Below are 136,319 nucleotides of genomic sequence, written 5' to 3' on the forward strand. Positions count from 1 at the left end.
ACGTTACAATAGATTAGATTGGCTCTATATAGACTGCATCATTAGCGTTACCTCATAAAAAATCCAGTATTAAATTGCATGATCGGTATCGGATAATTGATAACTGGATCTCCTTAAATTATGCAATCGGGAAATTTGCGTTGTTTCAATGACTTTATGACAGTCATGTTGAAACCATTTGTCAGTAATGTCACATCTATCAAAAACCAAACTACATATTTATAAAGTAACCATAAAGAAATATTTGTAATTTTAAAATGAGTTAAACCACTCATAAGAGCAACTCGACGCAAATCTTTTTAAGAGTGAGTTACTTAACACTTCAACTGTTAAGTAGATTTTAATTTGGCTTCTTCGCTTTATTCACTTCTTCATGTTTTAGTTGTTATAATAACCTATTTTACGGTATTTTTCGGGGCAGTGCCTCCGATGTTAATTCTATATTTATTTCAAAAGAGCTGACGAGCTATTTATAAGTTTAAAAGATGGAAATTCTCTGATGTATCAAATAAATTGGTATTGTTACGGTTGCTTCACAATACATATATAATAAAATATTATTTACATGCAATAATTAAAAATCTTATATAAAAATAGTGACAGACATATGTTAAATACAAAAAATAAATATAAATATTTTTGTTATGTACATTCGATTTATTAATATAAATAAATTATAATTAAACATATTATATTGGTAATATAATCCGTTTTCTTTAATTTTTCACTAAAAAAGCTCAATATATTCACATTTTGAAAATAACAAATAAAATTTTATTTGTTGAAATCCATACATTTTAAAATTAATTATATGAAATTTACATTAAGCTTAAATTAATTACTTATTAAACTGAAATGAAAACTGAAGTGAAATTAACATGTCACGGAGGGATTTAATGATGTCAGTCATTATTGAACGGACACCACCTTGCAACAAATTATCGACAGTTTAATCTACTGAGGCACGATTGATGGGCAATTTATTTATTCCACCCTGTCTAATTTTTTTTCTCTCCATCAATACAGGATTTGCCCGAAAATAATTAACATCACATTAAAATTAGTTCAAACTGAACCTTATTTAAAAGTAATTAGATTATTTGTAAAATAAAATTGTAGCTTTTGGAAGGTGCACTAGTACAGTGCCTACCCCAATATCAGTTGCAGGTTCGAATTTTGAAGTTGTTAACTCTTACGTGTATCTGGGGCCAATAGTCTAACTAGGCAAGTCCGACATTGAGAAAGAGGCATCTTTCGGGTGACTAAGAAACATCTTCTCTACCAATATCCTTCGATGTTTTAAGACGAAAGCCTATGAACAATGTATGTTACTAGTGGCGACTTTCGGCGCAAAAAGATGGCCACTCACACTGAGCCTCGTTGGCAAGCTCACAGTTGCTCAACGAGGTATGCCCGAGTTTTCTCTACGAGATACAATCAGAAACGAGGTAATCCCTAGAGGAACGAAAGTTACCCACATAGTCCAGCGGATTGGCAAGTTGAAGTGTAAGTGAGCAGATCGCATCGCAGATAACCGCTGGAGCCTTAATTTTCTAGAGTAGAGATCACGGATCAGCAAAATTACCAAAGGACCACCGCCCATTAGGTAGGCAGACGACTTTATTAAAATCTTCGGAAGACGCTGTATCTGTGCCCCTTCCAAACAGTCCTGTTATGGATATAACGGGAAGGCCTATTTCTTGCAGTACCTTTGATTGAATTGATGAAAATAATTATATTTCCTATAACTAAATAACGCATTTATATTGTATTAATCAAAATTACGATCAATTCTTGCAAGTAACTGTTATATTATAACTCCATACGATTACCGCTGGGTTATTATTACAAAATAATATATAATGCCAAGCTCGAATTACCTTAAAATTAAACGACAAGATTTGATCCCCTTTGTTAGAGCCGGCGTGTTAACGATTGACGTTAACGCCCTCACAAAATGTCGATTGACGGTAACGACTACCCAAAATGTGAGATAATGTTGGTGACTGTATTAAAAATAAAATTAACATTACGTAATGTTTAATAAAATTACCTTGCTTACTTTCCACTCAACAATATTAATAATTTTATGGGAGGCATATTTTTTTAAAATAGTAACCGTGGTATTTACTAATACATAACTACTTTACTAATAATTATCTAAGTACATTATTTGTTTTTAGATAGTTTTTATCGTGCGAAAAGATTTCAGACAGAACACCATCGAAACTGCATCTTTAACATGTAGTAATGAATCTTTCATGTGGAATTGGCAACCGGACTCGAAAGTCTGTAAAGATGATTTGAAAACGGAAGTCGAAAGGAGTCCATCTGAATCATATAAGAGTTAGCAGCAGTTTTCGGTGTAAGAGACAAAACAATTTTCATTTGGCAGGAGGGTGCCAAACGTTGCACGCGTTAACAGCTGATTATTATAGAGCTACCGAAATCGCTATACCGCGCCTAAGTGTGCGAGTAGACGGAACAGAGTATCGTACACTTCGTTTCGTCTGTTCGCCGTCAACACACGCGACGGCGTCGCTCGTCCTCTTTCTCTTTCACAATGGTTTCGATGGTACTATACTACCAAAAGTAATATTATGTGATTATATATAACCATTTGTAAAATTTTAATTACGTTATTTAATTTTATTTCCTTGCGTAATTGATCATGAGAATAAACTAATTTCATAAATTAGTTTAATTTTATTCTTTCACCGCGCTTAATTTCATGCGTACGTGTACTCTGTGATTGACATTCGCAGGGCTTTGATCTTGTCATCCATTAGTGAATTGGTTACCGTATTCCCACAAATTCCATCCGTTATAGTCTACAAAGGAATGTGAAATCGACGGTAAAACTGACGATTAATTTAATTGACGCTCTCTATATATATATATATACATGTAGGTGTTTCTATAATCCGAGCCGGGCCAATGAATTGGTGGATATCACATATTGTCCCCGTTTTTGATCTCAGAATACGTCGGTTTACATTACGTTTTCCTTTGCAGTTTATATATAATAATTATATTATGTAACACAAAATTTGCAAAATTTAGACTTGAGTCATACTAGAAAATTATATATTTTTTTCATTTTATTTTATATAAGTATATATTTTGTATAAGTATCAAAAACATCTGGAATTTTAAGTAAGCGTCGATGGATTTTCGGCCCTTAGAACGAAATAAAATAAAAGCGTATTATTTTAAAAAATTAAGCTTTTTATTCATTTTTAGAACATGATTAACGATTACATTAAATGATTAGACAACCTTGTTAAGATTGTCGGAAGATGCTGGATGAAGGCCTCTTCCAACAGCTCCTATTGGAAATCTATGGGGTAGGCCCATGTCCCGCCATGGATGTACTAAGGCTGAAATAAATCATCAATTGATGATTTTTACATTAGAAAGTATAAGTAACGAAGACATTCATTTCCTGGTTTGCACATAGCTTTATAAATTGGGATACTAAACACACATAGTTCGTGCTGTTAGCCTTTTGACTCTGTGCAATTTTAGCGATATTAAGCCCCCAGAAATAGGAGGTCCGCGAGCTAAAAAGATATGCTATGGAAAGTTATATAATGTATTGTTTGAACAAAGTCGTCATGTTAAAAGACACTTCACAGGCTGTTTCTAATCTAACCAAGTAAATGCACTGGCGTGTGGATTATTTTAAGCACAACACTTTCATATTTTATTTTTTGGAGACAGAAATAGGCGACGCAGTGGCCGCATATTAACGACTTCGTAATATAAAACATCTCATTTTTTTCTATTTGCTTGCGACAGGCTAACTTTTTCAATTTTTTCAAAGTAATCACTTTATTTATTGATTTAGTGTCTTAATAATGAACAATGATTACTCGCAAAAACAATTATTTTTATTGTTTTCATTACAAGACATCAATTATATGTAATAATATTATCATATTGTAATGGCACACGACACTTTTTGTTCTTATATTTGTAGTTATGTCTAGTGACGACAAATGTTAAACAGCTAGGGAGATATGATGGGACATTTACTCCGTTGTTTGTATGAGAAAAGAAATGTTCTTTTTAAATAATTTCTTCGTAATTTTCGAACTTTTTCCTCTGTAAGAATCTTCCGCGTGTCCTAACCGAAAATACAAAAAGAATAACCGAATTGGTGAAGCAATTCGAGAGCCTTGTGCTAGTAAATCGTCTTTGAACCAGAACTAGGTTCCGTCTTTTTTATTTAATACAAGCTTAACTGTTTTGTTAAAAATAGTATGGAGAATATTTAATGATTATATAAATTGGAATCGAGCTTTTTACAATATAGATTATTTTTGTTACGCCTCTTTTACATTGAAACTATTTGAAATGTAGATCTGTTACAGAATACTTTCTATATTACAATCACTTATTATATATAAACAAGTTCTGTTTCTCATACCTACATATTTTGATATTTTATTTTTCCAGTAAATTATATAAATGGTATGATAGTCAAAGAAAAGGCTTTAAATCCATGTCCTAGATCGTACTGTGCTATCCGTCGCTTTCGATCCAATACATTTGCAGAATTATTGTGTGCCGTAAAACCCTCTTTAGTAAATGGATGCGACGGAAAGGGGAATGTAGTAACGTGCTGTGCATTCTAGTAATGAGAGCAGTTAACTTAACCAGATGCCTATTAATATATCATGAATAATGTTAATTACAGTATATGTAGACCCTTAGCTGATGACGCAATAAAATCAATAGAATAAGAAATGTGTAGACATTCATTAAATAATATAATAATGAAGTTAAGTTATCGTACGTTTGATTAATTATTAGGATAAAAGGTTTACGCACGATTAACACAGTCTAATGATTAATAGACATTAAGTCATTCGGATGGTTATCGATTTCATACAAAGATAAAGCGACTATTACTCGTCTCGACCATATTCATCTTTCAAAAATTTAACTTCAGTTTGGCAACATTAGTTACAAACATTTAACATTCTTTTGAAATAACAATGAAAAATGCATTATGAAATTATTTAAAAAATATTTTTTACTATTTATTGGACACATATCACCAGAAACAAGAGCACAGACTTATAATAACATAATTATAGTACAACAGGCGGTCTAACCGCTCGATACAATTTCTTTAAAACAACCGGAAAACATATGAAGGGCAAATAGCGGATAGTCGACGAATGTAAATGTTGTTAATAGTCTTAACTATAAGTATCTAGTATAATGTACACATCCTTTTCCTAGTATAATGCTTGATCGGTGGCAACGCTTTAAAGATATGAATGCATAGCTCATTAATCAGCAAAAAGCTTTAAATCTTTTGCTCCTATTTCTTATCACTCTATACTATAAGTTGATCTTTCTAAAATATATTTTTTTCCTCTGGATATTTACTTTTTATTAGATATTTTTTCTTGCTATATTAACATTACGTTATTTCTGGAAAATTGATTTTTCAATTGAACATTTATTGACAGAATAAATAAAATGAATAAAATATTGTCACCCATTTGCGCGCTTATTATTATATTATTATAACATTTATATTTATAAATAATAAATGCATTAAAATACTTAAATGATAATTAAATTACTTTTATTCTAAAACTGTTTAATGGATCTGATGTTTAATTTGGTGAATTTAATAAGCTACTTAATAATTTAAAAAAGTAATTAGTATGATGTTTAAAATTAGATGACATATTTCAGAGTCACTTAACATCAATTAATCAGAAGTAATATTTGAATTGGCCACTTGCTTCTCCGATAATTTAATTAGGTTCTGCCAATCCACTGCCAACCCGACGTTAAGTCAATGCGGCTTTCTGTCGGTTTTACAACTTATATTTGATTTGGAATGAGGTTTCTAATGCAGGCTGTGTTATATTTGTAATTGGTATTAATTATTCCTTCAGTTTCGTGTTTCCATTTCGATTGAACATTTTGATAAGGAATGTTTGAAATTAAATAAATCAATAGTAAATTTCGGTAAGAGAAAAGTTAGACTTCGTTTCACCCAGTTTAACTGTTCCCCAACCACCAATCAAATCATAGTTTATAGGAAAGCCGTATTTACACTGACCGGAGTTCCATGCTATGCAATAAACCGATCATAGTGTCATCTTGTCCAAGACTTCGATATTGGAATATGCCCTCGTCTATTTATCATGTGTAATGAAATGAAACATGTACGTGAATATATTTTACGTTACTTTCAAATAAGTGTTGTATTCTTATATAAAAAATTAAGAAATACATGCGTTCGTATCAAAATTTGACTATAACTACATTTTTTAAATATCTTGTAAAATACACTAATTATATATTTCATCTCAAACAAGAGCACATTTTTCTTGCGTTGTTAATTTAAACTTTCCGCATTTAGAACAACCAAAGCATGATAACGTAAACGCAGGTTTTATAGTCCATAAACCGTACACTAGTGACAATAAAGGGCCGATATAAATTAGAGCAGCGTCTATAAAGTTTGGGACAGTGCCTTTATAGCTTAATGTATGCTTCTGTGTATTCGTTTTAACACCGTAAAGGCCAATTTAAAAAAAATCTAATTAACTTTCGCGCTTTGACCTACATTTTATTTAGTTCTGAACTTTAACGTTCAAAATTATTGCAAATCATAAACTAAAATATAATTAAACAAGATTTTATTACTCAACCATTCCAGTTTTTTTTTCTGTTTGCAGTATTTCTACCATAGTAAATTGTGCGACCTGAACCAAGTATATAATACATATTGATTATAATATTAATAATAAGAAACGTTGAATAAGAGCTTCAATAATATACAATTGAAAATAATTTAAAGTGCTATCGTGAAGACCACGGGTCGAGCGCATCGTAGGCGTCCACTCACAAGGTAGACAGACGATGACGTAAGACGTCTTTATGGGCCTGTAGGGAGGCCTATGTCCAGCAGTATACGTCCAACGCCTGAAATATTGATAATTAAAACCTTCCCTCAACTTGAAAGATGCATTGTTAGCTGTTTATTTGCCGTGATACTTTTGCTTATTTCAAATGTACTTACAAAAAAAACGTGAAAGTGACAGTGAAAACTTTGAGAATATATCATATTTTAAACAATTTACTTCTAATTGATTTATTGTTCTTCTAAATAGTTCCGATAAAGTATTAGATGAAGAAATATATGGCACAAAGAGAGATTCATGTAAAAAAATTATGGTGGTTATTAAGCGTGTAAAAAAGTTATTTTTCGCCATGAATTAATAAATAATATCATTTTTTTACAATAGGTATCGTGTGGCAGGATTCCTACTGCCTATATGTTCATTCCGTACTTTCAAGTTTGTTCTATAACCTAGAACTATTCAAAGTGGCAATCACTACTCACAAGTTTCCAGAGAATGGGTAGCAGAGTCCTCTGCGTGCCATAATACCACACTGCGATTGTGACACACTGTGATATATACCCTCATAGATCTTTGGGGGAGGCCTCGTCAGAAGTGGAAAAGAATCTTTTCAGTTTTTTAAATAGTTTGAATGTATATATCTACTTTTGTATTTCCCAAGTAGATGTTATGATAAATCGAATGTTCATTGTCTATGTATATCACGTCACATATTGCAATAAATTCGTAGATTTTAAGAAATTTTAATTATGTTCGATGATTTTTACAAAATTAACGTGATTAGATAGAGTTTTAAAAATCAATTTTGTATTTAAAAATGACGTTATAACGTTATTTGTACCAAAAAACCATTGTGAAATTAAATTATTTTTGAAATAGCAATCGACAGGTATTGAGAATTATAAAGGCGAGTAAAATAGCTCTAATATTACTACGTTAATTAAATTATAAGAATAAAGCAAACAAATAAAATAAAAGTAAAGCAAAACAGAAAAAATGTACTGCAGTATTCTAGATGCAAGGCGACTAAAGTTAGGTGGTGAATGATAGAATTTGTGAATAATAATAGATGTATGAATAGATTAAAACGGACAAAAGATCAGAACACATATAATAAGAGGAAAAAAAATATTTTGTTAAAATAGTCCATGTGTACCCCAGACAAGTAATAGAGACACAAGATATTTAAAAGAGGATAGATACAATATAGATAAATACCATTTCTTTAGTATTAGGCAGAACGTCTAAACTTTAGTAAGCAGAAGAAAAATTCCAACAGTCTTCTACATTCATTGCAGAAAGCTTCAGTAGTAAATCTATAAAAGAATCAAGAGCAAATTATTTTATATGATATGTATATTATTTTATAACTCCGGTGACACCACATAGTATGATCGCGTAATTGTTGAAGATTAATTACTTATTATTTTTAAATTAAACACATTTTGAAATTATTAAAAATAAATTGTGAATGGTATATAAACGGTATTTGTAAGGCTTCTTGGTGGGCGTAAACGACAACGTATTCACGCAGACACAGAGTTGCCGCTTGAATCGCCGGAGCGTTTTGATTTCTGACCACTTAGTATCGCAGTAGTCCAATATAAAAGGATTCTCCAAATGTATGTTGTATTAGAAGTTTAGTCATAATCACCGAAATAATGTTAGTAGCACCAGAATTGCCGACATCACACTATTTAAACACTTCTGTGGCTACGTCATCAACATACTATATTATATTACAGTTAAGGCGTGCTAAATGCTACTTGCGCGTGTAAATACCCAGTAAAATTTATCTGAGTTTTCGTAATCACGGTATCAAATTCCTGTAATTTACATACTCAAGTGTCATTATTTTAATTATTCTATACAAAAATGATAATTTTAATCTAAAATCTTAACGTTTTAAGTGAACGACTTTATAATTTGAAAGTCCCAATATTATTCGTATATGTAACATAATCTGCATTAAACTAAATATTCAATTACAAACAAATACTCAATTGTTGAACACATCCAAAACATCTATAACTATCTACGCATAAAAGAAATAGTAAAAGAACATACGAAGGAGATAAATGGTCATAGGTTTGTTATACTATTTTTTGATATTACAGACACGCAAGACCTTAGTTATTTAAGATTAGAGCTATTTATTTTATTCGCCTTTTTAATTCTCAATACCTGTGGATAGCTATTTCACAAATTATTTAATTTTGCAATGCTTTTTTCTCCAAATAACGTTATAACTTCATTTTATTTACAATTTTTTTAAGCTCTTTACATTTGCGTGAATTTTGTACGAATTGATTATAATATGTGACGTGATATAAATAGACGATGAATAAATGATTCAAAATATTATTAAATAATTTTTTCCTTTTTTTAATATAACGGAACCTAATTCGCATAAGTTCTACTTGGGCAATAAAAATTTTCAAATATATATGTAAATAAAAATATTCAAAATGTGTTCAAAAATTGAAAAAAAAAATCATTTACAATTTTTATTAGGCCTTCCCCAAAGACTTACCATAATCGCCTCTCTTGGCAAACGGGTTAGCGATCGCTGTGTGGTATTATGGTACGCAGAGAAAGCTTGCTGCCCATCGTGAAAAATGAAAACACAAAATGAGAATTATAAGTAAGTATGCATTAAGCAATTAGTATGCATTCCAGGTATCGAACCTCCGACCTACGATGGCAAGAATCAGTAATCTACCACTGGTCTACCACTGCCCACTACTGCTTCAATTGACACTCCTTTATTTACTTTGCATAGTTCTAGATTATAGAACAAGCTCGAACGTAGGGAACGAGCATCTAGGCAGTAGGAATGCGGCTACACTATCTTATTTATACTAATTCACGACGAGAGATAATACTATATACTGATACAAACGCTTCAAAACAACCTATAAACAAAGGAATTTTTCCAATGATACATCAAAAGAAACAAATAGTCAGAATAGAGCCTTGAGATTATTCGTACATTTGAATCTGTACCATCAAGTGCAATCCAATTCTAGCCTCCCGGTTATCATCGTTCGAAAAAGGATTACTCGTTTTATTTTTGATCGGCTTACATCGCTTCAGCAACTCGGTCTTTGTACGACAATTTATTTCACCTTCGAATTTATGAGAAAATTAAATAGAGATTAGTTGCTACAACGCCTGTCGCCATCACAACCTTACATACTATGTTAACGTTGCTATTTTTCATACGTTTGTTGCGGCATTCATTTTTGATCAATTTTTTTTTTTTTGTTTTATTCAACGATTAACCAGATTTTATCAAACATAAAATATTTTTAAAGTAAAAATACCTCAAATTAAGAAGCGAGTAATAATTACTTTCATCCATATTTTTTTATTTTTAAATAATCACAATGTTTACTTCTAGACAGTTCTACACTTAGTTAAGTTTTTTATGTATAATTTATTTATAGTTTGCGTAACCGATAAGTTTATTTGTAGTTTGTGTAGTCAACTAGTTTAAAGAACCAAATTAAAGAAAAAAAAACCATGTTCGCTATTTTTCTTGTAAATAAAATTGTTATTACCATCATCACTGCGATATTTTCATTCGCTCGATTGGTATCCATATCACGAAGTACTTCAAAGATCATAGTTCCGCCGCAAACTCCCAAACCCGTACATCAAACTTATCTGCGATTAAAGATTGCATGCACAGATATCGGGCGACCGTAATATTTTAACAACTTATCCTCGTAGCGTTTTCTAAGCATTTATTTTGTAATATATCAAAACATTTCGCATAAATAAATTTTAGAGTTTATATTATAATTCATTTGCTATCGTAATGTGAAAACCGACACCTCCGAAACTAAAAAAGAAGGTTAATTATACAACAGAGATTTAATTCATTAAAATCTATCATTACTAATAAATTCATCGAGTTATTATCGTATATTGTTTTATAAATGCTTAGATACTTTATATATATTCTATATATTCTATTTTTAATGTGCCCTACTTTTATTTTTAGGCAACCTGTTTTAAAAAGCAACAACGAAAATATATAGTATACATTTACACCTATTCATGAATACGTACAAATAAATCCAGTGGTTTATGTTTTGTGGTATATTTTCCAATTCATTTAATCAAAAGACCAAAGCTCGTGTCGAGGAATAAATTTTCACTTATTTGTATTGTCTTGGAGACGAATCAGAATGATATTATTTAAAATAATGTGTATATCTGTGTATGTATAACAAAAGGTTATATTAACATAAAAATACAATAAATCACACAATTTATCGAAATCAAAAAGAATAGAATTAGTTATTATTTATTATATTTACTCTAAATGTACAGTCTGCACAAATCGATATCCGGCAAAAGGAAATTTTGTTTTTTTTTAATATTAGAATCCAATTAAGATCTATTTTAATTTTCTTAAAAAATTGGTGCAAAAATGAGTTAAAACATGTTTAATTGCTAATAATCAACATCAATATATCGCCTTAATGTACTGTTAAGACAATGTAGTGGTGTTAAGGTATATGCTTTAAATAATATTAAAACGATTGTATAATAATTTTCAAAACAACGAAGTTTTGTACTCTTAAGATTATGAATGAAGTTTATTATGCCAATTAATGGTATAGGTTGATATTTATTACAGATGATATAACGTAAATGCATGTCACTTTTAGGTTATAACATAAAATGTAATGAAAACACATGAAACAAATGAAACGTAAGTAACAAGTGAAACATGTGTACAATATTACGTAATAGTTAGAAAGCGGAAGTTATATCCTCTTGGTCTTCGTAGATGATTTATCTAACGGCATTATCAGGCATATTTTTCTATAACAGAAATATAATATTCCATTATGAAAGTGTAACGGTTTTTACTCGTTAATATATAAAATAGCTTTAAAGTATACAATTTCCAGTTATGCTTGAGAAGTTATGGAACTTTAATATGTACCTAAAATAGACAAGAGTACATTATTCCTCGAGAAAGTCAATGAATTTTGTATTTTTGGATTTAAGTTTGCCTCGAGGTTATTCGACAACAAGTTTTTCAGATATTTACAAATATGTGTCATATTTTTTAGAAAGTTTGTTTGGATTTCTAGGTAACATCCTACTAATTCCTTAAATTAATTAGAATATGTTTTTAATCGATACATTTTACAGTTGAGTTTAGGTTTTAATTATATAATACTATAAAGCGTGTAAAAGTTAAAAGCACTAGTCCACTAAATAAATTGAATTCAATCAATTATTACATCACATCATTCCCAAATTTTACAAATTTTTATTGTAGTTGCAATAGTAGTTGCAATAGAATTATTTATCTGTTTTTGCTTTACTCCAAAGAAAATGTTTGTATATGTGAATATAATAAACCGCTAATACATGTCAACGCAAAAAGGCATGTATTTTTCAATTAACCTCTGAACTGCTACAGTAATACAAAGTGTTTTGTAATTAATAATAAGCTTATGTTTATACACTTTATAAAGCAACAAGACAAAAACTCGCCATAGCCTATTCCTATTTTTACTCACCTCCTATTACGGTCACATTCGGATAAACACTCAAAGTTATAAAAATAATAATAAATAAAAACTGATATAAAATAAAAATAAATAATGACTCAAATCTTACCTTATATTTTATTATGAAAGATAGTGGTAAAATCAGATAAATTTATTTATAAAACATTAAAACTACAGCAATGAAACAAACGTCGCTCTTCACGAAAAGATAAGCGGAAATGAAACTCTTAAAATCCCTTAAAGCAGAGGTCAGGCCGTCGGAACGAAACCACTATACTACAAGCGGAAAAGCCTTAAGACGTGAAAACGATTCTCTAGAAAACATTTATTTCAAAAAAGGATACCGTTTCTCTACAAGAATGCAGTATCCTTAAACGTAACGATTTAGGTCAAGAGTCAAAACCTCACAACCAAGACAACGCAGTTTTACGTTACAAAGCATGGTTTCGATCTTGTTTAGAATATTAATCCGATACTAAAACGGGTATTGTCAAACATCGAACAAACTCTGTACTCCTCGGAAAGAAAGGTCATGAAGCTTACTAATAAGCAGTTTACGTAAAAGTCCACTACTTTTAATACGAAATAGAGCAGTATCTCTGGAACTTCTAAAAGCGATTATTCATGAAATTTCAAAATGGATCTGTAGTTCCATTCTTTTAAAGTAAAAATTGTTCAGGAACTGAAAGAAAATTACTTCGTTCCATCCAAAGAATTTTAATAAACAATGTTGAAGCATTTTCGCACTGTAAATCCTATGTTTGGAGCGACGAGCCTCATTTTTACTTAAACAGAGTCATCAACAAACAAAACTAGCGTATTAGTCTCCAAGAACCTGAAACCCTTAACTGAACTTGACTTCTGGTTTCTTTTTGCCGAACTTGGGAGCTCATATATCGTTCTCATAACACACATAGTTCTGACAGGACGGTTCGACTCCACACATAGTCAGAGTTCCGATGAATTTTCTTCGGGTAGGTTTCCCCCAAAAACAGATCAGTCGCGTCGGGGATATTTTGTGACCACCGAGGTTACCCAATTTAACCCTAATGAATTTTTACGGGGCGTCCTCAAAAAAGAGTTTCCAATGACAAACCCTGAACTCTTGTAAATTTAAAACAAAATATTCGTTTAGAAATCAGCTCAATTTAACCTTAAGCTTAGTAATGTAACTTTATTCTCGATTTCTCGAAAAACATTTTCTTTTCTGTAGCGTGTGAAGCTGAACACAAGGTTTTAAACAGTGAGTGCTACCCGATGACATTTGGATGACATACTCTTTCAAAAATGGAATCCACATTTTTACTTTATAGTTTAACGCTTTCATTGAAACTCACAAATACTAATTTTCTTAATTAAATTTAAAAACAAATCTGCTACCCCACCTTTACTAGCTGCAATACCTCACTAGCCTCAAAAAAAACCATTAACACGTATGAAAGACTTTCTACTTTTTCGATTGGTTTATCTGTCAAATATACTATTTCTTATTCAACTTGCATTCAAATTTTAAAATATATAAGATATAGGAAATACGTAATAAATTGGATATAGAAGATATATAATATATAGAATTGCCACTGCACAAAGCAAGTTTCCAGGGGATGGGCAGCACACTTACAGAAATATTTACTTTGTTCATATCACACTTCAATGCGTTTACATACACATATTAACAAAAAACAAATGTAATTTCAATTGCTTTAAATTTTTCTTTTAAAGAACGACGAAATATAAATAGGTTATCGATGACAAACCCGCCGAGATTCGCCGTTTTAGTTTCGGGAAATAATCTATTCTAAATATTATATCTTTTACATTATTTAATTTCTTTTTAACTATTTTCATTACCTTTATCTAGGTTAATATTAATTAGTACATCAGACACAGTACAATTCATAACCTGCTTTAATTTTTTACCTTTAATACATAAGTATACCGCTAGTTGTTTGTGTACATGTTATATGTATGTCTCCTACCTTTATCGTACAATACAAATAAATATCTTATCCTCAATCAAAAGTAATGCGTCTATAAAAAAAATTCTATTCCGCGTCATGTTATTCCACTTAAAGAGATTCTCGTTATATCGTTTTATAGCAATAGGAAATATATGTAATCTTCAATACGATATTTAACCTTATATTTTAGTTTTATCATAGTTAATTACTTTACTTTATTGAGAAATTAATTTCATAAATATAGTAACGAGTTTTTTAAAGGGTAGAAATCGTGTTTACTTCAGAATCGAGTATAAATATTAAAAATGTAAAATATTAAATATTAAATATTAAAACACTTTGAAATTTAAAAAAAAAGATAACGCATCGAATTATTTTACAACTTGCAATAATCAAATGAATATAAAAAAGACTATTTTAAAATCAATGAAGAACACTCTACACTAATTTTATTTATGAAAATTAACACAAAACTGATAATTATTTTACTTCACATATTCACTGTTGCCTTTTTAAATATATACACATGGAAAATACTTGATACATTTATACTTTACTATCTTGAATTATGGCCTAACAGGGGTAGCCAAGTGGTAGAGGACTGAGACTTGCGACCGTAGATCACGAGTTCGATTCCCAGGATACAATCTTATATTTTTCATAATTCATTAATTCACACTTTGAGCATTAATTATACAAGATTGCCGTTACTTACATACAAGTTTAAACTGCCGAAAGATCCTGTAATACAAATTCAAAATTTCTCTATTCAATTAGGCATTTACACGTTTTTTTAAATCGTCGATTATTTTAACAATTTATGTGTTTAATTACCACTGGCTTGGAATGCTGATCTGCTGAGAAAAGCCGACCCAAAAGTCAATAGTTACTTTTTCAACTCTTTTTAAATGATATTTACCAATGTTTGTTGAGAAAATGATAAGAAGATCCACACATTTTAATCAATTAAAATCCTTGAAGTTTATATTTATTTAATATATACTTACTTAATGAAATAAATCTGTAATAATTAATTTTAGATTTAAAACTAAAAAAGATAAGATCTAAGGTGTAAACATCTTATGAAACATTATTATACATGCGTATCAAAATGACCCGTGTAATATTGAGACACTTGAAGGATTTGTGATTTTTTTCAAGACGAAATTTAGAGTCAGTTTATATTTAAGTTTTGTATTATGTATCTATTACTATTTTTTAGACAAGTATTTCAATTTTGTCGTAATAATATGTTATTAAATATGTAGTGAGAAGCACATGTTAGAATACCTTAACTAACTTCTATAAAACATATTTCAGGGAATCTCTAGCTTTTAAGTTATAAATAGCCCGGGCAGCTCTTTTTTGTAAAATTAGTAAAGAACTAATTTCAGCGGCACTGCCCTGCAATAAAATACCGTAAGACAAAGTGCTATGAAAAAAACTTTCCTCTTTCTCATAAATAAGATTTCGTACGTAAGAAATGTTATTAAACATCAACAACATAACGATTTTTATTCATATATACATAAAATACTGTTATTTTAAAAAACTATCATCGTAATATCTAATATATGAAAAAGAAGTGGGCAAAACTTTATGTTTTGATTTATTTTACACCATGCAAGCTAATACCCTGTTCACCATTCTAGAATTATAAAATATTGCAATGAAAAGTGAGAGATGTTGTGAAATAAATATATGCTCGTGACAGGAAGTATTAACTACGCGGATGCCTCGGCGGAAATGAAAGACTCAAGATTCCGCGTACTGAGCACAGATTATCGACAAAATAATCTTATGTTTAACATCGGAAGTGCTAATCATGATTATCATTTCCTCTTATAATATTTATTTCAAAACGAATCACGAGTAAGGATGCCGTGGACGAAATAATTAAAAGCAGGCAGTGAGCAGGTCATACAGCAAGTAAATGAGCCCCGGGGCTTTGAGGTTTTATATATTATTTGAGTGTATATCACGAACCGATATACGCAGCGTATGACATCCACTCATAAGGTAGACGGATCTTATTAGGTTCGTCGGAAGACGCTAGTTGTAGGCCCTTTGCAACCGTTCTTTATAGGAAATTATGGGAGAGGCTTATGTCCAACAGAGGACGTTCTTTGGCTAAAATTATCATGCTACCTTGGTTATTTACATAAGTGGCATTAATGCTTTTCTAAATACAAAAAAAAAACAATTGCTGAGCTATCTGCACAAACAGTTTCTGTATAGTACATATAATACAATATTTTGTAAACAGAATGTAGTTCGTATGTAAAGAAAAGGATTTATGAGAAGAGAGCCTTCGCTAGAGCTTACGAATTCCATCTTATTTTACCCAACGAGCGGAGGAATTTGTATTCACCAATGACCGTAACCGAAGTCTCTCATCTACTTGCAAATGTATCAAACTTTTTGGGAGATCCATCGACTGAACCAAGGAGCGATGTTAACCCCTTGATTTACTTTGTCTGCACTGAAATATGTATTCTAGAAAACCAACTCATCTGCTTTTTAATTAGGATAAAATTTAACTAAAGGGCATGTCTAGAATCGAATAATTTACTTAGCCCCTTTGACTTATGTGGTGAATACTATCAGTGTCATTTTCCTGACTTAAAAATTGCGCGATTGAAAATGTTATTTCTTAAACAAACAAAATTTTTTCTAATAATTTATAACCTTCGTTACCTACCAAATACTTTTTTACAAATAAAAAGACAATTTATTTACTTTAACAACAAATTATCTTTCTCACAAATTCCGCCTAAGATAAAAAATTATCGTTTATTTTAAGCCCTCCGAAACACGTAAAGAAAACGCAGCGAGCCCGCTTCCTTTTAAGTTGCCCAAGGGGCTGATATCTTTGTCAGAGAATTTAATTTAATATTGCTTGAGAAAATGAAAAACGAAATTAATAGGTCCCATAATGTTTTGTATCCATCGTTATTATCTTCGGTCGGGAAAAAGTATTTTAGTACAAGAAACAATGATTACTTTAGACGTTAAATATCTGTATACTTTGTTGTGGCAATTTATTATTTTGATTGACAGAAATTATTTTATTTTCATTTTTCGAGCAACAGTTAAATGGTCTTTCATATTGCCGCCATTGCAACTGTTACGCTGCAGATCTGCTTCCCGTATGTTTGCGCGGGAATCTTGTAAAAGCTAGCTTGTTAGAGGAGGGATTTTTATATATGTTAATTCTTTTACAGTGTAGTTAAAAAATGGAGGCATAAGATATTAAAATAGGTTTAAATAACGTTATCAGAATAAAAGTACTGCAGAAATTTGTATAACAATCAACGTTTACATTGTCATGTTACGTTACGTTTAATTAATTAAAATTATGATATTTAAAAAATAATCACTAAAATTAAAACACCGTTTTTTTCCAAGATTTATACCAGGTTTCAGAATACGATTAAGATGAAGAACATTACTACGGGGATATATTTTTAATTCTTCAGGTTTTAAGTTCGCAAGTATCACAAATTTACGTATCATAAATCAGTATAAAATGTATTTTTAAATGTAGTTACGATCCTCTTTTTTAATTATAAATAGGACATAGAAAATTCTTATTCCAAAAAATGTAACGGTTTAGTAAACAGCATGATTCTTAAAATTTTAACACAAAGGAATTATCAAAAGAACTAATAAAATTGTTACTAAATCATTTAATTCTAAAATAGTTACATTAAAATGTTTCTAACATTAGACAGAATGTTAGGGGCTCAAAAGTTTAATATGTTTTATGTGGATCTTATTTTAATGCTTTAATTATGCATGCGTGCCATCTATAATAGATGGCATTTACCATGATAGTATAGCTTGTTAGTTTTTTTGTTTCACTTGTTTATATCTAATTAACTTACTTCTAATTGATATAACCCATATTTTCTGATCTATTTATGTTATACAATTTAATTTTTCTATTTATATTATTCAAATTTAATCAACGGCGCCTGACCCGTCAGCGACCGGCGCCGTAATTCCGCCTGGAAACTTTGTGCTACCGTTCCAGACCAGTACATCCTTCATTATCCGCTCTGTGAAAGCGAGAAGAAGTGGTCTGAATCTTTCATTGGAGATGATTTCCGGCAACCCATCAAGGTTGAACCTTCTCCCCATTACTGACTCTAAGTCGCCCCTGCGCCGCCCATACTTCGAACAATTTAGCAACAAGTATAACGGCTCTACCTCCGCCTCGGGGTTGCACATGCAGGTTGGGCAGCCCTTCACCCGGAGTCGGTGCAGATACGAAGAAAAGCTTCCGTGCCCGGTGAACGGACCAACGGGTGCCACAAACAGGTCGCCCTGCTCCCATCTTGAAGATCTCTTCACGCCACCACCGTCTCCCGTTGTAGGGCCTTTACCTCCGCAACAAACGATCCGGGTCCCACAGGGACCATGGTGAGATGAGTCAAGTCCTCAATCGGCCCGACGCCATCATATTGAGGATTTCAAGCTCCTTGTATATGGAGGCTAAATGTCCTCCCTAGTTTGTGTCATTCACCCCCTTTGTAATCTCAACGAGCCGTACCGTGTGCTAGGCCTCACACTGGAAGAATTCCTCGACGAACTTTCTCGTATTCTTCTCAAAATGTGTAATTAGGCTCTGGCGAACATTACTGTCAACAAAGCCTCAAACATGAGCCTCTAGCGTCTGCCTCTATAACGGCAGACCTCTCCATATGTTGTTTGGCGGTCGGGTACGTCTTGATGGCCCTTGTGAGCAGGATAGCCAACGGGCTCCTCGGTACTTGTCTGCCTCCTAAGACCATCCATCCCCCTTGAGGGGGGCCTCGAAATGGATGTTAGACCTAAGGTCGACCTTCGTCTGCCTAAGGAGCGCCTGGTGTAAGTTCTCATCCGCACGCCGTGCCAGTGGCCACCGAACGGGACTCCACCGCTGTGCACTTTTTCTGGAGAGGCTAAGTACTTTGCCTCCGTCCCCTCCACGTTCCCCTTAGTTGCGAATTTCAATTCACCTACTCGCGAGGACGTTCTCGCACACACTTTATATGAAGTAGTTCTTCTTGTGGGATCTACGTAATATCTACCGAAGTAAAAATGAGTATTAAGTAATAAAATAGAAACTTTTAAAAACTTCACCAAGCTTGAGGCTATAAATATTTAATAATTTACAATAATTGAATTATATTTAATTAATATCTTAAAGAACGAAGTAGCGCTCGTTAAATATGCTCTTAAAAAGTTTTATTTTTATTTTGAGTACTCATTTGAATTTTATTATGGCATTTTGTAAATTGATTAGAACGTAAAAAGAGCAGGCCATAAAACAAAAAGATTCATGCTGTAAAAGACAAGCTGTTGTGAGTTATTCGCGCGGCTTTTAGGACCCTCGTGAATTGAGAGCCTTTTAGAATCGAAGATTAAGTTTACTACCGGCTCACTAATGTTTATAATTTACAGAAATTCTGACTTATATTTTAAATTGATTAACCAAAAAGACAAAAGTTTGAGGAATTATTTCAATAATGCAAAAGCTATTTTTACAAATTTTGTTGTTGAACATGTAACGCAAAAAATTAGCTTTAATAATTTGGATTAACATTATTTTTAATAATATGTAAAGATTCATAATCAGTTAATTCATAATGAGTTTACAATCAACTATGACAAGAAATATACTGGAAAGGTATTAATTCCCTCGACAATGATGAATAACAAGCGCCTGCCAAACATATCTACGGCTAGTTTATAAATACATCACTGTTCCTAGTTCATCAAACCTCAATAATAATAAACGGCTTTAGTTCAATAACACAGTAATTTACGTAGGTTATCGCAACGTAGAAAACAAATTTAGTGGTGGTAATACATTGTTTATTATATTTTGATGTGGAAAATTTTTGGAACAAGTGCTGTTTACGCCTTTTGTAATAAAAAATTGTTTATAATATGTAGATATGACTCGCTCCAGTGCCGACATACGAGCATGTAGACAATCCGCTCAGTATAATTTTTTAAAATCAAATGTTTAACAAGGTATAAAAGATGAACTGAGAGGTAAAATAAAAAATAAATATCGTAGCTCTTAAATACTACATTTATAAGAAATATTCATTGCGCGGATTTCATCTCGCCCCGAGACACGAACTATCGAATTTGTATTCAAATAAAGCCAACGGCATTCACTCAATAACGGACCAAACAACTTTATCGACGGCCGAAAATGGTTCAAATAAATAGTATTTTATCCATAGACCGGCTTATACCAATATAATCTTGATTTCTGTACTTTATAAAATAGATGAATCATTGTCTTACATGTCGTATACATTTTTAGTAATACAACAATAATTTACGAAGATGATGTATGGTATGAAAGTTACGTTGATAAGCGATACTGGCATTGTTTGTTAGATAAGAATCTATAATACGTATATGAAATCGTGAAAATCCATCCTATAATCATATAAAATGTTGATGATGATGATCCCTCATGGATTTCCAACAGGACCGGTTCGAAGCGACTCTAATTTAGCGTCTTCCAACGACCTTAACAAGATCACCCGTCCACTTAATACTTGTGGGTTCTACCCTGTCTTAGCTGGTTCGTAGTCCCCACTCCAAAACTTTGCGGCCCCAGCGGCCATCTGTTTTCGCGGTATGCAGCCTGTCACTTCAACTTCCTAATCCGCTGGGCTACATTTGTTACTTTTGTTCATCTACGCATCTCCATATTCTATCTCGTAGAGAAATCGTTTGCATAATTCTCTACATGGCACGCTTATTAATGAAATTCATATATTCTAAAATAATATACAGGTTCTTCTGATCGATTGCTCGTAACATTATGGACAGCCGAAGGACAAAAGTAACATATTGATTGATTTATATCTTCCGGAATATTTAGCCCTAAAATATAAGGGTTTAAACTTTATGTTTTCTTTGACGGTTTATTAGTAATAGTAGTATTCTTACGTGTATGTATATATAAATATTATAATATGTGCATGAATTGCGTTTACTTTTTATTGATTCACAATTGCACAAAACAAACCTATTATTAATATTGTACAAAACAACATCGATGAGTTTAAATTCAACCAAAGTGCAAAAAAATATATTACGTAAGAAATTACGTGCGTTATTACAAATATATTTCTTACTAAATAAACACAAAAATTACTACCGACATCAAAAAGCAGACCTAAATCACATAGGAACAAGCACCGGAACTAGCCATCAAAATCTCCGTTTCCTCGAGGAAACGTTAGCTCGAGGGTGAACCGGCTTTTCTGCCACTTCTAAAAAGTATATAAAGTATATAGTAAATTGTATGGAAAAAATACGAGTACAAATAATATCCTAAATTTATAACGTACAAAACCCAGAGCATTTTACAGTTAAAAGTACATCATCAGCAGATATTCAAGGTTAGTATATTAAAACTATGCGAATTATATTTTTCACATCACTTCAAGTCGTGTCTTATTTGTAAACAAACATGTTTGAAAATGGAATTGCGCATTCATTTCGTGATTAATTGTGTTATATTTATCCCGTGTAAGTATAATCAACTTACTTCTCATTTTACGTAAATCTTTTTTATTTTTAAATGTGATAGGTTAATGGAGTGTTAGCTGTCAAACCTAATCCCTGTTCTCTTTTCGCCCTCTTCGATGTTATGAAAGGAATTTCTCAAGGCTCTAAATATATGTCAGTCACAATTTTACAGCTCATCGCATTCTTTATTCATTTTTATACAAAAGAAAATACGGTGAATCGTTACGAAAACGGTATGACAATTTCAGATAAAGTTTAAAAAAGTTATAAAAATATTTATAGAAATATAAATACTGAGTCTTTTATGAATACTTGTGACGTGATACAACAAGCTGTAAACAAAGTGTGCATAAGTTTAATTAATTTTAAAGTATATATAAACGTCAACAGTGTGAGTTAAGAAAAAAAACCATCTGTTCTTATTTTCTCAAAATTCTGATGTCAGAGAACCCACGGGGGTTTTGTTATCAAGATGCGATATATTCTAGCGAGGGTTATCACTTTAAACCAGAATCTAAAACCAGTTCCGACACATACACTTGACCCCTAGGTTGTAGTTTTGGGCTATTACATATTAAGATAAAAGGCCGAGTAGCAACTTTATACTTGCTTCGTTGCATCTTTTCAGGTGGGGAAGGATCAATAGAAATAAAGTAAAGTTTATATCCACGAAATAATTAATTTTAAGTTTTACTTATTCAATATCATAACAAATATTCTGTTACATTATAAAATTTAATATTAAATAATTAGTACAATTATCTATCACTGTAAAGTAAAAAAAAAACTTTTATGTTGCATAATTCCTCTTTCTACCGTCGTTTTTAATTTTTTTTAAACCATGGTTAAATATCCTCTATTATACATATAATACAAAGAGTAGATATTTTGGTAGCAACAAAAATATTAATGTGTTCTTCTTCTTTCCTTCAGATTTGTTGGCAAAACCATTTTCTTTAAATAAGGCCATTGCCGAAGAGTTGCGCAGTAAGCAATCTTTGCACACGACGCCTCGAACCAAGTCAGCAGGTATTGTGACTCAATAAGGTCAAGTACATTCTTTGAAAATAACTATGAAAACTTATTACGTATTTTTTTAAGTAACGTGTAATAACAAAATTTACCGTTATTTATAAATAAAATTTAGCAGGTTTCTATAAATTGCTGCATTAAAAATTGTTGCATTTTTAATCATTCTTTATTTGAATTGTGGTTTAGAAACACAAACCCATCGAAGATTTTTTTTGTTTCCGCGTCTCTCTCTTATTGATTGGTGTGATAATATTCCGAACGCTCTATTTTACCTAAATTCCTTACCCATACGCACGATAAATTTAATATCAGCATAGAAATACAGAAACAAAATAGAAACGACATGCAGATACCTATAATCCTAAGTTCATTGAATACATTTCAATTTCAATTCAAACTGTTTTTGTTCGCAGACAAATTTCATGAAAAGATAATAGACAAACCCTTACAAGAAATATCAACGATAGCAGTACCACCAATTAAATATAAAGTAAAAGGTAATTATTTTATATCATACTTGCTTCGTCTTTTTTACTTTTTATTTCTTATACAAACTATTTTAATTCACAGAACATTCGGCAGCTACTAAGGACAAACCTGTTATTTACAGAAAGGCTTTTAAAATTATTAAACCTCTTAAACCAAAACGGTTGAAACGGCAACAGAGATTACGAAATAAACTCAGAATCAAAACAGCACAAAATGCGAGGCACAACGATGAAGTTTTCAATCATAAATACATACCACTACTTAAAAGTCTTAGTATGTTGTTTGATAATATTCTCAGTCCAGATACAAGCGATTCCTTTAAGATTAAAAGGAAAAATCGCAAAAAGAAGCATTATCATACCAATGAACTTGTCAACCCAGAATGTAGTTGCGGAAGTAAATCAAATCCAGTCACCAAAAAACTTAAGCCGCGTAAAACGTCAATTACTCTTGCCACGACTTTTCCCACTGAGGTCCCGAATAACATCGAGACTTTCGCCTTTACCGAGACTACCACCACCTCGACCGATCATACTGCCGCTAGTAACATCCGCGGTTTCAAACGGAATAAGAACATACCCGTATTACTTACAGGAAATACCTCTAGCCGTAGGCGAAACCATAATGGAATCAATGCGGGAGGCAGCTCCGCAAATTACGGAAGCATTGAAAGATATATCTCCGGGGATAATGGAGATAATGAACGTGATACCGGAGGCGGAGAAAATGCGTCCTCTACAGAATATTATGAGGAACATCCCATCGGTACTTCACGAGACTATGCAAGTAGCAATAGATTCTTCCAGAGAATATCCCGAAAAAGAATTGATACCCGAAATTCAGATGTTAGATCATCAGCGATTGATACCGTATATAAAAAGGAAAACGGCTCCGAGGAATTTAGACCAATCGTCGATATACCTAAGGGAGAAGATAAATTCGAAACTGGAAGATACGAAACAAAAAGCACAATACCTCTACCAAACATTCACTCAGGATTACGACATGCAGTCAAAGATGAGACCGAAACCACAAAGCCAACAACTACCCACAAAAATTATGAAGAAAGCCACCACCATGTCCCACTCCCTGACACCAGTCATAAACAACTCCTTGACAGAAATGGCGCAAATACCCCAGAAAATAAAAAACTTCGTAGAGCAGATGAAGCAATAACGCCAAGCTTGCCTTTTGACACAATCACACCATTAAAAAACAAAACGGCCATGGTGACAATTTTTGACGGTTATAGCATGGCCAGAGATGTCAATGGAGAAAATAAACTAACAGAAAAAGCTATTCTTATACACACTTAATTCAAACTATCTTTACTATAATAAAATTATGCAGTCTATAAAAAAAAGCAATGAAATCACAGCTGCATATATGAAAACAAAAATAAAATTAAAAAACAATCTATATTAAAATTAAAAAAAAAAAAACAAAATTGCTAGGTTTCCTGAATAAGGCAGTATGTCTTGAGTAACCATTTACATTAATAAAACATTATATGGCGCAAATTGCTGAGAAAGTTTGGGAAATTAATGGTATGAAAAAAAAAACATAATTTCACTAAGAACAGTTGGAAAACTTTACATGCATATAGTTCTCAATTGTCTTCCTTAATAATTGTTATGTTATTTATACTTAATGCTCATAGAATAAGTAATAACATTTTTATTATTTATATTGGTTTGTTAATGCTTTAGAATGTGCTGTTGGTGCACTGATTATAATAAATAAATAGCATATATAAACAAATGAAATTATTTTTTTCGTTGCAACATTAAAAATATTTAAGTACTGTGATAGAAAAGAAAAGCTACTGTAATGAAAAACGGTAATTTTATTCTGTATTACATCTGTATATAAATTTTATTACATGTTAGCTTTTTTAATATCACTGCTGAGACATGCATTTGATTGGGTCTGCCTTAGGGCCAAAGATGAAATAGAAAATATTGCACACTATTCTAATTTGTGGTCCAATGATACACTTTTCTTAATTTAGATATTTCTTCTGTATCTATTGGTGAACATTAAAAACTTTGATAATTCACATACTTGACTGGGATCAAAATCAAGGAATGACACATACATATCTTTGAATAATTTATTTGTACCTGTAATCTTCATAAACTTTAATAATAAACTACTTTTGAATAAAACAAAGTATATTATAAAACATTTTTATTTTTAAGAAACATAATTATCGTCGGCCTTTTTTACCTTTGCTCTTAACATTTGTTTGAGTTGTTTGTGGCTGCTGATCTACTGGTCTGAAAAATTAACATTAGAAAAAAACAATAAAAAATGACCTATTTATGAAGAAATTGTAATAGGCATGAAACTACAAGGTTATACAATAATTGAACATACCTATTTTGACGAGTCTTTAGCTTAGGAATTGATTCTCCGATATACTTCATGACTGATTCCCTTGTTTCAAATTCAGGTTTAACTGGAGTGCCATCATCATTTTTTATTTGAATTCGAATTCTCCCTCTGTACAATATTTCCTAGAATAATAAGAAACCAATTTTAACATGTAGAAAGATTTTTATATCTTAATATTTGCAACTACACACTGTTTTACAGAGGCTAACAAATCACTTGGTACAAAGAGTATTGCATTGTCAAAAATAAAAGCAGAAAAATGTTGCTTATTCCTAACTGAATGTACAGTAATGAAATACTAAGTATTTTTTTGCATTTTTCAGAATTGATTACAATACACAGCAAATTAAAACTCTTTACTATAGGCCTTTTGTATGTTACATTTATAAAAAGTGCACAGTAAGTATAAAATTTTCATAAAAATAATTAAATCACAACATGACCACAAGTAAAATAATTTTAATTAAAAATTGTTAACAAGCAGTTCCACAAATAACATTTTTTTTATTTTTTCAATCTTTCTCATTACAATACACATTCTATTTTTAGTGCTATTCTTAAAGGAAAATTTAAAAAATGTCTAAAATGCTATACTATTCCTGTGATAAAAAACGAGGATAAAAATAACATCACTTGTAAAGATTTTAAATACTACTGTCTAGGGTTTGGATCCCTAAACACAGTTTTCTTTAAATTTTATATTTTAAATATTAGGTTACACCTATGTAACATTGCTGTAAAATAATCAAAAATTCATATAAGTACCTTACTTCTCTCCCTTGGATATAACTTATTCTCAACACCCACACGGAGGCCAGTAGCCAATAACACATCTCTGATCTCTTGATGGGTTGGATTTTCAACACAAGAAGATTTTGGTAACCTACGGCCCTCAGCGAGAGTCTTTTTACTATTTATGTATGCAGGGTAAATACAAATCCACCTGTAATCATTTAAACATTTTGGATACATGATTATGATATTAATACTTTTTATATGAATACTACAGAAATTTTTTTCAAAATTTCTTTAAAAATTAAAGCCAACTGTTAATATAAACGGTAAAAATTTCATAGAGTAATAAACTTAAATATTAACTTTGTGAAGTATTATTTGAACTTTTTAACTATTTTATTTTAGAAACTTTAAATAATGTCACATCAAGTTTGATGGAATATCAACATCATCAACGTCAGCACAAACTAAAACGATGGTTGAACTTATATAATTAAGTATACCTTTCAACATCGCTATGCTTTTTCTCTGGATTCCAAGATCTTATCATATTCGCCATGAGGAAATATAAAATATTAAAAGAAATGTATTGAATTTATAGGTATACTCTTGGACAAAATGTTGTGGAGTATCAATTTGACGTTGACAGTACACAATCATTACCAACAAACATTTTCTATTTTTCCCAGTCAGTGTACATAAAGTATCTTGTTTTTCAATTTTTCCACGTAGACCAGAATGAACTACTGCAAAATCACGCCAATAAACAGCTATCCTTTATGAATGACAGGTGCAGTGGAATTTACGTCGTAACTATTTCATTAAATACAACGATTTTCCGAAGTAGTAGTTGTGGAAATTTTCTCAATAATCGGTAGATCATGCAGGTGAAAACAACTCGAAGTCCGACGTAGAATTGTTCTAGCTTAGTACATATTTATACCGATTTAAAACCAATCACAAGTCGAACGCTCTCTTTCGCCCGATGTATATCAAGAATTATATCTCTGTTGAATTCTCCTTTTCGATAAGCCGATGACGATAACGTAATGTAGCTCCTACAAATCCAATAATAATAACCAGCCGAGAAGTTGTTTCGTCCCGGGCACTCACGAATCGGAATGCTAAACTTATTTCAATTAACAACTCTTGCCGAACTTCCACACCATCAAACGTACGCTATAGCGATCTGGACGGGTGCTGGACGGCCTTCTACCCGTTGAAATAAATAGTGCATCTTGAACCGAAGCTCCTGAGAAAGTCCCCGAGTTACTTGCTCTAAGAGGTGTAGGTCAAGCATCCTCAGTCCTCTTCCACCTAAATCAAATCCCATATGGCAAAGCTGTAAATATTAATGGGTAAAACTCATTTGCCGTTGAGAAATAATAATTCAAGCTTTGAAAAGAAAGTTATTAAATTAACAAAGAAATACGATTTCACTTGTTACGTACTTTCAAATCATTATAGACTTGTTGATAATATTAGTATATTATTTTTTTTAGCCGATAGACTCCCACTGCAAGGCATAGGTCTTCCTCAAAGATCGCCACGATGACTGGTCTTCAACCGCCCGCACCCAGGTACTCCCCGCGACCTTAACTATGTCGTCCATCCGTCCAGTGGGGGACTACCCACGTCTCAAACACTGGTTCACGATCGTGACTCGACAACATATTGTCCGCAGCCACTATCGTTTGCACAGCGTTGTGTCGCGCCTACTGCCACTTCAGACCAGCAATTCATTGAGTTACGTCGATGGCCTTAGTTTTTCTGCAGATCTCATTTCTAATTCGATCTCGCAGCGAAACTCCGAATATAGCTCTGACTTTTGTTCTTTGGGTAACCTTGAGTTTTATTATAAGGTTATAGCTAACCGTATGGTTGCTTACGTCTCAAATCCATAAGTCATCACCGGCAACACGTTGGTAAAAGATCTACATTTTCACTCACTGTAGTATCTTAGACGAAAAGATGTTTCGGAACACTTCATCTAAGTTGGATTCGGCAAGCGATCACTTTCTCGAAGTTGGACTTAACAAGCTTATTGTTACTTAAATAAAAATTAAATTGTTGTTTAATTAGAACAGATGTTTTCGAAGCATCTGTTCTGAGGTATGGAAAAATAAATTATTAGGAGTGATTTATGAGCAGAATAAAATACTTATACAATCCTCACTAATGGACGGTTAGTCCCTCTTTTTATTTGATCCTTAATGATCATAAAAATATATGTTTTTTTTAATTTACTGTAAATCTACCATATTTTGCCTTGTGAAATTAACCGAAATTTACATATAATACAGTTATATGGATACTATATTTACTATTAACTGCTTTTTTCATTAAAGAAACCCATGGAAGTGGCAAGTTAATTGGTAATGTCATTCACATGTGACAGACGCCTGTTTGGAGGTTAAAAAACCGTAATAAAATGTTATATTATACGGCATTGTGTTAATATGTAAGAAAATACCAATAATATCAAACTTTATTTGTTTAAGTAACAATGTCTTCTATCGCAGTGAGTGATAATTTAATTGCAGTGGCAAACGGCTTACATATAAACTGTTATGATTATTCAAAGCACACAGGTATCGATGTGATTTCGGAAGATGCAAACGATAGAATTTTTGACATTATTATTGCATCTGACTGTAAGCATATAGCGATACTAACTTTAATATCGAAACAGCTTATTGTGTACGACTGGCCTACACTCGAAAATACTAAAAAGTACATTCTGCCGAGAAGTGCGAGCAAAATAAGATTTTCGGTTAAATGTGACCAAATATTCGTGGCCGACAAAACTGGAGACGTATTATCATACGATATCACAAAGGAAAGTAATGGTATCAAGTTGTTAGGACATTTGAGTTTATTACTGAATATCTTACAAACAGATGACTGTAAATTCATAATATCCTGTGATAGAGATGAAAAAATAAAGGTGTCTTGTTACCCGAACACTTATAATATACAAACCTATTGTCTTGGTCACACAGAATTTGTTAATAATTTAGAATTATTACCTCATAATGTTAAGTATTTAACAAGCACATCAGGTGATGGGACTATTAAATGTTGGAATTATGAAGTAGGAAAACTGTGTTATAGTATTGACACATTTCTTGATATAAATGATGAGAGTTTAAAAAATAACTTTGCCAAAGTTATGGTTGAAGAAGGTGTTGAAGTTAATGCTTTACCCATAGTTCATTATGCCATTAGTAAAGTCAATGAATCATGTAGTGTCATAGCTGTAACTGTTTTCAGTTTTAAAAAAATACTTTTTTATAGCTTAAGCACAGACAATGAACTTTTTGAACATAAATTACTACAAAGTTTGGATATTGATCAATTTCCGACTTCCTTAACACTCAATGGCACATCTTTATTTGTGTATTATGATATAAAAGGAACAGTTGAGATTTATAAGCTTCAATATGAAAAAGCAAACATATGTTTCGGTCTTGCCGAATCTATTGCATTACAGGATAGTAGAAAAGAAAGTTCAAGAGAAGAAAGTAAAGATATAAAACTTTTGTACAAAAGAAAATTTGACAATGTACAAGAATATCAAGAAAGAAAAAAGCTAAGACTGAACAAAGCCTAACCAATAAAATACAATTCACAACATTAAACAATCCATTATGTATTTGAAATAAAACTGGGAATCAAATTACAAATTATATTGTTACTGTTACATAAACAAGAGGCCACCTAATATAGCATAAAGAAAAAAGAAAAGAATACCTTAAAATCTAATATCTTGTTACATGACAATAAAAGATTTTTAACCAAGTAGTTGTTTATTTTTAATTACATCTCAAACAAAAAAAAATATGAAGTGTGCAAGTCTTATGAGTTGTACAAAAATAAATGAAATCAAAGTAATTTCTTATCATTAGGCTATAGTATGAACAATTGAACTGTGTCACTCCAATGTTTACAATGGTAATAGAGCATTAAAATAATAATTTCCTAAATGATATTTCAGAAATAAATTCTTTTGTAATTGTTAGATTATTTAAAAATAAACTTAGTCATTTTATGTCTTATTAAAAATCTTGAACAAATGTTTTAAATTATTATATTAAGCTTAAAAATTATTTTAGAATAAATTTTGTTGCTTTCATTTTACCAGAAATATCTTAATCCATCTGCTCCTAAAAAGCCTCTCAATGGGTTTAAACAAGAAACATTAATTTTTGAATCCATGTTATAAATTTTCAACAAATTTATTATATTAAAATTTAATTACAATATGTACAATTAAATATATTGTCATATAATAGTTCACCTCCCTTTGTAATAATATTTTAAATTACAAGCTCCAAACATTTATTATATTTTCATTTAAACAGTGATTTGATAGTAAGTAATGTTGCAGAGATTTTAGAAAGCCACAGATAAATCATTCATACTACAACAGGAGTCTAAGCCACATCTGCATATAAACTAACAGAAAACTAAATGTTTCTATATCACAAGTTTAACTAAAATACAACAAAGTAGCTTCACGACTATATATCCTGATATTATTGCTTTTCTTCTTATTATTATTACAAGACCAATATAAGACCCAGCACAGATGTCATAAAATCCATCCAATGTTATTGTATTTTTTTATAGTTAAAAATACATCATGTGTCCAATTTTTACAATTATAACTACAACTAAATGCAATAAATACAATCTGGGTCTTTAGAACTTTTTATCTAGACTTAAGGACATTGGCAAAGTTTCGAAGTAGTGAGCCAAGGTTATCTATATTACTCAAAACACTATCCACTTCATTCTTGAGATCCATCAAATCCGGCAAATTATTGCAATCTTGGACATTAAGTAAAGTTGTGAAAATTTTATCCCATAAACTGACCTTCATATACCTGAAATTTAAAAAAAATATTAGGTACAAAATAGGCAAACAAGTAATCTTGTATTTTTATATAGGTTCATTAAACTTTAAACTATAAACAGTACACACTTTATTTATAGTTTTTATAAACGTTATATAAACTATAACTAAAGTGTGTACTTTACACACAAGAAAAAAAACTTGGTAAATAAGTTTCTAAAAGTGAACACTACATGCAAGAAAATGTAAAATAGAAACTAAATTACATTGAGATTATTTCAAAATGAAAGAATTTAGATGGAGGTTAATATTCCTGACTTTTTTCTTTAAGTATTTTGGGAACATATGTATACATATTCTACTTTCATGAGTTGTGACCCTAATTGGTTCTCCTTAAGGCTGACTCCATAATGTTGACCTTCACTCACTGTTATTCAGATGGCTATTCAAATGTGGCTTAGCAAAGTTAAATTTCATTAGCAAATGAGCACAATGGTAATATTGACAATATAACCATTAACTAACTTTTGTAGAAAATTTGCAACTGCTACCTAGCATTCTCTACTTTTGAGAGAATTTATTTCTAAATAGACAAGTCTAGACTTGTAACCATGCATACAACAGTTCGTTGTTTGCATAGGACAAATAATGCAGAAACTGTATCTGGAGTTCCTTTATCTTAGGATATGTGCAATATATTTTGACATCACAAGATCCTTAAAGAATTTGGTTGGTTGTAATGCAAAATCAGTTAGACTTGCTGCTTTCTTTGTTATCTTATTATGATGTTCGAGAAAATCTAACTTTGTGTTGACTATAACATCTAAATCATTCATGCTTGAGACTACATTTATGGGCAAATTATTTTTAATATGAGGGCAATAACACTACCTTTTTCTTTCAATTTTAAGCGAAAACATTTATCGGAGATAAATATTGCACATCGACCTTGGAAAGAGACAATTGGCTAATTTCGGCTTCATAGAGCATTATCTCTGTCCCACATAGTTTGTATTTCGTGCGACAAAGATAATGCTCTACAAAGCCCAAATTAGCCGATTGTCTCTTTCCAAAGGGTGATGTGCAATATTTATCGCCGGGTATTGTACAGATATTTATAAAAATTTCATTTCTGAAACACCAGCTATTTATACTGGCAATATCTCTTTGAAAGCAAATTATATATTTAGTTTGTTGATAATTCTTTATAATTTTAAAACATCAATGTATTGGTTTTTGGAGTTTATAATTTTAAAGATATGACTCGCACCATCTTAATAGGGAATCACAAATTCCAGCATACTCTAGCTTCTGTAGAAACAGAACATGATCAACCACATTGAACGTCTTGAAAAAATCCAATCACTTTATTAAGGAAGAACATCTCATATGTAGCAATATGTTCCTAAAGAACAAATTTATGTATGAAAATGATATTTTGATATTTATATCATGCTATAAAAATGTATTAAATAAATGGTACATAAAAATATTACCTTGGTAATTTTTTGTCAATATTCCATTGTCCAAGACGACTCACAACCTTCATGTAACTGCCCATTAAAATAACATGTATTGTACCAGCTAAGCAGTATAAATCAGTCTGATAGGTCCATGGTTTACCTTCTCTCATCTCAGTACATGTAAATCCTTCTGTAGCAATTAACTAAAAGCGAAAATTAAATTTTAGTGAAATGAATAATTTATTTAAGAAAAAACTCAAAATAAAAAAACTGACCTCTCTAAATGATGTCCCTTCTGGATAAAGTGACATGTCAATGGCACACCCAAAGTCTATTAACTGCAGGGATGGTGTCCTCCATTCTTGAGTGGGACTGTAAATCATTTTAAAGAATTCAAAACACATAAACATAAAAAGATAAAGGATACCTGGAAAAAAATTGTAGGAAAGATTGACACATGTGAAAGCAAACCTCAGTCATGAGAAAGCCACTAAGACTTACATTTTTTCATAGAACCTCTATGTTCTATATGTGTATTAACATATTTTGTTTACACTAAATCATTTTAATGAAATACAGTAGAGAGTACATAATTACACACAAAGTAATCACTACAGAGTTTTAGGAACTTAACTAGATATAAACAAGATTTAAATCTCAAGCTTGGTATTTTCAGTGGCAGTAAATATTTTATTGTGAAATCAAATTATAATACACAAGATATAACTGCATTATTCTTGAGAGGCCAGGTATTTGGGTCACATTTGTTCTACTTAATTAAATATGTTTAAGATTTCCTTCTCCGAGGAAGAAGTAACTGACCCAGCTTTAGATCACAACACAATGTGTTAACAACATTATGACAATTGAATAGTCAATAAACTTTAAACAAGGTGGGATGGCTTGTACAGAATGCCTTATAGCGAATTGTATTGAAGTTACACTTCATAAATAAGAAAATTAATAAATTACATGCAAATAAAATATACCCGCAATAGACAACAATTCATAATTCGCCATGGTATTTTGTTACACGTCGAATAAAACAGTTGTCAACCAGGATTCTATGTTAAATCATACCATCTTATTTTGTCATTGCCAACAATTTGACAACATAGTCCATTGCTTTTTTTAAAAAGTTTATGGTACTTGCACGTAAGATTGTTGGTAATATATTAGGTTTAATATTTGAATCTTGTTTACTTTCAGTTAATTACCTAAACCTATAAAGTGGAATCAGTGTTATATGCAACTGCTATATACACAAATAAGATGAGCCTTTAAAACCAATGTACCTCTTAAAACTATATTTCACAAAAAGCATAGTTTTATTTGTGGCATGTGATTTGTACTATGTAAATGCCACTGGATATATGTTGCATGCATAAAAAAAACATTAACTATTACCTTTGAATAAAATTTTCACAAAATACTTGAAATAATGCACTTACATTTTCATAAGCAAGAAATTATCCGGCTTAATGTCCGCGTGAATAATCTGGGCCTTATGTAGATAATGGACTATAGATAAAATTTCGGATGTCAATAGGATAACAATAAATTCATTAATACATTTTGAGGTAGCAATTCTAACTTTGTTAGCAACATCCAAGAGAGATCCATATTTAGAATACTCTGATACAAATAGGCTTGCATTGTCACCTAAGAATGCAGTAGTTATATCCATGTATCCAGGAAGCTGAAACATACAATTAGTTTAATAGTTTAACAAGGGTAAGTAAAGCTGTATGTAATTATTAACTCACATTTATACTCACCATAAATGGATCTTTTATCCTAGCTTTAATCTCTTGACAAATATAAAACTCCCATGGACGACTAGGTTTTTGATATTTCACAGCCACTGATTTGTTACTATGCAAATCCATACATAAAAACACTGCTCCATAATTTCCTTTCCCCAATTGTTTTTCAATAGAAAATTTATTATTGCCAACACTTATCATAGTAGCTAATTGCAATTTTGGGACCGATCGAACCTCGATATATCCTTCTGCATGAGTCTTATTAGGAAACTTAACATACTCTAACAAAGAAGAAATAAGCTTTTTATTAAATGGATCGATAGGCGACGGAAAATCTATATCGGCAGGTCTTGGGATATCACTAGTTTCCACTAAGGATATTGAGTGCGTAGATTTAAATGCAGCACATTCCATGGAATTCTCGCTGTCCACATCCATTCCATACCCATCAGACTGGAAGTCTGATTGCCTAGAGTATACTGATGAAATTCGACTGTCTTTGCTGACAGAGTCCCTGCTATCCTCGGATTGGATCTCTACCCTATGTTCAAAGTCAAGTTGTCGTTTTGAAATATCTTTATGTTTTTCAGTACTATGGGATATTTTAGCTGATTGGATAGGTGTGGCAGACTGTGCAGTTGTCATGCCATCTTTGCTATCTGAGTCAGACATACCAGAAGGAGGTATTTGTGCCTGTTCAGGGCTTGAAACATATAAATTTTTATGCATTTTTTGTGAAATACTGGGACTATTTGTAAACTTAGGAGTGTTGGCGTTATCCTTCGGTTCATTTCGATTAGAAATAAAATTAAGAAATTGATTTGAAAATCCAATGTCATTTGGGCTTTGACAATTTTTAACATTAGGTTGATCATGTCTGACGGTTCTTAAAGTCGACGAAGGACTCTTTCGTGAACTTTTGGATTGTGGACTATTATTGGTTACAATTTGTGATTCTGTTTCCAAATGTTCTTGTATTTTAGGTGTTACATTGGTTGGAGTTTCTTGTCGCATTTCAGTTAAATGCGTCATACTTGTATGTATTTTGGAATTTCTGTAATTACTTTGGGCACTCTGTGGACTTTGATATATTTGAAATGATTGATTGTTTGTCAATTGATTGTTAGCTATGGCATATCCTGGGGAGTTATTTTCTATTTGTTTGGGTCTGTATGAGGTTTGTACTGCACTATAGTTCGGATTATTAGAGTTGTTAGGATTGGGATAAACACTTGTACTACTATACTGGCTATGCATTCCGTGATAGTTCTGTTGATTAAATTGGTTTGTAGGTTGTGTAGATCTCTGATAGTATTGTTGGTTTTGATACTGGGGTTGATGAGGAGGGCTTTGAAAAACACCTGATTGTTGAATTTGATTAGCATATATATGTTGTCTTTCTTGTTGGTTGGGGTAATGAAATTCTTGTCTGCCCGCATATCCATGCTGAGGACTCATCATGGACTGCCCAGGGCTGTGATAACCCATTTGGTTGGTGTATGTAGGACTGTGGAATCCAGGTGGAACAGGTGCATTGATTTCATGAGGGCTCTGCATACCAGTGGGCTGGGGGCTATGATATGAATTTTGATTGGGACTTTGAAAGTTTTGTGGTTGTTGTGCCAACACTTGGTTGCTATATGTGGACTGATTGTAGTTAAAACCTTGCGGATATTGATGCATTGATCTTTGAGGTGTGAATCCATTGTAATTAGGAGGAACTGGTTTCTGATACTGATGATCATGAGAATGATAAGGCACTGAAGTGGACGACGGTACGGGTTTATTGTCTTGGGAATCTCGTTTTTGTGTATATATTCGAGAGAATTGTCCATTAACAAGTCTTGGTTGGTTGGATACCGAATTTCGTTTGGAGGCAGTACTTTGCTGAGCTGGATCATTATGATTATTATAAATAGAATCGAAATTTGTTGTATATCCTGTAAAATTAGTTCTTATTGACTGGCCTGATGAGCTTGAACCTGATTTGCTGAAATTTTCAATATCCATATTAGTAAATAGTAATAAATTATTTCGTTACTGTTTTTAAAAAAAATGTGTAGTTTTTGTAACAAAAAAGTTTTTTTTAATCATAGCTCAAAACAAGTTTGAACAAATTGATATTAAGACATCAAAGATTCTGGATAGAAAATATAAGTTTAACTGTAACTTTATATCAAGGACATAAGAAATCTTATGTATCCAAAAAATGTTTAAACATTCACTCACTAACAAAGTTAATGCCCTAAATATTATGAGATATATGGTAAAGTAAGCCACAGTTATCACTGAGAAAATTAATGATCTTTGATTTTCTTCTTTTTGATAAAATTCTTTTTAAAGCTATTATTTACAACATGGTTTATGTTTAAAGAGAAACAGAAATGTTAAATATTTATACCTATTATATTCTCTTGTGGCTTCCATTATAACAGAGAGTCCCGTGGTTGTTCCTTGGTTATCAACTGTTGCATGTGGATCCACGGGTAGATGCCTTGTAAAATCTTCCCTTTTTCCCATACCTTGATCTGATTGTTCAATAACACTTTCGTCCATACTAAATTTTGGCACCGACGGATACTTAGTTGACTGGTCTATAGAGCTTATGGGTTTCTTAAACTGGGACATATTGGGAGTGCTTGCATCTTTTATGTTGAAATTGAACATTTGTGTGCAGGAAGGCTCTTCATAATATGTAGTTTTATTCACCTGAAATTGTGACTGTTATTTACATAATTTTTAAATTGTGTTAAAAGATCACATATAAATCTATTTGTACAATTCTACAAGCATTCCATAGCTATGAAAGACTCTCCCGCAGTTAATAACAGTTTGCAGGTATGATACTTCCTACAAGTATTAATTCATCCATTGTAATCACCCAAAGGTATTAAGCATCCATATCAATTTTGTAACCAAATTTCCAATGGTAGTTAATGTTCTGGTCATTGAAAAATGTATAACGCAACTATCTAAAATGATCTAATCTATATGAATACGATGTCTAGCATTTTTTAAGTTTAAAAAACCGTACGCCTTTCTATGCTTGTAGAAGGTCAAAGGAATATAACCACATAGTGAAATCATATTTGATAAAGAAGGATTCACATTATCAATGTCATAATAAAAGATTAAAGAAAAATACATGGTTAATCAAATAACATAGCTAATTTGTAACAATACTTATGCATGTTTTGGATATTTATAATTGAGATGATAAAATATTTTTAATTATTTTTCATATTATGTGTTTCTGTTATGCTAACAAATTTAGTATCAAGTCCATATTATAAAATTTAAGTCCTTTTGATTTTGTTTAATTTGGCCTTAACAATTATCATTTTATATTGGAGGGAATAAAAAGCAAGGACTTAGGTATGAAATATTTGTGAGAAATTTGATAAAAATACGTTTTTTTTTCAAAACTCATCTAGTTTAATTAAACCAACCTGTTGTGGAACATGAATAGCAGTTGGCGGGGTAAAGTTATTAGCATTTTCTTTGTCCTCTGGCACACCTCTCATATCAGGAATCTCTAAGTTTTTTTTTGTATTTAATGCCATAGTCATGGATCTGTCTTCATGGATGTCGAACTTTGGCACCTCAAACTGTTGTACGGGCTGTACCATTGTAGGCTCTAAAAAAATATGATTTTGTAAAAAAAATAACTTTCTCTGATCTTAATTGTGCAAGACAGCTATAAATTGAGTGCAAGTTATATATTGAACAGTAAAAATAGTATTCATCTTAAACTGGAAGGATATACCCCAAGGATTGATGTGTTCTACCAGGTTTTCATTTTATATTTATGTCTGTTCAGTGGCGTACCTAGGGGGGGGCGGTAGGTGCGGTCCGCACCGGGCGGCACTTACCTAGGGGCGGCATTTTTTATATTTATTTATAGTTGTAAAAAGCAACTTTTTCATTTAAAATTTATTTTCTTTCTTGAATAATAAATGATTATTATAAGTTTAATATTTGATTTATATAAATTATGATTAAATTTATGATTTCGAATATTATTGCTAGGTGTATATAAATGCATTTTAGTGTAAATTTTGGGATTCTAATTCAAGAACAAGATAATAATTTTATTTTATTGTATTCATTAAAATTCGTTGAATTCGTAAAAGGATCTTTACGACTTTGTTCGGCAATTTTTCCTAACTAAAATTTTTTGATGTCAGTTTATAAATGTCATTTCTTTTGAAAAGTTTATATGATTACTTTGAAGTGATATATCAATATTTTTTTAAATCAAAAACCACTATTTGATTGACATATAATAGAAAGGGCGGCAAAATGGAGATCGCCCCGGGCGGCAAAAGTTCTAGGTACGCCACTGTGTCTGTTACAGTTTAAATTTATAGGTGTAAAATGAAAATACCGTTATCAGTAAATAAGTTTCTCAGCTCCCATCTTGCTTCCTTAGTATTGACAGTAACATCATCAATCAGGTTGCCCAACAAGCTTTTATTGAATTCCTCCATCAAGTTAGCCTTGCCAAAGTTACCACCATTGTCAGCAGTTGCAGGTAAGTTATCGGGACAATTATTAGATTTCTCTACTTGATTTTCTTTGTCTGATGATGAAGTTGATGTTTTTTGACTTTCATCAATTCTTTTGGCGGCATGCTCACTCAATTCTTTTGAATCCAAGTTGACTAAGACTTTGGGTTCACCCGGTGAATGCATATTTGTTACTTTGGTGACATTTTGGAGTGATGGAATTGATAATGGTATTAGTTGCCCTAAATGTTCTTGTTCAGTGTCCAAAGCACAATTTGCTAATGTTTCTAAAGCACTACATTGTGCAATAGCCTCATTCACATTGTAATTTTGTTGTATCTCTATATTTTCTACATTTGCAGTCTTTGTTCTTCTTTCCAGATTGTACTTCCTTGATCTTATTTCTTCTAAGCTGTATTCTATTTCTAAGCCACTAACATATACCTGCAAAATTATGTTTAAATTGTAAATTATCTTATTATAAAAAAAAACTTTTCATAAGTCAACAAAAAACTGCCAAGATCCACATAATTTTCTGGTAATAGCACGCGAGGAATATCGTACGTTCCGTGTTTAATAATATAAAATTCAATTACCTGTGACTTATTATAACAAGGGAATTTCGTTGGGTCTGCAGGGTCAGGTACACAAAGAGGCACATTAAAGGTTATGTCATCCACACAATAAGGCAAGTGATTCGCTGGTAGTTTCAGGGCATCATCCTCATCTTCATAAGCTATGCAAAGTCAATTTTTTTTATAAATTGATTATAAACAGTATATAAATACACATAGACAAATTTTTATTAGTATTTTGTAAGAATCCAAATGTTTTATAAGTTTTGATGTTATACCATACAACTATTAAAATTAATACAAGAGTGACACAAATGATTTATATTTTATTTAATGAAATGTTGAAGATATTTAATGTTGCTCATTGTTTAAAAATTCTCCTTATATAAGCATGAACAAACCTAAACATAAAATTTGCATTATATTTAAACTAAATTCATAGTAATTATCTATTTGAACGATTAATCCAGTATGATTATTGATAGTCGTTTTATTAATGATTTGTTGATAAAAGAAAATTTCTTACTTTTTAATTATGGTGAAATAATGTGTGAATGGGTCAAATGAAGAAATAATATAAAATGTGTAGTTTATCCTGCCTGTACTAGATCATGATGAAAATATAAAAAAATAAGAGTTAAAATATAATTGTACCAGATTATTATTTGTCTCTAAACTTTTTTAGTTACTCTAATAATTATGAATTTTAAGGCGGACTTGATTAATAGATTTATGTATTTTAATTAGCTTTTACAAACAAGGCGGTTGTAAACCAACTGTGTACCATTGGTGTCACAAGTTGATTGCTGTTACAGTAGAAAAGTGCTAAAGTAATATACTTCATTTAACAAAATCTGCAAATTCTGTTTAAGTATCCTATGCAATATTATCTCTATGTTAACTAATGTTTTGATAAATAAAACGAAATCCTTACGTGTAAATGGAAGTGGTTGATGGGGTACAACATTGGTATGTACCATTTTGGTCTTAGAATTTGTCCATATTCCAACTTCTTTCTCATTTTCGACATTACTGCAAGCCTGGACTAAAGAAGCTGGACCAGGATCTTCAGCTACAGGAATTGTAGCATGTGATGTAGAGGGAGTATCCTTAGAGAGAAAAAATACACTATTATATATTTTCTTTCTTTATCTTTCATTTCAAAACAATTATGCAATGAATTGTGTTTATAAAGAGAAGAGTGGCTGGAAAGCACAATTGGATGTAAACTAGTATTGAATTGAACACCTCTATAGTGATATCTCTGAACTAAAAATAAAGGCATGGAGTTTTAAACACACCATGATCTGAGAAGAAAGTAAAGGTACTGTCAGATTTATGTAATCTTCACAAACTTTTATTTTATACAGTGGCTAGAGACAATCATTCATCATGTCATATCATCAATCATAGTTGTTTTGATGAACTTTTTTTAAAATTATGTATATTGTTAGCCAAGCCTCAATGAAGTTCCTATCAGCACTCACAGTATTGATTCATGTGATACATCTTTATAATGGAGCTAAATATTAATAACGGAAGTAATGGCACAAATTTTTTGGGTACCTTTATGAAAAGAGTAACATTATCTAAACATGATTAATTAAAATTGCATTACAATAACACATTTCGCAAAATAATCAAAACTTTATAAATCATGATTGGGCTCTTCTATGTGAGAAGGCCAAAATTGTATTTAAATGCCTGTGGACCTTTAATTAAACATAGATCTGGTACCTGACCCAGAGTAATTGAAAGCTCTGCTTAAAACTACAGTTTCTTCAATTATCAAAACCTTACAATTGCGCTCCCATGTTAAGGCTAACTACAATATTGATTTATCTCAGGTATTATGGGATTGTTTATTGTAAAGGTTTACAAAGGAGTTACTAATGTTATGACATACTAGACAGAAAGGTTTAATAAGCTTAAACAAATTTGGAGTGCTAACCATGTGTACATGCATATACAGCAACCATGTTTTCTTATATATATTGACTATGTATTGCCATAATTTTCACATTAATAAAAGTCATTTCATCATGTTTTGTAGTAGGATAAATAAACAAAAAGAGATATGAAAAGTATGAAGTTTTCTTGTAGCTACCAAAATAAAATTATCCCATGTGAAGGATAAGAAATTCCATTGTATTTAAAACATGTTCTGTTTATAAAATTTACAATAAAATCCTAAGCTTTTATAAAATATGCACCAAAAGATGTGGTTTTGTTAGTTAAGTAGTTTGTTAGTATTATAATTACCAAAACATTGGTACCACAAGAAATAATAAGAAAAAATTGTATCTGTTTCAATCACTTAACATGGATTAGCATATTTGATTTAGCATGAAAAACTGGTTAATCCAAAGTTGCTTAATGTATATTTATTAATTATTATTATATTATAGTTAATAATTATTTTATTGTTAGTGGTAAATTAGAAACATTTAAGTCAATTTTTCTGTTGGCTTCTATTGGGATTGAGATGGCAGAGTGCTGAAGGCACTAAGTCTATACCTGTTATAAGCTTGAAAGCTCTCCCAGAACTCTCTTTCTGACTTGAGCTGTTACATAACATATTTGCAAGATTAAAAAGTCACCAAGATAGGTTAATGATCTCTAATTCCATCTATTTTTTTAAAAAGAAAATGGTATTCGTTTTTAAGCAATCTAAAAGTTTTTTTTTTTATTAATTTAATTGAGTTAACTAATGCCTGTGCCATCACATAATTGTTGCTTGATGTTAATTTATTTATAGTAATAAGTTAAATTCATGAATACCTCATACACATTCACCAAGAAGTTTGAATTGGGCAATCTCCTGTCAGGATTTCCTGACTGTTGTCTCACCATTCCTGGCAACACACTTCTAACATTTTCGCCAATTCTTTGTACTGGTACATTGGCAATATTCCTTCTCTTAAAAGTCTTCAGTGAAGTTAAAGCCATCCTGGTTTCAGCTAGAGCTGAAGCTGCTTTTCTTTTAGTTGGAGAATCATCATGTAACATTCTTTGGGCAAAGAATAACTGGAAGTTCCTAAAATACAATCATTACTTATTACATTTTTTTTTGTCAATAATGGGTTTAAGAAATATTTAAATCCTCAAGAAATATAACATTAACAAATGTAGGTAAATGGTTAAAAGAATTTTTACTCTTTTAAGCAATTTGAGGTTAGAAAAAATAGATGTCAACATTTAAGCTTAGCAAGCATTTGATAAATTATGAGGTCAAATGGTGTTGTGAAATCTGTTGTAAAGTCCAATATTAATTATACTAGAAACAATTTTCAATGAAGTGTTTTGTTTATGATGCCACATTCTGTAACAATTTTCACTCCTGAATAATATCCAAATATAAATGAATCTTGTTGCATAAATTTCATACTGCAGGTACATGATACATGATGTATATGATACTTGTTTAAGCATAAATATTGTAAAAGCATTTATATTATTCTTTAAATTTTGTGAAGAACCAACAATCTATAGATGCAATAAAGATAAAAAACTAAAGACTAAAACACTGATGTATATTTTAATTTTTACTTGAAAAAATAGAAAGTTATTGAAATATACAAAGGTTAAATGCATGTGTATAACTTCAGAATTTTTTATAGACATTCAAAAATAATTAAATGTAAAGAACATGAATACATACATATGTGCTTGCTCAAGCTCATCCAGAGGTTGAGCCTTAGCTTGAAGTCCTAACATGTACACTTGATTGGCTTTCTTATAATCACCCGACTCTTCACAATAGCAAGCCCAGGCACGGTAAAACTCAGAGCATTCTACTCCAATACCTGTGTTGTACAGCCTTTGGTATATCTCCAAAGGATTTGACAGACAATCCACCTATAGAATACAGAATCTACATTTTAAAATAGAAAATCTAAAATTTAGTTAGCAGTTGCAGTAACACCACAAATTTTCATGATAAAATACTGCTTTGTGACTATAAGCATTATATGATAAATTCTGATCATTAAAACAAAATTCCTGGTGTATAATACAATCATTTACTTAAATTATACAAACTAATAATGTACATTGAAATATAAACTGACATGCAATATAAAAAATAACAAAACATTAAAGTTTCTTCTGATGTCTGAGAGTGTTTCATAATGATACTGAATTTCAGGCTGTGTTAATCTGAATCAAAAATCTGTTTTGTAGAGGACATAGGCTATGTCTTTGAAACTATTACATTAAAATTTGAGATAATTTATGCAAAATTAAAAAGAGGTTACAGATAAAAATGCTAAACAACTAGAAAAAAATATTGTACATGTACATAAAAAGATTTGGATGCTTATATTTACCTAATTTTATGTAACCCTAATGAAATTTAGATGCATCTACAATAACTTACTAAGACATATTAACAAATAAAGTCCTGCAGTTTGAAGCTTTCAAAATAAAGTGTATTTGTCTTATATTTAAGAACTTATTTATTCACAGCAGTTGTCCGTTTACAAAATACTTATCACAGTCTTTCAACTTTAAGTAAATAGATAAATCAGATCAGCTGGTCTATACTTACATATTTTATCCACAGCTTCACAAGCCTTCTGTCTTGATAATATCTTTCATCTTTCTCAAACAATTGTAAGCAATCTTTAATTAGTTTGTCTATGTGGCCCTCATGACCATGTTTTGGGTATGATTGTTCAACCCATTGGATATAGTTGAACCATGGTTCCAAGGGATCCATCCCTTGATATTGTCTAATAGCTGTTTCATGTTCCCTGTTTAAAATAGTAACGATTGCGATTTCAAAATTAGAACATGGACCTTTCGATATTTCATACAATCTAAATGTTTTATAAAGTTACATAAAACTAAGGACATGACAAAAACATGGAAAATACACTGCATACATGTCGAATTTTTGTGTAAATCTCATGGAATTCAATTTTTAACTATTATAATAGTGCTTAATATAAGTAGATATATAAAAGTACTAACTCTTTTTGCAATTGAAGCTGCCTTTGAGCATCAACATCAGACTGAGCCTGTAATGCAGTTCCCAACTGCAAAAGATTTCTACCACCTCTCAGGGGCTGTATATTTTCTTTACTGACATCAATATCCATAGTAGATGTCCAACAAAAGTATGATATCAGAACATTAGAAAAAACACTGAAAAGCTAAACACAAATATGTGATTTTTCATGCACAAATTCCGAAGATTAACTGAGTGTTAGCAACTTTTTACAACACAGTCACTGCGCTAATTATAGATATAATACTGTTGTGAAGTAACTAAATAACCTAAATTATTTTGTAATCATTGGGATTCAGCTGTTAAATACAAGAAATCTTAGTAACTGTTACCAACTGAAGTACCAAACCAGAATTCAACCTCCATCAAAATGACAAAGTTACTAGAACGAAGTGCTCTATGGCATGATTTGAATTTATAAAAGAGCATGGCCGTTAAATGTTCTTAACAAACGTCCATAATGAAAATATTTTTTTGAAACTCATAAATAACGAAAATCTTAAAAAACTGATAATTATTGAAATATTGGAATCTCTTTATGCAATATATTATTTACTCAATATATTCATTAAGTATCTTTAAAAAAGAAATTTTAATTCAGATTTTTAATTTAAGCGCTGATTATTATACAATTGTAGTATAGCAAAGTATTCATGAAAGAAAACATTTCTCTGTAGCGATAAGTCTTACCATACTTACCCTAATGCGGACAATGTTTGCTTATGTAGTAGTGGCTTCTACTTAAACTCTCATGATTTTTCTTTTCAGCTGCTATTTATTTTCGGGAATAGTTTCGTAAAAACCTAAGCCTTATTAAGCTTTCAATCGATATGAAAAAACATGGTTTTGAAGTGAAAGGGGGTCGAGAATAAATTTGTTTTACATTTTAAATTATATAATTTTTGCTCAAGCTTCTTTAGCATTTGCTTTAAATAAAAATTTGTTAAATCTTGCGACTTGGAGATAATTACTTCTAGTCACCAGGCGATTTCCTTATTTATATCTACCATTATTTTTTTAGTTTTGCATTATATTATAAATAAATATAATGTATTGATTTAAATTGATAGTTCAATAAAAAACATATTATTGTTATTTTTACGTATCCAACACCGATATTAACCGTCAGTGCAATGTTCAGTCAATGTCATTTAATGAAGTAAAGTATACAGATTGAGATATACATTTTTAGATATTTATATTATAAATATAAAATAAATATATTTAAAATGTCGTTACGCTTGCAACTAGAAAAGAAAAAGGCTTTAGAAGAAATGCGAAAATTAATGGCAGATCGTAAAAACAAAGATAAAAAACCCACAAAAATAAACAATCCACTTGCAAAGTATAATAATGCTGGACAGCTTATGTGTATTTTATGTACATCAATAGTACGGTCTGAAAATGTATGGCAAGTTCATTTAAATAGTAAACAACATAAAGAAAATGTACAAGAAGCAAAAAAATTAAAAGAAATGACCAACAATTTCACCGATGGTAAAATAAAGAAGAGACCTAACACATCATTTGAAGGTGCACCACAAGAAAAGAAATTAAAAAGTATTCTTAAAAATGCTGATAATGATATAATTGTTAAAGCATCTACTACAAAAAATAATGCCCCAACAATTGTGTCATTTCACAATGAGGAAATTAAGAGGATTTCTTTAAAATCATCATCAACTGATAAAGAAGGTATACTTTTAAGCATTAACTTACAGTACAGTTTTTTTTAGTGTTTACTAGTTTGCTAAACTTTCTTATAATTGTGCACTTAGGGCAACAATTTTGATATTAATGTTAAATATGCACATGCCCATGATACAAATTCATGTAAATTTAGCGAAAATAGTTTTTTGGTTCCTAAATTATGGAGACAACTACAACAACTTACTGATAAATGAATAAAAGGTACTATTTTTGGAGTCCACCTGTACCCAAGCAAGTGTAGTTGTCGAAAGCATTTGCCCATGTGCTAAGTGCTTTCAGTAATAAGCCAGTATTTTAAGTAATTGTGCATTTGAATATCCCACCTCTGATTATTACACAAATATTAAACATGATCAAAATTGTTTATCTAAGATGTTAATCTTTTGTTAAGGTCTTAGCAAAGAAACCACATCTACAAATAATTTGAAGGAGGGAGATTCAAAGGAACATTCAATCAATGATCAGCCTATACCAGAAGGATTCTTTGATGACCCAATTTTAGATGCAAAGGTGAGCAAATTTAAAATATCTGGAAATATTCTGAAAGATAAGCTATTTTTATGTCTATTTTGTATGTTTGACTCGGTGTTTAGCACTAATCTGTGTAACAACTCCTGAAGATGCCCCATGGAGGGGTGAAACACGTGTTGAGTGAATTTACGGTGGCGGTTGTGTAGTTGGCATTGTCTGTCGCATGCGCATTTACGAGCGGGCTGGCGGGCGGTGCACTTTCATGCACGACAACCACTGTATGTGCGGAGGTGGCTAGATATTGGTCCTTTCTTATTTAGGATGGACTTCCGCAATGTAACGCCTGAATCCATTAAATATTTTGTATTGTTATGGTATTTTAAAAATATGGTTTACATTACGGTATTTTGTGGTAAGTTCTGGTTTAATTTTCATTTCTAATCACTTATTTTTTATTTTCCACATTTACACAATTGGAAATAACTGTTGATTATGAAGTTGTCAATTAATTTTTTAGGTTTTTATTCTGAATAGAAGTATACATCTATGTATTATAAGACATTCCATGAAATAGACTTTTTCAATATTTTTATAAGTATTTATGTCTCCTTGGAACAACCTCCAAAAAAACTTACATGTTCAGAGGATTTGGAGAGTAAGGACATAAAATATAAAAATATAAATTTAGTATTTTTCCTTACATTGTAACCCTTTATGCTGGCGATCATGACCATTTCTGGAATTAGATTGCATCCTGCATAACCATTTTGTCACACACTATATGTGCCAGTTTTCAATATATTTATTTGAATATAAAAAAAAAATAAAAAAATGTTTATGAAGTCTATGTGAAAATTAGCAGTGATGAATAAATGAAAGAAATTATTATATATAGAATTTATTATCACCCTTTAAACCTTACCTAAATGTTAGTATACATTTTGATTATATGATAAAAGCACATTTCTATTATTTTATAAGGAAGAATTTTTTATTATTAAAAATTTGATTATTATATGATTTTCTGCATTATTGCTAAAAATTTTATTCACCATAGAGTTCTTGAAATGCTTCATGTATGTATTCTATCATATCTCCAGCTAGCATGCTCCTTCCATACATTCTAAAAGCTTTTTCATTACACATCCGTACTAAAATAGAAGCCGCAAAACATGACAAAGATGATGTTATTATTGTTTGATCAGCTCTTGATGAAATATTTAGTTTATCAACATTGCTAAGCATCCAATGTAAAAAGGTTGCTATAGATCCTGAGAGTATATCTCCCTGTCCTCCACACCTACGTCCAGATCCGCCGGAATTAGATTTCCATTGAGCATAACTAAGGGCACAAAACACTTCATCGGTACTACCTTTTTTAAACACAACAATGTTTTCACCTAACCCGTTTAGCCCTGACTGGCCATTTACTTTCTCACTTAACCTTTCAAATTCAATTTTATTTGGTGTCAAAATCACTGATGACTTAAAATTTTTGATTAAACTCAAATTTTGTGTTATCAAATACAAACCATCAGCATCAATCACAAGTGGAATATTTTTCCTGTTTATAGTTTTTATCAATTCCATAACAACTTCAAATATTTTTGGATCTCTGCCTAATCCTGGTCCAATGACTACAACATGCAGCCGGTCCAACCAAGGTGATATATCATTCACCGCATTTGGCTGATCTAACAAAGGGTGAACAATTAACTCAGGACTGTATGATTTAATAACAGTGGCTGCTGGGGATGTACAGAATATATGCACAAGGTCAGCGCCCACCTGGAAGAAAGAGATAAATGCAGCATATATTACATGAAATTGTTATAATCTGAAATATGTATATCATATAAGACATTTTATTTGGAATTCAGAATATTACAGGTAGTTTGAAATTATTTCAAATTGAACTTTATTCGCTGTATAAATTCAGTAAAAATGCAAGTTGATATAAAACTTTATTATTAACTGCATCCTAAAAAACAGACAATAAAACTGGTATTAGCATCTAATATTAGAATTATGATCAGTGTTAATATTTTTATATACAAAACATTTAAGTTTGATTTTATTATAATATGTGCAAAATGTTCCACCTATATAATAACAATAGTTAAACTATATATTTAAATAGAGCTTATATGGTCTAATAAAATATCTAAAATAAAGTCTGTTTGTATAGACATTTTACAGATTTGGCTTACCTTTAAAGCACTGATACCAGCAAAATATGGAGCACCTGTATATTCCAAAGAACCTCCAATTACACCTATCCTCCCTGCTTGACCTTTATGACTTTTTCCATCCAAAGGTGGAATACAAGATTTCACTAATTTTATCATACTGGGTTTATCCATTGTAATTAATCGTTTGCAGTTCAATCTAAAGGAATCTAGAAAACTTTGTTTACTACTCAATAAATATATTAAAAACATCTGCCCCTTTAGTTAAAAGTAGTAAGTATTCTTAGTTAAGTTCATGTTGAAATTGCTTTTCAGTGAAATTATGCCCTTTTTGAAAGAGACATTTCACTATATACTCGCTGACAGATAACTTGATGTTATTGATTATAGCGTTGTTACTGAATTTTATATTATCTATGATACAATTATCTATTGTAACTGTCAGTGTTGAAGACATTGTATAATTTACAACATGAAAAAAAATATAAAAGATATTTTAAAATAAATCAACAAAATTCTTTTGTTTTTTACTAGGTAAGAAATATTGAATATAAAGATCCCGTAGAAGAAGAATGGGAAAGATTTCAAAAAGAAATTAAGGAAGAGACTAGTACATCTGCAGAAATAATTGCTGGTGAACAAGAGGAAGCTACGGCAGAGAGACAAATCGATGAAATTGATGAACAAATTCGAAACTGGTCAAGGTATAAATGGTTCATTTTCGTTTTTTTCATTTTTGTTACTAGTTTAAAAGTATAAACACTTATTTTAATGTTTTATTTGTAAGTTTATCTTATATCCTTAATTTACAGAGTTTTGGACTTGGAATTGAAAAAAGAAGAAACTAAGAAGAAGAAACAGGATGTTGAATTAATGAGTGATAACGAAGATAATGATTCAGATAATGACGTTGATCTTGATGAATTTTTGGATTGGCGAGCAAAAAAATCATACAGTTAATATTTTGCGAAATTAAATAGTGTTTAACTATTGATGATTTATTAATTTACACAATAAACGTTCACCTAACTCCTTTTTACATAACATTATAGAAGTCTTTAAGGGTAAGGAGTAACAGTATGGAAACTTTATGAATATGATTTTTTTAAAACGGAAATTAGCATTTTATCAAGCACATTCGAACTGTTGGTTCACGTGTAATGCTTAATTTTATAAAGATTTATATTAATATTTTCAGGCATGGCGTGTAAATATCTATTGATTCTTAAAATGTATCGTAATAAAGATTTATAATATAGAGCATAAGCATTAGCGAATTTAACTTACCAAAATAGCTGTACATTAAAATAAAGGCAATATAATCATGTTACTTTTGTCTCTTATTCTGCTTGGTCATAATTTCACCTTTGGATTTGATCGATTAAGTTGCATTTCTATTAAACACAACATTCCTGGTTTTTAAAGAGTGTGTAATACTAAAGCTATAATTTCATTTAAAACTTATATTACTCAGAAAAGCATCAAACTAACTTAAATGTAAACAATGTAAAGATTTTGTTTAATGAAATAATCGCAAATGTAAAATATTTTTTCGTTCTTATTCAACTTGTTTACGTTAAAATGTTTAATTTTTAAATTACTCTTCGCATATGATACATTTATTAATTAGATTATTATGGTTAATAATGAATTAAATTACCATAAGAATAAGTAAAAAAAGAACGAAATCGAATGTCATACCGATTATGTTATCTGTGATTATTGTTTTTATGTTTTTGAATGAATAACTTTTGTTTTCTAGCATGTAATAGCTGTTTTCATAAAAATGTCGAATCAGAATCTCGAGGAATTTCGCGATTTTGTCAAAAAGCTTCAAACCGAAGATAACATTAAACCGGTTTTAAATGATATAAAAAATTTATTTAATTTTAAACCAGCTTCCGATGCAAAAACTACACTAACTTGTGTGGGAATAACAAATATTGTACGGTGTCTCGATGCTCAAGATAAGTATGTGTTTTTTAAAAATTATAAGTTAAAATAATTTGAATAAAAAAGACCTATAGTGATCATTTAGATAATTATATATGATCGGGTATGAAAACACCATAACAAATAGATTGTTAGGTAAAGTCTTTACATGAATTCACTCTGTAGCAAAATATTTTTAACTAATTAATTTATTATAGCACAACCACATCATATAGAAATAACTCATTTATATATAGATATATTATATCTTAATTCTTAGTTGTATAGTGTCCATTGTGTCACAAATTGGTTGGTTTCCAATTAAAAACTCTTGATTTATTTTTTTAAATTTGATTTTCTCATTATACAGGTCAAATGTTGATCTGACTTGTGAAGTTCTAAAGATATGTTTTGAGAAGTTTGGTGCAGGAGATGTGATAAAGCATTTTACTAGTCATATTATGTACCTACTTCGTCATGAAAATGATTGTGTTCGGAGCCTTGCAATTAATGAGGTAACAAAATATAATGGATAATATTTGTAAGTTTATGTACTGCCACTACTCCCTCTGCTACCACATTCCAAAGTTGTACTAATGTTAATCAGGTAATTGGAAGCTATCAAGTTGAGGTTAAGCCCTTTTTAGCACCTATAAGAAAGAATGCTAAATGTATATTCTGTGACAGTTCAAGCTGAGAGCTGCACTTGGTCACTGCATGGATTACTTGCCTAGGCAATCCATGAGCTTGATGACCTTCTAATCTGGGAATATTACTTGAAGTAATAGCCCTAATTGATGTTCCTTAAAGAGTTCTCAAGCTAAATCACATTTGTTTAGGCTGTGTACACTCTGCATTCTGCCACCTTATGGACATAGAATCTATAAATGACAACAAGGCAACCTTGTAAAAAAGTTAAATATATAAAAAAGATTTATTTTAAATGTGATTAAACAGTAGAATGGCTACAGTGAGACTTTTTTAGAAGACAAAGTATTCTAATCTAATTAAAAGGAATACAAAAAGTTCTAAGAACTGAACAAATGTCTTTAGATACATATGAATAATTTGAATTTAGACTTGCTTGAACTGGATGCATTATACTGTGAGTTTTGGATGCATTCCTTCCCAATGTGAGATTCATAAAAAAATTACATACCATAGATGCTTTGTTTCTACAATATTTTATAACAGCACTTTTATTTTCTAGGTATTCAAGGCAGTAAAAACTGATCAATCACTGCTACCAGTCCCTCAGTATATAGATGTTTTTGTGGCTGTTGCACAAATGGTTTGTGATAAAGATGTGGGTGTTGCTAATAAGGCAGTTATTATAACATCCAATTTGCCTTTAGAAGCATACAACAAAATTTTGGAAGAAATGAAGATTGCTTTAGAACATAATAGTAGCAGTAAATGTAATGCTTATGAGGTATCATATCTCTTTATATGTTTTGAATAAAACTTTAAAATACTTGCAATGACTAGACTGAAATCAGATCCAAATACACATGAGTTGACATTAAAATAAATAGCAACAGTGATGGTAATCTTGAACTGTTAAAGATTCAATTGCAACCCACTGTACCAAGTCTGTAATAGAAATCTGTCAGGCATGTAAAAAAGCATGATGTATTCTTTTATACTCTCTAAAACAGATAAAAAGCAGTTTGTTACCATGTTATGACCAGAAGCGATGCATATGATGACCATATGCAACCTCTAAAATGCTGCAGCAAAATATTTTCATGTATATTTTGTTACCACTCCAAGCATGGTAAATGATGGCGTTGGTGCTTAACAGACTGGTCTAATGGGTCCACATTTTCATATCAAAAACTTCTACTGAATTGCAATATGTGGACTCCTTACTATTTAGTGGTTAACACTGACACAGCATGGGTAGTACCTCACCAGGTAGACCATGTTACCATCTTTAGGGAGGCCTTGCAGTGGGTGTGTATGATCTGAAAAGAAGAATAAAACTGTTATTACTACAAATATACTTTAGATAGTTGTATTGTGTTATAATGTAATATTTCCATTGATATCAGAAAAAAAAATTTATTTTGTGTTCACTACACAGATTGATTCGAGATATACAACTATATATAACATTGGCTAGTGATTATTTAGTAAGGGCGTGTTTACATGCGGCAAAATTACAGTCTATGTGCCATATATGTTGTTCATGTAGATTATATTTTGTTTATTGTTCCTGTTCACCTTATGATTTAGCTTCATTTTGAACCAATTTCTATTTAACTCTCACCTGTTAAACCTGTCTTTGTCTATTTTTTGGACAACAAAAAAGAGATATTGAGATATCATTCATCATAACTGAAAATATAATGTGGCTTTTTACAAATCTTTATTATACAAATTTTAATAGCTTATTTGTATTTTTAATTTGTTTACAATTGTTTGTGCCTAAAAATAATATGTATTTTAACGTTTTTCTCTCATTTTCTTATGAAAGGGCCTTTAGAAGAGTGCTATTTTATGCTCTTCCTCCAGTGAACATATTTTGTTGTTTATTGAAAAAGTTAATAGGAATATACAAATTATTATTGTTTATATTTAGAAGTATATTTTGTTCCAGGTTGTAATTAATATTTCATCAAAGTCACAAGAGTTATTTAAACTCTGTGTAGATTATGGCTACATAGATCACATGATATCAGAACTTAATTCAAGTGATATTTTGTATCAGTTAAATATTTTAGAATTGCTGTCTAGATTGGCAGTCAAATCACATGGTATTAATTATTTAGTAAAGGAAGGAGGTTTAGAAAAAATTGCAGCATTAATTGGAGATGTACAGAAGAACCCTTTAGGAAGTCTTTTAATACCAGGTACTTTTATGATGATATGAAAATAAATGCTCTATATATTTAATAAGAAAGTTATAAAATGTTTCAGGTTATATAAAATTTTTTGGAAGCATTGCACATCACTACCCAAAGGAAATATTTGAAAAGTTTCCAGTTTTGTTAAATTCTTTGTTTGATGCAATTGAGTCAAATGACCAAACTATATTACCAGTTGCTTTGGACACTTTAGGTTTTATTGGTATTACAATTGAAGGAAAATTATGTCTTGCTGCAGTTGGTAAGTCAATTTACGGAACACATTTTTTATATTTTAAACTCTGTAATGTTTTCAACTGTTAAGTGCGCCACTGTAGCCCAATATGGGTATCACATACTTCTTTCTAGAATATGCCAGTTTGTTTTTAATTTCTCTTTAATAATCTTATATGATTAATATAATGTAACTCTTTGAGACCAAAACCATGAATCTACAATCATGTCATTAACTATTAAACAATCACTGGCTTGAGTTAGAATTATTATTTCTGGTTGCTATTGTATAGATTTCTGAATCAGAACTACAGATTTCAAGGACTGTAATGCCATTCCATTGACTTAGTGTAGTAGAAAGTTTCAATTTAATAGATCACAAATAATATATCACTTTTTTCAACTTTTGCATATGTAAATTTATTGAAATTTAAGATGAACTGAGACAAATTGAAACCTGAAACATGGTCATATTTATTATTGGTTTTTGAACTTAAGAATTAGGAATTTCCCTTATTTAAAATTCCTCTAAATAAAAATTAGTATTTGTGACATTTGTAGTTAAAATTAATTAAGAAATCAGAAAGTACAAGTTCCCCCACAGCCTATAAAAATTGGTGCACTGCTTAGCTAAAGATACCAAAATGTAGTAATAGCATAGTTCCATTGATATACTCTTTGGCTTTTTACTTAAGGCATTGTTGTATAATTTAGAATTTGTAATGTACTGTAGTGAATATCCTATGGCTGAAATTAAAAAAAAATATAATAATGAATTTTGCATAGATCATTATTATATTTATTAATTATGTAAAGAAATTTTTACATAGGTCATTTAGGCCCTCTTGGCTATGGAATTGCTACATACAGTGTGCATAGGTTCCTAATACTTACCCATTGACTGATATTTTGCGATAAGTTTTACAACCATGCTGTTTATCTCCAAACCACCTTTTTCGTCTGGGTTTGAAACTAGTTAGGCCAGAGATTATGCAAATGTTTAGGATATTTTGTTACATTTATTGTTACAGCAGAGTTGTAATTTCGCTATTTACACGTGTTAGGTAGACAAAATTGATATTATTTTTGAAAATTTATTAATTGGTCTTTTCTTTTTACATCATCATTGTTACAGGAGGACAATTCATTCAAGCTGTAGAAAAAGTTGGACAATTAATAAACAATAGCCCGACAGAAATAAAAATTAGAGCATTACATTGCTTTGCTAATTTAATAAGTGTGGAAAAGGATAAAGAAAGAAGTGGTCCTGTTGATCACAGAGTTACATTAATGACAAGAGAATGGTTCAGGAGTTTAAATAAGCAGTCTGGTTCAATGGAAACTTTACTTGAAATTTGTAAAAATCCTTTTCCTGATATTAAGCTAGCAGCTTTTGATACTCTAGATGCAGTGTGTCAACATTTATGGGGTGAGCAAGATGTTGCAAGAGTGGCAGGTACAGTTAGAAATTTTATTTTTATCATAATCATAACTGATATAAACTCAAAAGCAAAGGCCTGAAATTTTTTTGTAATTATTTTTAATCCTCTTCTTTGTCAAGGTGAAGCTACTACGTTCTTTAGAGTAGCTTCAAACATCATATCATCAAACTGCTTTGATTTATTTTGTTCATAGTTGAAAAATTACCTACCAGTCTACCAGGAGTATTTTGTATTCAGTTTTTACTATATAATCTTTTGTAAATCATATATATTTTTATGTTTTATATTGAGAGAAATAAATTACAATAGTTATCACAAATTTATTTATTGTAAATGTCTAGACACATTAGCAAAATTAATAATACTTTTATAATAAATTTTAGGTTTTGTTGAATATCTTCTAGATCGTTCTGTAAATAACACGAAAGAAGTTAAAGAAGCAAAATATGACATTATAAAAAGGTTGTCTCAATCAGCCGCATTTGAAGCCAATGTTTTCATGAGGTTGCAGACATATGTGGAAGAAGGTCCATTTTATTCTGATACTACATTGCAAGTGGCAATGGAGGAGGGAGACTAAGTTGCTGTGTAACATTTATTACTTTGCATTGTGCAATCCATGCAAAACAGCATTTCAAATTTTTTACTGTTGTTTAAAAATATATCTCGATCTAACAATTGTTCTGCTACTGAAAGTGTTTTATAAATAAAGTGTTTCAATTTCTCCTCTTCCTTTTTATTTTTGCATTGTTTGTTTCTGATCCCTTGCGTTTAGCCATTTTTGGTTTGCTGCCCCCATATTTAGCTGCCAAACCATCAATAAGAGAGCTCATTTGATTCGCTCTTGATTCCTGTCTTTGTTTAATCATAAGTTCTAAACTATTTCCTAAAAATAAAAATAAAACAATTTGTTATATTTAATTTAGATGGAAATAACACCTTGAACCCCATGTCAGTCATCAGTGATTTACACTAGTTTTCATTTGGTTGTATCAACCTGCCCTTAGTACTATGATGATTTTTGTCCCCATGTGGCCATGAAATGCAATGAAATTGTTTCTTGTAGAAGTAAATGAATCAATTTTGATAAAATCTTATCTAGGCCAAATGGTGAAAATAGCAACTCAGCAATGAATGCCTATAAGGATTAGATTTTTAACATTTACTATCTTTTACTGAGGTTAGAAATATAGCCATCCATAAATGAGTCAATAATGAGTGTGGTGCTCAATGTGTTAACGATCAAACTAATTCAATATTATACCTGAACCTAATCCTAGCTCTGATTTTAATTCTTCTGCTTCTTGTGCTTCTCGATTTTCTTTAGCAATTCGCTTCTGACGCTTTTTCGCAGGCTCATGGGTGAATATTTTGTATGTAGGGATTTCACCTTTATCAATCATTTCCTGAAAGGTTTATAATTTATTTATTTCAAATAGGCTTGCCAACAGTAATAACCTATAAGTTTACATGTAATTTAATTAAGTACAAAATTAAATATGTTTGCTTATTGTAGGTGTACACAGCCCCAGCCATAATTATGCTAGCTTATATCTAAATGTTATTAACCAAATAAAACAGAACACAACATTAAATGGATCTTTAACTTATAAAGCAAGACATGAATAATTTGTTCTTTTCTTGCTTTATTATATTTGTGTAATGTGCTCTCTGATTAGTTTCAATGTACTCTTAAAGGTAGTCCTTTTTATTTATAGAAATAATATTACATCCCCAAAATACATATGGTGCCATAGTAAAGTGATTTTATTCAAAATATTGCATATAGGCTGTAACTCTTAACAGATATACAAAAATATAGCTGTGAGGTTAAGGAATGTCTTCTAGTTTTACATGGTTGCAAAGAACTCAGGGCTTTGTTATAATACTGTACACATTACATGATGCAAACTGATTATTTTATCTACCCTATCTAAATTTATAAGTCAAAGAAAGGTCAAACATCTTTCTGAAGATTTATGATGCCTCAAATAAAACACAAATACTATGTATCATTAAACTTGAGGATTAGTTAGTAACTGTATAACCTTAAAAGTGGTGAATGTACAACTCATTGGTCATCAAAAGGCTTTAATGTTCTTTTAGTTATTTCCAACCACCATGTATAAAGATCACTAGAATAAGTTACATTATTGTATTTTTTCTATTAGAATGTGGCAGGCTAATAACTTCTAGCAGTGCAAAGACTACAGGGTTAGGTAGTAAACAATAATTTTAATACATATTGATCGATATTTTATTGCATTCACATGTTTAATGCTTAGCTTTACGCCTATAACAAGTCACCCTGCATATAAAAGCAGATAAAATTTACGTAATATTATGATTTTGAAATAAATGAGTTTTAAAATCAATGCTAAATTAAAAAAGTGGACTTAGGGTAGTTTTTTTTAAATGTACCTACCATCAAAATGCCTCTCAGTCTGGGTTCATGTTCTGTTCGTGCAAATTGTATTTGATCCACAATATAATCCATATCACCCTTTCCAGTGAGATATGCATGTTTTAGATCTTTTCTTTCTTCTTCTGATCCTAAAAAATATTTAGTGTTAATAGGTTAAATTTGTACCAAGTAGAGATCCTCGATTATTAAATGCCACCTTCTGTGGTAGCTGCCCACATTAAGCAAGATCATTATGGACTATAGATGCTTTTGAATTTAAAGGTTATTATCAATGTCTAGAGTATTTGTTGGTGCGGGTAATCAAGTTCTTGTGGGCCTTCTATTAGCAAATGTGTTGCGGTACTGCAACTCCAGCAGTTACACACTGTTTTCAGGTCACCAGCCCTTCATAAGGCAGAACATGCCAAAAAAGGAAGTCAGTATAATATATACCATAGTTAGCATTTATTTTGGCAGGTAGTAACTATTGATCTTTTAAAAACACAATTAGTTTTAACTACTCTACATAAATAAAAATTATAGAGTAATTAAAACCTATGGTATTTATAAAATTTTTACATTTCAAACAAAAGATACTTGTCTTGCTAAATCAAACGTATGGTACTCTAAGGTATGTTAAATTCTTTGCTGGGCCTCATCGAAGAGTGGTGATTGCAATTATGACTGTAAGCCTAATTTACATAATTGACATTGTTATTGTTTTATCACACAGAAATTGACAGATTTGGAATACACATAGTAAGAAAATCTTATATTACATATAAAATACACAGTCAAATTATCATATACCTTATAAAAGAATGCACTTTGCAGTAAAAGTAAAAATAAGATGTAAAAAGTCTAGAAGATGTCATGTGACTGCAAATTATTACAAAAAATAAATAATTCATTCAATAATATTATTTAAAAGTATAAAACAATTAATAGGCTTAGATGGCACAACTGTATAAAACTTTGTGTTATTTACATATGTGTATATATATTGGCAGAACATTTATTGTATACATGTTATCACTTGCTTAGAATTCATATGGAGATATCATTAAATTATTATTAAAAATTAGACTTATAAGTAGGAACATTGACATAATTCCTGTGGGTCTAGTAAGATTTGCTTGCACAGTAAAATGTTAAAGACAATTTATCTTTACTTTTAAGTTATAACAGGACGAAGGAAGGTTTTGTATTTACCAACATATTCTTTCTCATAGGCAATAATGTCTTCATCAGTAATTTTCTTAAAAAGTAGTCTCCAATAAGTTGACCAATCACGATCAGTAAGAGAAACTTCTTCATCAACACATTTTGTTTCATCATAAACAGCTCTTTTGTCTTTATCACTGAGAATAGCGTGAACTGCCCCCAATACTTGAAATTTTTTTGTAGCTTCTATTTTCTTATCATCATTGACTCGGTCAGGATGTACCTTCAGCGATAATTTATGGTAAGCTTTTTTCACTGAAAACAAAGATGATCAGGTAAATTCTTATAAAAATGAAAGACTATAATTGAAGATATAAATTAAGTTAAGGCACCATCTTTTTCTGTGGCTTTATCAGTGATTTGTAGAACATCATAAAGGTTAGTGGTATTAAAATATTGTTCGCACAATTCTATTAAGCCCATAGTGTAATTAAAAGCTAAATCTTTCGTTAATCTGATTTGCAAATATTTGAACCAACCATTTAACCAACTTTATGCCAAAATGACATTTGAATAAATGTCAATGTCATATTCCCGCCAAATAGATATAAAGATAATTTAAGCAGTACCAACCGTGAAATTAAACCAGTAAGTATCTTTAGCCTGTGATAATATTAAGCATAGCGTATTAATTGATAAAATTAATATTTAATGAAACTATTGATTCTCTCGAAGCATAAATACTTAAAGAAATATTGTACTAATGCAATATTTTGTTAATAAATTTTGGTAATAATAAAATAGTTTATAACATATAATTAAAATTGAAATTATGGGTAAGTTTACAATTGTTTTTGGGTTTTTCAATCATCTTTGTTAACTGACGTGGGTTTATAATTATGACATATATATAAAATTTTAATGTCATAATATATAATATTAAAATTATAATTTAGAGGTAAAAAAAATACACTTTAAAAAATGTCTACGCAACACGTAGTTTATAAAACATTGACTAGTTCGCGATTATTAGCTTGAAGATGTATTTTTTTTTAAATTCGGAGCAATTTAATCGTTAACCAGTTTTTTTTTAAATTACACTCAAGCAGGACAAAACCTTTTATTCAGCGTAGTTAAGAATGTAATGTTATATATCGCTGCAATTAATAGTATATTATTTTATTAATTATTGTCCCTTTCTAAAAAAAATATGAAAAATCATTGAGTTCGAGACGTTTACTTTTGTATTTATGCTTTGACATGCTGATAACATTTTTCTAAAATTAGAACGTGGTGCACAAAAATCATTTCAATTGTTTATGGAAGTCATCGTATTGGCACAAATCATTTTAAATGATTAATTTTTAAATAGACGTACTACTTAAAACATTTTTTATTTAATGGATAGCGCTAAACTTGCATGCGGTGATAATAATGATCTACTTTCGACATCACCTAGGTTGCAGGAGGTAGAAGAAGAAAAATCTTTTTTACTTGAGAGTAGCATGAATATAAATAGAAAAACCGCAGAAGACACAGATGATCAGAAATTTCAAATTAATGATATTACCCCACAGGGGATTGATGACAATGAAGAAAAATTAAAAGAGAGAATAGCCCAATGCCGAAATTTAATTGAATCTTTAAAACATGAGCTGTGCGAAGAAAAATCCAAACTAGAACAGAAAGGCAAAGCGCCGAAACAGGAAACATCAAAAATAATGTCTAGTACCGTAGAAGGTAATGAAAAATTAAATTCGGATAAATATATGAGCGAATTGTTACTAGATAACAATACGTATTCAGCATGTATGGAAGGTAGGTTTAATTGTGATGAAAATTTAATTGAATATGAAAAGCAACTTCAACGTTACCAAAACACTTTAAATATGGCACAGATGGAGAAAAAGTACGCAATACGAAAGCAAATGCTCGCTAAGGCTTTTAATTTAAAACTTCTTGAAGTTGAAAATCACTGTAACATTGAATTACTTCGAGTAAAACAAAGCCTTCAATGTTTAGAACCGTTGCGCATGATTGCCAGCAAATGGAAGACAAGTACTGATGATTCTTACGATTTAAATAGTTTCGAGCTGATTCCAAGGTATCCTGAATTAAATTCTGACGCGTTTGCGGATTTTAGCAAAACAGTTGCGGATTTTGATAAAATGAATGTTGAAAAGTTGGAAAATAGCTTTGAACCTAATCAAAGCTCATTGGATTCCTAATTGACAATTTTTTTATTATTCCTGATGTTATTTTTGGTACAACGACAATAATTTTCTAAATTATAAAAAATATTGTATAGATTTGTAGTTTATAATTATATAACAAGTTAGAAATCTACGGGGAGGTCTAAGTCAAGCAGTGGACGCTCTTCGGCTGAAATGACGATGTTGAATTATATATCAGGCAAAATGATGCTTAAACTTGTATAAGTGGTAATATGGCTAAGTTGTAGTTGTAACACAACTTACAAATTGCCGTAAGTGAATATGATTTTGTAATTTTTTACTGGCATGTGACAGTAAATATGTAGACGCCCTGCTACCACTGATAGATAAGGTACTAAGTCGAATAACATTTGATAAAGGTCTATTTTATATATCCTTATAACATTGGTAAAATTTATTTTTAAAACCAGCACGGCTCTGGACTCTGAAAAGTTTGAGATACTATTACTGATTTCACTCTCTGGTAAGCTATATGAAACACGTGTAACAATCCAGTGCATAAGTACTAATTGCATTCTTGATGTTAACCACTATATTCTCTTGGTAAGCAAGCAAATTAAGCAACATCTCTCTTTACAAATTCAAAATATATGTTAGCAGGCAACTTCACGTACTTTAGAATACTCATTATTTCAACATTATTAGTAGTAAGCTACGATTCGCTCGGAATACTGATCTGCTGAGAAGAACCGGCCACAAGCACAACAATTGCTCTTTTTAAATAAAATTTGACAATTTCATGTATATATATTATATCGACCATGTAAATGAGTCAACAAACTAAGTTTCAGACATTTTAATCACTATAAATCATTAATGCTATAATTTACGTAATGTTATACTTTTTTAGATTTAAAACTAAGAAAGTGAAAGTTTTAGACATCTTGAGAAACTTTATTATGTAAAGTGTAAACAAATAGAGAGTAATATTGAGTAGATGAGAGACAGATTATATAAAAGTTTATTGTTAGCGTATAGATAATAAATTAATATTTAAAAAAACAACATATACAGAATAAAAAATAAAAAGGCGCCAAAAATTAAAAAAGATTCTTTACCCGAAGCACTGTTAAATATTCGTATGAAATTAATTTATATAGTTCAAGCAATCAAATTAAGAAAAAGGGTGCGAAAATCAGATTTCAATAAATCAAAAGTCGAAGAGGACCTCCGTAGTGGACCACACACATTGAGGCACGCGCTTCGAATGCTGCCGACTTTTTATTCTTGCCGCTGAGATCCTGTCGTGTGGGCTCGGTTGTTTTCGGCCCCCGTTCGGAAGGCGATTCTGTCGACATCAAATTCGTCTGCCGTTGCCTGTGTCGTGTCGTTCAGTTAGGAACTTGAATTTTATTTTAATAAGATTCCAATTTGTCAATTAGAGGGCAACGTATGAGGCGAACTGGTTTGACTTCTTTACACCTTGTATCTTTATAAGTTAATGTTCATTTATAAGGAATTTAAAGGACAAAGCTCTAAAGCGATAGACCTTTTAAAGCTTATCATTTTTTTTTAAAGTACGTAAATAAACTTTTTAAAGGTGTAGCTGAGCTGAATATGTAAAAAAAAGCTTTATTATTTCTTATTACGATCTCATTTACATAATTCTAATAAAAAAATTCTAATTGGTTAAAACATATAATAAGAAACAGGATTATCCTATGACTAAAAGAAGAAAAATGTTGTGGTAAAACATGTTTAGGTATATGTATTATAGTAGGAATGACAGTTTTCAGGATTCTGAGATTTTATTTGACTTGCTTGATAAATGACGATTTGTCAAAATAGTTTAACGATGTCACCCAGACATCGTTAAACTATTTTTTTTATTTAATCTGCCGGTTCTAAAAAAAAATTACGTATTTTATCAGATTGCAGTAAGCAAAGAATAATGCCGTAACGAATTTCGGAATAGCCGCGATAAATTTAATGTTTTTATATGTTGCTGTGAAAATTATTACTTTCAAGTAGTTTCAAATATTATCGATATGTTGAAATGAAAAATGCATTTCGAGATAAATAAAATTTAAATGAATAAGTCAATCAAGCGATTAAAAATTGTCGTTATACAGAAGTAAAATAAAAAATGACAATGTTATAATAATAAGAGTGAAATATCTCGAATGAGTTATTTTCGAAACCTGCGCAATTTGGATATAGGAAGCTTAGCATAACATATTTAATGCCCAGAATTAGTTAATTGAAAGCCATACAGTAATTTTATTACAGACGTGTAATGAAATTATATAAAAAATATAAATATAAATATTATTTACAGTAATATTTAATTATATATTATCTATTATCTCTTTAATCATTTATTATTTCTATACAATATGTAATAAAATACACATAATAATAAAAAAAAAATCATTAACAATACTTTAACTTATTACTTTTGTTAAGATTTATTTATTCCATAATTATTCTTTTCAGTTACAGATGAAAATACAACTCGATCATAAGTTTATATCATTGCTTAATTTGTACTTAATGTGTATGATTCAATATTTAGAATTTTAGATTTAATTAAGCTATGCAGCGTAATAGAACAGGGAGTTGTTAAGAAGCTGAACAATTCGTACGCTTCTCTAAAAAGTCGCTCACCATTATTTATCTCTGAGCAAGATGCCTACGGACGAATTTGTATGTGCCGTCTCGAGAGCTTTATGGTAGAGTAAACAGTTTAAAACACTACAGTCCGGTCGTATTGGTTCAGCACTTGCGTCCATTAGCCTTCACCGACACCTCGGCCGGTCTCTTGTCAAAAATATTGTTTGTTCTTAAGCAGTGTCGGAGGTGGCGGCGCGACACTCGCTTACCACTTGGTATAGTTTGCTTTGGCTGCTTTTAAGCGACTTGACAGCTCATAAGTGTTCTTTTACATGATCAAAGTCCTGTGAGCCTTAAGAATCGGTCGCCTACATATTTTTTTTATTGAGGCAGAATTAGAATTTATATTTTTTTTTAAATATTGTTAGTATATTTTTATGAATATGAAATATTTAATTTAATAACATTTAATTTTAAAAAGTAAACACAAAGGATAAAATTCATTTATTCGACATCTATATATTTCTTTAATCTATTTCATTTTCGACTTTTCTCTGTTTCGTATGGTGTTGTTATAGTTGTGGAGAAGGAGGAAGACCCTCCACAACAACACATCTTTTATATGTCATTTCATCGAATAATACGTTTTTTCTGACAATTGATTTAAGTATGCTCTTTGAATTTGTTAAAAGTAGTCGAATAATGTTTTGCGGCAATTTCATAATAATCTGATTCCGTTTGTTTCAAATGAATTAGAGACTTTTTGCAGTCAGATTTTTAGTACAGTCAATTTTTCATGGTGCCTTGTAAATACATAATAGATTTCTCTTACTTATTTTTAATTTGTTGTAATTATTGTCAATGTATAAGATATTATCATAAATATATTGTAAGGCTGTAAGAATATTGACCTCTTTAACCCGATTTCTCAAGTAGCGGATCTAAGTCGTAAATAGCTTGGATGACTCTCTTTTGTAATATATTTTCGATATCCACACCTCTATCCCAAAGCATCAATCCCTAGGACATATCGTATAAAATCAGTATCAATATCAGAGTAGCGCCTTATCTTCCTAACGGCATAAGCTGCAGCACTAAGCCTGATCGCAAGAGATTCAATGTGAAGCTTCCATTGGAGTTTAGAATCGTTTGTGACACCTAGGAAATCCGTAGAGTTTACATAATTTAAAACATCATCATTTATTTTTATTTAATTAGAGGTGTTTCATTTAATATTCGGTAAAGAAAATTTTATGCCTTTAGTTTTTATAATATTTAAAATTAAGTTGTTAACCGTTAACCATCAATATTCACAAAAGACCTTTGTTCACGTCGTCAAAATTACCTCTTTTCCTATCTATATTAAATAAAAGAAATTTGCGAACGCATCTGCGAACAGTGCAATCTCGCATAAATTTTAGGCTAAAATGGTAAATAGTTTATACGCATTAAAGTTATTTTTTTTTAAATATGGAGGAAGTATTAGGGTTTATAAAATGTAAAAGATTTCTACAAAGAATGCTTTCATTTCTGTGTGAAAAATCAAGATTATGTATACTTTAAGAGACGTATGTTTTAAATTAATTAACATGGTGCGTAATCATTAGTCGAAAAATGATATCTTCAGGAGTTTTATCTATCTAGTCTTTCTAAAGATTTTTACTTTTAAAATTTTCAATTTTCCTCAATTGAGTTTTTCCTAAATATTTATCGAGTCAATGTCATATTTACGTTGCAGTCTTATTTAAGTTTAAATAGAGGTATTTAACTCTGATTTTACCTCATGTGTACGTTGCTGGAAAATGATGTTACTCGACTACAAAATCACGGGGTTACCGTTGTGATTTTTGTAAATGGTAATTTATTTATTTATCTGTTTAATTATTATTGTTTGGCATTAACATAGTGCGGAGAATAAATGGCCTAGGGGGACTTTCGTTCTTTAGTAGAGACAACGAACCGGCAGGCGTAACGTAGGAAGTTCATCAACAAGGTTTACAGACGACTTTGTTAAGTTCGTCGGAAGAGCTTGGATGGTATACCTTTTCCAATAAGAACGGCTGGAAAAGAATGGAATTTTTTGGGAGAGGCCTATGTTTAGCGGAGGAGTATAAAGATATGAACATCTAAAATTCCACGTATTGTATTGTTTTGGCAGTTTCACGGGTTTGCACAGGGCTAAGAGTGTTTAGCCTAGATATCATATTTTTAAGAGTTAAACTTAAATAAGACGCAACTTATGAATGCAGTTAACCCTCGTGATATCATTTTAAGTTAGGCAAATGAAATAAAAAAGAGATAACACGACTTGCATTAGTGAATCAAATGAATATACGGATTTCTGGCTTATAGGTGTAAAATCTTTAAATGGGTGAATGTATAACTCATTTACTGTCAATTAATGCATGGTACACCCTATCCAATAATCAATAGTTTCAGAAATAATAATTAAAGTAATGTTAATACAGTAAGAAAATACGTTTAAAAATTTCGATTACTGTGTAATAATATTAATTAATGTTTACTATCTATCTTGCAGACGATATTGCCAGAAGTTATTGGTCTGTTGCATTCCAATAGTAAAAAATGATACAAATTTTGGAGTGATCATTTTGTACAGGATGATTAGTAATAGGTGTAAAAGCCTTAAAGATTATTGCTGAAAAATAAGCAATAGTCACCCCGTTAAAGCCTTTATACGTATAAAAAATCAATATAAAATATTTATCAAACGCTGTATTTGATTAATTGGAACCATAATTTCTAGAATGTATTTAATAACGAGAATTTCTGGGGCATCGTATCAGAATGTGTGAATTTACTTTTAAAGATGCATATTGCTGTCAAAAGATCTCTCTTAATAAGATTAGAAGATACATTTTCTTAGACATGTCAATTATATGAATGAATAGATTGCACGGTATTATCCAACCCATAATATTCTTCGTTTATTGGTTTAGTTTATTGCGTGTGAATGATGGGTATTGTTCTCTTGGACACTTGCTTAGTGGTTTGCCGCTGTCACTACAGGCGCCGGCATTTGTGTTAAAATAATACCTAGTTATAAAATTTGTCCTTTATCTCCTATACTTATATTACTTCCTTTCTCCGATAACAATTACTCATCACTAAGAAAATAAAGTGTAAAAATATACATAAAATATATTTTTTGCTTGCGGTAACGACGTTGAGCTAAAGGCAATTTTTTTTTCTTAGGGGCTTAAAACCATTTTGAAAAGATTTTTAATCTTATCAATAGCTTGTATTACGCATTTCAGGTTCCCAAGCTCATTCACGGTTTTTTATCTTTAAGTATTCCTATATGGTCCGTCCACTTCCGGGTATTATCGATAAGGAGTGTTAAGCACTTTTGTTTTGGTTTTCAACGTAATGATTGTTCTTTTACCTGTTACTCTGTTATTATATTTTTTATATATTCACAATGGAATATATTTTATGTATCTCCATTTCCAACAGTAATAAAATTTACAACTATTCTATAATAAAACTCAAATTAAAAAGAACAACTGCTGTGTTTTCGGAGTGAGTCAGTCGGCTCTTTTCCGCAGATCAGCATGCCGATCCGTTGGTAGCAGCTTATTACCTATAATCTTGAATTAATAGACGATTTAAAAATGTCGACTTTAATAAAAATATTTTGTATTAGAATTTACACATTTAGATCAATAAAACTATAATAGTTCTTATTTAACCAAATCACGGCCATTGACAAATAAGTATCAGTCGCTTATAGAGTCATGAATACGGCTATACTCGAGTATTTCCCTACGAGATCGAATCTGGAACGAGGAGATTCCTAGACGGATGAAAGTGACCCATATAGGAGTTGAAGTTGCTGTGGGTAGGCTACATAGCGCGCAGAACAGATGGTTGCTGGAGCTTTAAAGTTCTGGGGTGGAGTCCACGAACTGGCTAGCATTGCGTACAGTCAACCTACAAGATCAACAAACGATCTGTTAGGGTTGCAAGATGATGCACGCAGGCCGTCTCCAAATCGGTCATATTGGAAATCTATGCGGGGAGGTCGATGACGAAGATGATCATGACCCGTATAACAAAATATTCTTCAATAACTTATAACACAATTATGTAACTATGTTATTTGAATTACGTGCTCTGTTATAGACGGTACACACGATTGGATGCTTTGGAAAAGTAAAGACCGATTGTTGTGGTTACTTTAATCAGTTTACGTAAGAGATTTTGCAAAGATGTTGTAGCAATCTCTGTAAATTTTCGATAAGCTACGTGACATTTAATATTTATATTAAAGGTATTATTTTTCTTTGTGGATGTCTTTGACGTAAAATTTATAATAATTAATGATAATATTTACCTATGTGAAGCTTTATAACATTGCTTACAAATTAATTAGATAAAAATAGGTTATCTTCAGTAGAAAATAAATTTTATAGTTTTTTTGTTTTATTTTCGTTATTAAGTGACCTAATGTAACATGTTTATGAGAGCAAAGAATTAATAAAGATAAACTTTTCGAGTCCTACGCGAAAGTAGCATTCAAGGGGCCTGCTCTATTTATTAGATTTATTAGTGCTTTTCGTTACTCCAGAGTATGTGTAAAAGCTCGTAGACGTGAAACAAAACATGAATCCGGATGACTTATGAGCTGATTATGCGTCCCATGCATTTTATTGTACGAGCAAAGTCGTCGCAATGCGTACAAATTATCCTAAACGGGCAGTCTCTGTTATGTAAATGTGCATATAAATTTCCCTCTAAAGCATCTATTTTCTAGGTCAGAGTTGAAAGGGAAGTCGTGGCGTTGTTTCGTCGAGAGTAAATTAAGCAATGGGTATCTTGACCCTTCTTAGTTATTTTACAAACAATTTGTAGCCTTGTGTTTTTCATTACAAAAATTCTTGTAGCCGTCTGGATATCGGGGTAGATAGCCGTAATGGACAGTGAGGAATAATTAGTCATTTCCAACGAGTTTAAGACTACATACTTCATTTTTGGGCCGCGGTTGTGCATTTTTATTAACAAAAAAATTATTTTTTACATTATCATATTTTTTAATTTTTGTTTTAGATTTTTTAATAAGCGTGAAGTAGAAATGTAAACGGTTGAATAAAATAAAGATATGACAGAAATTAATATTTATCTTGACATAGATTGTGTAATAAATATTACTATTTCTATGATTTATTTATTTTATCATCGCAATGAAATGCATGAAATTGTTTAGATATAAGATTTGGCAACAAAGCAAACACATTGTTTGGACGATTTGCACAGACTGAATAATATACTACAAAAGATATATTTTATAAGGTGTTATCTTAAACGATATTTTATTATTTAATACAGAAAACAGAAGTTGAATAGACTTAAATCTATCTATAGATCGAGATCTCAATTTTTCTTCTTCTTTTCAGCCGATAGACGCCCACTGCAAGACATAAGCTTCCATTAAAGATCACCGTGATGGCAGGCCTTGCGGTACCCGCATCTGGCGACTTCCCATGACCTTAACTTGGTCGTCGGTTCACCTAGTGGAGACCTGCCCATGCCGCGTCACGGTCAATACTCGAGAACCTTTCGGCCCCAACGGTATAGGTTGCACGAGCGATTTGCCCTATCCGTTGCCACTTCAGACGACAATATCTACGAGCTACGACTGTGACCTTGACTTTTTCTGTTGATCTCCTCATTTTTGATTTGATTTTGCAATGAAATTTCGAACAAAGTATTCATTGCTTAGGATCTAAGATCTTCGTTGCATTCGCAAGAACGAAATACAACATTTAATAGTCAAAATACAGTTTAGATTTGCACAATTTTTTTCAGAATCAAGACGAAGGTATTAACTTGTTCTCGAATGTATAAGGAGATATCGAGACGGATGTGAACAATGGATCGTTGGCACTTCAATAATTCATTTTCGTGCGACCTCGTGATATACCGTCAAGTCCTAATTGTGTTTCAACACACTGCGACCATCGCTGTACAAATCTTATAAACATACATTAGAAACGTAAAAACCATTTGAACGTAAAAACCATTGAAACGTATTTCCAGTTATGTGTACATATTCGACGAAAATCACGTGTTGTGTTAATATAGTAAATCAACTATTATTGTCATTCTTGTAACCAACGATTTTTATATTTAATTAATCAAGTCAATTTAGCAATGTAATATTAGGTTAACTATATATTATTTACATGTATCATATTAGTTTTGATATATATTCTAATCAGTCGTGATCTGTCATGCGAGCGAAATTAATGTTGCATTATTCTGGAGATCTTGAGCGGAATATTTCGTTAGTGTAAAGTTTTCAGCCAAAATGATAAGAAACTACTATAGAATATTAACTAATTTTATCGATAAAGTGATTAAGGTTGCCAGTAAAGTAGGTGCAGTAAAGCAGTTTGTTTTTAATATATGAATTTACAGTCTTCTAACTTTATTCATTAAAATTTTATATAAAAAATACGGAGTGGTATCCATTAAAAGATTATCATTCTATTTATACAGACTAAAATCGAAAACATGTGTAGTGTAAGGATACAAAATAAAAAGGAAGCATGGTAATGGTGTGCAAACGTACTTTATTCCAGTCCGGCGGTAGCTACTGAAATTATAGGGTTTTATGTGATGTGCCAAGAGTGGCTAGTGCAAATACAGAGTTGCGTAGGATTTTGTATTTCAAATTTCTTTTATACGACATATTTTTAGTATATCATATAAATTATTTTTTACTGAAATAATTTTATTGGCATTTATTAATATAGATATCGACAAATGATCGCCATATTGATCTAAATTTTTGACACAAATATTATTAAACCAAAATTTGTTGTTGTTAAAATTTATGTTTTATAAGGATTATCGTTTATTTATATATAATTATTAAAACTCTTATCTATTGAGAGGTAAATATTTGGTTTTAGAAATTCGATTTTGCGCATTTCGATTTTGTATTAGAAAATTCAAACTTATGGTGTTTTTCGAGTAAGGCTATAAAGAGATTGTAGTGTTTCTATGGATTTTATTTGTTGATTTTTTATTTGAATATATTACATTCTATATATAGTACACAAATGATAATGTTTTAATGAAATAAAGTGTGATTATTAAACTTTAGTGTAAAAAAAATCATTTAACTTATTTAATTTCGATTAATTATGTAAATTATCAAACATTATGATGAATTATCAAGATTTTGAAAAGCGAAATTACAGAGCACCAATTATGGAATACAAAGCTGACAGATAACAAATAGTCGTTTTTTTTTTAAAAACCATAGAGTAATGCCAGTCGTAATGTAGTATAGGTTTTATTTGGCAATCATTGTTTTTTAAATTAAACTTATCAAAAATATCGCTGTATTAATTATAGTATTACCAATAAAAATATAAAATATATGAAAAAAAAATGTAAAATTTAAAGAAAACCTTATGAAAATATCTTATAATTACAAAGTTTTATAGTATGTTTCGGTTAATGCATCAACATAGATTGACTAATCAAAACATCAAGTCAAATTGTAAAATAGCATGTGCAAAAATAAAGCAAAAAATCAATTACTTTTTGCAAATTTTGTAATTCATAGAAAAAAATCTATAACATAATAATATTTCAATCAATTTTCAAATTAATATATTAGTGAAAACATTTCTAAATCGATGAGTAATTTTATGAAATTCTTTTTTACAAGCAAGTTAACAAATATGTTACACTATACATGTTTTAATTTTCATAACAAAGTTTTTTAGTCCATGCGTAAGTCATAGTTTCAAAAATACCCTTGTTTGTAAATTATTGTACTTAATTACCTTCAATTTTATTTATTTATTGTTGGAAGCACTGTTTCGCAAAATGTTGTTGTACTAACGTCAACTATGTAATTAAGCAAATTATGTTCAAAATAGTTTATGTATCAATTATTCATATGTATTTTAAAGCAAAGTACGGAAGTTTTTAACAGATTTGTGTTCACTAATAAGGAAATCGTGGCCTTGCGACATAGGAAAGAGTCCATGAGTGTAAGTAACGGGACGTTGAATGGAAATTTTTGAAATGTACGTTGAAGCGAGAAGCGTCGGAGGCGCGGGTGCTATGGTGGCGGGCGATCAAGGGATGCAGGCAGGCAAGGCCCGGTGGTGGTCGGGCGGTCGCAGCGAGCTCAGTGTCGCTCTAATCGCGGCGCGCGTTGGTCGTGCGTCGAGCGCGCGTGGAGTGATGTCTACGAGATGAGGCTGCCGCTGGTGCTACTGTGGCTGGGCGCGGCGGCGGCTTGCGGCCCCGGTCGCGGCTTCACCCGCCGCCACGGACCGCGCCGCATCACGCCTCTCGTCTTCAACCAGCACGACCCTAACATCAGCGAGAACTCCAAGTCCGCCAGTGGACCTCCCGAGGGCCGCATCACGAGGGAGGACGACAAGTTTAAAGACTTAGTGCCCAACTATAATCCGGACATAGATTTTAAGGACGACGAAGGTACTGGCGCCGATCGCCTGATGACCCAAGTAAGTGCATCTTGCGTTATAGTTTCAGTCGGAAAAGTTTCTCGGCAAAGTTTCCTTGTGCGGTCACGGTTGACAGTTGTAAGTTATGTATAACAATAGGTCTCATGGCGCGTCCTCTGTTTTGAAAACAGCTCCTCAGTGCGCGGGTAGGGACAATCGACGGTGTAAACATTACCGTCCGCGGAACAATGCCAACAAATTGCGGGCGTTACGGTAGCGTCGTAGCGAGTGTTACGATTGTAGCGCTGCAATTACGCAGGCATCGACAACAAACGTTTTGTCTCTGTGACTAATGGATGAATGATGAATTCTTTTAAATTTTGATGCTAGTTTTGTTAAATATATGACAGTCGTAAAGTTGAGTTTGAAGATTTCGGAGACATGCGTTGTCATTCAGCATGTTTTGTGTGAGGAAAAGACAACTTACGGGAAACTTATTGTTCGCTGTCGCTTTATTGTATTGCACATTTTTATTATGCATCTTACGATTTTAATAGGCGTGAAAATAATACAGCTTCAAAATTATTTCTGTGATTAAATTAACTTTAAAAAATCAAGACATAATGTGAGATTGTTGTTCTTTATTATTATTGGTTCATGTTCTGTATCAAAAGTTCACCATAAAATTAGCACTTGTAATAAAAAAGACATGTGTGTACGAGGTGGTAACGTGTGCCGAAAAAAGGACGTTAAATGTTCAAACGTCTGTGGTAAATCAGTTTGTTGGATTTCTACACGTCGGTCAATATTGAACGTTGACGTACATTACCGTATAGCGTAATAGGTGGTAGGCAAATAAGTATTAGTCGTGCGTGCAAAGTATGATTTATTATCATTTATTATCGCAGAACATTTTAAAAACTGTGCATGCATTATTAAAATTAAGTTATTGATAGCATTAATTTGAATACGACACTAACCTGACCTAACCATTAGAATATTTGTTATAGCTGAAATATTAATCATTTATGGAATGTTTTATTAAGCCGCAACATTTAATTTATCAGTCAATAATTTGTCATCAATAACTATTTTTCGCTTGAAATGAATTACGTGTCAATACATAATTATTTTGATAAAAAATTTAAGTTAAAAAAAACTATAAGCGACTTACAGACTGCGTAAATATTCATGTAGACAATTAAAAATAAAAGAGAAAACCTGGGAACATAATTTATTAGTTGCCGCAGAATGAACTCTATGTTTGCTGTATTTTATTATTGTTTTTTAAATTAAAAAAGTGGCAATAATAACTGTGTAAACGATTTCGTAAGTATAATATGAAAATTTTAGAAACATTACATTTGTAATTTAAGTCTAAGCAGATTTGTTGCATATAGTTCGCGAGTTTTTATTCGCCAGACAAAGAGTAGTGTTAAGGTAGTCTTTCCAATATCTATAAAGGTACAGTAAATGCTGTAAAAAATTACAGGATATTACGTTATATATTATATAAAATAAGTCAGGGAAATAATGGAAAATAAATTTTTAATTGAAATTTAGTTTCAAATTAGATAAAGAACAAGTTCGCGGATAAATCGGTTAATAAGTCTGGTTATTTCAGTTTTTGTGGCCTTTCAGCCTGACCGTCCATCGGCCTCGCTCTAATGGCTCAACAAACATGGGCGCATGTTGACAAACAAGCAAACATTCGCCAACGCGTTTGTACTATTTCCTGAAGGAAGTAGGTCATTTCGAAACGCGACACAGTCCTACATTCAGATTTCATTAATGAACGTCTAATGGACTTTCAAATCATGGTCTGTGAAGTATTATTTTAAAAACTACAAATTTTGTCCCAACAGAATCTTAAAAACTTCAGCTCCGAATTTCATTAATAATCGAGAAAAAGTCGTTAGTAAATAATTTAAAAATAGTAACCACTTTCACTTTTGTATTTATTTATGTATTAGGTTTCATAAACATAAATTGTTAATTCATATTTATTTTATCTAAATATAGGTACTAAAAAAATTAGTAGAAAGAATATGGTTAAACAAGTATTAATGATTTTAGCAATGCTTGGATTGTTATTGCATTTGCATGTATTGTTTTACACACAGACTATAAAAATTGAAAACTTGTTACAAAGCGGTTAGATTACAAACACGTGACCGCCCATAAACTTGGTACCTCACCATTCAGTCCATTTAAAATGTTCTATATCAAAGTGGGTATATTATTTACATTAGTAAGTTAGTACCTACATAGTACGTACATTAGTAAGTTAGTATATTTGTTATACTAATTTTGACATTATTAGTATATTTATTATACTAATTCTGAATATATTTTTCATATAAACTTAAAAGTATAAAAATGTGACAATTAATGTGAGTCAATCATTGCAAATCTAATATTTGTTTTAAAGTTAAGAAGTTTAAACCACTGTTAGTACCTATTCACATAACAATAAAGTAGGAATAATTTCATTTGTAATTATTTGCATTCCATCGACGTATATCTAAACAAGTATTACTAATAATTGTATTAATAATTTACCTTAATAAAATAACATAACTATTTCATTTAAACTCTTAATAAGTAATTTCATATAATCTCTAACATTACATATTACTATTGCGGGAATATTTTCATGTAGTTAAATTCACATTTGTCCATTTTTTCGCTTTATACAACAAAATTTTTAGTCTCGTATATCAATTGAAAAGAAAAATTAATTTAGAAAAGGCAACTTAGTGATTTAACAGGCAAAAAAGCTAAACAAATTCAATGGAAATTTGAAAGTTTTTAGATGTCGTTAAATAATGTCTAAAAATGTTACGCCCCATGTTATATCACTAAAAAATATCATACATTTTTATTTTTACAACAACACAAAGATTGTCTAAAAGAAAAGCCTCGACTTGTTAGAAATGAACTTCACAAATTTTTTATTGCAGTTCGATACAAAAATGTATTTTAAATATTTGTATTGCGGTGGTCAGTTTTATTTATTGACTTGACTAAAAATTTAAATAAGATATGTTAATTAGTCATTACAAGCCATTTTTACTGATTTAACAATTATGTTAGGATAGAATTTCGAATGATGGCAGGAGTGGCTTGATTTGATATGTATATTGATTTTCAATATTAAACTTTAACGAAAATGTTTGATATTGAAGAAAAAAACTTATTTTTACTTATTTATGTATTATTGAAATTATCTCCAAGCGTGTCATCATAAACGATTCCTGTACAAACCCAATTGCAAAGGAGAAACATTTTTATTTTATCACTTAGAGTGAAATACTATTACAAGACAATATTCGAATTTTTACTTTACTTTAATTATAAATTAACCATGAAATCTTAAGAGGACGGTATCTAGTGGAAATTGTAATTAAATAAGATACTTTTACTATAAATATTTAAAAGAATTCAAAAGAAAGAAAAAAGTGTAAAGTTAACCTGAGATTTATGGTTTGATCGTAAGTTACCTTCAACAGCAAAAAGTTGATCCAGGTTTAATCATAGTCGCTAATCGAGAGTGACGTGTTTATCGAAGCTGTTATTTCAGATGCATGTTTGCCGCAATGTCAATCCATCGGAGCTGGTAGTTAAAATTAGTTGACTTGATTTAGCGGCCATCGCACAACTTGTTTGCTTTGATCGCTGAATGCAAACTGCTCGCTGTTAACGTCACCACGAAGGTTCCTGAAATAGTTGTCGCAGGCTCAAGGATGCGTCGGTCAGCGAACAATTATTTAAACGCAGTATGTGCTGCAAATATTATAATAGGCTAATGTGCCTACTCGGAATCCAGTTATATGTCGATGATAATGGTCACGGGTGCACAGACAATCGGCGCGCGTGTGTGCGTGCGGGGAAGCGGCGGCGCGAATCCGCCGTGGGTTACGTTATGTGCTCGCCGGCACATAGCCGCCTCGGCTTGGAGCCTTGCATTCGTAAAAATCTCCAAACCGGTTCGTTCCTCCATTACTTTCTTTCTGCCTCCAGTGTGCCTCCCATTTAACTCGGGCCCACTTTTTATCAGGAATCGGTATCTCCTTCTAATAGTATTATTTATTTCTCATGAATAAGAGTGAATATACGTAAAGTTAATGCGTACGGGAAGCGGTGCGTTACATGCCACGCTCCTGAGATAAACGTCGGGTTTGTTCTATTGGAGGCTGCGTTGAGTAACCAGCGCGGCGACAGCAGGATTTATGCGGCTCCCACGACTTTGTAATCTTTGTTAATGAATTATAGTTTTGATTTATGTTAGACATTTTTGACTGACTAAATTCAAACGTGTAATGTTGTTGTTCTCAGAATTTAAACGATTATTTAAACAAATATTTTCATAATATTTGTTTAAATAATCATTATTTCTATTTGAAATGAAGCTGAATATGACGGTAGACTCGCATGATATGTTTTATTTTTTTAAGTGTTAATTAGCACTTTATAGTTACAACATAGGTAATTAAAAAAAAGTCGGAAAAAAGAAAGAAGAAAGATAAAATTCTTCCATATCGACTTATATATGTAAGAGATTTCCACCTATGTATTTAGTTATCCCGATATCTCTAGATCCATAAATTTTAGGGACTTGAAATTTGGTAGGAATGTTTCTTTCACCAATTGGTGGTTCATTAAGAACGGTTTCACGAAGTTTTAATGCATATTTTCAAATTGATATAGTTAATATAGATTATAGTTTCTTATACCTATAAAACAAAACTACTGCTACTGACTGAAACTTGCCCGCAATATTTTTTGTGGTATTTTAAACTTAACAATAATGGATTTTATTAAATTTCTCTTATAAAAGCTAATGTTGGCCACGCGAAGCGGGAGGGGGACAGGTAGTGCTAAAAAATTATTCAATAATATGTCTTTATTCAACTGAGTACTCTAAAAGAGGTCGTTAAAGTATATGATACATTTACACAATTCATGAAACCCAAGGAGATTTATGAGCGTAGAGTATCGCTTTTCTATTACAAAATCAGTTAGCGACGTCTCGCCGGCTAGGTCGACAGACCGCAGAATAGGCGCGCGACCACATCGCTTGCATTTCTCTGATACCAATCGGATTTACTTACCATTTTATGAAAGTTTTTATTTAATATTTTATATCCTTGGACGCGAATAGGGCACGAGCGGTTAAGGGGCAGGTGTGCGGGGTTAGAGGGACATAAATATCTCGGTGATTTATGGCCAAAGCGGTCGCAGGATAGGTCAGCATTATTCAATTTCGTATTTGAGGCTCAGGTTACAATGAGCTTTTACAGCGCGCGCAGATAGCGACTATCCCTACAGCCGCACTTACTTTTGTTATCTACTTTTTTAAGTTTATACAGTACAGATTAACGCGTGTTTGACGTTCTCTAACGAGCAAGATTAATCTACGTTTATATACTCTTTTTCTATTTTTGTGCTTTTCAACTTCACCGTTCGTCGGGACCGGAGTGGTTACATTCTTTAGTCGTTTTGCTGAAATGAATTTCAACCGATTTGCAACCTCTTTAAGATGATTAAAATACTTAAAATTATATTTTTATTTGTTTTACAACTATCCTTATTGTATACAGATAAATACACTAAAGTTTTAATGACTGAATTACATAAAAATGTATAATTCCTAATAGTAAACACATAAAATTATTGAGTTTATAAATAAATACACATAAATATTTGCTCGACCTTATTGTTTTGTTGTTTCATTAGCTACTATTCAACAGTCCAAAGATGTTCAAATTGTCGAGTAAAGCTTATGTAAAAAAATTCTGAACTGAACATTGTTTATGCTTTGAAGTAATCAACAACGAAATGATAATTATGAAGAATTTAAAACTAATGAACCATACCATGTATTCAACAGAATTTGTACATATGCAATTCTCATACTTATAGGCATTATGCTGTGGATTTTCGCACAAAAAACATTTTATATATCAATTGATATAATTATTTCTTACATAGGTAGAATGCTATTTAATTTGTTCCTATAACAAAGGTTCGAACGATCTTTTTGGAAATCTGAAGTGTTGACGAATTGCAAATGATGACGACGTCGGTGATGATGATATATAATAATAAATAAATAATAGTTGTTTCAATACCTGTTCTTGATAATCAACGAGTATTGACATTTTTCGCATGTACATATAGAAACCTTACAATATGATTTTTACTAACTGCTGCGGTTTCAATGTGTGTACAATAATTTAATATCAAACATGAAAACCACAAAAAAGCCGCTGTAAATAAACCAAACAAACACTTTATAGGAATTGAAGCTCACTTAATTATCGATTGTAAATATTGATTTTATTTCGCCCAGTGATACGCTAAAGTGGTTTAATTTGTTTAAAGCAAAGACACCGCCGTCCAAATTAGATACTTTTCGGCTTATTAGCGTTGAATAAAAAAAGCGGAATCAGGGCCTCATCGCTTTGTGAATAATTGACTATAATCAAATTAATCCTAAATTCTACGGTGGGTTTACTACGTTGTAAAATGTAATAAAGACCTCTTAACGGCCACGTTATAACTCTTGTTTACTATAAGTAATCATACACGTATAAATTGTTCACAATTTGGTTAAAAGGTCAAAAATATTTATTAATGTAAAAATTTAGAGTAATGTTATATATTAATATAACATTTTTTAATGTAATTTAATTTCAACAAAATCTTCTATATCTGTTTATTTACATCTCAAATTACTTACGACTAATTTTTAATTTATTAAATTTTGTAATTTTTACATTACCATTACATGTGACGCTATGATCGCCTTTTAATTCATGTAGAACAGAAATAAGTAAAAGATTATTGTTCTGCAACCGTATTTCATTTTTTCTGTCGATAGACGCTCAGAAGGCATAGGCCTCCGACAAAGATTGCCACAATTACCGGTCTTGTGCTGCTTGCATCCAGCGACTTCTTGCGAACTTAACTATGTCCACGGTCCATCTAGTGGATGGTCTATCCAAGCCGCGTCTACCGGCTTGTGGTTTCCCCTCGAGCACCTTTCGATGCCAACGGCCATCGGTTGCACGAGAAGTTCCAATATTGTTACTTAGTTTATGTAAGTACTAATTACTTATTCTTTATTATATCTATGACTGAACAGTTTTTTTATATATTTTTTTGTTGTTTGTCTAGTTCATAAATTAGCAACTCTTAAAAATACTATAGTTATTGAGATCGAGATACGAAAAACAAAGTGAGCAACTTGCTCAATATGAACACGATTTGTAAAAATATACATCTACTTCTATCAGTTTTACAACGACAAAAAATTAAAATATATGTATATTTTTGGTAAGTAAATATTAAATAGCTAAAATACTATGATACTAGATAAAAACGGTAGACTGGCGAGTGTTGTCCGAGAGCGAATAAGTAATAATGTGAGTCAGGCAATAGTAAGCGACCAAGTTTCAAGTTTCAAGTTTCGAGTCGGCATGATAAAAGGGTATTATCGACTAGTAACATATCAAGCAGAGGTCCGATCGAGGGGTCCCAGAGCCTGATCATTATGTGGAGCATTTGCCCAAACAACCTAAAACCTCTGTGGCCTCTCAATCTGGAGAAATGTAATGGCCCGAGTCGAGGCTTCCCAAGGAGCGCCCGATTTTCAATACCTTTACAATGGTTTTAGACTTAGCGGTCGTCTGCGGCTTGCCGTCAGGGGCAGCTGCAAATGCCACTTGGGCAACAGTGTTAGCCAGGTCATAAAATATGGTCAATTATAGCAATAACTTGTAAGTATAGTAAGTTTTTACGCGAGATGTATCACTTATCATTAGTTGCCTGTTACTTTCTAAACTTAAGTAGAAGGGATAGATAAAGGTGCCAAAAGGGCTTGATGATCATCTACTCGCTGGACTGACCAAGTCACAAAATTTGCAACACCACCGTGCATGAGTTCATAAAACTTTCCTAAAACAGAAAATCCTGGGGAAAACTGGTAGCGGAGATTGACATCATTTATCTCGACTCTCAGCCATGAGGACATGAACAAGAATCTACTTAATAATAAAAAAATCAATATCACGTTCAAAATTATCAAGAAATTTCCATATATACATTTTCCAAGTTTTTTTTAAAAAAAAAAAGGGTTATGTAGGTTAGGTAATAAATACTGATAAATACGCAAATTCGCATCTGATTACGCACGCAATATGCATAATCTGTGATCATCTGACACAGAACATGCGTTCAGACTCCCACATCTGTGTTACTGAATAAAGTAAACATATTGGTTGAAATAAATTAGCCGGCTTTGATGTTAGAAGCTTTCGTTCGAAGTGTAACAATTTTTAAATCTACCCTCATTGATCGCGAGATGATCCTACTTTAATTTCATTTAAAAATTTTATAACATCGTATCATAACAAATTCATAATATGATTTCTTTGCTTTTATGTTCACTTATATTACGTTGCAATTCTTTTAGATTATTTCAAATTTCTTAAATACATAAAGCAATTAGATTTTGTACATTTTAATGATAATACCATTCAAATAACTGTACTGTAATTTTTAATAAATACAATGTAAGGTGCAAAACAATACCGGTATAAATATCAAAACTAATACATATCATGCGTTGATTGATAATTTATCTGCCATTGTCTACCAGCGATGTTCTAGGTTTTAATTGTCTGCGGGCCAATAATTGTGGAAATATAGGGAAAAAAAGATTCTAAATATAAGTTCTAAATGTAAACAGGTGTAAAAATACGTTACATTTAACGTATTTTTACACCTCGTACTGTTAAACACTCAGTAATGTTAAACAAAATTCTTGAATTATAAATTGCTTAATTCTCTGACACTTAATATTATCTGTTCGATAGAGCACAAGTTATTTCAGTATTGTTCGATTTTTTTCAATTCTTATATTGTTTCTGAATTCTTTCAATTTCAATAGCGTTTTTACAAATTATTGCGTATCGATTACGTAATAAAAAGATTTGTATGAAAATGTACAATGTGAACAGGCCCTTCTATAAGTGAACGTAAGCACACTTGTTTAAACACAGGCCGAACTGTTCAAGTGATAGGTCTTTGAACCTCACCCGTGTTTGCGGTTTGTTTTATATAGTTGCTTCTTAAGGTGGCGATAAATTAACGATTTGCATCTTCCCGACGAACGTAAACACTCGTGATGTATGTAAACGCAAGTTTGTCAATACGCAACTGTGAATCTTCGGTTCCGTGTGAACGTCGTAAGAAGAGTTTCCACCTGCATTTCATTCCATTAAAATCATTCTTTCGTAGCTAACTGTAGGTGGAGATGAATCTAACGATAAAAACAAAAGAACATTCCACAAAGATTACATTTTACTTTTTAACCTTTCTTAAGAATAGGATTATTATCAATCGTTTAAAGATTAACTTGATATTGCGGCATAGCTACTGAAATAGCAACATGTTACATTATTATTTATGATGCAGTAAAACTGAAAATAAGCTAATAAATAACTAACGTCCCATCAATTTTTAGTAATTGAGAAATATAACTTTGAAGTACAAGCAATATTTTTGATGTCTCTTTTTTGTATTTAAGAGAAGCATAACTTAACTAGTAAATTATATTTACGCAGTTTAACAAATAGTGAGATTGAATGTCTAATAATTAATATAGCTGATTTTTTTGCCTTAATAATAATAAGTAAAAAACAATCCAATGTACATATTAACTTCTATCATAGGTTTTTAATTAGAATCTATATTCAAAACAATGCCATATAGACTAATGTCATTACTGAAATCAAAGGTATAGTTATAAATTATTAACGCGAATATAATAGATAATTTGTAAATAGAACTAAACGCTAAATAGCGGTCTAAAAGCGATTTAGACAATCGGCCCGATCGTTGAGTTTCAAAATTAAGCAGCCTGCTTTGAACGTTGTTTTCTTTACACCGAAGCTATAATAAAGACTAACATGTTAATTTATTGCTTAAATTAAATAGGTTCAATCAGTTTACTACATATTATATATAATTCGAAGTATTATCAATGTTTATCGAAGATTCACAATTGGTAGTGATTTTTGTATATATAATAATTAAATACTGATACAAAAATTATTGAACTACAATCTGTTATACAGGGTGGTTAGAAATAGGTAGTAATAGCTATAAAGGGGTGAAGGAATAGCTCGCTCATTCGTCAGTAAAAACCTTTAGGGCTCGTACTCAAATTTAATTATGTATAAAGTGATCTCTGTGAAATATATAACATTAATTTATTTATTCTATTGGAACATGACAGACTAATACCTTCTGACAGAACAAAGTCTGCAGGGACAGGTAGTAAACATTAATAATTTTATTATGAAACAATTGCAATTTTGAAAACGCTTATTCTTACTATATCATCATTACGTTACATATTATTTTTGTAATCATTGATTTTCGGATATGCTGTACCATATATTAATTAAAAACAAAGGACCTATATATTTAGTTATTTAAAGTTATTACACCTATAACCAATTCCCCTGTATACACTATGATTATATATGTTATACATATTTTTGTAATGCCGATGTAAATAAAAAAAACATGAACAAATTTAAACGATATTTTCATATATATATATATATTTTCATCTCTAACAAGTTATTTCAAACAGTCAACTGTTAAAAAATAAATAGAAAATGTCGTCTGCGAAAGCGTTCCTCATTGTTTGCGGGGGTATCTTGTCAGTTTGTTTTAATTATTTTAGTAAATATTTGTTGTTGTACAGCTGTTGTCGCTTATCTCATTCTTATCTGTCAAATCCCAGTCAATGTTAAGAGGCACGGGCCACTAAGCACCGACGTGAAGAAATTACTACATTAGATATTGTTTTCATAGTATTAAAGTTTTTATGTGTATTGAAGCTGTTAAGAAATTCTTAATATATTTCGGTTGTACAAATTGATCATATTGTTTTTATGAAGGCAGATAAATCACAAATTATCATGGATAGTCTGAGTACTGCTCATAAATTGAAGGGATTTCAATGCAATAGTTAAAATAGGGCAACATAATAGTTGCTTTAAAGTGTTATAGTTGAGGATAAGTGGGAAAATGCCTGTTGATGTAACTATGAAATTAGATTAATTTTAGTATTCAATAATATATACTGGTGTATTAAGACGAATTAAGGGCCTAGGCGTCCTTCGTCTGAAATTATGGTGATGATGATTTTTAAATATCTGTACTTGGGTACGACTTTACATATTTGTTGTATTTTATCGTACTTTTGTTTCTAATATAGTAAGTTGGGGTATTAACAGCGTGCATAGAGTATAAATATTAATTACGGTCGCTTCTTGTCAAGTTTGACAAAGTTATCACTTTCAAAACATACGTATAATTATGCAGTATATCTAGTAGTTAAATTACTGGCTTTTATTAAAAATACAGGATTAATTTGTATCTCATTTAATTTTAGAAGGAAAGGAGGTTCATCAAAGATGTAAGTGGCCGTAAAATCAGGTAAGGCCGTACTCCAGCGTGTCCATCGGCACTTAAATCTTACACCCAATAAAAGTGCACCTCGCGTCTGCTCGGTGCCGTAATTGGTCCTGCAGCATACGAGTGCAGCCGCGAGAGCGGATCACGGCGGACATACTTTTACGTTTCTCATTGGTCCCGTTTAATGATGTGTGACGACTCGGACCGAGGAAACAATGTGCTTGTAATTGAAATTTTACAATGTCGAAAATTCTCGACACTGAGCCGTTTCATACGCTATTTCTACATACATACTTTGTGCGTAAAGAATGTAAACGATTATTTAAAAACTTAAAATTTTACTACTTCTCAATCATATTTTATGAAATTTTAAATTTTATATCAATTAAGTATCACGTAAGTTTTAAGACAGATAAATAACTAACCACAGTACGAAGTTTGCAACAACATACAGAACCATGATTAATTTTAGTACGCGGTAAAACTAATTTTAAAACCCGCTTATTCGCTATATTATCATTACCTTTTTTTATTTCTGAAACCATTAATTTTTAGAAACGATGTGCCATACATTGGTTGACAGTAGATGTGAAAATACATTCACCCTTTAAAGTATTTACAGACAATCAGCCTGCATATGTAAAGCTTAATTAATAACATGACATTGAAGTTTTTTGATTTAATTTGATTATTTATGTAACCAGCCCAGTTCAGCAGATTAGAATGTTGAAATGACAATTATCAGGCCACTTATTGCGCAGAATAAATGGAGGCTGGAGTCTGAAAGTTATGGAGTGGAGAACACAAACCTACAAGCACCTGCGTAGGCTGTCCTTCCATAAAGTGGACAGACGACCTTGTTAAGGTTTCCGAAAGTCGCTGGGCGTATGAAGTTTCTTACCGGACTTATTAAAAATCTATTTGGATGTTCCGTCCAGAGGTGGATGTTTTGGGTTTGGTTGAAGATAATATACGAAGCTAGGGTTTAAAAAGCATTAGTTCATCATCATCATCATCATCATCATGTATGCATAGGCGTTCTTCAAAGATCTCCACGAGGACTGGTCTTGCGTTACCTGCGTACGGCTACCATGACTACAAGGTCGGTCCATCCAGCGGGGGGCCTATCCACGCCGCGTCTACCGGTTCGTAGTCGCCGCTTGACCTCAACGGACGTCAGTTACACAAGCGATGTTCCCCGTCCACTGACAATTCAGATGAGCAATTGTTTAAGCTAAGTTGATTGTTCTACGGATTTCCTTATTTTTGTTTCGTCTCTCAGCTCCGAGTATAGCCCATTCCGTTGCTCTGATACCTTGAGCTTTTTAATAAGGCGTAAACTTATCTCTGATCAATAAGTCATAACTGGCAACACACTGGTCAGACATTCGTCTTTACTCATTGCGTTATTTTGTACAAGAAAATGTTTCGGAGTTTCTTGAATGTTGAGCAACGTCCAAGTTTACATTAGTTATCACAATGTTATTATTGTGAGCTTTGTTTTATATCACATACATTATTTTAATTGCGTAGAGGCGCGGTTGGTGCCCAGGCGCCGCGGGGCATCGCCGACACCCCTCTCCCCTTCCCCGCGCCCCGTCACCCTCACCTTTATTTATATTTATTTACCTTCCCTTCATTCACCGAAGGGCCGCCCTTTCGGCCCTTTTTGTCGCGTCCGATACAAATATTGTGAAAGAGCCTGCGGTTGGAGTGAATTTATTGTGTTACAATTTGACGTTAGTGTCGGCTAGGAAAAAAAATGCACTTTGTGAAAATATAAGCAGCTGGATGGAATGCGTGACGAAATAGCCGTAAATTACAGGACGTTAATTTGTTATAACTCTAATAAGGGTATTGTTTTATTTTTTATATAGTTGCAATGTGTTAGTTCTACATTTATACATGGAGGGCTATTTACTGATATGTGTAAAATAGATTTATTCAGTATATAGTTCAGAATTGTTTAATAATAGAGCTTATCAAAGTTATGCAATTGTTAAAAAATATTGTAACGAATTTGTGAATTACCTATGTTCTGAAGATTCAAAGAAGACTGATGATCTTATTTGGTTGATTTAAATAAGTAAGAATAACGGTTAATTTAATAGATACTAAAGATGGAATCTTCACTTCATTTATTGACTGCGATCGGAGAAGGCCTGGACATAAGTTATCATGATAAATGACGTATTTATTTATCCGACGAGCTTAAATAGCTATGGTAATATTGGTCGTACAACAGCACAAAAGGTAACAAAACACAAAAGTTGAAAAAGGTAAACCGCGCTATTTACAAAGTGGCTAGCGAGGACCACACCGCCACAATCGAGCCGCGCGTGCGACTCCGCCGCTTACGAGAAAAAAAATCATTCCCAACATAGATCTTTTTCGGTTATAGATCTCGCATTTTGGTGGTGTGATTTGTGACGTTCGGAAACGTTAATGGCACGTCCGATTGATATATTTTTTGTTCCGCTTACCATTGTCCGAGGTTGAACCGTGTTGTTTTTCGATCATTAGGGACTAAAGAGTCCGATCGATATGCTACGATAGCTCGCGCTTGATATTCAACGACTAGGACTCGCATGCAATTAAGCTTCACTAAAATTTACCGAAGAGGCAAGCGCGGGCGATGATTCACGTAAAAACGCAAATCGTTAGGTGAAGCGCGGCGCACTGCTGTTTACGCGATCGACGCGGGCGTTGATAGACGTTAAACACACGTACACACTATGACACAGCTCTTCGCATCCCGACTTTGATTCCTATCGAGACTATTCATGTGTTCTGCACGCTCCCACACTATTGTTTCAAATAATTTTGCTTTTGTTTGCTTTTGAAATAGAGCTCGTCGTATTAGATGACAGCTAGCGGTACGTACACGTCATAAAGAGCTATTTATAATTCACGCGGTTATAATAAATCGCGGCGTTTCGTAGGTGGCCGATACTGTTTCGGTGAACAGTTGCATGAGTATAGTGTTCGGAAAGTGATTACACGTGTGGAAGTTAATATGTACATGTTATTAGTTGCCTTCACGTGAGTACACACGCGCTACTTTAGGGTCCTTCTAATTGAATGTAGGCGCGGCGGCGGACTGCCTAACCTAATTTACATTAATGCAAACGAGGAGCATTGTTCAGGTGTGAAACACCAGTGTCAACACGAGGCCTCTACTCAAATAGTTTATTAGCTCCACCCAGCGGTGTTCTGGCGGCCAGACCTTTGTTACGCTGACAGCCCTTTAAAAGACACGCATACTTAACGCTTAAATATGACTATACAAGATACCGCATCATACATAAACAGAAACGTTACTTTTCTACTCGTCAGTACTGTTTATGTATTCTGATTTTTGTTTATTACACGATTGTACTTATGATTTTATAATACGTCCGCACCCGTTTGTTTTTCAAGACTTCAAAATACTATTTCTTTCGCATAACTATTTTCTTAATAAAAGGAATGTGTTCCGGATTAGTTTTGTTAGGCGCGAAGGATTAAAGCGTTGTTTCCACTGCGTCAATTTCAGAAAGCGCATTAACGATTTTATGACCGCTTTACATCTGCTTTATAGGACCGTTTAAAAGACAATTTAACGCCTATAAATGTTTGTCATTGATTGTGGTACGTGTACTCGAGAACTTGTGTTGGTCAGGAAACGGATAGGTCGTTGACTGGAGTCGCTTTGCGTTGCGGTCGCCTGAAACACAAGAAGATTGTAGTGGTCACGGCACAGCTTCGATGGCTCGCACAACAAACACTCGGGTAGCAGTGAAAGCGGTCGGCTAACTTATTGACGACTGGGTTATGAATACAGGATGATAGCAAAATTAATTGAGATTCAACGAAACTGCTTAGCTCGCATCGAGTCAATAAACGGATACGTTGCCGAAATAAACAAATAGCTACTATTAGCGCCTAGAAAGCTCTTCCGGAATTTCGACGCGGGTGTGTTAACATTCCCCAAACATTATTCACCCATCTTCATGAGTATCTTTTGTTATTATAAAAAATCGAGACACGATGACGAATTCCGCGATATAGCTTACAATATAAAGTATATTGAATCAATATTGCGAATACGATATGATGTCACACATAAAACAATGCTTGACCATCAATTAAAGTGCCAATCTGCCACCTTTAAGATTAATCTTCGATGTCCAATATTGTATTATATATAGTACTTTGGTAAAAAAAATATCGATTGGATCTTCTTTGCAGGGTAAAGTGCATTATTGTGTATGTTGGTTGAAGTTAATTCGCGAGAATGTGCGAATGAGAGAAGGGAACGTCGGTTAACTGCCGTCGCTATGTAATACTATGACGGGTTATGAATCATACTTTTGTGTGTCAATGTAATGTTATCAAATTGGTGTAAACTTTTGTAACATCATATTGATAACGGTAGCGGTACGTCAAATCGATTTCCATGGAACGTTTATGATTATTTTTGTTTCTTCTTTATTATTTGAGGAATAACCCATTAACCCCCTGCAATAACATCGTAGGCGTCAGTACAGTGATTGTTTACATTATCACGATACTTGTTTTCGTGCGAATAGTTTGTTTAACTGATTCCGATGGTTTTATAATCCCGATAGAATACTTACAACTGAACTAGGGCAACTAAATACATTGAACTTTGTTGCTTGTATCAGGTATCTATAAAAATAAGTGGTTTTGAACCAAGTCTTCTATTTTAATGTTATGCGTAATAATTATTCTAGAAGAAGTATGAACAAAGTATCAAGGCCAATTGATTTTGGATATCTATTTGTATCAAATTTGTTAATTTATGTATACAAGTAAGACAAGGTAGAGATTTAGTATATTTAAATTTGATTCAGAACATATATTGGAAAAGCATACATGCTTCAATTAATATTGGCTGTGAAGAAAAACGTACATTTTCTTAGGCTTTAGTTTTGTTTGGTTTTCTAAAATCACGCTATAATGTTTTTTTTCATCGGCTATTTGACATGATCATGAATAGTTTCATTAAAGAATAAATTTGTGGATCAATGAAAACTTTTAATGATTTTCATAGGCGTACGAATATACTATTTTAGGTACAGACAAACTTATTAAAATGTAAACACGCGCTGCGTACGTATCGGAGTAATGTTAATTCCGATTTTTTATTAATAGTTTAGTAAAAGTGTTTCAGATCTTTGTATTGTAAATAACATAACATAATTTTCTTTTGCACCATCTTTAGAAAGAAGCTAGATTAAAATTATTCTGAAACCGTTTTTCATTCGTGTAGCAACTGGAACTGGAACTATAATTTCAACCAATTAATTAAAAACATATTATTCGATGTAACAATTTTATACAACGGTAGCTATACCCTGCTTGCTTCGCAGGCTTAATGAATACCCCTGAATCTCCCTTAGGGTAGTATTTTGGAAAACTTGTTCCGAGTTCATCATTACTTGCCAATAATTTTTTTTATGAAACTTAAAGATTCTATTCCTTATTGTTCCAGAGATATTCTCATGAATTAGTGCATAGGTCGAAATCTTTCATATACATATTTACAAATAAATAAATGTGAGGGACTTGTTGTCTATTGCCCCCTTCGTACGGCTCGCTCTGCCTTTTTGTGAGTGTAATTTTATAAAATCCATTCTTTGTCATTTTTAACATGCTAAAAAATATTCTGGCCAAGTTTTATTTCTGTAAAAGTCATAGTTTGAATATATATAATACATTATTTTTAAGGACCACTCCCTATACCGCTTTTGTAAATGGAAATTCCTAAAAGCCGTTCTTAGCTGATCTTAACTCGGCAAAAAAAAGTTTTTACTAAATTACTAATCTTTAAACTTTATGGTTCCGAATATGTCGTGATGAGTCAATATATAGGCGGAAATCTCTTATTTAATGATATAACTATTTTCACTTAAAGTAAATACTAATCCGCTTTTTTTAATCTAACATGCACAGCTCAGTTTACGACTAATTATTTTTAATTAAAAATGATTTCATGAGCATGTAATTGGTTTTCTTTATAGGTTTTTTGTTTATACGGCGATGGAGCGTTCGAACGACTGTTTATGCGGTGCAACCACGTGAGCTAACGCTCTCGCCTGCCGATGCAAGCTCACATGCCATACCTAACAAATAACAACCTAGTATTTCTTGCGCTATTGTCGTTTACATTCCTACAATGATATTTATGCCATTACGTCCAGCTTTCAGTTTCGCGAATATGAAACGTAAGCATTACAGTCATTGTTTACAGTACGCGCAGAACATTCTAGTGTATCGGCCGCAATATCATGTTGACACAAAGTTTTTTGTGTTTGTCGGTTTTTTCACGCATTGTGATGTTCAAATATTACCTGATTCGTGACCAATTCCCATTTGGTAGAGCTGCAAATCATTTTTAATAATTTATTTTTAACATTATATAAACAACTCTGTGGTTATACCTTTTTATCGTAAATCTATTTTAATAAAACAAAATATAAACGGCTATAACATCATACACATGTAATCTTTGAATGTGAAGATATAAATCCACTGGTCACTACACATTTCAGTACAAATTTAGATATGATATTTTATAAACCACGAAGTAGAAAATTTACCTTGGGAATGTCATCGGTAAAAACCGGTTTGAAATGCAATACTATAGTGTCTAGTTTTTTTTTCTAAATATTATGTCCCAGTATTACGGTAAGTTGAGCCGACATTTGCGTTATTTGGTCTAGCAGCGATTGTCCGAGGGAGAACAATGCTACAAGTTGCTTGAATTAATAAACTAATGATTGTAATTGTTACCCACGTCGCTTTTTATTTTGACCAAGAGCGAAAGACTTCGTGCCTCTGATAAGGCACATTTGCTTCTCAATAACACTTTTGTTTCAGTCTCACTAAATCATTTTAGAAAATTTCTAACTTCCGTTGTTGTGAATTATTCTTTTATTATTAGAAACATTTTCTTTACGACTGTTATTCTTCTACAACTTTCATTATTATATTATATGATTCATATAATGTTTATAAATTATCGCTTAATAAATATCAGATTTTTTTTAAACAAAACATATAAAAGGCTCTATTACTGTAATAAGTATATTGTACAACTTATTACGAAATTAAAAAAATCGTTTGAGTTTGTGGGCTTTTGTCGGATCAAGGCGCGTTCAGGACCCTTGCAAATTTAAGTTGAGGGATGTCATTGTAGGGGAATTTAATCTGATCTTAGTTTGCGTCAAATTGGGCTCTTCGGGCAATTTTTTCATGACTTATACCAGTGGTCACTGTCAGATAATCCTATTTGGACAATACTGTGAATAAATGTATAAGTATTTCTTTAAATTCTAGATTACGACTATCGCAAGACAGATGGTTATTTATATTAGCCTAAAAAAACTTTTTTTTTATTTTAATCAATTTCGCTATTATTGTATTCCAATGAACAATAAAGGTATATTCATTTAGGACGTTCTCATATGCCGTTGCGGGCTCTGCGTAGAGACAAAGTGATGGGAATGTATGCTAGTTTTGCTGCCCCATGAGGCATAAATACAAAGTTATTGGTCATTGTTTTAATACAACAGCGGACGCACCGGCTATGACTATTAAAATACGAGTTGCGTTGACCTGGATGCTCTCGGTAATCTGCAAATAGCGTTTGGGATTTATTCTACAACTCTTCACAAGCAAGAGTAGAAAATCATACCTCAGCTAGAGTTCTGTTTTCTTGAAGTTTATGGCCTATTAATTCAACAATGCTGTAGATTTTACAAATTAATAGAATTTATTTTTGATTTTATCTTTCTTTTCAATATCCTACCTTAATTTATTAAAGGTCATTTTCTGTTTATTCCAATCACTTATTACCAATTACATTTTCATTTAATATAGTAGTGTAGCATATTTTATAACAATATTATATCGTAAGTCCATCTAATTAATATTTACAAAGCATCCTGAATTAAATTGGTCATAGATTTCGAAACTAATAGTTACTTTTAATATTAATATCGCGTTTCTCAATTTGTTCAAAAGATATAGTGCCGTGCTAATTGACATCGTCGTAAATGTTTTGCATCAACGTTGACAATAAAATACTATAAAATAATGGAATTTCGCACTTGTTAAGTAAATGCAACAAAACTGCTTCGCAAACAAATTATATGATGAAACTTAACAGATATATTAAACATAATGGAAAACTTACGTAAAGTGAGCATCGACGAGGTACAGGCGCATACTGAATTTTAACGGACAAAGAAGTTTATCTATTCTAGACCTATTATGAAATTCTGATATTATGATTTTGTTTCTTCGTGGTGATTACGTGAAAAAGTCACAACCCGGTGAGCCCTCGAGCTTGGCTACCTTAAAAGAGGTTTTAGGCCCGCGAAATTTGCAAATGCCACTTGGACAGCAACGAAAGCCAGGTAAAAAATGTATAAGATTTAAAAGGGTGTATATATAGCTCACTTGCTTTTAAATAATATATAGTATATACTCTATCCAAAAATCAATCGTTTCAGAAATAATAAAGGAAATTATATTAATATAGTAAGAAAAAGCGTTTCCAAAATTAGCAGTACTACATATTAAAATAATTGATTTTTTAGTATCTGTCCCCGCAGACTTGGTACTGTCAGAAGTTATTGGCTTAACGCATCCCAATGGAGTTTCAAAGTGATCACTTTATAAATAGTGTTACGAAACATATTGAAAATTGAGATTTTAGAAATGAGTTTTTACACTTTTAACCAATCAGCATACCTGTACCTACTATTTATCAACAAGATATAATAAATAATCATTAATTAATCATGATTTTTTTAAATAATTTTTAATTGATGTTTCCAAGAGGTTTGAGGTGGAAAAGCGCGAATGTTGTTTAGACACAACCTTTAAAAAGCTTAGTATTATAAGCTCCTAGACTAGACTTAAAATATCACATGATACCAATATAAAGATATAAAGGAGTCAGAGAGAGCCAAACCATAACTTGGTCGGCTACTATTGCATGGTGAAAATGACTAACACTTCGGAAACCATTAGCGCTGGGAGAAGATGTGGCGGAAGAAACTCCGGCAGCGCTTGTGTTTAATAAGACCAGTGGTTGACGTCCCCTATGATATTTGATCAATATGTTTAACATTACTTTCCGACTATACTCAAGAGGACCGACCTTTAGTTCATCTGAATTGTTCCCATAAGGTCACATATGTGGAATAAAAAAATCATGTAATACTTCAAGTTATTATTACTTACATGTAAAATATTGTACCGTAATTATATTCTTTATTTTTCTTATATAACTAACGGCAAACATAGGATTAATATTCATGTAAACTATTGTATCCATCAACAATCCACTAAGAAAAATCAATACATTAAACTCAGGATAAACATTGCGTGGAGGATAATGAGGATAAAAGAGAAACTCTTTTATTTATCTTTTATATATTATCTACGACAAATGTAATATTAATTTTTCATATGAGAACAGAACAGAAAAATAATACCTAGTTTTTAACAGTTTTGGATGGTTATAATTTGGTATTAATGACACTGGTATTTAATTTTATGTAAAAATTAATTTTATTAATCATCGATAAAATTTATCTCAAGTAAGCAGTGGTAGCCCAGCGGTAAAGACTGAGACTTGCGACCGAAGGTCACGGGTTCGATTCCCGAGATACAGTCATATATAATTCACACTTTGCACATTAATTATATAGGATTGACACTGCAAATACGTTTCTAGACGATGGACAGTAGCGTCCACTGCGTACCGTAATACAACAGTCCGATTGCCAAGCGTGGCGATTATGGTATATCCCCCCATAGATATGCTGGGGGAGCCGTATGTCTTGCAGTGGGCATCAATGGGCAGAAACGAAGAAAAGACATATTGCGTTTCAGACTAAATATTGAATATTTGTTAGACCAATGAATTTTTGTTAGCATTTTCTTACATACCATATAACATATATAATCAAAGATATAAGATTATTGTTGAAACTATAAAATTAAGTTAAATTTTACTACGTGGGTTGATCACAAATTATGCTTGTGCACGAAAATTTCTTTCTGAAACTCTACGAATGAATACAATTATAAAATATGTTGTACAGTAAAATTATATTTTAAAATATGGCTTTATAGGCTCATCGTTTTTTATAATAGTTCCTTTGATGTAATAAACTAACTGTTAGAGTATAAAATAAAATCATCTGAAATCTGTGAAAAGGCGTATTGCGACGTAACATTAAAATCTTATACTTATCTCTTACGGTTTGTAAACGCTGTGTGTGTTGGCAATAAATTACAGTGTCGAAACACAAAAGTTGCTATTGTTAAGTCAATACGGCGACATCCGATAAAGATCGCGCGATGGGACTCCGGCCGGACGAATGCGACGCAAATATGACGTGAATATACAGCGTATGTCCATCCAGTATGATATTAGATAGGGAATGCAAATTGAACTGAAGACCGGTGTAAATATTTTGCAACGCGACCTTTTCTTTTTAATGTTTACTTTGATTTGAAGCTCTTTTAATGGCAATTAAGAAACGTTTAAACCTTTTCAGTAAGTTAAAAGGCGAATGCAGGCATTTTAATTTTATTATTTAAGATATCGGTATTACGATTAAATGAAATTTATGTGTTAACAGCGAAACATTAGCGAAGCGGGCGTCATCTGCTTAGTGCGAAGCAGTCAGTAATGCGACATTCGTGGCGACACGCTTTTGTGTTCGGCGATCGTTGTTTTATGTCCAATTAATTTAAATAATAGCTGCCTCTCAACCTACCTGGCCGCTCCACGGGTCTCTTCTCTTGTATCGATATGCATACGGACTATTTTTGTTGAATTCCAAGAGGACGTTGGTCGCCGCTTCGAGAATATTAACCCTCATAAAAACTTTACACATGGTGGATTTTTATCAGACGCTCATATTTGCGGAAAATCGTCATTTAAGCACTCCGTTTACTGTTTAAGATTTTATTTAATTAAACTTGAATTAATGTTTGTTTAAATGACACAGAACACACAAACAAAATTTACTTTCGCTTATTTAAATCAGTCTATATACCTACACATACAAATGTAAGTAAATTTTGTTAGTATTACGCTGTTAGTTTCACTTTATGTAAGAATTTTTAACACCGATGTTTATCCGCACGTTGTGCACCTAGCGTTTCATATGCTAATTAATAATGGTACTTAATTAATAAAAAGAATAATACATTTATTGTTATATATTGAACAATATAGGTATAATATTCACAAGGAATAGTAGAATTAATATTACATTATTCTTGTCTAAAATCACTGAGATGCTTTACGTATGTCCAAAAAATTACTGTTACACTGCTATATACCTTTATCTATATACTCTCATCGTGAGTCAAAAAAAAAATACCTTTTGAAGTTCATGAATAGTGACTGATAGGCTCATCACCCATTTCACTTAAATTTGTCCATATACTTGGTACATCACTATTTAAAAAAAAACTCTTATACAATACGGATAGCGGAATTTCGTAAAATTCTACAACTTACATAGTTGTAGCATGTGTAATATCTTTATTACTTTGTTTAAATTATTATAATTATTGGTTATTAAATAGTTTAATGAAAATTTCTTTATTACTAAAGTAGAGGAAGTCTAAATTCTATATTTTATTATTATATTTATAATATTTAATATTATTATGTACATGTAAAATTTAATTTCAAACTTGGGAAATTTTTTTTTGAAGAAATATATTGAGGAAACGTTAAACCATCGACTTAATATTAATATAATACTAAAACATATAACACGGTGGTAGTGAACTATCTTTTTGAATTAGCTTGTTTAAAACGGTTTTCGATTCAGAGGTCGTTCATTGTGTTTTCTAAGAGGGACATTTGTCTACCATTATTATATTGGGCCGGTTTTTTCATGTGCCTGCCTACATGGCGCCTAGCTATTCATATTCAAATTGGTATTTCGTGTTGAGTAATTTTTTAAAGTTATTTACAATTGTGTAATCCATCTTTTCTAATGATAAATTTGAATGACACGTGGATGCGAGACGAATGAATACATTCCATTGAAATTAGCCAATAATGTTTATAAAATCAGGTGAACATTTGTACATATAGTACTAGCTATTTTACGCTCGCTTCTCGTGGCCCGCGCTGTATTTTGTCGGTCTACTTTATAAAATCCAGCTTTGCCAATTTTTAAACTGGTTAAAAATCATTTCGGGCAAGTTATATACTTAGAAGAGCGTGAAAATGTTCATTTTTAATGAAAACCTCTCGACGTACCTTGTGGGTGGAATTCAATTCAAAAATTTTAGCTGATTTATTTTATTTATTGCACACAATTATAGAATATAAAGAAATCTATATGTGTATATAATAAAATTAATGTTGATAGAAAGTAAAATGTAAATAGTGCGCCTTTCGGTCATCGGTAGATCATTGATGGCCTGCATACCTAGACAAGAATAAAACATGTAGGAAGGTTGACATTGTAAATAGTAAATTAGGCAGTTAAAAATATAATAAGTAAATGTATCAAAATAAAAGGTAAATTAAAAAAATGGTAATCGATCGAGTAAAAATAGAAATAGGACAACTGTTGTAATTTAAATAGATAATTAAAGAAATCCAATGAAAAACCTGTTACCAATAAATAGATCTCTGCAGTTAGACGGTAAAGTTTTCACAGGTGACTAAAGACCTCTATTTGGTGAAAGAAATATTCCTACAAAATTTTAAGTCTATAAGCCTTATGGTTCCAAAATATCGCGATGAGTCAATACATAGGTGAAAATCATTTATATATAGGTATTGGCGTTGAAGATACTTTAATGGCCGCAAAGAAAAAAGACGTTATTCAAGCGGTTATTCAGATAATCAGCGGTGTAACGGGCACAGATAATCGTTAATATCATGCGAGATCGGTATCGACCAATGGAATCGATGTAAAGGAAATCGGGCGCCCGCGTTGCCACGAGGCCCGAGATCCCGCTGCGAGGCACAGGTCTGGGTCATCCAGATTATTCATTAGTGCACTGTTCCTCCCACCGATGCCAAGCGTTTTATTTTATTTATGGCCGCCGAATGAGGTGAGACCCCAATTTCGCATATGTCTGTGCCTTGATAATTATACACTAGCTTCGAGTGAAAAGGACGCCATTTTAAAACGATCTAACTTTGCATATTTTTGATCAACTAATTCCTTTTCAATGATTCAGACGATAGCTGATCTTTATAATAAAATTTTTATTTTGATTTTTTCCACGAGCTAAATATGAAAATCGTTATGATAAAATTCGTTTTGAAACGCACATCGGCTGACATTGTATATTGAGATTATAATCGTGTTACTGTTTAAAGTAGCTTAATAAATGTTATATAGTATCAACTAAAAACTCTAAATTAAAAAGCTTATACCCAATCATGTTTTGATCCTATCAACGCCAATACAAGTGAATAAAAGTTATCAATATAAATTGTAAGATTTTTAATTGCCCTACTGAGAGTTTGATTTAAAAATGTACTCGTTTAAATTCCTGTAGTTAATAAATGCAGCACCGAATTAATTCCAGAGCGACATAAGGTAAAACGAAACAAAGAAGGTCAAAGCGAGGGACGCGGTGGCAAAAAGCTCTCTCATGTCCGCGATGTTCAGATAACCTTAAACTGAGCATTTGTTATCCTTATCTCGTGTTGGAGCGTGGCTAATGTGGCTGCAGGCAGATACACACGATCGATTTATGTCGCCTCCTGGCATCCACGACAAATTGATAATTAATTTTCGTCCGAGGCCTTTGATCGTACCGAGGTATTTGCAGGCCGTTCTAAATGTCGCCTACCGTTAAAGCCTAAAAAACTTTATTTTTACTTGCATATCATCGGTCTTTCGCACTAATGATGTAGGTAGTGTTTAATGGGACGTTTTGCATATTCTTCGCAAATGAAACCAGATAAATTCCTTAAAAAGATAAACGGCTCTTTAAGAAGCAATGACATTTGCGGACTTTCTAATGATTGTCATTCCTTTTAATTTAAGTTTATTTTATTACAAAAGGGTTGCTTGGAATAAGTCAACCTAAATATATTCGTGCGGCCTGGCGCGAAGCATCTTCCGTTGAACAAAGGCGCCTGAGTAAAGCGATTCGAGTTTCGCTTTGTTCACAGATAAGCAATATAAATAATCGGCCCTCTCGACTGATGGACTGCAGTTGGAATGTTTACGTTCGGAAATTATTTTCTACTTCCCTAAACCATGCGTCCGTTGAGTAATAACACCTGATGTGTTTAGCGTTAAATAAATTTATGTTTAAGCCCGTTCATAACGCTATTACTATAATTCACCCATCGTATGTTTTAAAAGCAAAAAGAAACAAACGAGTACATAATAAACTGGTAACTGGTATACGATCTCTAGATTTATAAATTATATATTATTAAAGAAATGGTTAAATATTTTTAAATTATCTTACGTCATGTTATGTACCTCGGAGTCATTAAATAGTTTTTAATAAATGTTGATCATTTAAAAAAAAGATAATGCAAGATATTTTATAATAGATTTCTGGGGCTATTGTATGATTTGTTAAGACAGGAAAATAATGTATCTCTTCTTTAGGTTAAACCAAAATAACCTTGGAAAATAATATAACTCAAGAATTCTCCTTCTTGGTAATTTATCTTTATTACTGAAGATCGCGCCTTTCCTTGAAAACCTTGGTCGAGGATTCACCGAGTTGCCTCCACAGGTCTCTATGACCTGCTTTTCTGAGTGTTCCCGTTATTGTGGGGCCCGTCAACTCCCGCGCAGAGTTTGCCAATCGAGTTGGTGATCGCCATTTTGTCACTTTCTCTCTTCTTTTAATACGACAACAAGCTTATTGAGACTCTCTGGTTGCCTACGAGCTATGTGACTAAAGCAGCCCAGAATTCGCTTACAGTGGAGTGGCTGATCGCTATACGGAGTTGATCGAAATTAGATCTGTTAGTTCTCCCTGCAGTCCACGGTATGCGTAGCATTCTTCGCCAACACTACATTTCAAAAGCTTTAATTTGCCTCCGGTCTGTCGTGCGGATTATCTGTGATTCGGGTGCGTATAGGAAGACTGAGAATATCCCAGTTCTTTCTAGTCTCATCTCAAGAATTATATAGTATAATAGACAATATCAAAAATTCCAAATACTTATTGAGAGATTTTTGGAAATATTCTACATTTATAGCAGTGTTTTGGTGGCATAACGAGCTATTTGTATTTCCTCTACTTAGTTTATACTTCTTGAAGCTAAATACTTTAAGCAAAATTCAGGGAAACATCAATTTTGCTAAAATCCGAGCCATTCACTCATGCGAAAGAAATGTCACATCACAGTTTCGTGTCATTTCGTCTTAAACCACCTTAGTCCTTTGAAAGCGAGTTAGCTCTTGTAAAATAATATTTTCTCTAAATGCTACTCATTGATTTACCTTTAAATTGAACACTTACATACCTATTACAATTAAGGTATGGTTTAAAATCGCACGGTTTTACGTTTTTTAAAGGTATCGATGGGGTTTAAGAAAAGAATCAATTCGCCCCTCATCGAATGATTTCGTCAAATACTTGAAAGATATCAGTTTTGATTTGGGTAAGGAAAACAATACAAAACCTTTTGTGTAACTTGACACCGACCGCGCTCGCCAAACTCACTGGAGGTGACGGTCAAACCGATCCATTTATAAGATTAACTAACATCAATATTATCATTGCGTACATTTGCTATTACTTAGTTTTAAAAACATTAGCATTAAATACTACTTAAATTATAATTCATAATTTTTTTCGGAAAATTGTCATATCGGAAATTAATTGTTTAAACAAAACATATACTTGATCGGATAGACTGTATCGGACTGACTGTGGTATTAAGGAGTATGTAGTCAACTAATGCAAAGTTTGAATAAAAATAACACCCATAAAATCGATATTTGTAGAGATACAAGGATTACTCTAAATGATAAAAAATTATTTAATAACACAAGCTCACTACAATTTAGGTGTTTACGAGCGAACCTGAAGTGGAAGAGTTAAATATTTAAATGTAAATAGATAATAACAAACGTCAAAATAAACATATTTTTCGTAAAACAATAAATTCTTGGTTGTAATATATATAAAGAAAACGATAGGCGGGATAAAAATACCAATGAAACGTAAACAATTTTTAAACAAGGATTACCTTATCGAATACTCTTGAGACGGTAGTCATTTCACACTGATTATTTGTAGGTAAAAAAGGATGTGTCATAAAAATATGCGCGTCGATCGACAGGTCGCCCTACAAAGTGTACGTAAACGTTGGGTTAATCCTTTAAAACAATGCTAATGGAGCTACGTTAGAGCCCGCCGCTAAGTCCTGTCAGCGTGCCATACACCCGACCGATCGCTTAACGCTTCGCTCGCCCCCAATAAAGTTGACACTAAATTAGGAAGGTTTTATTCTTTTTTTGGTTCCGAAATCAGAAATCTTTAATAAATTTTATTATACGCGTTCACTGGACGCATTTTAGTGTGAGCGATGAACACGGGTTCACGTCAAAACATCTTTATCGGGTTATTTGTCTTGTAAAATATTATCGAGAGGCTCTTCGGTACCGTCAGCAAAAGAGGACGTATAGTGTGATACGTGCGATTGTTGTCTTTACGCCCACGGCGATGCGATCACTCAGCTCTGGGGCGAGGGATAAACAATATAGGCGGCGATTACGAGAGTGCCGTAACGAATACAGTTTATTTTTCTTATGAACATGAGATCTCGAGGGCGAGAAGAGATTTGTGAGCGTTTGTACGGCAGACCGTACGAGCGAGATTAGTGCGCACTGGTCCGTAAGAAACTCACTGCGACGGCGGGACTTATGAAGCTCTGATATACTGATAAATCAATAACTCATAACGATAACACATGCGCGTCGTGAATGCGTATTTTACATTATTAATGCTGATCATTGTCTCTATACCATCTGTGGCAACAAATTAAAAAAAAAGTTGTTTGGAACGGGCGTTAAATAAAAGCTGGTTGCCTCGAATGGGGCGTGTTCCGTCGTCAACGAACACGTACATACTCGTCTCGTTTTCATCACCTGTTCCGCTTAAAGTGACGTAATTACGGATGCAAATCGATCGGCAACAACCTGAGTTATCGCTTGGGAGAGGGTTGACGCCGTAAATTGCCGCGGTACGGGTAATGTTTATAGCCTTCACACGCGATTTCGTGAAAAGTATAATTACACGAGAACGGTTAAGTAGAGTCTGTTAGCGAATTTTCCTCCATCTTAAACGAGAAAGTTGTTCAAGTAAATATTAAAATTTATTATGTACGATAATAAACAACAGGATACAATAGAGATCGTTCATAGTCGGAAGCATGGAATCTTTGGCTTAGAGTGACTTGCATGTTGCTTGTATGCTCTCATTGACTCCTCCATTGACCCTAGCGTCAGCCAACACTAGTGATTACGACAGTATAAATAACTCGGCCCGTCCATCCCATGGGTATTAAGAACAATTTGCTTTGTGTGTTATTGAGAATGTAATCCTAACAAATCGGCCACCAGAGTGTTGCTAAGAACCGCGACAAACGAATGGATTTACACCTGTTACTTTTTTTATTATAAAGAATGTGCCATCATCAATTTTAGACAAATAAAAAAAATATTGTCTCAGGGTCGTTCATGTTGGTTTGTAAACGTAAAGATAGCATGTTATGCATTGTCTTATTTATATAACAATTCGTCGTCTTACAATTTATGAAAAAATTCGCGTATACAGGATTACTGAGGTTTGGTATAAAACTTTAAAAAAGGGAATGTTAGACATTAATTGATAGCAGATGAGCTATGTCTTCATCTATTTAAAGCTGTAATACCAACAAATAATAATTCTTTACCCTGTCGAAAATCACAGAACACAGAACTTTATATTTTTAGTAGTACATGTGACTGTACTTAAGATAATAGATATATTAAATAATAAGTTTTTTTAATCTTTCAATTCAAGTATTTATTTATAATATTAATACATTTTGGTACCTAAAACTCAAATGTATTAGATGAAAAAGTTTTGTTGCAAGATACCTGAAAACAGTAGAAATGAATGTGGTGGCTCTACGCCGTTGACAGCCACGTAGTGCCAACAAAGGGTGATATTTTTCGTGGACAAACATCATACTGCTTTGAACATAAACAGTCACAGATGATCCGCCTTTCCTATGTATATTTATGATGTGTTCGACAATCGGTCTTACACTAGGTCTCGCTTGCTGTGGGCAAATGTTTGCCTGGCATTCATTTATTTGTAAATAGACGCTTATGAATAATATTTTCGGGAGACGTAAAAATGCTAATAAGCACACCATATTAAATTCACTTCAGTTATAAATGTATATGGTTATCGCCTTAATATCTGAATCAAGGTAGAGCGATAGTCTAATTATTAAAACAAATTTACGTTTTATCAACAAGGACGTAGCATTCTTTGGACTCGATACAGAATATATTAAATTTGTGATAACTCAGTGTCCAATATTTCCGGAATACAACTACACGACTCAAATTGCTAATATTTGACCCTTGCTGAAGATTTAAATTTATATTTCCACATTTCAATAATACAGATATATCGCGGTGTAAGATAATTCTATTTTAATCAATATATATTTACAAAATATCAATTCATTATATCTGTATTAACAATGCTATCTCAGTAACATTATATGACTTCGCTAGAACAAAGTGAATAGTCGGAGTTATAAAAAACTGCCCTTAAACTATTTGTTGTGGTTACCATAAAAACAAAAAACGGAACATCGAAACCAGTCAGCATTGGTCGGTGCTTTTCGACTCCTGGCCTTGTACAAAAAACGATGTGTTAAGGAATGTAAAGAGCCATTTAATTATCCTAATATATTGTTATGGTCGCGCAGGGAGGCGGTTATAAATTAGTGGCGACCATGCCCCACCAAAGTGGCGAATGATGCGCGGACAGGCGACGGTCGGCCATGTTCTTAACTATTTAAGTTGGATATTTATGTGTATTATTATGTATGCTTTCCGTTACGTTGCGGTGATGAATTGAAACAGAGTAGAGTAATGCAGTAACGTGAGAGCCGCGTGGACCGTGAGCTCGCCGGCCGGGCGCATACGTTCTCACGTTACTACACCCGCTGCTTCGGTGCGATGATCCCTAAAGTTTTTATTCCATTTTTGCCTCAATTCCATCGAGCGGCCTTCATTATGCGTCCGCAAGTGCCTCGGTCGCCACCGGTTCAGGTAGCCTGGCGTTTCACATCAAAACTTGACCTTAGGTATTCGATACGCTCGTTACGTTTTTTCTTTAATCAATATGAGATTTTGATGTGGTGTAATTTGATAATACGCGAATATATGTCTGTAATCGTGTTCATCATAAAAACCCGTTTAATGTTTGGCCCTCATTGGGTATAGTTACATTCCGCGTTGACTGTAATCGTGATTTTGGGTTACGTGGGTATTTATATTGAGGCGGACTGGAAGAGGTGTCAGGGGTAGGGCATCCCGCTGCGTCATAGCATTGTGATCGACAGCTTGTTTACTAAAAATATGCATAATGAATTTATAATGACTCTCCAGGCCTACCTCGTCGCTTCTTCTTACCAGATCCAATCTCGGTTATATGTTGATACTATCTTTGTGTTATCGTTGATAAATTTTATGTAGTCACTAAAACGATGAAATGCTCCCATTATTTTTTATGATCCGAACAAATCATAAAATATTTATCTGAAAAAAAAATTAAGATTTTAGTTGTTTTTTTGTTATTGCTTCTATTGCTACGTTAATCGTAAAAAATGTGAAAGCAACAATTTCGATGGTGGTGTAGTGTGAGAGCCTAATTGCACCACCGACGTGTTCCCACGTTAAAGTGCACGATGTGTTTGAGTATACATTTAGCATTCGATTGTTTTAGTGCGGGCTGAGATGACTGCGGTGAAGCAAACATTGAGAATCTCGCCGCTCTGCGCCCCTTGGCCTGCCTGCCTACCTGTCCATTCAGTTTATAAATTTTTCTAACTACACACAATATTAAACAAAAATTTTAAGTTTTTTAAAGTTTTAATATTCAATCGTTATACAATTTAATTTAAAATTATCAATTGGAATTCCAGTCACATCCGCATAAATACAATAATGTTAGCTAAAAGTGTTGGGAAAACGGTAATGTTCATTTTGTAACTCGTTAACTTTTTCGGAAATTCGTAGAAATAATTATATACGGTACTTCAAAATATCTGTTGTATTGAATACGAGTGAACGAGTCGTAGCAAGCGTGACTCCCATTGCTTCAATTCGTTACGTCAATCTCTTGGTTTTTTTATTCACGGGGAATCTGCATAGAGTGAGTTGACATCGATATACAAAGCTATCATGCAGTGCGCGGAGTATTGTCAAGATTTCTTTATAAATATTTTGACATTCCCTTTATTTGCGCCACAAAGTTATTTCACAAATGGCTTCGTGTCGATCCTATTGTGCGGCCTGTTTTAATTTGATTTATTCTTCCACGACAAAACGTTCGACATCCCGCGCTGTCCGTCGTCGAGGCGGCAGCGTTTGTAAATTTGTTAGCACGTCTATTGGTATTTACTATAGGACATGCAAACAAAAAGCTTCGCGTGTCTTTAGAGCGAAATTGTTTCTCGAAAGTCTATTGCTATGCATCCCACTCGTCTTTTGACGTCCAATACGTGCAACGTTCCAAATATTAGCTATCATGATATTTATTCACTGACAGCTAATACTTGTTTGGTGTGGTAATGTTATTAGCGGAACACATATTTGAATATAAAGTTTTTGTGCTTGTGTGTGGCATCGATTAACACGTTTTGTAACTCACATACAAACGATCTCTTTCATTAACCATTATATCGCCGTAAAAGACTCATCGAAAATCGCTTCTACGTTTCTATTAAATTAAAACTGTTATTAAAACCAAACACCCCGTACTATTAGATTCAATGCAATACCGATTATGCTATTAGTTTTCATTAGTTATAACTATATATATTAAATGTTATGTATAACATTTTAATTATATTATTACTGTGTATATAATTTTCCCTTTAACATTAGCTTCTTTTATTTCGTACGTACATTATATTGCAAAAGTTAATGAATTTAAAAAAGGAATGTGAATTTTAACGATTCTTTGACTTGGAGACCTTTTAATTTAAAACAAATTATAAGGAAATATTTACGAAGAATTATTCCGACTACAAGGATGTGCAATCTTCTATCTAATAATATAACGTTGTATAATATGCTTATGACGTGTAATTACATTAGTGAAACGAGTTTTTTTTTTGTATTTACAGCGGTGTAAAGAGAAACTAAACACACTTGCGATCAGCGTGATGAACCAATGGCCGGGTGTACGTCTGAGGGTAATAGAAGGCTGGGACGAGGAGAATTCGCATCTAGAACATTCTCTGCACTATGAGGGTCGAGCTGTAGATTTAACCACCAGCGACCGGGACCGAAGCAAGTATGGCATGTTGGCGCGATTGGCCGTCGAGGCGGGTTTCGACTGGGTGTACTATGAAAGTCGCTCGTATATACATTGCTCTGTTAAAACAGGTAGGTGGAAATTAAAACATAAGAAATGCTTTAATGTTTGTATCATAACAATTGAAAGCCAATTAGAACGGTTTTAACTACACATGAATTATTATATTTCAAAATGGCACTGTCAATAAGATAGTTGTATCATATTGGAAATCATTTGTGACTAATATAAATGCAACCCGTAGTGATTTATATCAAACATATGTCATGTCCATGAATGATTTTTAATTGACTTTGAATTTAACCTTTTTACATCGGGATTGAAAATAAGTTCATAATTTATTTGATACTAAAAGAATATATGGAAAGATTTAAAAAATTTATTGCTTTTGAAGGAATTAAATATTGTATAGCAACCACATGTGCACGGTAGAATACCTAATAAAAAGAGGCGTGGGATGGTACTAAATGAATATATACATAAGCATAACTATTATTAACTTTGTGTAAATTGAAATAATACTGTTAATTTAAAAAATAATGTCAAAACTTTATCCATTTAGATATTATTAACACTACACTAAAATCTTAAGAAGCCGTGACAATATCCGATATTTAAAGGATATCTATGTCAATTTAAATGTGCTAAATCACATATGCAAACAGAACTAGCTTATAATTTATTTTAGTTCGAAGTTTTAAATGTTGTTTTTTGTTAAGTAATTTCTTCTAAAAGTACCTGTCTAGACTAAGGTTTTTTAAAAAATCACCTACATATGCACACAGCGAAAAGATTCTCTCATTTTTACGTATGTAGTAATTACATAATAAAAGACTTAAAATTGTTTTTAAAAACAGAAAATGATTTTTACTTTTCTAATTGGTTACATAAATTTTGAACTGAATAATATATATTTCTAGTAACCTGAAGAATTTCGTTCTGTCTAACAGTCAATGAATGTGCAGATTTTGGATTACACAAGTTAAATTTAAATATTTCGAAAAAAAAAATTCCTAAGTTTTTTGGTCATGTTTTTTTTTAAATAATTTTTTAATTGTTTTTTTAATACTTATTATCCAAAGTAATCTAAAAAAGCAAAAACCTTAAATATTATTTCATTTTTAGCTATAAATAGTATAACAAACACGATTTTGTTTTATATACATGTAGTAAAGCATTAACGGCTATTAAGCTTTATTAAACTTCTAAAACCGAAACACATTTGCGTGAAGACGTTTAGTTCTATTTTCCTCTCGCAAACAAATATTCAGAAATGTTGACCCAACATCTGCGTTTAAATCTTTAGCATGACGCATGTGCTTCGCCAACTACTTAGCTTTTACTTGACTTGGAATGTCCACATTTTTATTAAGCATATGATTATAATATTTGTTGGAAAATGCAATAAAATTAACACATAAACATTACGGACCGTTAAGTGTTGATTGATTATTTAAAATAATATAGGTTATAGTTTTTGGAAGATGTAATATGATATCATTAATGATAAGAAGACTAAAATTCAATAAGCAAAGAATAAACAACTGTAAAAATATTTAATTTTTTAATAACATTTTTTAATTTTTGGTACATAATTGAGAGAGTGCGGGACGGGCCAAATACATAGTTGAGAGCTACAAGAATGCACCTCGGACAGTTTCCCGCGCCCGCGCTCCGGCGGCGTCGATCAAACGGACGAACAAGTCTCTTGTTATCATCCCTCTCTCTCTCATCCACATTATAAAGTCCACTCTCTCCCTCGTACATGGCCGCATCGCAGCCAATCCCCCACTTCTATAATTACACCGGTGATTCAATGGCTTATAGTTATGTATAGGGCATAACGTTAAGAGAAACGAGCCTCTATATGTATGTACACGTTAGAGTTTACGATGGCATTCTGGCGCTCATAGTTCCAATTAACTTACTTGATTACCAATCACCGATGAAAGCGAAACCTCGTTATTTGTGTGGAACTATGCATTCAGATTATGACATGAACTTGTTCATTCCTAAATTTAACGCAATTTTAGAAAATGCTTATAAAACAATGTCACTGTAGGGAGTGTACATTTTAAATTCTCTACATTTTATTCTATGGTCATTATACATTATAAATACTATATATGCATTAAATTTTTTAAACGTTTACTAATATTGGAGATTTAAACTTAACTTTTGTAACTTTTGTTAGTTATGTGGTATAAATAGTTAAGAGAAAATCATATTCAAAAATATCGCTTGCGTTGGTCATTTTAAGACCACGTTCATATATAACGTTTTATACTTTCGGGTAAAACATGGCAAGGGGTTTTAAAAAGGCCATCTATCATTGAAAAAAAAAAGAATAAAAAAGTCAGTCATTGTTTCAAAAGCTCAGCCACTGATAGTCCCTCGGATCGGTCGCAGGCAATTTGTTTCAATGTTTATTCATTTATTCCGCCGTTTTATTCTATCGGGGGACTTTTTAGTATTAATTTGGAATTTATAAATAATTAATATACTTTGTATAAGTATGTTCGTTGCGGTCGGAGCTCTTTGTACAGTGTAAAGAGGGTCAAGGACACGGCATGCACGAGTTTATCTCGCCTAATGTGCACTCTCTCCTATATTACTAAATGTCCTAGTACATTTACTTTACGAGTTTCTAACTTACTTACTGAATTTATGGTGAAAAGTTAACTCTTTTATTTTCGCAGATATGTATTGGCGACAACGTCACATATACTCCCGATTTAAAGAACACTTATTTATATAAAGTTGTGCGTTTAGACTAGCAATTATGTTATTGATAACCGGGCTTACAAACTTAAAAATTAGTCACAAAGGTCATCTCGTCGGTTTCTTTTTTGATTTGGTATGGAACAAACAAAATCATTAGAGGCGGAGTAGTTCTTTAATTTAAAGAATATTCAGATCGGTAATCCCGAATTGTATGTTTCGGATTTTCCAAACCTCCCTAGAAATTAAAATTGGCTGCAGACGCTCTTTGCAGCATTTTGAAATTTATTATTTTTGAAACATAACTGAACTTTGTATTATATGTGTATCTGCAATAGATAATAAATAAAGGGAACGATTATAAGCTATACAGGTAGATTGGTTATAGTATTAAGCTTTAAAGGGGTGAATGTATAGGTAATTTTAAAACGCTTTGAAGCTTTTAAAATAGATGATTTCCAATCACCCTGTAAAAAGTGGTCACTTTGAAAAATTGGTTTTGCTATCGGGATGAGACAGGCCAATAACTTGTGGCAGTACAAAGTCTGAAGGAATGGGTAGTGAACATAGTATTTTTTTGTAATTCGAGTTTTGAAATTGCTTATTTTTAGAACATTGTTATAACGTTATTTATTATTTCTGAAACCATTCATTTCATCATCATCAGCAAATGAGTTATACATTCACCCCTTTAACGCTTTTACCCATCAACTTGTACATTAATGCAAATCAAAATTTAATTTAAAATGCATACAAATTAAGGCCGGATAAGATCAGACGTAACCTATTAATGTCAAGTGTCAGAGTCTACACTCGTTTAGCTCTGCAGCTAACCATCGGTGTTGGTATGACGTGGCCTCCGATATCAAATTAAAGTATCGCACTCGATCATCGCAGCGCCAATAAAATTGCGGGCTTTTTTTGCACCGGATCGAATTAATTGATTTTCATTGGTCCGACTTGATTATTTCATTTTTTAATAATAACACGAATTAACAGACGGAGCGACGGAATATTTCAAAGGCAAATTTATAAAAAGACAAATGTCGAATCGCTAGAAAGTGAATTAAAAATTTATTATTTAATTTGAAAGGTTATCGTAACATTTAGTTTAAGTAAGACTTGTTGACTTCTGTATAATAAGGTAGCGATTTTTCAGTCTTAAAGACATCAACGCGTTCGGATATTTGTTTTTTGTTAAAAGGTCAAATAACAACATTTTGGAATATAATATCAAATATAGTGTTCTTGTTTTGTTAATCTTTGCTTAATCGCCTTTTTATTTGTAATTGAATGACATTATAAAGATACTTCTGTCTAGAAATCCAGAAAATGTTGAAAGAATTGAATATTTATTTACGTAAATATAATATTAAAAATATAGTTCCAGGAATACGAACAATGTGACAGACAGTTATGGTGGTTTTACATGAAGGAGGCGCGGATAAATGGGGCGTGACTGACAATGTATGAGTCAGGTCACGAGGTGCTAGCCTATCTTTGCCTTATAAATGTTGAATTTGATTTGTTTTACGGTGTAAATTCATTGTCCGTATTAAATTTAAAAACATAGGGAAAACGATACCATTTTCCAGTGACAAAGAAACTTAAGGAAGTGCCATTAATTCTATTTTATTACGGCACAATCTGTTATAAAATTTGACACACATTCTAATCTATAAACACATAAAAAGGCACTGAAGAGGATAAAGTCGCCTGCCATTTCTGAGATTTAAATTTGTAGCATACCCCATTAAGTTTCCTGTCAATTGAATATCGATAAAATTGTATAGCATATTAGAAATTGAGTGCATATTACCTTATGTATGACTTTCAATTTATTTTATATCTTAACATAAAAGCCTGAAATCTCATTCAACGAACATTTATTTCATAAAGCATTTGCTAGGACTTTAAACATCTGGGTAATTTAAATCAATTAACACCGAATATTATTTTAATATATTTCTTTCCGACAGTGAAGGTGGTTTTGCACTGAAAACATGGATATTTCTTGGGGAATTAAGTGCGTTTTGGATTACTCTTTGTTGTAATTTACTTCTCTAGACCCAAAAATTTTAATTTTTTTAAATATAGTTTTCGAAGTTCTCAGTTTAATATCTTACATTTAGTTTGTATTTTATTTTCAATTTATCAAAATTTACTATTTAATAAACTTCTACTTTACAATTTTGGAAAGATTTTAAATAATCTATGTCATTATAGAATCGCTCAGTGTTGCTAAATGCAAAACTCGAGAACAGGTTTGAAAATAAGGCATTTTTTTTAAATTTGCGTTAAAGCATAAGTATAATTTTTATAGAGAGAAAAAATAGGAGAATTTTAGGTAAAATATTAAAAGTTAAAATAGTTACATTTATCATTTGTTATTTACTCATTTAAATCACAGATAAATTAAAACACCTATACTAAACTGTGAAACACTTGACATCAAACAAAATCCAAAAATGTGGCGTAAGAATGCCGAAAACCAAAAATATCGTGTATTTAAATAATTACAAAGAAAATAAAATCATATTACTATAAAATTAAGGATTCGCATAGTACGAAGTAAAAAACATATTTTGATATGTCGACGTCGACGTTATTCAGTCATTGTTTATAATTAAGACGTATATATAACATTAATAAAAATTATCACTGCCACCTTACATTTTGTTTTTCTAGCTAGCTAACCTTATACCTTTTTAGTTTATAGACAGTGATTAGTAATACGTGTATATACTTTGAAGGGCAGAATTTATAGTCCATTTGCCATCAATTAATATATGGTATACCCTATCCAAAATCAATGGTTTCAGAATTTATAAATAAAACAATGATAATTCAGTAAGAAAACTTGTTTTCAAAATCCTGATTACTACGTATTAAAATTAATTATTATTTATTATCTGTACTTGCAGACTTCTAGAACTCAATGTGGCATGTGCAAGGTAAAATTGGAAATAGATGTAAAAAGCTTTAGAGATTTTTGCTAACAAATGAGCTATAAATTTAGCTCTTTACAGCTTTTACATCTATAACCAATCATCCTGTCTATGAGTAAATTCGTAATAAATTTTCGTTTCCATCGATTGTAAATATTAATGTTGAAGCTATAGAGATCGTCGAAAACGATCACACAAAAAAAACTAGCAGAGGCAGTGAACGCAGTGCGGACGATCGCGCTCGGGGCATGCGTGCGAAAGCCTGTGTCGCGCTGACATTCGACACGCCACATCCCGGAAGGCTGCGGTTTCACTCCCGCTTCGTTCTCACAAATTCACCCTTTTTCACGTCCACACCGACCGACTTATTAGAGTCCGCTCGTTAGTACTTATGTATGTTATCTTCCGACCTGGATTTATTATGGAAGACTCATTATTAATAGTTTTAGGGCAGATCTATACAGTTCAGTCTAGGCGTATAGCTACGTTCAGTATTTTACTTAAAGCTCATTCCGAAGATGTTAATTATATAAACTTCTTGATCTACTTTATAAATTGTATAATTCTTTAATGAATTTAATAATTAAAAATGTTTTTAAGCCCATGTAAAAAATATATTAAAAAATATGTCAAGGATTTTTAGTAAGTCTCTACAAAATCGCTGTAATCTTTTATTCATAATTAAAGAATTTTTAAATAGCCTCTTTCGAATACATTTTGTTAGTTTTTGTTCTAACAATACCGTTTCTTCCAAGTATCGCTTCGAATAGTTTACGATCGTAATGCTTTGTGTAGAAAATTTAAATTAGGAACATGGATCTATATCGCCACGTGTTAGATTTTTAAAATAAACTTTACAATCATTTACATGCTCATCTATTCGAAATGACGTGTAAGTCACACTCTTTATTCAATATCGTAAATATCGAGCAGTAATATCTTCACAGTATGTAAGTTATGTTAATGTGAAACATAAATACATAATATATTAGAAAGTGAATGTCGCTTATTTGTGCATTAAATCATTGTGTTACCGAGACGCGGCCGGCATATCGTGCATCGCGTGTTGATCGTGTTCTTATTGCTGGATCCAACTGAGCAATGACTTTTAAGCGAACCTGAGACGCTTCACCTCGTTAAATTTGTTGCTCCTTTTGTGTACTAGCGGGATGAATACAAAATATTTAATTTTTTATATCATTTTTATTCTCTTAAATATGTATGTATTGTCGGAAATTAATTCTGTAGGCAGGTAAGTAAAATTTTAATATGGTATAATATGGTGTATTCGGCCTGGGCGCATGAATCATAATCGATGGTTTGGCATTTGCATGGGCAGGCGGCTGACGACGCCGACTAATTGCTATTCCACACGAAATAAATCAGACACATACTTTTCAAGACCGCTCTGGGCACGATTTTTCATTGTTATCGTTTAAAAAAAAAACATTTCGTTGGATATATTGCATACGTAACTATTATCAGTCATTTTAAGGCATAATAAAATCATAAATTTGGATATTTTGAGAATGACATCAATTTAAGTTGTAGAAAATGCAAATTTTATAAGTAAAATAGCTACATAATTTTTTCAAAATAATTCATCATAAAAATAATTATGTATATATATATATATATATATATATATGTTTAATAACGTATTATTTATACCCAAATTTAAATGCTTTTACAGTAGCTCAGGATTCCAAACCGATGGTTAGCTACCACTAGAAATAATGTTAAAATAATTGATCATTCAAAAATTTGTGTAAATACCTAATTATATATTGATATTTTGAATTTAATATACATAATGTAAAAATATCAGTAACAAAAACGAATTTTGTGTACCTAAAGTGCTAATTCATCGAGTTAGTTAAGACAATTAATTAAGTCATTGTAGATAATGTATAAGCTTTGACAATAAGATCCGAAATATTATTATGGAAGCTTCTACTGCTAGATTTGGTAAAGATATTTTGATTTTTTTATGACAGTCACTAACGAGCTGCTACCATAGCAGCTCGAGATACAGTACATATGGGTTGATAAAGTGAAACAAATCGTGATACAGATAGAGGTAGCAGAGTGCGGGTGATGTGGGCATGGGCATCATTTATCGGGCTGGTCGCGCGTGGCGAGCGCCGCCTAGCTCTCCCGGTGGTCCTCTCGGGGCGGGGTCTTCGCGGCCACTCGGCTGCGCGCGCTCTCCGCTCCCCTCCCCCGGCCCCCGCGGCCCGCGCTTAACCCGCGCCCGCGCCGCTTATCGCCGCATCTTCAGCCTAACTTCACTTGCGTCACGCCATACAATCGTATTTCGTTGCTCTCGAGGCCTCAAATTAGTTTAATGCTCACGGTTAAGGTCAAGAAGGCGAATACTAACAACCTTCACAGTGTTATTTTATACATTAAAATCGCCGAAGAACTTTCCAAACTTCATATTAATATCCAATAAAACTTCTACAACATATTGATTTGTTAATGAATAGTTTATTTTTCACTAAAAAGCTTGAAAGCTTTGAAGCAATGGCACAGCTATTTCCTATCTAACCCTCCATAAAGTGATCACTGTAAAATATGTTAAAGATATTTATTTTTCTATTAGATGTTGACAGGCCTATAACTTTGGTAGTAAAAAGTATGCAAGGACAAATAGTAAACTAAACACGAATTTTGAAAAAGCTTTTTACAGATTAATTTATTATTTAATTTTCCCTAAACAATTAATTTATGAATAGCGTGCATCTTATATTAATCGACAGAAGATGAGTTATAAAACTCATCTCTGGGACTTATACAGAGACCTAAAATTTAATAACAATATTTAATTCGCTTTGTAGGAGTCACCTCATAACGGATTTTACGAAATTCCACTCGCTATGATTCAAGGGTCGTTCATTAAAAAAACTGCAGATATTAGAACCATAACTTTAATAGGTAAAAAACTATAAAGAATATTGTTTTTGTATGTTAAAAATGACTAAGAACGATTTTAAGAAATTATATCCATAAAACGTGGGTAGTGGTAGCCCAGCGATAGAGGACTGGGAATTGTGGTCGCAAGTCGTGTGTTCGGCCGCCGTGATACTATTTTATACAATTCACACTTTGTGTGTTATTGTACCACTGCCTACAAACAAATTTCCAGGGAATGAGCAGCAGCGTCCTCTGCGTAACATATTACCACACTGCGATCATCAAACCGTCCGCCAAGCATGGTGATTATGGTATATCTCCCCATATATATATCTTTGGGGGAGGCCGATACCTTGCAATGAATCTCAATAAGCTGAAACGACAATTTCCTCAACAGTTAGTCAAAAAAGGAAAGAAAAAAGTGCGAAGAGATCAATTTGATAGAAACTAAAATCAAACTGACTTCACCTGCAATAGCGTCTTACAACTTAAAATACGTCACTGCGTTGCCTTAGTCATAACGTTTTGTACATAATGTTCACATTGTTTGCTTATTTAATAGCTGTTTACTGATACTTCAAATAATCATCATATGTACATAATTACCAGAAAATTATAATAAAAAACACATGCTTTAAACCTGGCAATGTAAAAACCATAATAAACATATGTATATTTTCGAACAGTTTCAATGAACATTAGAAATTACAAAAAAGTAAAGGTGGCCGACGGCCATTTAATGATTCGTGTAATATACTCGACCGACAACAAACAAAATAGGCACAGAGAGGTTGACTTTAAACGAAATCTAATTTGTGTTATTGTGTAATGCGATCTGCAAAGCCGCCGCACACAATGTCCAGGATCTACCGAATTAGCCGCTTGGTCTCACAACAAATCAAAATTTAACGAGCTCGTGCAAACCTTATTTTGCTCAGCTAAACTGCTTTCAAGTGTACTTATGCGTATAATTGCACCATGCACGGTAAAAAGAGACGCGACACTTAGTTTGGGCGCCCAACTGTACTTTCCATTTTCGTTGGCCATTCTTACCGCTTCGTACGAAAGCTTATCTGTCTACGACTTATCTCCTTGATGCTATTTATTCGCACGTAAATTCATACTTTTTGTGGAATGCAGATTATGGCCAGGTAATATTAGCTGAGTAAGGATTTAAATAAATACTATTAAATAATAAACAAATACAGCTTTCTAATGTGTACCTTCGAACTTTCCTGTTTTTTTTAACAAAGGCCTCAAAGAATTAACAAAACGGATTCATTTTTTTCCTTCAACACCTTAAAAATTTGTTTGAAGATATGATTAACGATTTCTTTGAATATTTTTTTTTAAATGAAGAAAAGAGTAAATAAAGGTTGCCGGACTGTGGGAGAGTACAACAAAAGGTTTACCTGTATGTAACAAATTCCTGCTTAGCTGTACACCGATAACCCCAAGCCAACAACAAGAAAGCTTCTTTTGTTTCGTGTGCTATCGGATTTTAATTACGAGTGAAGTGAAATCTCGTTATTCCTTAAAAGGATGTGAATGCATCGAAATAATTTGCTGCTAACTTTATTTTTATTTATTTTTAGCTTTTAATTGACCTAATGATGCCTAAAATACACACGCATTTTTTCGTTTCATTTAAATAATAATGTATTTGTTTCAGAAAAAGATTTTTTGTTATTCACCCGTAAATATTTATTTTTTAAACAGTGTACTTGTATAGTAAGTAGTAGTGTATAACATTTTTTTTCTTTTTATTTCAGAATCATCTATGGGTACTGGAGCAGGGTGCTTCCCATCTGGTGCAATGGTGTACACAGAGAACGGCCTTCGTGATATTGATTCCCTTAAGAAGGGTGATCGAGTTCTCGCTGCAGCTGACGACGGCAAAATGATATATTCAGAGGTAAGAACTGTTGATATTTGTAATTTTGTAATAAACCAATTCTTAGAATAAAAAAACAATGTTTTAAAATGGAAGACCTAACATGAATTGTAAGATTTAACATATACTGGACATGTATTCATTTAACATATTAAACTAAATAATAACATATTAAATTAAATAGTATAAAATTGAGGTAAAACGTTTCTGCTAAAGTCATAAGCCGGTAGATGCAGCGTGGGGTTGAGCCCCGATACATGGACTGTAGGTAATAAAGGTCGCGGGAAATTAAATGCGGAAAGCGCAAGGCCGGTCTTCGTGGTGATCTTTGAAGGAGGGCTAGATCTTGCATTGGATGTCTATTCGCTGACGTGACAATTATGATGATTGTTTCTGCTAATTGAGTAAAGATAAAATGACCGGGTCCCTAAATCTCGTCAGCTGCACTATTCCTTGCAACGGTAGCGGCGAAGTAAGAATTATTAAGTATCTCCGATAGATGCCCAACTACCCACCCCATTGACGGCCGATGTATCTGGAAATCCATGAGGGAAGCCTACGTACTGCAAGATCGTCTTATCGATGCAACAGAAATGATAATGAGTTCTTCTATTTTCAGGTTTTAACATTCATCGATCGCGATCCAAACGCAACAAGGCAGTTCATAGAGATTACTGCTGAAAACGGAGTCACCATCACGACCACACCGTCCCACTTGCTGCTGTTAGCTGCTGCAGACGGCTGGAGGGAATCGTTTGCCGTCAACGTTAAGATGGGCGATGTTCTTCTTACTAGGGGAACGGGCAGCGTGATGAGACCATCGAAAGTAGTTAGTATGAGAATGGTGAGAAAGCGTGGTGTTTACGCGCCTCTCACTAAAGCTGGGACAATTATAGTTGACGATGCTTTGGCGTCATGCTACGCACTAGTTCGCAGTCATTCGCTGGCGCACGCAGCGATGGCTCCACTCAGATGGGCGGCCAGTTGGACAAAATCCGAAGAAATCCCACGCGGTGTACATTGGTATGCAAATGCTCTATATTCGTTCGGTGACTTCGTATTGCCTTCATCTTACAAATATCGTTAGTGATGTGCTAGTGTAACTGTTCTATAACAATAGTTCGCACGCGGGACGTGCCTTTGACGGATTATGTACATATTATCGAAGTGTAAATAAGAAACGGAGGGATTTGTAAATAGGCTCCCAGTAAAGAAAATATAAGTATTCGTTAATGGACGCCTTGAAAACGTATATCTTATATACTTAACCCATTGAAATTGTATTTATTAAGTAGTGTAAGAAATATTTTTGCACGTTAGGGTTCAAATATTTGTAAATTGTGTCGGTGTCGTTATTCTGCACAATGCAGAAATACTTAACTGTATGCGCTTATGTTATTTTAAGTAGTTGTATTTACTATTTAATGATGTTTAACACTTCACAAGTGGCTCCTGGTATCTTTTATCTCTGTCTTGACACAAAAACAATATTCGTGAGTGTGTTCTACGATTACAACTAGACATTCCATACATCTGATCTTTTATGTACTAACATTCTATTATACGCGTGTAAAATATAATGAAATTGTGATCTTGGTACCTAATGCAGTGCCTTAAGATTTTATTTATTGTTATTATTATAGACTAGTTAACTATTTAAAAAAAATTGACGACGGAAAGATTGCTTATTGTAACATACGTTTAAATTATTTTGCTTCATTTTCTGCGTCTTTTCTTATTAACCTTTTTATTTATTTCTTTCTTACTATAAATTTAAGGACTATTTTATTTATTTACTTTTAGTTATAAATGCATATCGAGGATATCGATTTTCCTGATGTAACAATCGTATACTTTCAAAGAGTAGTTCGGTATAATTTTATAATATAACGCTGAAACAGTATAGAAATACTTGCGTGAATGTATTTTTGTATTAGAGGATTTAAGTGCCAATAATTAGAGCGATTAATGATTTATTGAAACGATAACGATGTACTATGTGCAACCCTTGTCAATAACTCTTAAACAATGAATTATCTATTCAAATGTACGTGTAGAAAACTCTCAAACGCTTTAGAGATGCTTTAATTGTAAATTTCTGTTCATAAATACTTAGATAAGTGCTATAAACATCGATAGAAAATCTAAGAGAGTATTAGGGCGCCCACTGATCGTTGAAATGATCTTGAACTGAACTCAGGGTTCCTATAGTATGAATTTAATACATCTGCTTTATATTAGCAGCCATGTCTCATGTGTAGCAAATAAGTATTTCTACAGAACTCTGTGTATCTATATATAAAAACTACGTGGTACTAGTTATTTAAAACGATAAGAATCACCCTGACAATAGTTTAATATCTCACATTGCTGTAAAACTAAAATATTATTTTATTGATTTGAATCAATTCAGTTTAAGCTCATCTAAAAACAAGTTTTTAAATATATTCATCACTACAAATGTTTATTGTATTTAATTATAATCTAAATTTGTATTTAAAAATAACTTTTACATAAAATCGTATTAATTTTTTTTTGCCATTATTAATTTTTACAAAGACTTCTTGTAAAAATGGCAATTTTTGGTCAACGTACAGATAGTAAATGGCTTTAATTGTGTCCTTATATTTATTTATTGACATTGTATTGTTAAATATTCGAAAGTGAATAATTGTATATGTGAAATTTTGATTGTAAAATTAAGCTCCTATATATTGTACTTATAAAACTACCTTTCATCCAGAGCATTGAATACTAACATACTACGCATATGTATGATCTGATTAAATGAATAAAATGTTGGCTTCGTAGAAAATAATTGTTTTTTAAATCATTTACTTGAAAAAATTCCCCTAGTCAATATATTTTTTCCTATAATAATGCCTATAGAGTACTTTGAATGTTAGTGTAAGTTTTAATATTAATACGTCTTCTCTGCAATTTCTTATACTATGGAGCTGATAAAGTCTAGAAGCTTATTGAGTAATGTATTTCAAGTTTTCTTGTTATAGACAGTCCACCGAAATCAAATGACAGCTGAGAAGTTTCGTAGATGAAAGCACGTAGCCCGGAAAACTTAAGCCTTAAGCCTTAAGAACCTGCCGTCAACCTAATATTGTGGTCTTGTATTTTATCGTCTATTGACATTATGAGTGAACGTTAGTACGATAAGTAAACGAACAGACGACATTGTTAAGATCGCTGGACGATGGATGCAGGCCTCCTCAAACCAGTCCTATTGAAAATTTATGGGAGCAGCCCATGTTCAGAGGTGGACGTTCTACGGCCAAGATAATGATATGATAAGGTGTGTGGGCAGTAGCCGAAACACTTCTGTTATTTCTATAATCGTCATATAAGAGCCATTGCTACACTGTATTTCTATTATGCAGAGATATTCTAGCATATAAGGTCTCTATCTTCGACCATGCTTGTCAATTAACTAGTTATCCATATGACTATGATTTACTCACAACGCATACGCATTGGCAATTCATAAAGCGTACACAGACTGCTTGGTTATAAGTTTATAATCTTTAAAGCTTTTTACTGACATTTACTTCTTTAAGCAACCCTGAATCTTATTTTTATTTAATAACATTTGTAGTTACAGGACGCGTTAAGAATGCAGTTATCAGCGCGCAAATGTAAAAATTTAAAAGACTTACAAGGCCCAATTTAAGCCATTAGCAACCGCAGCTCGTTCGCGTTAAGAATTTACTTTGTCATCATTGTCCGCAGGCGTATATCCTGCCTTTTAACAAATTGTAAGCACACTTTTAACATTGCCAGCGGACAATGACAATTAACTACTTTCTTAACTCAAACGGATTGTTATAAACATTATTAAATAAAAATAACACATATAAGCCCCTAGTATAATCTTCAAGTATGCGTGTAGTATCAATCAATGTAATATCAATGGATCATAGTTATATGGGTACTAAGTTAATTGACTAGAGTGTTCGAAGAAAGACGCCTTTTGGAACATCACAGCAAAGTAGTATTCCAGTCGTGAAACGAATGCGATGATTTTAGAATTAAGAGAAATGTTTAGGCTGCTACCCACCTTTTAAAACAAGTTGACAGGTAAATTGTGGGCTCAATTATGTCTCTGTTATTATTAAAAGCTTTAACAAAACAATAGACATTAGCAGTAAGAGTAGCAAAAAGACCAGATATAATAATTTTGGTGTTCTGATTAAGAGTCTTCACGAAACGCCTGTTTAAGCAGCTTACAGCTTTTTAATCCAGTGGAATATTCTTGTGCTTATACTACGAGTATATATAGTGACTTCTTAAGTGTGTTACAACGTTAAGGTATTGCTATGGATAAGTGGTCTGGAAAATTGGCGGCCAGAATCTAAATTGACATGGTAAGTATGAAAATTCAAAAAAAGACGTCCGAGTTTCATAGGGAAGTTAATGCCGCAATAGAGATCGAAATTTCTATGGTACCATTCGCCTTGATAACGAGCACAGCGAAATTTTTAAACTTGGAAATCAAGGAATTGATCCTGCTCAGTTTTGCATGGGTTTTATGACCTGTGAAGCTGTGTCCGGTTTTGTAAATAACCCTGAGATATTTGACCCATGTACTGCTAGGGATGTAATGCCTGAAAAAAAACACTGATGTGTGATTTTCCACTTCCGAATTAATTTTCGTAGACGCGTGGCTATAGATGGAACACTTCAACATCGTTCTTTCCTTTTAGTGGGTAAAGGAAAATATTACTTGCGAAAAGGGTACAAATGTCTGATAGGGCTCCGGGGATATCACTAGTATAAAGTACGATAACCTCAGCTTTTAGTACACGGCGGTATAATCAAGGGTTTTTGCCACATTACCAATATGTGCTTGAGCTAATGTGAAGCATCACGTGTCGAAAGCGTCATTGAAAAAAATGCGTTTCTTATAATCTAAATGAAGCGCAGCATTTTTAATTCGAATTCCAGAGTAGTACCGCATTGCAAAGGGTCGTTTGTATCACTAATTGTTATGATTTCAATAAAGATGCATAAATACATATCGAGCAATTATTGTTTTTAAATATAAAATCGATTTAGTAATCATTGTTACTACGCTTGTTATTTTAAACGATAATGTCACAGGCTTATTATTTTATAATAATTCTGTTCTCACTTAGACACACAAGACATCCTTTAGACGGTTGTAATAAATAGCAGATTGGTGGACAATACATCGATTCCGAATTCTTAATCTATCTAGTGGTTATCAATATTCTATAAATATTTTGATTATTAGCTTCTGGAGTAGAACTTCCACTCACGAAGTGGGCAGATGACCATGTAAAGGTCGTCGGAAGACGTTGGATATAGGCTGCTTGTAACTGGTCGTATTTTTAATCTGTAAGGAGAGCCTATGCCCAGAATTGGACATCCTATAGCAGAAATAATAATAATGAAAGCTAAACTACAAATGACATAATTATGCTTGCAGTCTTCAAAAATGTACATGTATATGAATTGGGAACAAATTGGTGTTGAAAGTCATTGTGATTACTTTGCTTAAACTGTAACGAATAAAGTAGATGCTATTTTCACAAAAAAATAAATAAAGTGAAGGGGAGTTAAAAATAGTGAATTATTACTTTATTTATGTAATTGAATATAGTAGTTGGTGAATTGTACACTTGCAATTCTCTTGTGAAATTTATTTATTTATTTTAAGGAAGCCTAACAGCTATAGATAATTATGCAAATCAATAGTGTAGATAAACCAAGGGCCAATAAGTCGACTTTAATTATAGTATTATATTACATTACAAATATTTAACAAGGGGTCGGAATTAGAATTATTTCCAACAATTTTTTTCGCGAAAAGAATGCTGTAAAATTCCTATTGCTAATTTATAGACATAATGAGAACTAACTTTTTTCGATGGTCTCATTAAAAAATGTAACGTAATCTCTAAAGGTTAATGTACTTTTCATGTCATTAATGTTAATGATATGAAAAGTAAATTGCCTACAACATAAATATGCGGAAAACGTCACGATCAAAAGGAAGTGTAGGTCTGCAGACTAATCAAAGTTTATTCAATTAATTCTCAGTGAGGCGACGTTTTACGATGACGGTGACATATACGCGGGAATTGGAAGTGTATTGCCAATTATAAGCTTTCACAAATATTAGACATCTCGACCAGAAAAAGCAAAAAATGTCGGAAACCGCGGAATGTATCAACAAAATGGATGAGTATTCATCTAGGCAGCATCAGACCACAGGAATTTTTAATCACGTAAAAAATATCGGATATTTTGGTATGTGTTAATGAGTCTACCATCTAGCCTTGCACTTTTAAACTTTGCTGGTGAGGCCAGTAAAAGTCTAAAAGTGCAAGGCTGTCTCTTCAAAATTCCTTTGATAGCGGTACGTAAACATCAAGATAGTATTATTAAAATTCCTTGTCGCAATTTTATAACATATCTTAAATTTATACAGAAATGGAATTGTCAAATACAAAATGGCAACTAACTATCAGCATAATTCCATATTTTTAGAATATGCTAATGTAAAAGATTACATTATATCAATAAAAATTTAAAACATGTAAATGTAATACGAAAAAACTTATAGAAATATTTATTGTTTGTTGTATATACATGTAATTGGTTATAAATGTATAAGCTTTAAAAGAGTGAATGTATAGCTCATTTACCGTAAATTTATGTAAGGTACACTGTAGTCTAAACTCAATAGTATCAGAAATAATGAACAACGTTATGGTAATCGTAAGAGATAGCATTTTAAAATTTAAAATATTCCATATTAAAATTAATAATGGTTTACTATCTGTCCCTGCAGACTTTGTACTGACGGACGTTATTGGCCTATTGCGTTCCAAAAAAAAATTCCATATTTCAGTGATCATTTTTATATATGGTGGTTAGAAAAAGTGTACAAGTTTTTGTTTACAAATGAGCCATTCATTGATCCGTTTAAAACTATTACACCTATAACCAATTACCTTGTATAATTTGAGTGCTATGACATTGATTATTTATGCATAATTTTTAATTTTTTAATTATATATTTAAAACATTAAACAAAACTATTTACATCATTACTGTTTTTGCCTACTTACAGTCCTGTTTTCGATTAGCTAAGGTACATAATAGTTTAACAGCTACCACGAATTCTTATAAAAAAAAAGATAGCAAAATGTTACGTGATTTTTACGTCGAAAGATCAGTAGGAAATTTGTTGAGATGATATTCATTCTTTTTATTTGATTGTTATGTGCGTAGTCTATGTTATTCGCTTAATAGTGCTCTAAATAAATTTTAGTATTAAAATAATTTTCAAAATTAGGGAAAAGATTACGAGAAACGCTGCTAATGAATTGAATGAGTTTATTTATGGAAAATGTTTATTTTGAACATGGCTGTAATAAACTGTTTAGCGGACCTTGTCTCGGTTATGTTAATCTCAATACTAAAATATACTAACAGTCAGTACTGTTCCGACAATAGGGAGTGTCAGCCGTGGAAATTAAAACCAAAATAGTTCAATTACAACTACGGTCAAATTTTGTAAGTATTTTATCAGTATAAAAACATTACTCAATGCTATTTAGTAATATTTAAAAAGTAATATAGAATTGGACATTACATTACCTAAGAAATATCACAATGCTAAGTTGTAATATTTCTAAGAATTGTCTTAGTATTTTTGCTTCCTTCTACTATTATAGTTTATGATGATGTCGTCATTGTTTGCCCGAGTGGCTTACTTTAACAGCTTCATTGGAGCTGAGTTCACGGAACGGCAGAGTCTGTTAACTTTACAAAAGTTCTACTGGGCCATTCGTATCCCTGTTGCATGATGGCGTTCGTACGAAAGCAGCAGCTGTACACGTGTAAGTGTACAGTGTGATTAATGTAAGTGTGCGGCTTGGAATAGCAGTGAGAAACCCTCGGCAATCTGAGCTAGGATACCGAACCTACCTCAGATCACACACGCTGTTCACGGGCACAGGAGGCCGCCCCCGGAAACGAATTCAATCCTATCCTCTATGACGCTTGTCTTAGCTACCAGCACAATAAATACTGTTGTGAATTTCACATAGATTCTTAGAATACACAGTTTTGTTAAGCAAAGAAAATAAATCACTGATAAAAACATCACCCTTCCGTCGTTTCTAAAGGATATTGACAAAATGAAGAAAACTTAGTAGACATTAAGTTAGGCACCTCCAAATTATATGAATTCTCTTCATCTTCAGATATTAGATGAGACATTATTTAACGGTCGCCCTTAATTCGAAACGGCTATACTCCACTGTTTGGCATTGGATAGTCCACGTTCTAGTGCTGAGGAACCGTCTAAGAAAGAGAGAGTTACCATCATTAAAGTTATTTATTATCAAACATGCATCATTTTAAAACAAATTAAAAAAAATTAAAAAAATTTTGGGTCTCAATAACATTCAGAAGGTGAGTTGGATATGGTGGTCAGAAAACGCTTTTTACAAGTTGCGTATTGAAAACAATGGCGGAGGCCTAAATTTAGCAATAGACTTGCTACTGTTGAAATTATGACGATGACGATAAATATTGTAATTATAGTGATATTTATGCCGATACTTAGAATTCTATAAAAACAATCAATCATCTCAGTATAAGATCCTCCTGATTGAGTGTCCTCCTCCAGCGCAACTAATCAGCGTTATCGTTATATCAGCCTTAGGACTTCCACTATTGGACATAGGCCTCTCCCAAATAATTATTATAAGGATGGTTGAGAGGGTCTACTTCTAGTGTCTTCCAAAGACCTTAACTAGGTTAGCTGTCCACCTCCCGGCTTGCCGGCCCACGGTTTTACGGTTACGGTACGGTTTCACTAAACCTAAGGAATCCAGATGCTCATGGGGCACGGAGGATTCTCGGAATACCTTCACAGTTTTAAGTGCAAGGAGAGTTGCTCGTGATTCTGTGAGTCGGGGGTGGATCACACTGTGGTGTACTTGGTGGCCAATTGTCCCGCATTCTTAGCACTCCAATGGGATTCCGAGCTCCTGCTAGGCAAAAGGATTAGTTAAGACAGCATCGCCTTACTAATTAAATGACGATAACGATAGACCTGCGTTTTTCAAATAAGGCAGGGTTATGGTTGAAGACGTGATCAAAAGAAACAGTACATAAAAATAAAGCCGGTAGGGTGAGCATGTAAAAACAGTAGGAAATGAAAATAAAAGTAAAACAAGAATTGTAAACAAAACACATAATGTAATGAATTTAAAATCTTGCTGTGAAAAAATGTCATAGCGATTGTAAAATAAGGAAATAAACAGCATATTTAAAATGTAAAGCCCTGTCCAAAACCAAATAGGGGTGTACGAGAAAAAAAACTTAAGGCTCCAGTAGTAATCAGTTTTGCGCGCTATCTGGCATGCCCACTGTCACTCCAACTTTCCAATACGCTGGGCTATGTCGGTTACTTACGTCCATCATGGATCCCTCATTCCTGACTTGAACTCGTAGAGAAATTCCGAGCACACCGTCTCTCCATAGCTCGTTAAGTGATTGGTTGCCAAAGAGGCCACAGTAAATATTTTTTGATATAAATAAAACCTTAGGTATTTCTTACCACTATCTTTTATAATGTTTTTTTTTTGCCTTGCCTGTAAAGTGTTTGCTACAATAAAAAAGAAATAAGAAGCGCTTCGAGTAGCTACAGTTATGAAAAGCCACGTCCGCAATCGTGAAACTTTATTCCTGTCACTTTTGCCCAATGACCGTATCTCCTTTATGCCTTCTTTATGGCTATTGTTTCCTGCTATTACTATTTATTTTATTTTTCACAACAACGAAATATTCAGCTATCAATGCCGTTTTAGTTAGTAATATAGATACATAATAACTTCACAACGCTTCAATGGATAGCCACACAAGAAAAGCTGTTGCAATGATAGCGTACGGTTACTAGACAACGTGAAGCTATGTATATACTGAAGTCGGCGGATCAGTAATATTTCAGGAACACAGAGGAGCGCACGTCATTCCCTTATTTCAAGTATTTCATGGGAATTCTGATGCTTACGAATTTATATATATTTTTAATCTGATGCCAGATTAAAACATTTTTTTACGGGCACATTAAAACTTACATTACATCGCTCTGGTGTTAAACATAAAGTTTTAATAAACTTTAAAAGTTTACGCATATTAAATTTGAGAGAGTTATATGAAACTTTTTCATCAATAAAATATCAAAGTGCGTAATTTTTTTCTAGTGGATGGATGCTAAGGTGTACGTACATGTGGTAAGTATTTTTTCGTTTTTTTTTCATAACTTTTTCTGACAATGTACAAAGTTTGTGAATAATTTGTCACGTTACTCAACAATGTATGTTTTCACTTTATTTTATGGCGTTTATTTCAACTAAACAAATTATGTTTCAACCGCAGAATATAGATGCGGGTGTAATAAACATTATTAGAAAATATCTATTGTGTTGTAGAGCCTTAAGTAAAAGAAAAAATATTAACAAAATTGAAGCGGGTCGGGAATAATCCAATTATAATAACATAAAGTAATACCATCTACTTTTAATCTTTACATCCAATTAAGAGTCGTATTTTACGTTTATAGAAAACTTATTGAGACGACGAGATAACTTTTTCTTCGCAAAACTTTGTATTGCGTCTTCTTAATTAAATTTTAACTAATATAAATTTATGTAGGCGTATTATACTGAATGTTTTTAAAATGATGTCGCTTAAAAGATTGGAAACTATGATTTGACAAACATTTATTTTAGGTATAGTTGTTTTAAATTCTACATTCATGCTTAGTCATATTAATAAGTGCATAATGTAGCAGTATTTAAATTAAAAAAGCGAACATTATATAATATTCTTATAAGTACGAAGAATTGCTACTGAATTGTTCAGCATTGTGTGTGAGGCACAAATACATGCTCGTATTTAATAGAAATGGATCATTGATTGGTTTACGAAATTCTAGTAGCGTGTGTCAGTTAACTCGCAGAATTTTAACGTTTTCATCAATACAACCGTAAATTAAAAAAAAATAGTTACTACAACTTATTACATAGGCTTATTTGTTATAGGTGTAATATCTTTAAATGAATGAACTTATAGCTCATCTGACGGAAAAAGGTTTATAGCTTTTACACCAATTCCAGTTTCCAATCTTCCTGTATAAGGTGATAGATAACTTTGAAATATTTATTTTTTCTCCTTGAATAGGACAGGTTGCAAGAACAGATGGTAAAAAATATTATATTTTAATACATAGTAATTGGAATTTTGAAAACGCTTTTTCGTACTGTATTATCATTACTTTATTTGTTATTTCTGTAATTTTTCTTAAAGTGTGTCCTGTACATTAATGGACATCAAATGTATTACTTACACCTTCACCTCTTAAAGCTTTTACACCTATGAACAAACCCTGTAGAGTATTTTCAATAGATAATCTAATTACATGCATTTTTATATGAGCACTGATAATTCTGGTAATGTACATTGAGGTAGAACGGTTATCCACCGCTCTACCTCAATATACATATTATAACCTGATTGGCTAAACGCGAAACTATTATTATTGAAATCGGCGTGTGTCACCAGTAGAAATTTTAGGTATTTGATGAGAAGGATTGCTCAACAACGAGCAATTCTCTTAGATAATCTGTTACACACGAAGTACAGGAAAAGAAAAAAAATATCGCTAATGGTTCCTTACTCATATGCATATTATGAACTAATTTATAACTTGTAATAAAATGCTGCTTAATCGACATTTTGCCACACGAGATGAAGGTTGGTATGGTAACACTAAAGCGTGTATACACATACTGCATACTGGTCGCATACATACATGTTTATTGTATATGGTACTTAAGTACAATATGTAGCCTTTACTGTCTTCCGTTTTCAGGGCGCCGGAACAAGTCCAGTTATTGGTCTAGTGAAGGTATTCATAAACTATTTGGAATAAAAGGCCTATTTTCCAAAATTAACTGACGTCTCAGACGTCCATACCCAAATTATTTTAAATATTTTATCTTTATTTTTTTGCTTTATATACAGAATACGAACCAATTGAAAAAAATGCGTTCTGGTTAAGTGACAATTTTTTTAATAATTTAATAAATAACGTATTTCTTACTTCTGCAGTACGTCGTCTTTTAATGGACATAGGCCTCTTCGATAGATTTTTAACAAGACTGGTTAGAAACGATAGATGAATTTGTCTAGGTCAGCAGTCTACCATATGTAGAAATGTAATGAATAAAAAGTAAAAATCAAATGTAATGAATAGCTATTATTATAAATTGTTGTTAAAAATACTTAAGCAAATAATAATTATTTTTTAAAAACTTGTCTTGTACGAATTTGATCCTTTTCGATTTGATAAGTTTTTTAAAGGTAGAACGTTGTTAATTTCTACTAAAATATTAATCGTTCTTATAACAAGTTGATACAAGTAAAACAACTTTTACAGTATCATAAAAGTTTGAATGAAAAACTTTTGTTTTTAATTAATAGAGGTCGATTAATAAGACCCCAAATTTATTTTAGGGATCGATTTCGACTTCATGAGTTCTCAATATGATAAGTAAAAATGCTACAGTTTTCTATAGAAAATTTTTGGTGTAGCATAGAACCGTTATGAGTAAAATGTTTTTTAATTACTAACAGAGTACAAATTTTTTGACTAATATCACTACCTTCTCTTTACCCTCTGCATTACTTCGAGCTTCTAGACACTATATATTACACAAGCCACGTTTATACTTACGATTTTTAAAATTTTGTTTATCAAAAATTATGCTTATACATATTTTATAACGAAACTATAGAAGCTTAAAAAGTCTTTACTTGTAACTGTAGTAACGTTTAAAATTTCATTATACTCTACTCGTACTTTTAATTAAATTTAAATATTATATTCAGATATTTCTGATTGTAAACAACAACCGTCTGCTTCTAAAATGCAAAGACTGCACTAATATTTAAAAAAATCATTCCGATGTATTTTTAAATATCGTATAACCTACTAAAAGTTTCAGTTCTCAGTTAAATTGGTCACCACTTATATTCTCTTGACTGTTGACTGGAACTACGGTCGGGATTTCATTAAAACTTCAAACAACAGCACAGACTCTAATAACACTGTATTAGTGTAGTGTGCAGTTCCTATGATTACTCCATACATTTCCTATTGCTATTAAATATAACTTTTTATTAAAGTTATTAGTGCGAATTAAAGTATTTTTACTAACAAAACAATTGCTCATGGGTTTTGCAATCAATTTAAATAGAATATATTAAGAAATCGATGTACTTAAGTTGATATTAAATCATATTCTTTGTTTATTTATTATTATGAATAATTAAACATTTTACATTTGTCGATTAAAGTTAATATATATTTGACTAATTTAATTGTTAATCCTTTATACGTAGTTTCCACTTTGTTCCATCAGGGTACTCAATTTCATTTGAAAAACAATTTGCGGTGGTGGCCACAGCCTGCGGTGTCGCCCCGGGCAATGGGCGAATGCAATTATCGAAGCACTTTGTCTTATGCGAGCCTGTCGCAATGTTGCTAAAATCACTGAAAGACGTAAAAAATTACCCATAAGAAAATTAGAATTTTGAACGAAAATTAATAATAGATAACAAGCAATAATGGCCGCCTTCGCTAAAAAATATCTTCACGAAACAATCAAAATTAATATTGACAAGCATAAGTTTTCTTTACTTACGAAATTACTCCATTAAATATGTGGTTCACGATCTATTTGAAATAGATTTTATGCTGTAATAAATAACTACAAACGACTTTTGCCCACTAGACTATAGACAGGTTAACTAGGTAAAGGTGTTGCTTTAAATACAAAAATGTATAGCTCATTTACTGTTAATTAGAAATAATGCATAACGTTATTATAATATGGTAATAAAAAAACGTTAACCGATTTTGGATTAGTAAATATTAAAATTAAGTATTGTTTATTATCTGTCCCTGCAGACTGTACGGTCAAGAGTTGTTGATCTGTTGTTTTCTAATCGAAATAATAAATTAATGTAACATATTCCAGAGTGAACACTATGTAAAACAGGATAAGAAATAGAAGTAAATACTTTATATTTGCCGACAAATGAGCTATTCATTCACCCCTTTAAGGCTTCTATACCTATAAACAATTATTCTGTACATTTTGACGAAAATTAAAACTAATTTCATTTCATATTTAGAGTAGTTTATTTTTATTTTTATTAAGCTAGAAATACATCCATTTATCGAAATACTTTTATATTACCTATTTTATTTTTACCAGAACATTTATCTCAGTTCGTGTTGCAATTATGACGTATTAAATCAAGCTCGACTAGCGACGTAAAAATGTTAATGAGAGTAAGCGAAGCGGATATTATTACCGACTCCGTTGGTTCAATTATGTTTCTGAAATAATACGTAATATTTTATTCATAATGATAGGACACGACCTATGCGTTACATAATATTATTTTAATGAAATTCTTACGTCAATTTAAAGGTTTATAATGTGTTAAGACAATACATGCAATGATTGCTCAACTGTTTATAGTTTCCATCAAGTAGTTTATTTTAAAATGTGTATCAAATTTATAAATAACTATTGTTAGTAAAAATACAGTCAAGTCTATTCATATAAAAGTAGAAAAATGTAAAATGGAATTTGCGAACACTACTTGATATCATTAAAAATAATAATGAGTATTTTTTATCTTTTCGAAATATAATTCAAGCTCTACAATTATTGCTTACATATAACTGCATAATTTGAAGTTTTTTTATCTATGTTTGTAGTTATAACTTTTTTTAAATCGTGGTAATATGTTAATATAAATTTCAAGGCACAAATCTGTAAAAAAAACCTAGAACATGTCGATGTCATGAAATCAGTTCAAAAAAAATAATTTTCATTACACTTAGACATTATTTTACCTTTCAATATTATTGTTATCTCTCATGTCTCTACTTATTTTTCTGAATGATACTATAAATAGTGAACAGCTCGTCATGTACGTTTACATTACAGGCAGCTTTAGTTCTTACAAAAACTTCGTGAGATCTGTCATCGATAATTTTATCTTATTTTGATATGAAATGATATGTCTTATCCATAACTTTGGCAGTCCATGTTTTATTTAATACCATGCAAAATTATTGATATCAGGTCTGACTTGCAACTGGCCACCTGGTACCACTGTGTTATTTTATTATTTATCATTATTTCTGCCGTAACGTTTACTGCTGGACATGGGCTTCCTATAGATTTTGAAAAAAAAAACCTTTTGGAAGCGACCTTCATCCAGTGTTGTCCGACGATTTTAACAAGGTCAATGGTCCGCCTTGTAGGTGTGCACGTTCTACGCTGCACTTATCGGTTCATGGTTTTCACTTCAGATTATTAAAGTCCCAGCGATCATCTGTTGTGCGTGCTGTGACCTATTCACTGCCACTTCAAGTAGCGTTTCTGCTAGGCTAGGTCGGTAAAATTTATTCGTGTCCGGACCTCTTTATTCCTGTTTTAATCTCGTAGAGGAATCTCGAGCGTAGCGCGATCATTATTCTCTTTTGATTTGGAGTTTGCCGTTGCCGGTAATTATTGTAAAATTATACAATAATTATAATACCCATGAGTAACCTCATGTTGTTATGTTGTGCTATGCAAAATTTTACACTGCAGTGGGCGCAATTTACGTTTTTTATGTGTTATGGAGAGAGATCATAAGATTTTGTTTTGCAAATTTGCTATACATTCAATATATTAAAACGTAAAAATAATATTATTATTATTCACTTTAAAAGGATATTCACATAGTTAGCATTGTTTAAAAATGTCATTTTTTAATCAGAATTTTGGACATCTTGCAACGAGCACATTTCTTAGATCCAATGTGGGTGCACGGTTGGCCACTAATGCAAACATCTTACTTTTTCCTAGTAAAATGAACTTTGATCACGTCATTTTGAATTTAAGATTTCAAGTCAGTTCTTTTTTCCTAATTGAAAAAAAAATCCGCACGTTGTCATACAGTTTCACATGGTTAGAAGTAATAAACAGCAAAAAGCGTTTAGCAACCGGTTTTAATAAAAATCTCTACGCAGGCCTATTTTCAGGAGTCGACATCTTACGTCTGAAATGATGTTTATAAAATTCAAATTTACACACTTGCATGACACTTCCATCTTTAACACTAAGGTCCAAGGAAATACTTTTGACCACTTTGTAATTCCATACAGACAAACCAATTACACATATTTAATACACGATTATGACACAATCTCTATGAATATAAATAATGATTGTAAATAATATAATTAAAAAATTATAATAACAAAAAATATTTTATATACATTAAATATTCTTTCAATGGAATAATTTTGACTGCTTTTGGGCAATAAGGGTATATACTAAGATTCAATCTTTTTAGTGTTAAAAGAATTACCACGGTGATTAAAATAATCGCAATTATAATGTTGACTGATAAAAAACAACTGCCGGCTAATAGAATTTTTCAAAAGCCAACGCTTCATGCAATGTTTATTTACTCGTTATTTATAGGGACCGTTAAAGAATACATCGTTTAATCTCATTCTCTGGGCGGTGATGGCACTGTGTATACGTGAACGAAGTTTTGCGAAGTATTTAAATATCTGTGAAAGATATTTAACAACATTATTTATTTGTGTTTCATAGAGAAAGAATTTAACGGTTAAATTAAAAAAAAAACTGTTCTCTTAAAGACGCAACAATGCGGTATTGATTCGATCGGTTTTATTTAAATAACATTCCTTCAGATATTATCATCATTTTCCAAAATATTAATCTTAGGACGTTCTACGCTGGATGTACAATTCCAAGAGGGTCGGTTAGAAACGACCTGTACCCAGCGTTTTCAGACAACCTTAACAAGGTCATAAGATCATCGGTTCACCTTGTGGGCAGGCACAGTGTATTCAGCAGAAATAGGCATGCTAATTCAAAATTTTCACTCTAAAACCTTAAGGCTTAGCTCTTCTCTGCTGCCATATTCTTACCATGCTGTGTGACCTGTCTACTGCCAATTCAACTTGCCAATCCGTTGAGCTATGTCGGATATTTTCACTCCATTTTCACCCCATTCTTGATTAAATCAGGATAAGTGATAAAAGTGGTCATATACTTGGCATAGTGTTACAAGTATTGTATTCGATATAATTAATGGGTTTAATGAAATAACATCTACAAAAAAGCTACGGCCAAGCGACGTGGGCGGGGAACACCAATTTTCAATATATATTTTATTTCCAAAAGGCTTTGTGAGATTTAGTAATATAAATGAATTGTATTTACATTTTATAGTATTATATACTAAATGAAAATATAGAAAGTAAATTAAATATATAAATAACAATAGTATAAAATAAATGCAGAATATATGTGCGCTGAAAATATTTAAATGTAAAATAATTGATAAAGTCGATATTAATTACTAGACTAAATGTTGTAAATCCTTTACAACCACTCATTTGTGTATAGATTAACTATACGCTATATATCGCTTTATCGGCAATTTGTGGTCTAATATGTCTTGAAAATGAACCCATTTGTATCGAAGTCGTCTTAATCCAAGTAGCAAATGTCTATTCTATTACTTACATTAGTATTTCTTTTAGAAAATCAAGTGTAAATGAATCTGTGAAATTCGTTATTTCACTCTTCTTAATATGTAATCGAATATAAAGTTTATATACTTCTCACAAAACTACGTCGTAATGTGTTGGATTTTGGAGACCATGAAGTCTGAGTTGAGTAATGATCTTCAAAAATGGATTCCTCATACGTTACACATTCATATGATAAAAAATCATAAAAAAATTTGTTTTATAGTCATAGTTGTTTAAACGTTAAGAAATATACTTATGTAATTATTTTTTTCCCTTTTTAGGAAAATTAAAATTCAATTTATAATACATTTGATATAGATTTTATGTGGAAAAATGTTACACGCATCAACATATACCTGGACAAAATAAGAACCAAACACTCTTATTGGGAAAAATAACCTGTCACGGTTTTTTACTCAGTAAGTTATGTCGTGGCTTTTAACTACATTTATTTTTTAAATAGCACTTTTAAGGAAAGACGAAACATTTTTTTTTCAGAAGATAAATTTTTTTCGTATTGTTGGTGTATGGTTAAAACGGATGAACGGATTAGCATAAAAGTAATTTAATGTTTTTATACTTTTCAATTAACAATAGTTTCGACATAGTTATAGCATCATTAATTTTTGATCAAGTTCTCGTTTCAACGAACTTAACTTCCAGGCACTTAACGGATTGATATAACCTTAACTGTTTAATGTATATTAAGTTTGAAATGACTACAAAGTCATATTTAAATGTGTAGATTTTATAAAGTAGACTCGATAGAGATTTGTTGCTTAATATTATAAATCGTAAATTTATTAGGAACTGAGTTAAAATCTGTCACAGTCATTTTAGCTCATAGACGCCCACTGCAAGACATAGGTCTCCCACAAATATAGATATCGAAGCGTAAGCATATATCCCTCCATAGATATGTGGAGGTATATGCTTGACAGGCGAGTTGGCAATCTTAGTGTGGTATTATGGTACGCAGAGGACGTTGCTAACCATTATTTTGAAACATGTGAGCAGCGACAATTCTATTTAATTAATACACAATGTGTAAATTATATAAGATTATATCCCGGGAATCGAACCCGTGACCTACGTTCACAAGTCTAAATCCTTTACCGCTAGGCTACCTCTACTCAAATATAAATACAAATCTATAAATCATTATAATTTTAAATGTTCTCTATCTTACAATATTGGAAAAATTTTAATTGTTTACTTTGTTTACATACATATTATATTTATAGTATAGTGTTTTAATAGCGAAGTATGTCAGACACTGATCTTTGAAAAATTTTAAAATATTCGATAATAAATAGAGGACAGTGATTTCGTGTATCAAAATCTTATTAACGTACCTTTCAACACGACAGAAAGACTTGATTATGCTCATACTGGTTTATGGTACATTCCAACAAAATAATTAATATTTATTATTTCTTCTTTAAGTATTAGTAAATTTATTAATAAGATTACAAATGAAATTATAGACAAAAAACGTCGTCGTTAAGAATCGGCGTTAATATTATATACGTTCAAAAAGTAAAATTTGCTGTATATTAATTACAAAATTCTGTAAAAATACTGAGTCGGTGACTACTCGCTACAAGCTCACTTATCACGCACTATCTGTACCCGCGATCGATAATAACAGCAGATGTGAGCACCTCAATGATTTGAATTATATTCATCTATTTAGTGCGGCTATACTTAAATTTTTATGCTAAATATAGGCCACATAACTCAAAAATTACATCAAATTTTCACATTGCATCTTTTCCACGTTTGTTCCTCGCAGAATTTTGAATGCATTTTCAATATGTACGTAGCATAATTTTAATTATATACATATAAATTTGCAAAAAAAAAATGATTATGATTTATTAAATACACAGATGGACAACTGTCTTTCACACTTGGTTTAGAGAGAATTTGTTTCGTCATTTTCACTTCACACGTTTCTAATTAGGATCAGTTGAAAGCGACCAGTATCCCTCTTTTTCTCTTGAATTGTTTTGAAATTTACTTATATAGATTAAAATGGTTTACTTTTAGTATTGTTGGAAATTATTTAAATTATAATAAAATGACTACAATCCCTTTCACTTATAAAAAAAGAAGTACTTAAATCGATCATACCGTGTACGTGTGTAAAAAGCCACGAACAGATAGTGTTGTGCCCTACTATTTTGAATATACTTCTGTTGTGTACAGCTGAGAAGCAATAAAGCGAAACATTTCGCAAAGGAAATGAAAGTAGATTACGTCGAAGGGGAGTGAAAAGACATATAGGGTTAGTCGCCAATAAGACTATCTAGTCAGTTTTGATTGCCTTTCAACGAATATTTCTATCTATTTTACTTCGCATATTATTTGTTTTAAGACTATCAACTCTTGATTTTAGAAATAAAAAAATATAAATAATTTTGTTGCAACCTTTAATACTTCTTAGGTTAATAAAAAAGTCATCTATTATATCAAATTTTGCACTAAATTCTGCAAGCAGTGACTCCATTTCTGTAAATTTACATAAGCATAGTCATTTCAGTTGTACGACGTTCTTTGCTAAAAATACTTGCCTCCCTGTATATTCCCCACTAGACCGGTTTATAGCGGCTTGCAT

At 31.9% G+C, this 136,319-nt stretch overlaps 9 protein-coding genes across 10 annotated transcripts; 5 read left to right on the plus strand and 4 right to left on the minus strand.

The window, feature by feature from the left end:
• Positions 1–25,647: 25,647 nt before the first annotated feature.
• Positions 25,648–27,254, minus strand: Srp19 (signal recognition particle 19). Its single transcript, XM_068775218.1, has 4 exons — positions 27,105–27,254; positions 26,632–26,809; positions 25,849–25,988; positions 25,648–25,748 (listed from the first exon to the last, which is right to left on the minus strand). The coding sequence occupies exons 1-4, from the start codon at positions 27,158–27,160 to the stop codon at positions 25,679–25,681; spliced, it is 444 nt and encodes a 147-aa protein (XP_068631319.1). The 5' UTR covers positions 27,161–27,254; the 3' UTR covers positions 25,648–25,678.
• Positions 27,255–29,008: 1,754 nt separating this feature from the next.
• On the plus strand, positions 29,009–30,524 carry wuho (tRNA (guanine-N(7)-)-methyltransferase non-catalytic subunit wuho). The gene has a single exon (XM_068774903.1). It carries the CDS (start codon positions 29,108–29,110, stop codon positions 30,212–30,214), a length of 1,107 nt encoding a protein of 368 aa, XP_068631004.1. The 5' UTR covers positions 29,009–29,107; the 3' UTR covers positions 30,215–30,524.
• Positions 30,302–45,129, minus strand: BubR1 (Bub1-related kinase). 2 transcript variants are annotated; one of them, XM_068774902.1, is made up of 14 exons: positions 44,746–45,129; positions 44,321–44,525; positions 43,433–43,629; positions 42,553–42,808; positions 40,706–40,880; positions 39,793–39,932; positions 39,076–39,640; positions 38,138–38,325; positions 37,090–37,397; positions 34,701–36,678; positions 34,374–34,621; positions 33,198–33,294; positions 32,956–33,125; positions 30,302–31,490 (listed from the first exon to the last, which is right to left on the minus strand). In XM_068774902.1, exons 1-14 carry the CDS (start codon positions 44,871–44,873, stop codon positions 31,316–31,318), a joined length of 4,830 nt encoding a protein of 1,609 aa, XP_068631003.1. In that variant the 5' UTR covers positions 44,874–45,129; the 3' UTR covers positions 30,302–31,315. The 2 variants fall into 2 exon arrangements, with proteins under 2 accessions (XP_068631003.1, XP_068631001.1); XM_068774900.1 differs by having other exon boundaries at positions 37,090–37,409.
• Positions 45,130–45,953: 824 nt separating this feature from the next.
• LOC137931551 (zinc finger protein 830) lies at positions 45,954–50,142 on the plus strand. The gene is made up of 4 exons (XM_068774978.1): positions 45,954–46,477; positions 46,884–47,002; positions 49,687–49,856; positions 49,965–50,142. The coding sequence occupies exons 1-4, from the start codon at positions 46,012–46,014 to the stop codon at positions 50,110–50,112; spliced, it is 903 nt and encodes a 300-aa protein (XP_068631079.1). The 5' UTR covers positions 45,954–46,011; the 3' UTR covers positions 50,113–50,142.
• Naxd (NAD(P)HX dehydratase) lies at positions 47,865–49,529 on the minus strand. Its single transcript, XM_068774977.1, has 2 exons — positions 49,174–49,529; positions 47,865–48,751 (listed from the first exon to the last, which is right to left on the minus strand). The coding sequence occupies exons 1-2, from the start codon at positions 49,402–49,404 to the stop codon at positions 48,008–48,010; spliced, it is 975 nt and encodes a 324-aa protein (XP_068631078.1). The 5' UTR covers positions 49,405–49,529; the 3' UTR covers positions 47,865–48,007.
• Positions 50,143–50,907: 765 nt separating the features above from the next.
• Positions 50,908–56,335, plus strand: LOC137931511 (26S proteasome non-ATPase regulatory subunit 5). The gene is made up of 7 exons (XM_068774927.1): positions 50,908–51,123; positions 51,455–51,599; positions 52,295–52,516; positions 53,687–53,939; positions 54,007–54,195; positions 55,303–55,623; positions 55,993–56,335. Exons 1-7 carry the CDS (start codon positions 50,939–50,941, stop codon positions 56,187–56,189), a joined length of 1,512 nt encoding a protein of 503 aa, XP_068631028.1. The 5' UTR covers positions 50,908–50,938; the 3' UTR covers positions 56,190–56,335.
• LOC137931512 (dnaJ homolog subfamily C member 9) lies at positions 55,929–59,722 on the minus strand. Its single transcript, XM_068774928.1, has 5 exons — positions 59,570–59,722; positions 59,226–59,492; positions 58,035–58,162; positions 56,874–57,015; positions 55,929–56,495 (listed from the first exon to the last, which is right to left on the minus strand). Exons 1-5 carry the CDS (start codon positions 59,658–59,660, stop codon positions 56,326–56,328), a joined length of 798 nt encoding a protein of 265 aa, XP_068631029.1. The 5' UTR covers positions 59,661–59,722; the 3' UTR covers positions 55,929–56,325.
• Positions 59,723–60,682: 960 nt separating this feature from the next.
• Positions 60,683–61,405, plus strand: LOC137931822 (uncharacterized). The gene has a single exon (XM_068775333.1). It carries the CDS (start codon positions 60,683–60,685, stop codon positions 61,403–61,405), a length of 723 nt encoding a protein of 240 aa, XP_068631434.1.
• Positions 61,406–72,132: 10,727 nt separating this feature from the next.
• On the plus strand, positions 72,133–118,797 carry hh (hedgehog signaling protein). Its single transcript, XM_068774944.1, has 4 exons — positions 72,133–72,480; positions 105,332–105,593; positions 115,880–116,022; positions 116,621–118,797. Exons 1-4 carry the CDS (start codon positions 72,205–72,207, stop codon positions 117,086–117,088), a joined length of 1,149 nt encoding a protein of 382 aa, XP_068631045.1. The 5' UTR covers positions 72,133–72,204; the 3' UTR covers positions 117,089–118,797.
• Positions 118,798–136,319: the final 17,522 nt, after the last annotated feature.

Source organism: Battus philenor, unplaced genomic scaffold (assembly GCF_028537555.1).
Source record: "Battus philenor isolate CCGP_79_NKW_IND1 unplaced genomic scaffold, ilBatPhil1.0.hap1 SCAF_8, whole genome shotgun sequence".
NCBI lineage: Eukaryota > Metazoa > Arthropoda > Insecta > Lepidoptera > Papilionidae > Battus > Battus philenor.

Excerpts from the sequence above, each read along its gene's own strand:
- Srp19 (XM_068775218.1), bottom strand. The coding sequence starts at position 27,160 with ATGGCGAATATGATAAGATCTTGGAATCCAGAGAAAAAGCATAGCGAT. Across the intron at positions 25,989-26,631 it reads ATCCAAGGGAGAGAAGTAAG|GAAATATTGTACAGAGGGAG; the intron begins GTACTTATATGA and ends TTATTATTCTAG. Across the intron at positions 25,749-25,848 it reads CTAAAGACTCGTCAAAATAG|ACCAGTAGATCAGCAGCCAC; the intron begins GTATGTTCAATT and ends TTAATTTTTCAG.
- wuho (XM_068774903.1), top strand. The coding sequence starts at position 29,108 with ATGTCTTCTATCGCAGTGAGTGATAATTTAATTGCAGTGGCAAACGGC.
- BubR1 (XM_068774900.1), bottom strand. The coding sequence starts at position 44,873 with ATGGATATTGATGTCAGTAAAGAAAATATACAGCCCCTGAGAGGTGGT. Across the intron at positions 36,679-37,089 it reads GCCACAAGAGAATATAATAG|CAAATCAGGTTCAAGCTCAT; the intron begins GTATAAATATTT and ends TGAAAATTTCAG. Across the intron at positions 34,622-34,700 it reads GGATAAAAGATCCATTTATG|CTTCCTGGATACATGGATAT; the intron begins GTGAGTATAAAT and ends TGTATGTTTCAG.
- LOC137931551 (XM_068774978.1), top strand. The coding sequence starts at position 46,012 with ATGTCGTTACGCTTGCAACTAGAAAAGAAAAAGGCTTTAGAAGAAATG. Across the intron at positions 46,478-46,883 it reads ATCATCAACTGATAAAGAAG|GTCTTAGCAAAGAAACCACA; the intron begins GTATACTTTTAA and ends TCTTTTGTTAAG. Across the intron at positions 47,003-49,686 it reads ACCCAATTTTAGATGCAAAG|GTAAGAAATATTGAATATAA; the intron begins GTGAGCAAATTT and ends GTTTTTTACTAG.
- Naxd (XM_068774977.1), bottom strand. The coding sequence starts at position 49,404 with ATGTTTTTAATATATTTATTGAGTAGTAAACAAAGTTTTCTAGATTCC. Across the intron at positions 48,752-49,173 it reads CTGGTATCAGTGCTTTAAAG|GTGGGCGCTGACCTTGTGCA; the intron begins GTAAGCCAAATC and ends TCTTTCTTCCAG.
- LOC137931511 (XM_068774927.1), top strand. The coding sequence starts at position 50,939 with ATGTCGAATCAGAATCTCGAGGAATTTCGCGATTTTGTCAAAAAGCTT. Across the intron at positions 53,940-54,006 it reads AGGAAGTCTTTTAATACCAG|GTTATATAAAATTTTTTGGA; the intron begins GTACTTTTATGA and ends AAAATGTTTCAG. Across the intron at positions 55,624-55,992 it reads AGATGTTGCAAGAGTGGCAG|GTTTTGTTGAATATCTTCTA; the intron begins GTACAGTTAGAA and ends AATAAATTTTAG.
- LOC137931512 (XM_068774928.1), bottom strand. The coding sequence starts at position 59,660 with ATGGGCTTAATAGAATTGTGCGAACAATATTTTAATACCACTAACCTT. Across the intron at positions 58,163-59,225 it reads CTATGAGAAAGAATATGTTG|GATCAGAAGAAGAAAGAAAA; the intron begins GTAAATACAAAA and ends AATATTTTTTAG. Across the intron at positions 57,016-58,034 it reads GACTGAGAGGCATTTTGATG|GAAATGATTGATAAAGGTGA; the intron begins GTAGGTACATTT and ends TAAACCTTTCAG.
- LOC137931822 (XM_068775333.1), top strand. The coding sequence starts at position 60,683 with ATGAATATAAATAGAAAAACCGCAGAAGACACAGATGATCAGAAATTT.
- hh (XM_068774944.1), top strand. The coding sequence starts at position 72,205 with ATGAGGCTGCCGCTGGTGCTACTGTGGCTGGGCGCGGCGGCGGCTTGC. Across the intron at positions 105,594-115,879 it reads ACATTGCTCTGTTAAAACAG|AATCATCTATGGGTACTGGA; the intron begins GTAGGTGGAAAT and ends TTTTTATTTCAG. Across the intron at positions 116,023-116,620 it reads GCAAAATGATATATTCAGAG|GTTTTAACATTCATCGATCG; the intron begins GTAAGAACTGTT and ends TTCTATTTTCAG.